This window comes from Stenella coeruleoalba (genome assembly GCF_951394435.1).
Source record: "Stenella coeruleoalba genome assembly, chromosome: 16".
Lineage (NCBI taxonomy): Eukaryota > Metazoa > Chordata > Mammalia > Artiodactyla > Delphinidae > Stenella > Stenella coeruleoalba.
In genome coordinates this window covers 81,508,701-81,622,322 of record NC_137162.1, presented here as the reverse complement: position 1 = coordinate 81,622,322, position 113,622 = coordinate 81,508,701, and the positions used below count along the sequence as shown (strand labels likewise).

Genomic DNA, 113,622 nt, shown 5'->3' with positions numbered 1-113,622 from the left:
TGGTTTCAGCGCAGTAAGTGCTCTGACGGGCTTCTGCCGGCGCTGCGGGAACTTAAAGACGATCAGCAGAACAGCCCAGGGCTTCAGGGGACGGAGGGACAAGTTCTGCATCAGGCTGAGTCTCCTAGGGCCAGTCAGGGTCGCCTGGGGTCGGGGTGGGGGATAGAAAGGGCCTTGCAGAGAAGGAACACGAAGGCTTGGAAACAGACCGGCACGTTCGACTGGGAGAACGAAGCTGTTCCAAGTGGACGGAGTGTATGTAAGATGTGAGGGGTAAGATGGCAGGAGAAGGGCTGCAGACAGGACAGGTGTACGCAGAGCCTGAGGGCAGAAAGACCCATCCGTCCGTCATGTTATGCGCTTTACATCCAGTTTGTATGGCCATCTGCTGATTCAGGTAGGGCTGGTGCAGTGAGGGTTGGGAAGGCTTGTAAGCCAGCCAAGAACATTCGAGAAGTGTTTTGACCAGTTCTCCGGGGGCAACAGAGACAGGAGGAAGAAAGGGGGGCAGTGGCAGGGAAGGAGAGAGGATGGGTTCGAGAAATACTCAGGTTGTAAAATCAAGAGCTGGTCAGTTTTAAGGGATGGGAATGTTAGTTGGCAAGAAAACAAGTTAATTTTAAATTTGGGATTAAATAAGCCTTCGCGTCAATCGCTCAGAATGCTGATACTCCCCAATCTGTCATTTATATTAGAAAAATAGTTTTCTGTTCTGTTGGTTTGTTTTTCCCTTTTAAAGCAAGTTTCCTATCCTGATAACAGTCATTTGGGGTCAGCCTTTAAATGTTGTTGCCCTTCATGTTGGAGAGATGGGGTGGGAGAAGGGGAGCAGACTTGACTTCTGTAAAAATTCGGTGTTTTTTAAAGTCAAGGTTATACAATATCTAGCAAAGCCACTTTAGACCTAGAAAGTATAGTAGACTTTCACAGTAGACTGTAAATGCGTGTCCTAACTGGAAATTCTAAGGTGGGTGGGAAATGGGACAGACATCTCGCAGAGTATCCCGTCGTCCTAAAGCGCTGAGCTTGTGGGTTTTTTTTTTTTCTCCCCCAAAGCTTAGAGGAGTTTTAAGTAAATTAGAATGTCAAAGTGAAAGAGGCGCTGCATCTCCCTGCAGATTAGTACCCAGCTGGGATCCCTTGCCTGGGGCACACGCGGTATCTCCTCTCACTGGGCTGCTTGGTGAAAAAGCGGAAGTCTTTTTGCAGTTAGTCCTTATTGAGGGGCAGTGGGTTCCTGTTGTTCTTTGTCTCAATTTTTTGTCCTTGAGGCTATTGGTGCCTTAGCAGTTTGTTGTGTGTGTTGTTGACTAAGTAGCGTATCCACCAAATGAAGTGAAACTCTATTGGACAATTATTATTACAGATTAAATTGCCTGGGGAGTTGAAATTAACAGAAGAGGGTGCAATGTGGAGATCAGCTCTGGTTTTCCTTTATTTTTCTAACATTCCACTAGAATGTTAGAAGTTATGTAATTCCATACACATCATCACACACCTTTTGATATGAAAAGTGAAAGACTTGATCTTCTTAAGTGACTCAGGAATCTCAATATTAAAATTTACACCGTTGTAGACTGTAATACAGAAACAAGCCGCTGTTTGCTTTCTTCAGTTCTGGTGCTAATAAACCTACCAAAAGATTTATACCCTCTGGCTTAACTGAACACCAGATGGCGCTCTTAGTAAATTAAATTTCTCTGAAAAACCGAAGGCAAAAGCAAAGCCAAAAGGATATAAGGGAGAAACTTCAACGGGCATAGTAATTGCTAATTTTGACCCATAAAGGGAAACGGTAGGTTAGGATCTCAAGTCCTGAGAGAGGAGGGGACACAGCATGGCCAAGAGTGTGTGCTTGTTCAGACAAACGAGGACTGATCTACAGGGCACTGTAATCTCCCCAGCCTTGTTTTCATTTCACCTTCCACTCTGAACACTTAACAAACATATGGCAAAGCATGGTACTCCCCAACAGAATGTCTTCCAGACGCGGTGGGACCTATACTTTCTACTGCTTTCAAAATCACAGCACTCTTCCTTTGAATGTCTGGTACTTCTTATTTTGTTGTGTATCATCTAGGTTAGTCTGAAAGCTTCCTAGGACATAATGTCCTTTGCCCCTGTGTCAGAGGTCTAGAAGAAAGAAGAGGGGCCTGTTAAATTCTTGGCGTTTCTCAACTTCCATTGTTACCTGCTTTTGCAAAAACATCTTAATGTAATACTGACTCGTTCCCATACTTCCCTGAAGAATCAAAGTTTGTATTTTCAAGATAGGATATTCTTAAGACCCAAATCGTTCCAGGTTATAAGCATGCTTTGCAAACTAAATACATGAAAATCTGCATCTACATGAAAGAAAACTGGATTTTTTTAACAAAAGATTCCTCACAGGGTTCCTTTATGTATTTGTATACATTTAAAATAATTCCATAGGGAAGGTAAGATGCACCCAGACACCTGTTCAGTTGCATTCTTACCATCAGATACTCAAATAGCCACCTCCATAGGATCCCCGAGGGGAGGATGGAGTCTAGCTTCTTGGCATGTCTGTGAGAGCCACCGTGGTTATTTGTAGACTGTTCATTCTCATTGGTATAGCAGGCGTGTATGTGTCCATCCGGCTTTCCAACTCTTTGTGCCTATTTTATTTTGTACTTTGGGCTGCTTTCCTACTTTTTTTTTTTTTAAATGACCATTATATATTCAGTTGAATCTATTCTTCCTGGGGTACCTCACAATTTAATCTTTTTAATTTTGTCATTTTCAATTTCTCTACTGAGTTACATCAGCTCTTGTTTCACAGCTTCCTGAGGAGTCTTTTGGACCATTTTTGTTCTGAGGTTTTGAATTTCGAATTTCAGGTGTTAGTTTTTATTTCCTGCCAAGTTCTGTTGGAGGATATTTAATGCACACCGAATATTGTTGCAGTTTTCTGCCTTATGGTTGAGGGGAGAATTTTCAGCAGCTATACTTCTCGTTTTTTTTCTTCTTATAGATAATAGTGTTTGTAGGTATTTTCTTCCCTTTTCGGCTCATTTTGAAAGGTATTCTTTTCCTGGACTTGCAGAAACAGTTGGTTCGATGTAGGCAAGGATGAGGGGTTTCTGATTCAAGAGTGTTTTCTTCTGTTGGAACAGTGAAATACGGTATTTCTCAAGAGATGACACTTTTCTTTGTGAGGTGTGTTGGGGCTTGGAGTCTCACCTGATTCTGTAATTTTACTTTTCTAAGGCCCTTACTTCCTCCTTTCATTTTATCATCAAGCCTCCAGGAGACATCTCCCCCTGTCCCAGACACGGTACATTCCTCACACAGCCCCCTTCAATCTCATTCAGACTTCCCCTTGATGATCCCGTGGGCAGCGCTGTGAGGCACTGGTGTGAGGCGTCAGCATCCCCATCACTCGTGCTGGGGGCCCTGTGTTCTTGCCCTGTGTACTGCCACAGCCTGGCCCCCTGCCCTTGTCTCTTTACCATATAGTTTCCACCTGACTCTGCCTTCATAGGAATTCTGATGCCGGCTCTAGATGAAATTTTTTCTGTGTCTCACAGTTACGCTGCAGGTATAGGTTATAGGTGACTTTGTTGGGAAGACAGTGAAAGAGATTCAGATTTAGGCAGCAACTACTATTCCTTGGAAAACCAGAAGCTCAGGTACTCCCCCCTTAAATATGAACACACAAGCAAGAACTATCAGACCTGGGAGGAAAGCTTCTAACCTGACAGACAAAAATGAAATCAAACAGAAAACAACGTTCAATACTGTGTCTATTCAACAGAATAGGTTTTTCTATATTTTAAAAATTTAGAGAACATAAAAGAGAGCTCTTGAAAATTAAAAACGTGAGAGCAGACGTGAAACCCTTCCGGGCAGAACTGAAAAAGACACGTCTCCTCGGTAAAGGACAAAGACGCAGAGGAAGCAGACGACAGCAGCTGGCTCAAACCTGAGGTGCACTGTCTGAATGACTCGGGTTCAGAAAGAGCAGAGAGGGTGGAGGGGAGAAACAATTTAAGAAAATGTCCCCGAATGTACGGCACGAATTTACAGCTTGCATACCTAGCGTACTGGCGGAGAACGGGTGACTGTAAAACGGTGGAGCCCTGGGGACAAAGAATTATTCCGTGAGCTTCCACAGAGGAAAAGCAGATGGCATGTAAAGAATTAGAAACAGGAACGGCTTCAGATTTCTCAGCATCCACACTGCGACTTAGAACCTGGACAGTGCCTTCAAAAGTCTGAAGGGTAATTATTTCCAAGCTAGATTTCTAAACTCAGGCAAGTTACCAATTAAATGTGAGGGTCAAAAAAAACCAACAGACATTGGTCTCAGGAAACTGAGCTCTCACATACTCTTTCACAGAACGCGTTGAAGGCCAGGCCCACCAGATTGAGGAACTAAACCAACATGGAGGAAGACATGGGACCCAGGAAATGGGAGACCCAACGGAGAGTGGTGATAGGATCTCCAGAACAATGTGGAAGGAGGTCTAGGGAAGGCAGCTGTGCGCCAGGCACAAAGGGCAACCACTCCAGGTTCCTGCAGGTTAGACGCCACAGGGGAAAACAAAAGATCAAGCAAGACATAAAGAAAAAAGTAAACTGGGAAAGTCATCATGGTTTATTCTGCGTCTCACCTTTGAATTAGCACAAATAGCCTTCCCCCCCTCCCCCCCCACCGGCTGCGCCGCGCGGCATGCAGGATCCTAGTTCCCCAACCAGGCATCGAACCCGTGCCCCCTGCAGTGGAAGCGCAGAGTCCTAACCACTGGATCACCAGGGAAGGACCGCCAGGGAAGTCCCAGATAGTCTAACATTAATGTGACCTAAGTTACAATGTAATTATGTAAGGAGATCGGGGAGGTGTCGCAGGGGCAGTGGAGGAGGGCTGGAGAGACACCTGTATTCTTACCTTCCATGTGGGGAAGTTAGGAGATAAATGTCGGACAATGAAGAATCAAGAATGTAGCGACGCGGGCTTCCCTGGTGGCGCAGTGGTTGAGAGTCCGCCTGCCGATGCAGGGGACACGGGTTCGTGCTACGGTCCGTGAAGATCCCACATGCCGCGGAGCGGCTGGGCCCGTGAGCCATGGCCGCTGAGCCTGCGCGTCCGGAGGCTGTTGCTCCGCAACGGGAGAGGCCACAACAGTGAGAGGCCCGCGTGACGCAACTGTATTAAGAACCGGGCACACACCCAAAGAATCACTTAGAAGAGGTGAAATCTTTTCTCAGGGGAAGGACACAAGGGGCTGTTTTCCTTAACAACCCCTACAAAACAAGCTGACTTAGCTACGTGTGCATTTATACCTTTGACTTTCTAACTGTAAAGGCATTTTATAGAAAAGCATAGAAATATAACAATTTTGGCAGAAAAAGGCCTAATCTCAATGAAAGAGAGGTCTCATCCAGTAACTCCCTATCCAGTAACCTCTACACCACCTGTTCAGAGCGCAGAAATTATCCATTCGATAAGAAGAGCTTTAGCCGCCTGCAGCTGCGTAGGCTCTCCCTGTCTTATGAACTGGTTTATATTAGTGTTTTCTACTTGTAAAGCTCTTCCCGGCTCATGAGGCCACGCCCTTTATACATATCATTGGTCCAATGGTCCGTCCTTGAGCACTGCCATGGTTCAGGTGAAATTTACTTGCTGGTCAACATCATGAGAAGACTCTGCCTTAAAATCAACGGCAGAATCTGGAGAACGCATTCCTGGCATTAAGATGTCTAAAAACCTATTCTTGAAGCAGTGGAGACTGGGTACTTCTGAAAGTCCATGTACAATTATATGATCAAATATATGGTATAAATACATATAACTGCCACCCACAGCCGAGATACACTCTCATCCTTGAACCCTGTGTGTCTTGGGAATAACGTGTTTCATTTAGGTCGCGCACGACTCTTAAGATTGGAGCTACTGTGCTTGTTTCAGATGAAAAGGGCTCCGAAGGTCACGCAACTAAGTGGCTGAGCCAGAACTAAACCGATTTGTCAATCCTGGCTGTGCTCTTTTACCACACTACCAAATTTAACTAAGTCTTCATCCCTAGCTCATCTGCCCTCTCCTTTAATCCACGCAGCTATATTTCAGCACAACTGTCCAAATGCCCCAGGAGAGGTTGGGATATAACAAAAACACCATACCGAAAAATATTTTAAATAAGAGATAAATGAACTTGTATATTGACCTCATATTGTGAGAGCTCTTCAGTTTCTTGCATACACACATGGGACACCTGTGACGGCCAGCGATAGAACCTAGTGGCCCTTCCTTTTTGCAGCGGAGAGGTGACACAGATATGCTCGACAGCATAAAAATCCTAGTAAAAGGGCAAGAATCCAAATGTTGAGAATCCAGCCAGAGGTCATGGAGCCCGTGGACCCAGTTCAGCTACTCCCAGGATGTTGCTGAAATTGTCGGACTCCCATGTTTACTGTTCTCTCTCTTCCCCGTTATCATTTATAAAAAGCAATACCAAACGCTCTGGACTGAACCAGAGATGTGTGATAGAAAAGCACATTATCTGACAGAAGGGCCCATTAAGAAAGTCAGTGTATGATAAAGGATTAAAAAAAAACAAGACAGGCGGAAAGAAGCATAATTTTTCCAAGAACATTTATACATCTTTTTAATTAGATTAGCTTTACAAGCATCTGGAGAGCTTTTTCATAATGAAACGCCGCTTCTCAAATTACATGACTTTATAGTCTATCTGTAGATGAATCCTCAAATTCTTTGCCTGCTGTGGATAAAGGTCTGTGTTTTACGGCTGGTTAATATGGTGAATGAAAACAGCATTAGAAGCTTTATCTTTAACCAGGATTAAACACATATAGGCCACAAAAAGTTTTAAATTTTGTTTTATATAGAGTCCTGCTTGGTGACAAGTTAACGGTCCCACTAACATGAAATGAACAGATTTTAAATGGATATTAAAGGAATGGCTATCCCGATTTCTCAATCCTTTCACAACAATCTCCAAGAACTTATATAAACTTTTCCAAAAACAAAAAACAAAAAAACACAAAAAACCAAAACTTAAAACCTGTCTGGTGAGCAAAACCCACAGGTAGTAGAATCTGACACTTTGCACAACTGCAGAGAAACACATCTGAATGACACAGGGGCTCCCAGATTAAAAGGCTGTTGCTGTACACCTTCACAGACAAGCCTCCCATCCGCATCATACGATTTCTACTAGACCTAAAAATAACAGCGCTTTTTGAGTTGTGGCCTCAGGCAGCGCACTGCACCGCAGGCCGGGTGGCAAAGACAACTTGCGCTCCGGGAGTGTGGAGGGCAGGGGGCAGAGGCACTTACTGTCGAGACGCTCCGCTGTATTCTATGGAACTAGGAGAGGAAGCGGAACGAAACTGCACGCGGGCGAGGAAAAACAACAGTCAACTGTAATTGTCTCCTGCAAGTTCTCCGGAAGTGAGATCACAATACTGAATATTCAATCCCACCCTAAGTCCACACTGTCAGTTCACTAAACAATTTTTTTTCATGTTTTACATGAACAATAGCAATCTTTTAATAAAAATTACTGAGCTTTCCATAGAAAAGGTCTCTAATTGAGTACAAACTATACAGATGCTAAAACTGTCATAGGTTGAAATATACAGAAATATTTCTGTACACTCACATTATTTTGGCAAAGAAGATTAAGGATAGAGATAGAAAACTGAAGTGGGCAAAGGTCTTACACCCATAATTCACGCAAAATACAGATACCACCCTTAGGGCTTTGCTGAAGAGCCTAGGAAACTGAAGTCTAAGACACCCATCCTAATTCAGGTGTTAAATGACAGAAGTCTGGGAGGCCTTGTGTGATTTTGTAGTATTCCCTCTTTTTTTCCTGAAAAGTGAAAAAGCAAACTCATGAAACATAAAAGTATCTGTTTTTCTGCTTTGTGTTTCGTGTTTGTAAGCTAAACATCCATCTTTCGGTACTGACGAAGAGCGTCATGTCTGGGGAGTGTGTCAGCAGTGGTCTGAGGCGTCACTAACGTTAAGTCTCTACCAACACCGTTCAGTCTGAATGCGCACAGCCTCCCCTTGACGCTACCCAACAGGAACGAGGTGCTGATCTGCTGACCAGATGGGCACAGGGGTAGGAAGAAAACGTTAACAGCAAAATTGAAAGTACAATCAACTTGACGGGAAGCAAAAGGAAAAGTCTTAGGAAAGGGGACAGTATCTTCTACATCTATAGGATATATATACCTGAAAGCATAAGAAAGCCCTTTATCTTGGGAACTTGATGCTGAGGATAACCTCAAGTTCATTTAGTGCCAGTCACTTTAGTTTTTTTAAATGTAACTTAAAAGATAAAACCTTTTTACTGTGTATGTTTTCTTACAAAGCATGAACTAAAAGTTATTGGTAGTAAACGGTGATGGTTTTTACTGTTATGTTTCACTACTAACAATGTCAGGAAAACAACAGCAGCAATTTCTAAGAGTCCAAATTAGTGTAAGACAGGACACAAAACAATCGGATTTTTCAGCTGGTGATTAAAGTGCTCCTTTTCTTATTTTAAGTAAAAAGAAAATTAAAGTAATCATTAGTCACTGGCAACAATCATTATAAGAGGCCTCTTAGGGCAAAATTTAATAGTACGAAGAGGTTTACAAAAATAGATTGATGCTATTTGGGGGAATAATACTGTAATTTTTTTCTCAATTCAGTTTTGATAAATTGTACCTGATCATATAAAAATTACTTCAAATTCAAACTTGACTATATAAAAAAGGGAGCGATGCAATGCAGTCAGCTAGACGACAGACCTGGCAAATATAAGAATGAAAAAGTTCCACCTAGGGCACTTATCTCATGTCCAGATGTAAATACCACTTTCAGCTGATAACTTATATTCCTCCCATCACAGGTTTGGAGTCAATCATGCAGTACAAAGCCACACAGTCAAAATCTTCGTTTTGATGCAACACAAAAAAGTTGTTGGTTTCCTTAAATTGCCAACTGGTGGTCTATTTTCTTTGTCCCATTTATTCGTATTCACAAGTTAACAAACAGCGTCAATAATTACTGTAGATGAGTGGGGTATTGCTGGATCAAAGGCTCTATAAGACGTCTTTACTGATTGAATCAGAAGGTTTATTGAGTTCAACCCTCACACCTTTTTCACCTGCAAGGTAAAAAAAAAAATTCATTCATTCAGTAAGCACCAGAGTACTGCTTCCCACTAAGTTCCTAACAGTATGCACAGCGTTTCAGCTTTGCAAACACACATCATCTGAAAATGATCATGCTTGCACTTCCAAAAGTTACCCTCAGGACTGTATTACGAGGCATGCACAGACGCTGAACTAGTAAACCCTCAAAGGGAAAAATCATTCTCTACACAGAGATAATGATTTTTGTCTCCTTTTATTTGAAAAGCAAATCAAACTGCTGTAAGAGCACAGTGTGTTCAGCATCACTGAAAGCACAGTACTAGGCTTCTGTCACAAATAAACTTTAAAAATACACAGAAAATGCGTGAACATTCAATTTTTATAGTTTTATAAAAGGCTGATGTGGGATTATCAACGGGCTCATGAATATACAGCTAGTTAAATCAGTAATATGAACGAACTTGAGCACGTTTGTGGAGATACAAGGTAGGGTTAAAGACAAGACAGGTCAGTGGTCCATCCGATGGAAACCTCAGACCCAACCGCTCCAGGAGATAACCCGTAACTGGGGGTGACCTATGGACGCCACTGGCAGACGTGGACTCCACGTGCCTGTCTGCTTTACTGGTTTCAGCATGTCAATTCATCCCCTTTGTATTAATTTTCTTCATGTCCACATTTTACATGGCAGACCTGGAGTACTCTTCAGAGCACGTACATCTAACACGGAAAGGATATTATTACCTTTCCTCTGCGGGGAGAATGAGAGGAAGCCAGCCTGTGACTGAAAAGGATTACCACAGAAAAACTCAGCTTGGACTCAAATGATTTTCCCAGACTTCTTTGTCTCAAACTTTCCTCATCTTTGGGCAATTGTGACGGTTCAAGATAACAATGAAGATGACTTAAGAGCAGCCCTCTTCAATAGGGGAATTAAGAATCAGACGGAAACAAGGAGCCAGTCTTCTGGCTCACGGAAAGCCCTGCCTGGCTGCGGGGTCTCTTCCTTCCGGTGTACCCTGGCCCCAGATGTTTACCTGTTAGATATTTTACTTTAGCTCGTGCTCTCTCATCTGCATCAAAATACCAAACAGTTATTGCGTACCTAAAAGAAAATTCAGAATAGGGTAAGAATGATCACACTGGGGAAAACAAAGGGTATTCTGTTGCAAAGGTCTACTAAAACTTGTAACGCCAAAATAATGCCTAACTTGGGGTGACATCAGATGATAAGGGAGCGGAGCAACAGCCCACTCACTTAACCAGTAGTCCCAGTGCTCAGGAGTATGGCAGAGAGCCAGGAGTAGCTAAAATTCATGTTGCAGAGTTGATGAGTTTTTATGACTTTCTTAACACCTACTTAACCTACTTGATTATCTGTTTTGCAAGCCCACAGCAGATCAGAAACAGACAGTAAGAAGGTAAGAGTGGCTGTTACAGAAAAAGCACGCTATCAATAGCACAAGTTCTAAAAGAAAAACAGAGAAAGACTCAAGGCCAGGGGCCCTGTAAAGCAAGGGAGGGCTAAGTCTCCACCACTTCTAAGGACATCACTACACACATACCGGCAAAGAATCGTGATGGGGGTTTACAATTTTACAACCTGGAGTCATCAAGAAAGTTACATTATGCTAAGAATGTTTTAGGATTTTTATCAAAGCAATTATACTTTGTTTTGTTTCATTTTTCTGAAAATTTCATCACTCACTTGGAATATCTCATTTCACAAATACTGAAGAATCTCTGGTTTATTAAATACCACTTAGTTACAGCTTTTGGTACCAATAACGTGGGAAATGTGCACACATCACAGGAAGTGGAAGCCCGCTGCACGTGACCAGCGCCTGAGTAGAACGCAGCCATCGGTCAGAGTGTCCTGCGGCTTCTGGCCAGTGTTCGCTGGGGGCAAAGCAACACTGACTGATCAAATGAAGAGCCAGCAAACGTGGCAGAACTAAATCCTGTAACAGGTCGGAAGCAACGAGTCAAAGGCAGAGTAGAGTGGAGGCTGGGAGTCTGGGCAGCGGGGAAGGCCGAAGTCCCAGGCCACTCAGCTGCAAAGGGGCAGAGCTGAGCTCGAGGTCTGGCCTCCCGGCGTCCAGAGCTCCAGCCCCTCCCCTGCCACGCAGCCTCTTCTGTCCTGTCAGGCGGCCGTGGCAATAGGGAAGTGCACGCACAAACACTTCGGTATGTCTTCCGCACCTGCCCTACACTTTCAGTTACGTAGTCATCAGAGTTCTAACACGTGCCCCAAGGCCTTCCCAGAAGACAGCTGCAGAGCAGCAGGCGTGGCTCTGCTTCCCCTGCCTCTCCCTCCAGCCATCTATTTAGAGGCCCGTCGTCCCCACGTCCCCCTCTGCTGGGACTTCCACAGCCGCCCCCGCTCCCGGCAGAGGCCGACGCTGCCCTACTCCCTGCTCCCCACACTCCAGGCCCAGTGGTGACACTGGACCCATCGATTCCAATTCAACAGGCCTGTCTCCCTCCTCCAAACCCCTGGAGCACTCCCTAATCGTCTGCCATCTATTTACCACCTAAAATGTCGGTTCTGTCTTCATCTAGAAAGGCTACAACCACACCGTATCCAAGATTCCATAAAAAGCAATGTCTGTGAAGCGGTCTCTAGGGCAGAGACGGGCACCGGGGGCACGGGAGGCGAGGCGGGGATTCAGGACGGCGCGCCGTGTGATGTGACGGGACCCCCGGCCTCCACCCAGGGATTCTTTTGGCCGCTAGCCACACCACTCAGCCGGCACTCACTACGATGAATTACGGCTGAGGCGACATGGCTCGGAGAGAAGCCAGAAGGAGGGACAGGTGACAAAGTCTTCAGAGCTTGAACCTCATCAACTGCTGGCCCGTCTCTAACATCATTATCAAGAGGCAGCTCTTCTCCCAGTGTATCTAAGGGACCTAGGCAAACGCGTGCCAGTGATTCACTACTGTAAGGTTCAAAGTCCCTTCTACAATGAAAAATAGGTATTTAAAAAGTAGCACTTTTTTTCCCAAATATTCATTTTGATAACAATGTCTGTAACATCTTCCATTTTAATAAACATTTTAATTGGGTCATGGTAAATGGTAAAAGAAATGTTTTTAAGAATACGTTAAACATAATAGGTTTAGAAAACTAAACTTTGTAGGAAGAGAGTGTAACGTAGAAAATAATGCAGAGGAGCGTGTAACAAGCCTCACAGACGCTTACTGTTGAAGCTGAGGGTGAGTTTTCTAACATTAACTCCCAAATACCTCTTCTCCACTTGCCTTTGCTCTACTCTTCTTCCTCTGTATTTCTACTCTCTGGTTATGTGTTTTTCTCTTCTGTATCATTTTTCTACGTCATCCCTCTGCCCCCCACCCCTGCCGGACCACCTTTAACAAAGTTGCCCTTTCCCTTCTCTATCTAATCTTTATTCCCCAAGTGAATACTCTCACCAGATCCGAGAATGGATCATAGTTAAGGGAAGACGGGAGCCCCGTGCTCCCCTGACTGACCCCAGACACGGAGTGGCTGTGCAAAGAGACTCACAAGCATTTGGTCCCAACTGTGAATCCATCTTACAGAATTATTCAAATTAAACAGTTACGACCGAGGCCCTCTGATAAAGGCAGGTGAAGAGCAGGAAAGTACGCATTAGAAAATGTCCATGTTCACCCAGCCACCCCCTCCTACCCTACGTGCTCTTGACCACTTCTTCCTGAAGGGGAGGAGTACTACCTTGTAGCGTATGCTGGCTGCACTTCATGAGGGTTGCGACGGTCGGACCAGAAAAACAGCAGTCTATCAAACCTGGGTTCAATGTCGGCAAACTGGGCCTTGCCTTCCGGGAAAATTCGAAGTATACCTCCACTTACCTAGGAAAAGGGCCAAATATGTACGCGTGAGTGACCAAGAATGCTACAAAATTAAATTTAGGGGGGAAAAGACCAATTCAGGATATCCGAAGTCTTAAATCAATTATTCACAAACATATCTCGGTTAACGAGGTGGGAAGGTGAGCTGAGATTTCAAGTACATGCACCAATCAATACAAGGAAACATTCGTTCCTTCTTTTAGAGAATTTTGTAAATACTTGATGAGACAGATGTATATTATCTGAACTCAAAAGTCTTAAAATGACACTTGAAAGCCTGGAAGAGTAGTAAGCATTTCTTATTTATGTATGGTGATGATCTGCTTAACCTACTCTTAAAAATGTATCCGTATCTAGTCATGTTGACTAAATTACTACAAATGGTTAAGTATGTCAAAGAACTAGTTCTTTGCCCTTGCCAAATCTAATGCCTCTTATTTAAGGAACTCACTAAATCAGTAGAAAGTGTCATTTATCATCAGCGCTGCAGTCATTATTAGAAACTGTAGCTCTCCCTCCCCAGACTGGGCCTGACACAGGGATGACTCCCTGCCTATACAACTGGACTCCCCTCACAAAGGATCATTACTATTTACCCCAGCAAATACCCTTCTCTGTTTGGACCAGATGGACTTACCTATTCATTCCAATACTGACTGGATGTCTATTGTTCTGGGCCCTGTTCTGGGCCCTGGGAGCAGAGTAGGAAATAATTCAGACAGATGTGGTCCTTGTGGTAATTATAATCTGGGTGGGGGGGCAGTAAAGCGAGGTAAACCCGACCCAAGTGAGTAGCTCTTCACCCTTGGAAAACTCAACTCCTAACAGGTAGACTCTTCAACTGAAAGGCACATTGATACTTGATCAAGACACCATGGAGGCGGAGCCTATTCCTCGGTTCCACTACAGCCAGAGAAGCTGTTTACAGGCTCACTGTCAAGTAAGGTAGATTCAGGCTACCCGGTTCCCTTGCCTTCCTTCCTCAGGTTCCAGCGTTGTTCCGAGCGACTGCCAAAGCACTCGTGCAGACATCTTTTAAAGGAGCTCTAGACTGTGACCGAGAACATGCCTCTTTTCTCTCCCCCTGCCCTCCGCCCTTTCACCGGAGTCGCCGGGAATAGCACAGGCCATCTGCTGAAAATGTTCAGAAACACGTAGTTGAAGCTACCAGTCTTCCCTGGGAAACGCTCCCTGATCCCTGAATTAGGCGGGCTCCCACGTGTTCCCACAGCAATCTGTCCTGCGCTTGGCAGCGCCAACTGTAATCGTCCGTCTACTGATCTGTACCCTCCACTCCAGCCCAAGCTCTAGGAGGGATAGTTCTATTTCTGCTGTTTCCAGCACCCAGAATAACTTCTGCCACAGTGTACATATTCAGTGCAATCTTGCAGTGAAAGTTTTCAGTTTTACATATAAAAATACTGAAGATTTTTTTCTGCTTATATGCTAATTTAAAAACAACGTATTAATGACCTTGGACAGATCATATAAAAATTAAAAGATCAGCCTAGAAAGAACCTAGATTCTAACAAAATGTAAAATTTAAGAGTTGATCAAACATATTCATAGTTTTCTAGATATTCACAAAATCGGGAAAAAAATTTTAATTCTAACCAAATTTATAGCAATTTGTTTTGTGCGTTGGGCTCAAGGTGAATTACCAATTTTATGTCTCTATTTCAAACTTTAAAAGCTATAACAAAAAACCATGTTTGTTGACATAATGCCTCAAAATATACTTAGCAGTAAAACTTACCTCTACTTTGAACTTGGAGTAGGACAGAGGAAATTCTTTTTTTTTCCCCAGAAAAGTAACATTTTTTACTTTTAACTACTTGTCACACTTCTATAATACTTTCTATTCTTGCATTTGTTTTGTTACTTGCTCTTTTTAATTCTAAACTTTATTCATTTTATTGAGGTATAGTTGATTTACAATATTGTGTTAGTTTTAGATGTACAGCAGAGTGAGTCGGTTATACACATATGTGTGCATATCTATATTATTCTTTCTTAAAAATTCTTGTCGATTATAGTTTATTACAAGATACTGGATGCGGTTCCCTGTGCTATACAGTAAATCCTTGTTTCCCGATTCTAGATATAGCGGTGTGCGTCTGTTAATCCCATACTCCCAATTTATCCCTCCCCACTTTCCCCTCTGGTAACCATAAGTTTGTTTTCTATGTCTGAGTCTGTTTCTATTTTGTAAATAAGTTCATTTGTAATATTTTTCAGATTCTACATATAAGTGATATCATATAATATTTGTCTTTCTCTGTCTGACTTACTTCACTTAGCATGATAATCTCTAAGTCCATCCATGTTGCTGCAAATGGCATTATTTTGTTCTTTTTTGTACCTGAGTAGTATTCCATTGTATATATGTACTGCATCTTCTTTATCCATTCCTCTGTTGATAGACCCTTAGGTTGCTTCCATGCCTTGGCTATTGTAAGTAGTGCCGCTATGAACACTGGGGTGCATGTATCTTTTTGAATTAGAGCTTTTGTCTTTTCCAGATACATGCCCAGGAGTGGGATTGCTGGATCATATGGTAACTCTTTTTAATTTTTTAAGGAACCTCCATACTGTTCTCCATAGTGGCTGCACCAATTTACGTTCCCACCAACGGTGCAAGAGGGTTCCCTTTTCTCCACACCCTCTCCAGCATTTATTATTTGTAGACTTTTTGATGATGGCCATTCTGACCGTTCTGTGAGGTGTTACCTCATTGTACTTTTGATTTGCATTTCTCTGATAATTAGTAATGTTGAGCATCTTTTCCTGTGTCTGTTGGCCATCTGCATGTCTTCTTTGGAGAAATGTCTACTTAGTTCTTCTGCCATTTTCTGATTGGGTTGTTTGTTTGTTTTGTTATTGAATTGTATGAGCTATTTGTATATTCTGGAAATTAAGCTTTTGTCGGTCGCACTGTTTGCAAATATTTTCTCCCAGCGCATAGGCTGTCTTTTCTTTTTGTTTATGGTTTCCCTTGCTGTGCAAAAGCTTCTAAGTTTGATTAGGTTCCTTTTGTTTATTTTTGCTTTTGTTTCTATTGCCTTGGGAGACTGACCTAAGAAAAACATTGGTACGATTTATGTCAGAGGATGTTTTGCCTGCGTTCTCTTCTTGGAGTTTTATGCTGTCATGTCTTATATTTAAGTCTTTAAGCCATTTTGAGTCTATTTTTGTGCATGTGTGAAGGTGTGTTCTAACTTCACTGATTTACATGCGGCTGTCCAACTTTCCCAGCACCACGTGCTGAAGAGACCGTCTTTTCTCCACTGTATATTCTTGCCTGCTCTGTCAAAGATTAACTGACCGTAGGTGTGTGGGTTTGTTTCTGGGCTCTCTATTCTGTCTCACCGATCCATATGTCTGTTTCTGTGCCAACACCACACTCTTTTGAGTACTGTAGCTTTGGAGTATAGTCTGAAGTCCGGGAGGGCTGTGCCTCCAGCTTTGTTCTTTTTCCTCAGGATCACTTTGGCAATTCTGTTTTTTTTGTGATTCTATATGAATTTTAGGATGATCTGTTCTAGTTATGTGAAAAATGTCATGGCTAATCTGATGGGGATTTCATTAAATCTGTAGACTGCTTTGGGTTATATGGCCATATTTTAACTATATTAATTCTTCCAATCCAAAAGCATGGAATATCTTCCCTTTTCCTTGCATCACCTTTGATTTCCTTTATCAGTGTCTTATAGTTCTCAGCATATAAGTCCTTCACCTCCTTGGTTAGATTTATTCCTAGATATATTCTTTTTATGATGTGATTTTAAACAGAATTTTTTTACTTTCTCTTTCTGGTATTTCATTGTTAGTGTAAAGAAATGCAACAGATTTCTGTATATTAATCTTGTATCCTGCTACCTTGCTGAATTCATTTATCAGTTCTAACAGTTTCTGTGTGGAATCTTTAGGGTTTTCTACATAGAGTATCAAGGACAGAGGAAATTCTTTAAATCAGTATATGATATGGAAAGATGACTGGATCACCGTGAGCATACTCTAAGTTTTAGGATTTGCTTTTAGAACAGGACTAAGTTTTTGTACATTTAAGACCTCATGATTTCCATTTATGTGCATATGCATGTGGTGGAAGAAGGTGTTTTAAAGGTTATTTGATTTTTTAAAAATTACCTTAGCTACACAAGTGTGTTCACTCTCTGAAAATCCACTGGGCTATACATTATGTTCACTTTTCTATTTAAATATTTTGCTTCATTACATGTAAGTAAAAAGAGATTTTTTACAAAAATCAACCAAAAATTAGTTTATACAACCTCCAGTGCAATAATACATGACACACTTCTAAAGTTTAAATCATTTAAACTTAAGTGAAACTCAGGCTGATGTTAAGGGAATAAATATTTGCAACACGAGAAATTGGATACGCTGCACATTCTAACTGGTTTTACAGGATTTTTCAGTACCAATAAACTAGCTTTTCATAATCCGGGGACAAAGAAATCCTGCCTCCTATATCCCATAGCCCAGTGCCAGACACCACCTCTGCAACAATGCAAAGCACGAAATGCAGGCGCTAAAGAGCAAATAACTTCATAATCATAATACATAATCTCCTGCAAAAGTCATGATAAAACAAACACTCTCAGAAGTGTTTTTATAAAAACTACTAGAAGGGATATTATTTTAATAAAAGATACTTTTGTTAAAGTTAAATTTTGGATATGAATGTTTCAACATCCGAAATAAGGGAATCTACTTTTTGAGCTCTATGAGGATCTGTTTCATGTTAACAAAGACCCACTCCTAATACCTGAGTGAAACATACCTAAGGAGGAATGTTTAACTGTGCCACGTTTTAAAGACAGTCTCACCTATGAGGAGTATGAATCTTAACACTACTTGTGAGGAAAAAATACCTGTAAGAAAAAAAAAATGCTCAATGAGGTGGCATACCTTGGCATCCCAGTCTTTATTAAGATAATATATACATGTCACACATCTTCCATCTCCATTTGGATTATCGACATGACGTACATAACCCGTTCCGTTGCCTGGATAACAAGCAACCATGGCCTGTAATAATAATAATAATAATAAATTTTAAAGTCCACATATGAATAAAAAGGGAAAACAGCTTACAGCAAAGATCTCTGATTTTTGGCTACTCTGACTTACGCTTAAATTCTTTCTCTAATAAAAATCATGTTTGTAAATAGAAGAGGTAAAAATCTTCTATGTTGACATTAAGAAAAAACACAGGGTAGGCTGGTGAACAATGCAAAGTGCGGTGAATTCTGCCTCACAGCGATGGGAAAAGCTGATGTGGAAGGATGGGAAAGCCTGCAGGACCTCTTTCGTGATCGTCACTCATGCCGATAACCAAGATCAGGTGGGCTTTGTCCTGCTCCACGGGAGATGGCCACCCTCCCCGAGCTCGCCACAGAGCACCTGCGTTACCGTCCGACACTCACACACGTCCTCTGATACCATCTCTGAGTGGTACCAATTTGGATAGACACAATTTAGAAGATCAACTCCAAACACTAACTCATTTAATGTCAGTGATTTTTTAAATTTAAGGCTAAATGACAAATTAGCATGTGACGAACCCCTCTTCAAATCAGAAAGTCATTTTTCCACTCAGATTATAACAAGATGTAGTTCAGAAGACTGTTGGGTTTAAGTATGAAGGCGTAAGAGAGGCCCAAAATAAAAAGCACCAAATAACTTGCATGTCCTAGAAATGTAGTACATTATAATGAAGTGAAATTAGTAAGGGTAATTTTTTTTAAATCTCAGGAATTACGAAGAAAGCAAAAACAAAGATGCTCAAGATTACCAGTTATTCTTGAAATTCTTTATTTCTCTAATTTCTCCACGTGTTAAAGTTAATGGATAAGTATTAATGTCAATGAATTAGTACAGTCATCAAAACAGTAATTAAATTACATCATTATTTAAGATAAATGGCAAATGCTAATTTTTAAAATTCCTAAGTGAACAAATAACTCTGTTCTATCTCTGAGGGACTAGAAAGCATTTTAAACATGAATGCTTAAAAAAAAAATCACATTTTCATAGGCACCTGGACCTACTGCTCTTTATCAGAAGAAGAATTTTTGGTGAAGATTACTTATGTCTCTATTTTTCGTAATACTAGACAGACTTTAAATCCCTCTTCTTGTGACCTGAGGTTGTAATAAGAGGGAGAATGACATGTTTCTTGCATTTAATAATGCTCAATAAAAGATAAACCCAATTTCCTTGTCATTAGCTGCAAAGGAAAGGCATACGTAGCAGACCTTGAACATTAACTATAAAAAGGTACTAATTTAATAATGCAACTAATCCATATATGATTAATTGAGACAATTATGGTAAATTACTTGATACATTCTTATCAACAAAAAAGGAAAAAGAAAAGAAAAGAAAAGAAAAATCAACCTGAACTCTTCCCTAAGGAGTTTTCATCTCGAGAAAGTTTACTCAGGCCTCCCTCCAACTATCTGGTTTGTAACCTCAGCATTTCTCGGGTAAGAACAAATGGGAAAATCTTTCTTCGATCGTCCACCCCACCCCACCCCACCCCACCCCACCCCACCCCATCCCTCCATTTACAAACACCTCTTGAGCACCTACTATGTACATGAAAGGGCCTGGGGCTAAAATGATGAACAAAGTCTCTTGCTTTCATCTGTCATGGAACTCAGCATAGTGGGGTAAATAATCAACAAACAGACATATAACGTGATGTTAGGTAGCGATGATTTTCTTCATATCTTATGAAAAGATAACACATTACTGACTGGGGGATTTTCGCAGAAACTAACGTCTGTGGCGTTAATACACTCTGGTCAATAATGTGTTAAGTTGAAGGATACAGAAAATGACAGAACGATACTCTGACCGCTCTGAGGATCTAACACTGAGCAGAGATGAAAGGAAGGGAGTGGCGAGTCGCGTGTCCGTGTGCGGGGTGAGCACGTCCGGCAGAGGGCCCACGGGCACGGAGGCAGCAGTGGCGTGGCAGGCGGAGGGCAGCAGCAGGACAGCTGCAGGAAAAGGAGCGAGGGCAGAGGATGGTCGGAGGGGGTCCTGCGGGCCATGGTGAGGACTCTGGATACTGCTCTAAAAGTGACAGGAGGCCGATGGAGGACACATCTGATTCATGTCTGAAGGCGGTCAGTTTAGACTCTGTATGAATAAAAAATAACAACTGCAATACCCTCAGTGTCACCCACTACCTAACATTCACTGGATGTTTACTATTTGCCAAGCGCTACTCTAAGTAATTTCCATACAATAACTTATCTGACACAACTGTATGAGGTAACTAGTACCGTCCTCCTCCTCGTCATTTACCTGTTAAGGAAACTGAGGCCCAGAAAGGTTAATTCACGTTCTTAATGACATAGACAGCTGACCCAGGTATGAAGGCAGGCAGTCTGGTTTAAGAACCCGTGTAACTGACCACTGTACTAGACTGTGGTGTGTGTGTTGGGGGACTGGGGGTGGAGAGTGAAAAAAGAAGACTGCTAATTGGCTACTGCAGTTTGTTTCTAGGAGAAAAACAAAAAAGAGGCTGACCAGGGTGGCAAGGTGGGATGTATTCTGAAGGCAGAAAAGCAACATGGTGTGCTCAGGGACCGGAAGCGGAGAGTAGGGAAGAGACAAGGATGACTGCAGGTTTCGTTTCAGCCTGTGTAACTGAATGAATGGAGCTAACTATTTACCAAGATGGAAACACTAGGTGAAAGAGTGGTTTTAGTAACATGCACAGGGTAGGAAAGGAGTTTCTCAGCAACAGTCACGATGAGCCAGACATCCCAGAGTAGAACAGGATTGAAGACACCAGGATTATGCCTCAAGATGGGACCTGTTTGTGTCAGTCACTTCTACTCCGCTTTCCTTAGGGTTACTGGAGGTACCTGAGGGTGGCCACCTGTGGCGGGGGGTCCAGTGAAATGAGAAGAGGCCAAACATTTGTTTGGTCTTGCCCCAGCCTTCAACTAGGGGCAGCATTTATCTGTGTCCTTTGAATTCCAAGTGAGACTTTTGGAAAAAATAAAAGATGCAATAAAAGCTTTAAACAATTGTATTAATTAAATTCTGTAATCCCTGATATAGCTCACTCACGCCCACCTAAGTGTATTATCTGAGGTGCCATTACCACTTTAGCCTGGCCTGCTGTACCCTAGATCCCTTTAGCTCTGCTCTGGTGGCAGGGACGCTACCAAATGTAGAGAAAGGAAGGAAGGAGAAGGGGATCAGTGATACACAGGGCCTGCATTTTATCTGCCAGCTTGACCTGTCAATACCAGCCGCAGGAAAGGCAGCAGTACATTAGGACAACTGTAAAAGGATAAAATGCAAAACACCAGCGTAACCCAGCGAACTAGACGGCCTATCAATAATTACAGCTAACTGCGGCTGGCTATAAAATAAGAGTGATGTGTAAAGGAGAAGGAAGCAAGGCGACCCTGACCCCAGAGCACAGACGAGCCCTTCCATGCCTATAACTAGAGACTCTAAGAGGAAAAGGGAGAGCCAAGCATACCCAGAAAGAGCAGATCGTCACGGAAAACCTGAGACCCGAAAGAGCCACACTCCTAGAGGTTCTGGGGAAAGATAAATTTTGTAGGAAACATGCAAAGATTTGGAAGGATCATAAATTCATTCAAGTATCTGTGTGGCCTAAAAATGACACAGTGAAACTGCACTTAGCAATTCATGTGTGTCCTGAAACTCCTCCCCACTTGGATTCTAGAAAACATAAAAAGATATTTCTATAACGTCTCATGAAATCTGGAAGCTGTTATATTTAAAATAAGTATTCATATTTAAATAAAGTTATCCTTAGCTATGGTTTGGATTATCAAAATTTAAAGTTCCTTAAATGTAACATAGTGCTTCCAGGTTTGAAAAAATATTTACACTTTACGTCTTAACTGGTAATTTTGTTTTCCTGGTGTATATATATATATTTTTTAATTTTTTAAAAAATTTATTTATTCATTTTTGGCTGTGTTGGGTCTTCGCTGTGATGCCTGGGCTTCTCACTGCGGTGGCTTCTCTTGTGGCGGAGCACAGGCTCTAGGCGCGTGAGCTTCAGTAGCTGTGGCTCGTGGGCTCTAGAGCGCAGGCTCAGTAGTTGTGGCACTCGGGGTTAGATGCTCCACAGCATGTGGGATCTTCCCAGACCAGGGATCGAACCTGTGTCCCCTGCACTGGCAGGCAGATGCTTAACCACTGTGCCACCAGGGAAGCCCCTTCCTGGTATATTTTACATGTATTTGCGTAAAAAAGACTCTTGATAGTGCTGTTCTTGTTTTGTTTGTTTTTAATATGCAGATTCTTATTCACAATACTTTTAATAAATTCAATTTATTTTCTCTTAATCTCTTGATAAAGCAACTAATAACAACTCATTCGACACCTGATTTCACCTGCTTGAGCATGTTATTAGTCTAGAAGTCATTAGCAGTATTAAAAAATATTTATGGAATGCCTACCATATCACACTACAAAAAGGGTCAGTGTGATATCTGTCTGAAAGGACTTAACTGGAAAGAAAGAAAACACCAGGCAACTGGAAAGAAAGAAAACACCGGGCACTTACAAATCAACTGATAAAACTGAGTAGTGCAAATAATAAACACGAAAATAATTCTGAAAAAAAGGAATTATTCATGTGGGATAAAATAAAGGGACAAGGCTCTGAGCTACACATGACCCCAGCTTATCTTTAAAGGACAGATGTGATTCGGAAAGGTGAAGGGATAAAAAGCACACAGTGTAAGCGCGACAAATACAGGAAACAGCCGAGGGGACAGTGGGGTGTTTTTATAACGGTCTGCTCTGTCACTTAATTACTTAAGTAGTAAAGTTAATTTGGTAAAAATAGGAGGAAATTTTGAAAATTCAGCAAAGGAAGAAGGACAGGAAAGGTCAGCAGCAGTGAGCCACTGTGGTCCTTGGGTGGGGATGGCCACAGCAAAAGCTTTTAAGAAGGCAGCTTCCGTATTCTGGGATTTATATGAAAGATTATTGTAAGATAATGCACACTGCTATGGTCTGAATGTTTGTGTCCCTTCCTAAATTCACATGTTGAAATTCTAACCCCCAAAGACTTAGGAGGTGGGACCTTTGGGAGGTGCTGAGGTCACAAAGGGGAAGCCCTCATGAATGCAACAGTGCTCTTACAAAGGGGCTCTGGAGGTAACCCTGCCCCTTCCACCATGTGAGGACACAACCAGAAGTCGCTGGCTACGAACCAGTAAAGGGCCCTCACCAGACAGTGACCCGCATGGTCGCCTTGATTTCGGACTTTCCAGCCCCTAGGGCTGTGAGCAATACATTTCTGTGTTAATAAGCTACCCAGTCTGTGCTATTTTGTTATAGCAGCCCACAGGGAGTAAGACACACCTATGAAGGGTAAAACTGTTCCAAGAGATTTACACCGTATGTACTGGTCCTAAGGATAAGGAAAGGCATTAAAGTCGACGAAGAAAAACTGAAGTATCTCTATCCCTAGAGAGTTGTTGGGGATTGGAGCGGTACTCCCTGGTCATCCTTCTGTCCTTTCTGAGGAGCAGCAGACACGACCTCACACTCCTATAAGGGTTGGGCTGGAAGACAGTGGAAGAGTCTAGACATTAGCCTGAAAAAGAAACAATGCGATTGCCTACTATATCATTCTGAGGTACATTCCTAATCTGACATCTCTTTGAGACACCAAGTTGAAATATTTCAGTTTCCCATTAGGAAAAGTCTATTTAAACATAAGCAAAACAATTAAATACTATTTTTTTCCTTTTTGATATGAAACTATACATGATTGAGGACGTTCTTAAGATAAGAAACACCATAAATTTGTTTTTTACTCTAAGAATAAAAGGAAGGGAGAGGTTTGCGATACCTCTTTGGAATCTGAAGACATTTATTTCTGGCACTGGAAGGCTTGTATTCAATATGAAGTTGAACCAGGAAACTTTTTTCCTTTTTCCTTTTTGAACTGAATTGTTTTAAAACATTGATTCAAAGGCAAGAAAAGTAAAATTTTACAGGCTATCAAAGTACTATATTTACCCTGAATGGGGGGAGAAGCTTTACTATCTGAAAATGTATTCTATTAAACTATATTGCCCCAGGGTCGCCAGCCCTCTGCCCTTTGTAGATGTTGACAGTTAACATTCAGTAAGCACTTACCTTGAGCCAGGCAAGGATTACCGTCTCACCGTGTCTTCACAAGTTTATGAGGTTAGGTACAATTAATGTATCCATTTTGGAGATCAGAAAACTGAACTATAACGAGAACAGAAAGCCTGCCAAAGGCCCCAGAGACCTTGAGGGGCCCAGAGGGAAAACCGGCGGCTCTGCAGCCTCCCCAGTTCCTGGCTCCAGTGGGGTCCTGTTCGGCCTGACCGCCTACCTGACACAGCGATACGCACGTGCGTAAGGCTCGGTCCTCCCACGTCCAGATGTGCTTCAGAAGGTTTCCTCCAGCCCTGCAGTTACAGCTTTTAAGTCTCTTCCTCCTTCATTCCCAAAGCACACGCACCCACCACTATTCACTACCTCTGGGGTCCACAAAATCTAGCTCAAATACGGGGAAAACAGGTCATCAAGAGAACTAGACTAACAGCAAGTTGGTATTTACTATAAGAATAATCTAGTTTTTAAAACTGCAGATTTCAATTACACCTGCTTAGTTAATCTCGTTTCCTAAAAGAGACAGTTAAAAACTTCATAAAGTTATGAATTTGGTTCACTGCATTAATTAGCATGTTAAAAATAGGGGTAATGAGGAAGGGCAATCCACAGGCATTTAAAATTTTAAGGCTCTTGACTTATTTCCTAAACTTTAATGTTATAAATAACATATCTCACCATAAATAAACAGACTTTGTGTTTGGGGAGGTGAATTTTTCAAATCTATATCATGGAAAAAATAAAACTAGCACAGAGAAAAAGGACAATAGCAATAAGAACCAGGGCAGTCTCTCTTGGCACTAGCCTCTAGTCCACACAGGGCAATAAAGACCACTCAGAAGATCAGTACTGGATAAAACTTACTCAACTAATTCCAGGTAGAAAGAGAAGATTGTAAAAGGAAGTACCAAGACAGTATTAGGACAGATCATGGCAGACTTTAGGGAAGAGGAGGGCACTTCAATTCACAGAGTGAATTAACTAAGGGAAGGTTTAAATGAGAAAATAAAGAACATTACTCAGATTTGCTGAAGTCCAGGGTTCATGAGAAGAGGGAAGAAAACGGAAAAGGTAAGATGGGCCAGACTCAGGAATAAGGGACCTTTATACTACAGGTAGAGGGAAGCCATCATTTTGGGGCAAGGGAGCAACATGATGAGAGGACTGTGCTTCAGAAACACGACAAGTAGAATACAGGGTGGATCTGGGAAAGGGGGCAGGAAGAAAAACGACACGGAGGAGACCAATCATATCACAACTGCAACAGACAAAGAAAAGCAAGGAGAGCCTGACAGAGAGGAGGGAGCTGGTGAAGGGTGGGGAAAGAGGGAGCAGGACAAAGGATCAACAGCATGGGGAGGGGTAGAGACTGAGGAAAGTGAGAGGCCTTAGTATGCGCTCTCACCGATAGAGCAAGGGACAGGCTGGAATCAAAGACGGTTTAAGAGGGTTTGTGTCTGGTTGAGATGAACAGACCACTACTGGAAGTAGGAAATATGGGTTTGGGAAAGATGAGTTCCTTTTTGTGGACATACTGAGTTTGCCATGCTGCTAGGCCATCTGGGTGCAGATGTTCAAAAGGCAGTTGGGAATGCGAGTCTGGAACGTCAAAAAGAGGTCATGGCTGGAGATGCGGGTTAGGCGCCATCTTCACAGGGGACAGGGGAAGCGACGCGGCTGCCACTGAGTGCCACGGAAGGAAGAGCATGTAGGGAGAAGAGAAGGAACAGAGGACACGTTCTTATGGAATAAACTCATTTAGAGTAAGAACTCATTAAGCTTTGTTGCTGTCCTCATCACAGGAAAATGGTTAAACAACTAGCCAAAGGTTGACCAACTGTAAATGAATTTTGACTAATTATTTCACTTATTCTTTTTTGACTAATTGTAAATGATTAAAGATATATTATAAAACAGGACATACAAGGGCATTTACGTTGTTTCCTTAAAACGTTTTTAAAAACTTTTTGTTATTATAAACAATACTGTGATTGAGAACAGTTTTGGAGCTCTAATCACTGTAAACATCCTCAATAACTCCCTAAAATCAAATTCCTGGAAGTGAAAATATAAATCTTTAAAAACTTTTATTGCCAAAATATCCTTCAGAATCCTATACTTTGTATGAGTACATATATATTCCCACCCATTTGCCAATCCCGGCTGTTAAGTTTCATTCTTTTAAAATAGGTAAAAACTTGTATTATTAATGTTTTAATCACATCTCAATTTATGAGTAAACATTTTTCACATTTTTACTTGCTATTTAATTCTTTTGTTGACTGCTTACTCACATCCTTTATTCACTTTCTTATTGGGTTATTCATCATTTCTCTACTGATTTTTGAGAGCTGTTTATTAATCTTCTATCATATAATACAAGAACAATTTCAACATTTTTACTATGCTCCTATAGAATATTTTAATACCAGCTAGTTATAATTTGTGTAGTAAGGCAGAGTATAACCATAATAATTACTAATATAAGTTAAAGTTTTAAAAAGTCCAAGAGACTCTTCTCTCCATACTCACAGGAATGAAAAATGCAGGGAAAAAAAAGGAAACGTAATAAATTGAATTGCTCCAAATTACTCCTCAAATGGCCCAACAATGATGGACTGTTTAATCCAACACCAGACACACTACTTTCCTTATTGGGCCCTAATTCTAGCCCCAAAGAAAAAAAACTTCAATATATATTTAAAAATCCACCTGCTTAAGAGCAATGTCCCAACAGGCAGTGTAATCTAGAGATACATAATGATGCCTTACTGCACTCCTTTTCCCTTGTAGCAAGGAATTGATGAAGTCCTACTGTACAAATCACGAATCGCTCTGGGGGAGCAGTTTATATTTGAGCTGCCTGGCTCTGCTGTCAGAGGAGACCTATAATTTGTTAGCCTCGGCTGCAACCTCACCAGCTCTGCACAACCCTTCCTCAGGTTCCTAAGCTGGGCTCTGTTTATGGCAGTCACCTGCAGCACCCCAAGATGAAACCTGAGGAGGACAGAGCAGCCTCTCTGCACAAGGAGGTGGGGATCCCGGGCAGGCCTCAGCTGGATCTCCAGGAGCGACACGACTGCACTGCATTCCAGCCCATGCACGGAGGTGCACAGGTAAGACACAGTGTCTGACAGCTATGGCAAACCCGTTTTATTATTGATAGAACTCTCCGGCAGAGTTTGCAATTTAGCATTCAGACAAACAAACAGACAGAACCCCCAGCCGCTTAACATGACAAACATGCACTTCGGCACCTCGCTACCTCGCTAGGCCTGGGGATACAGAGACGGAAGTTCAACACCTGCTTCCTGAAATTCCAGAGTCTGGAAGAGAGGTGTGATTTAAACTATTTAAATTATTTCAGCATAGAGAGTGCTTATTTGTTTTAACGGACTGGAGGGCTTGGATCAGAGGGTCCTGATATTCATCCTGGATTGTCAGTTAACATTTGCAAAGCCACTCCCGGATAGAGACAGTCATTGGTTAATGCTGAAAGCTTCTAATCAGAAACCTCAGGTAAGCCCAGGATCTTTCTCTCTCTTCAAATCCAGAGAGTTTGGTGATTAGCATAATAGATATTAGAAATGACTACAGTATTAGAAAAGAGTGGTGAGTAAGCTATGTGGTTTGGCTAGATGTCAAACAGGAACCACTGCTCTTACATGAGCACGTACATAGAAGTCTAGTGAACCCAGTGGTCTATACTCTTTGGGATGGTACCCTAGGCCTTAAGGTTCCCGCTGGTTCTGCGATTAGTCCCCTCTAAGGGAATTCTGTTGTCTGATCTCATGTAGGTTAAAATGAATACTAAAACCATATTAGCACTTCTGCCTGGAATAAACCTTTCATAAAAGGTGCTTGTCAGAGTTTCTAAATGAATGGAGAGTAGAGATTCCACCCAGTTTAGAAAACAGTCTCTAAGACTATTTGTGTGTGTGTGGCAGAGATCAGGCTGAGTTTTGTTTTCATAGTAACATGCCATCTGGAAGCTCAGTTTTGGGGGAGCAGATCAACCGTACTCACTTATCTGTAGCTGCAAACGTAAGCAGTGTCTCTCAGAAAGAGCCTAATACCTAAACAACTGAATTGGCTCAGGTGGGTCATAACAGGGAGACAGTCACACAAAGGCATCCGGGACGGCGTACTGAACAAAACAGAGCCTTATATGAGGCATCCAGACAGCAAAGATGATCAATGCGCTCATGGGAATGGGGCGGCAGAAAATACTGTATGGAGAAAGTGACAAATGAGCAGAATTTTGAAGGATAAAAACAGAACTTTTCCAGAGCAGGGGGAGAGTCTGAGTAGAGGAAACACAATATTTGGAAAAGGCGGCACCCTGAGAGGGCCACAAACAGGCGAGCACCGCTGGAACACGAAGGGGCGGGGCGGGGCGGGGGGAGATGAGGCAGGATAGACGGGCAGGGGCCGGCAGAAAGGCTCTCAACGACTTGCTCAGGAGTTTGTTTTACAGGCCAGTGAAGCCAAATGTGCTCAGTAAGAATCACGTGGTCTGCTTCGTAGAATATGGCTCCAAACCCCATACTTGAAATCTTGATTTCGTAAGCATGGGATGAGGCCTACGCTCAGAATTCTAAACAAGCGTTCAGCAGGATTCTGATTATCAAGGGCCGAATGTCAAAGCATAGTAGCAGAAGAATCGTATTTCAACTTTCCAAGCACCACTCAGGCTACTCATAGGGGATGGAGTGGAGGACCTGGGATTAGAGGTTACTGACATGCACGTGAGAGATGCGAGCCCGGACGAAGGGCCACAGGACTGGAGAGGACAGGAAAACTAAGGCAAAATTAAGACTGTGAAACAGACAGGATTTGGTGCAGTGACAGAGAAGGAAGAACGCGTTAAAACAACAACAACCACCTTAAAAATATCCACTGTTTGTTCATTCATTCAACAACTGTTTTCTGAGCATTTACTATATGTCAGACACTGTTCTAGATCTTGGGGGTACAATAATGGACAGACAGATTAAAAAAGTGACTGCCTTCAGGGAACATATTCTGTTAGGAGGAGAAAGGACAAACAAAATAATTAAGTCAACACAGAGCACAATAAATAGTACGTGAGAAGATAAGCACTGTGGAAAAAAAAAACAGAATGGGGAATACAACGCTGGGCTTATAATTATTAATGGGGTGGTCAGGCAGACCTCTCTGAGAAGCTGACGTCTGAGCAAATCTGAAAGAGATGAAGAACTGAATGTTCCAGGCACAGTGTGCCTGGCCTGTCGGAGGGAAAGGAGCGTCAGTGTGCCTGGAGAGGAGAGAGCAAAGCAGGCGACAGTGGGAGATGAGGTCAGAGGTGAAGAGCTGGGGGCTGTAGACATCACTGAAAGGACTAACTAAGAGAGAGGTCGCTGGAGGGCCTTGAGCAATCTGGCTGCCATGTGGAGCAATGGCTGGAAAACTGCCGCCCACTGCCCGTTTCTGTGAGTCAAGTTTTATTGGAACACTCATTTGTTTACATATTACCATCTGTGGCATGGCTGTGTTCATGCCACGACAGGACTGAGTCGCTGCGACACAGACTGTTTGGTCCACAAAGCCTAAAACGTTTACCATCTGGCCCTTTGCAGAAAGTCTGCAACCCCTGATGTGGAAAATAGACTGAAGGCTGGCAAGAGTGGAGGGCAGGAGGTGAGTTCGAAGGCTACTGCAGTAACAGGTGAAGTGCGCTGACGGCCTGGATCACGGCGCTAAGAAGTGGCTGGACTCTCCTTCTGTTTTGAAGGCAGCACAAGCAGAATCCCCAGAGGGACTGGTACGGGGTAGAATATGACTCTAAGGTTCTGGCTTGAGAAGCTGGAAAACTGTAACTATCCTAAATGAACGGAGACAACAGGTGGCACGGGCTTAGGGCAGGGGCTGCGGGAGATGAGGAGGCCAATTTTGGACACGCTGAGACTTAGGGTTCACGAGACGCTGGTAGGAAGACAGTCCCTGCTCCTGAAGAACTTGCAGTCCAGAGGAATCAAAAGGAAAACTAATCATTTCAACACAACCAACAATTAAAATGACCAGACTAGGCACTAAGCATTATCCCACGGGGGGAAGTTGGGATCGGGGAAAGCTTCTTGATAAATGTGTCTTGAAAGAAGAATACAAATTAGCTAGGCAAAGAGGAGAGGGAGAACATTCCAGGAAAAGAAAAAGTCACAAACGAAGACAAGGAACAGCACGGTGTTACGGGCTCAGGCGTGTGCTGTGTGTAAACTGCAAGTGGGGGAGCCAAAGTGTGAGCACGAGGCTGGACACGTGCAAAGCCCCTTCCTGGAAGGTGAGTGCTCCTTGATAATGAACTTGATTTTATCTGGTGGGTAATAGGGAGCCACCGAAGAGCTCTGAGCTAGGAAGTGATACAATCAGCTCTGAGTTTTCATTCACTTGAGTAGGTGATAGAGTAGCACCAAAGCATAGCTGCAAAGTAATGAGTCTGCTTTTCTTACTGGAGCTGGCAAACAGCTAGCTGTTTCCTCTTTTGGGTCACTCTATAGAGGAAAAAATGATGGGTGGTTTTTTTTTTTTTTCCTTTGGCTGCGTTGGGTCTTCGTTGCTGCGCGCGGGCTTTCTCTAGTTGCGGCGAGCAGGGGCTACTCTTCATTGTGGTGCGCGGGCTTCTCATTGCGGTGGCTTTTCTCATTGTGGAGCACGGGCTCTAGGCGCGTGGGCTTCAGTGGTTGTGGCTCGCGGGCTCAGTAGTTGTGGCTTGTGGGCTCTAGAGCGCAGGCTCAGTAGTTGTGGTGCACGGGCTTAGTTGCTCCGCGGCATGTGGGATCTTCCCGGACCAGGGCTTGAACCTGTGTCCCCTGCATTGGCAGGCGGATTCTTAACCACCGCGCCACCAGGGGAGTCCCTGGGTTGTTTTTTCTGTTTTGTTTTGTTTTGCGATTCCAAATCCTGTGTTTTTTTTGAATTGAAGTGTAGTTGATTTACAATGTTGTGCCACTCTCTGCTGTACAGCAAAGTGACTCAGTTATACACGTACAGACATTCTTTTTTTATATTCTTTTCCATAATGGTTTATCAAAATGCTTGTTTTTTATTTTTAATTTTCTTGATGTAGAATCAATGCAACAGTAACAACAAAAGTCATATTTTTAAAAATATTCCCAAAATGAATGGGTTCAAATGCATTACTTAAAAGTTTAAACTTAGCCCTAGCCTCAATGCTTGGAGAGAAATTCAGTAGTCACTAAAATGCTTTTTTCATTAAGATTTAATAGACAAAGTCAGCACTCTTTCTTAGTTCATAAGAACATATAACTCATGGTCATATAACTCAAGACTCTTAAGAAATCAATAATTCCAATAATGAGCTGATTCTTTTTTTTTTTCCAATAATAATAGCACAACTCTCTTTGTAGGCAGAGAACCAAGCACTTCTGAAAAGCTTTTGTGGCGTGACTGACAGAGATTCAAGTCGCAGCATTTGTGAGAGGACGAGTTTACTGGGAGAGAACTCCAGTTTACAGGACTTGCATACAGTGCATCTCATTTCAGTCCTGCAACGGCTCCATGAGTCATGCAGGAAAGCGACTATCTACATTTTACAAATAAACCTATCTGGGCCTTGTTTTAAGTGCTGAAGGCTTTCATATGCCTCTCCATACCACTGCATGGGAATGTAATCAATCTTATAAGAGCCAGATCTGGTCTTAGAAAATAATTACGGCCCGGTTCAAATAAAGTTAACCTCTCCTCTACTTTTATCACTTTGAGTGAGTTTAATGCGCTTTTAACGTTCTTTGCTTTTCACATCATCCTTAAGGTACTTGCTTAACTATAAATTGCCATATCTAGACACCTTTATAATACTTACTTTATGGGTTTTCCGATCAGATTTTGGACTCCTACAGGGCATGAACCAGGCTTTACTAATCTGTGCCAAACACAAGTGCTCAACTATGTGCCGAATGAATCAATTAATGACTAAGGGGGGAGGCTGGGAATAATGTAAACAACTTTAATACATTTAAAATAGAAGCTGAGTTTTACTAAAGGTTGACAGAAGTATTATTAGGTCATAAGAAATAAATTTGAAGTTCAACAGCTTTCTACTTGCAAGGGATGACAAAAATAACATACACACCACACACCACACACACACACACACACACACACACACACACACACACAGGCAGGGTTACTAAATTAAGCCTACAGACTGGTTTTCATTCAGTACCATGTGACTTTATTTTGGCCCTAGGCGTAGTTTATTTTTAAGAATGTTCAAGTGTACCTAGCGAGTGGTTTAGAAAAACGGTCTAAAAGGAGTACAAGATTTCCATAACAACTATTAAGAACTCAAGTTCTCTAAACCCTTACGCCTAGTGACTTCCAGGCATATTGCCAGTAACTAAGTACTGACATCCAGAATTTCCAACCCTTGTTCCCACTGCCCTCCAGAACAAGCATCTGTGCCACTCTGCTGCTTCTCCCCTATTCCTCAGAGCCACCTATTTCTTTGAGCTACAGCTTTCTGCTGGCCCAGGTTAATCTTTATGTCACAATGTTTACTGAATCCTGTTAATAACAGATCTATCCAGCTCATCTGATCAACATCATTATGTGTAAATCTACTGTAGGCAGAATTTTACCAACTGTTATTCAATATTATCTCTACATACGCTGCTGACGAAAGAGGAAGTTTTGTTTTGGTTCTGGAGGGTGATGGGGCCCAGTGACTCTAACCAAAGTGACTGATGGGCTATGAGGTGGGCCACTGCTATAAGGATGTGATTAATGTGCAGAGAATGTTGCAAGAAGTCTCAAGGTGAGGCTCCACTTTTGTATACAATTTGAGAGAATTTTAAGTAAATTAATTATGAAGAACCAACCAGATACACCTTGAAAACATTCTCATATATTTGATTGATAAGATGGTGAAACAGGAGCTGGACAAACTAACAGGTTGCTTCTCTATAAATCCCACATCTGGCCCCTGTCTGCCTGGAGATTCTATTGTCTTTAGCCTCTACCTAATCTACCTTTTCATCAATTTTTTTTTTTTTTTGGTGTAAACATCTCATATCTTAAAAGGCTTTGCAGAGGATAGTATTGAAACAATACAAACTTTTCTTCTCCCAAACACTTAACATGCAAACCAAACCACAATGGTTAAAATTACCTAACAGAATTTAAAACAAACAGCAGAAGCGTGAGAATAGTTTATATGATTCTCAAACGTTACTTCCCACTCTACAACCCTTCCCTAAACTTAACTTCAATTACATTTATTTCTACCCAAATGTAGCCACTCAGCATCCTGACCACAAATTTTGATCACTACCAATGATCTTGAATCACAAAAATAGAAGAATCTATCAGTGTAACTTTTCTGAAGGGGAAGAGTTTAGATAAATAAATATAACAGGAAAACAACCACCATTTATTGAGGTATTACTACGTGCCAGTCACTGTGGCAAGAACTTTATACTCATTCTTTCATTTAATTCTCACAACTCCTGGGGGGCAGAGTAAACTATAAAACGGGGATAAGACAGTTTAGAGAACAGATATCTTAAAAAACAAAAAACTCCCCAAATCTAGGAGTTTGGGTTGACCATAAACTTAAACGAGCCACTGTGTTACTAAAAAGCTACTGCGACATTAAGCAACATTAAACAGTTCCTAGATTCTGTACTACTCAGGCCATACCTGAAGCCTGTATCCATTTCTGGGGACACATTAGAGGAAGCATACTGACAAGCTGGAGAATTTATTAAGAAAAAAAAAAAATGGCCAAACAACGTCCAGTAAGTAACAGTGGTAGAAGTGAGCAGGTTTAGCATGGAGAAGACACATCCCCAGTGGACTGTCATCTCCAGAGTGCAGGGCCCAAGTCAGATAAAATAGCACCCCATCTTACGTAGTGCTTTCCAGTTTGCAACATGGCTTTTACATCCCCAAAAGGCCACATGAAATAAAGGAAGGACACAGACACTGCCTGCACTGTATGTGCTGGGTCACTGGGGAGGTTATTTAACTTTGCTGTGCCTGATTTCTCTTGTCTGTAAAGTGAAAATAACAACGGTATACCTGACCTGCATGGCAAATAAGATAGGACACAAAAAGTGCTTAAAACACAGCCTGGGAAACAGAGAGCGTTAGCCGTGTTAGCTACTACCGACAGCTACGGGGCGTGGGAGAAGTCTCAAACCTTCAGAGCTGTCTCCTCATTTGAGAAATTAGAATTAGCACTATTTCACACGAGGATGTGAGCTAAACAAGACAACAAAGGAAAGAGTTCTGTACATCTTAATTCCTTTCTTCCTTCATGAACGCCTTCATTATAATCTCTACAAGAGCCTACTATGCACCAGGCACCTTGCGAAGTACTGATATAATCTTTATTATCTCATTTAATCCTTACAACAGTTGTATAGAATGCTAATGTCCTCATTTTACAGACAAGGCCACTGAGATCTGGAATGGCTAGCTTACCTGAGGCCACAGAACTAAGCAGCCAGCTAGACTGTGAACCCAGGTTTGCTGGACTCCACAGCCCAGTTTTGAGACTCCACACTATGTGCCTTTTCATGCACATTCCCTCGTTTATGCATCTTGGCAGCTGGCAACATGCCTAATAAAATGTTTCTTTAATCAAATAAACGCATGCTAGCTGTGCTCCCCTTGGCACAACTGTTCTGAGGAAAGAGGAGTGCAGAGCAGCAGAGGCAGAAACCCCCCTTCCCTGTTGCATCTGCCGCTGAGTGGCGGAGCTCATGGACCACGTTGTCTAGCCAGCTTTCTCTGGCTCTGAAACGAGGAACCTGGACTACATAACCTTCCAATCTAGCTCGAAGACTATACGTTCCATCTGGCAGTACTTCAGATATAGCAGAAATTGAAAGTAGAAACTCTAGAATTTTAAAACTGGAAGAGACCATAAAGGTCTGGCCCAAACTCTTCAGTTAAGAGACCCCTCCAACTAGAGATCCAAAGGACAAAAATCTGGGTCTCCCAATTTCTAATCCTACACTGCTTCCTTTATAATGACACAGAGCAGACATTTCAAACCGACAGGATTAGCAGAAATATAACTGGCGTCACAACGCATGTAATAACGGACGCCAAAATTCAACAGTACTTGGTAACTTTTATTGGTCTAAAAACTCAAACTTTATTAGTCAGCCCAGAACACTCACTGCTTAAAATAAACATCTCAAATGAGGACACATTAAGATATCGGCTCAGTTTTGTGAATATCCAATTCTAATAAATAAACGGGGTGACCTCAATAAATTACTCTGATGACAAAAGCCTTGCAGAAGCACTATTAGCTTTATTTTGTTTTGTTTTCTTGAAAAAAAAATTTACAGAAATACTGGGTAAGATTCTGAAACTACTGTTATAAAGGTTCAACCAAGATTAACAAAAAAATTTTCATAATCTCTAGAGACACAGTAAAATGCAATAATTCAACTAGAATTTTACATATTCAAGGATGGTATAAAAAGTCTTAGAAAAAAAGAAAGTGTTCTGTGGCTAAATATAAAAAGCCACTTGTGAGATTAAAATATAAAGCACAGGGAATTCCCTGGCGGTCCAGTGGTTAGGACTCTGCGCTTTCACTGCCGAGAGCCTGGGTTCAATCCCTGGTTGGGGAACTAAGATTCCACAAGCTGCGCGGCATAGCCCAAATAAATAAATGGCGCAAAACATTTAAAAGGAGAAAAATGAGAATTTAATTTTTAAAATAACAAAGAATTTCCACTATAACATTTAAGGTAAATGTTATTTAAGGCACATTAACAAATGCTTATTAAATGCATATTATATAGAACAAATGGTAACCTAGGTCTGATTCACTATGCTCTAAACCGCTGTAACTCCCCAACTATAATAGACAAACTGTGAAAAATACAATGAAAAAAACACAAATAAAATGTTATGGCGGGTACTTCCCTGCTGGCGCAGTGGTTGAGAGTCTGCCTGCCGATGCAGGGGACACGGGTTCGGTCCCTGGTCTGGGAAGACCCCACATGCCGCGGAGCAGCTGGGCCCGTGAGCCATGGCCGCTGAGCCTGCGCTCTGGAACCTGCAAGCCACAACTGCTGAGCCCGCGCGCCTGGAGCCCACGCTCCGCAATGGGAGAGGCTGCCGCAATGAGAAGCCCGCGCACCGCAGCGAAGAGTAGCCCCCGCTCGCCACAACTAGAGAAAGCCTGTGCACAGCAACGAAGACCCAAAGCAGCCAAAAATAAGATAAATAAAATAAAAATAAATAAATAAAAGGCCCTTAAAAAAATGTTATGGTGGTATAGAAATGTTATGGTGGTACAGAGGAGATAAAGCAACTTATAGTACAATGGTTAAGTAAGTATATTAAGATTTGCAGCTGGCCAGCCTGGATTATAATTTCAGCTCTGCTACTTACTAGCTACGTGTGGGGATACCTACAGTACAGCTGTCCCGCAGTATCCACGGGGATTTGTTACTTGGATACCAAAATCCATGGAAGCTCAAGTTCCTTATATAAAATAGCACAGTATGTGATAATAACCTACACACATTCTCCATATATTTAAAATCATCTCTAGATTACTTATAATACCTAATACAATGTAAATGCTATGTGAATATAGCTGACCCTTGAACAGGGGTTGGGGTACTGACCTGCCACGCAGCCGAACACCTGAGTATAACTTATAGTTGGCCCTCTGTATCTGAGGTTCCTTCAGATCTGTAGTTCCGCATCCACAGATTCAACCAACTGCCGATAGTACAGTACTGCAGTATTTGCTAATGCAAAAAATGTGCATATAAGTGGACCTGTGTTGTTCAACTTGTGTTGTTTGGGGGTCAACTGTAGCTGCCAGCATTGCAGCAAATTTAAGTTTTGCTTTTTGGAACTTCCTGAATATTTTTCCAATATTTCTGATCCACAGTTGGTTGAATCCATGTATGCGGAATCCACGGATAAGGAGGGTGGACTGTATGTATCTCAAAGGGCTACTGTGAGGATTAAAAAGAGAATGCATATAAAGGGCTAGCATTGCACGTGGTACCCAGTAAGCATCCAGTTAATGTTAGCTATTACCATCATTCCTGGTACACTCCTCACACAGTCACAAGGGGACTGCATCCCTGCCCGTGTGTGGACATCTGCTTTGGTTTGCGCAGCATCCATTCCCCCTCTTCTCGTTCCAGCAGCCTCATTTCCTAGGGCAATGCTGATCTGTCATCCTCAGTGCCTATGTCTGGGTGAGGCTCACTCTTTACCCTCCAGGTTCAGCACATGGTTCAAGCCTGGCCAGAGACTGGTTCACAAATAAGCACACAGGCCAAGCCAATTTCTGTCAGAGCCCCTGGTAAACAGAAGCTCTCTTTCTATGTACAGCTGACCCTTGAACAATGCCGGGGTTAGGGACAACACCCCTCCGAGCAATCAAAACTCCAAGTATAAATTATAGTCTGTCCTTTGTATACACAGTTCCTTCATATCTGTGGTTCAGCATCTGGGGATTCAACCAAAAGCAGATCACGCTGTATTTACTTTGAAAAAAATCCTATAAGTGGACCCCCCTGCAGTTCAAACCCCTGCTGTTCAAGGGTCAACTGTGTATCTCCAGGATGTAAGGCTGAAACTACTGGCGAGAGAAGAGGATGAAGAGAGCTTACAAGAGAATAACTAATATAGAAAACAAGGGCTGAGAGATCAAGTTTTGATGATACCGCTTGCGCCCTTGGTTCCAACTGTGCGCCAGAAGGTCAATTACTAGACCTAGAGTTCTGGGAAGCAATGCATTTCTCTTTCGGCTTGCTTAAGCCCATCTGAGGAAGTTTTCATTTTCTTTTGTCATTTACACCTGGTATCAATCACCTCCCAGAATGCAGTAGAAGGGCGTGGATTTGGTTCTGCCACTTACTAGCTGTGTGACCATGGACATTTGTGTAAGCCTACTTGATGAGAGGGTGAATGTGATAACGCATATAAACTGCTCAGTCTGCTGCCTAACAGTGAGCAAACACTCAATTAGTAGAGGCTATTATTACACCACTGACTCCCAAATTGACCTTCATACTTGACCTCTCTCGAGTAGCATGTCTATATTACCAGTGGGCTAGCCATCTCCACCTAGATAGTCCCCTATCCAGCCTCAAATTTGACATTTCCAAATCAGATCTTACCCTGCCTCCACACTTCCCATCTACAACAAAACAAAACCCCCACAGGAGATCAATTCCTCACTGATTAATAATGTACTCTAAGCAGTCTCTAAAACCAGAATTCTAGGAGTCATTCTAGACTGAGCCTTCTTCCCTGTTAGCCAGTCAATCACTAAGTCCTGATAAATCTCTACAGCCTGACAAAAAAGAATTTTCCTCTTCCTGGTAGATAAGAACAAGGGCAGAACTCCTCCAAATCAAGGATGTGTGACCTCATAGGCTTTCAAGAAGACCTCCAATCCTTCTACCCCTCCTTCTCATATTCCTCCTTGTGGCTTCATTTCTTTCTTTATCCAGGATAGAGTTTTTGTTAGCCCTCTCATTTTTCCCTTAACCTCACCCTGCAAACTAACAAATTTACAGCCAAGCTACTCAGCACTGCTGGAAAAAGTTATTACCATGCAGACTAACACCTAAACAACTGAAAGTGGTCTCTGACCTCAGCCGGAACTTCAGATTTGCTTGGCAATTTCATCCTAGTCAATTTATTTGTACTCCTCAAAACGATTATTCCAAACCTCCATCACTCACCTCTTCCAGCCATTATTTCACCTCCAACTCTTTAATTCAATAGATGGAGATGTTTCCTACTTCTCTGAGGTAATTAAGGCAATCAGGTAGAAACTTCTTCAACTTCTTACTCTCAGAACTCTTAATGTATCTAAGCTATAGGCCTCATCACCTCATTTCCCTCAATCGGAACGGCTGGCGTGTACAAGATTACACAACACAGTGATGGAATAAACAAAAGGGGCATTCATTCTCCTATGGAGGGATAATCCTGCCTATACAGTGCTTCTGAAATTTTAACACACATTTATAATCACCTGGGAATCTTACTGAAAATCCACATTCTGATTCAGGAGGTCTGCAGTGGGATGTGAGATTCTGCACTTCCTTCCAGCAAACCAATGCTGCGGGTTTGCAGCAAGGTTTGGAAAAGCAGGGTCTAGATTCCATCCTGTCTCATCTCCTCAGAGACCTTTCACTCTAAGTCAACACCTTTATCTGCCATATCTTCACATCTGTTTCTCTCTCAGCTGTTCCCTCCCCCAGCATGTAACATACCTGTCTTTTCTACTTTAAAATAAGCCCTTTCTCAGTTACCATCCAATCTTCTCGGCCGCTTTGCTCCACAGGTAAGTTTCTATGAAGAACAGTTATGCCAATGGTTCCCAGACTTTCTTGGTTCACACAGTAATTAGTGTCACAGTAATTTTTTCATGGCACTCCTAGGCCAAAAGAAATACCTGATTGTTCACTTTATTAAGTCGTATGGGCCAAACCACTTGGCAAGTATTTAAATCCTAATAGTTTAGCGTCTGTTGGGCACTGCATAACTTTTCAAACCTTGGAATCGGCCTCATTTCTGTTTCACACTGATTTTTAGGAAGTACTTGGTTTTTTTTTTTTTTTTTGCGGTACGCGGGCCTCTCACTGTTGTGGCCTCTCCCGTTGCGGAGCACAGGCTCTGGACGCGCAGGCTCAGCGGCCATGGCTCACGGGCTCAGCCGCTCCGCGGCATGTGGGATCTTCCCGGACCGGGGCACGAACCCGTGTTCCCTGCATCGGCAGGCGGACTCTCAACAACTGCGCCACCAGGGAAGCCCAGTACTTGCTTTTCTAAAAAAATCAGAGTAAGCACTGAAAACCCAGCTTCACAAAGGTATGACATCACCAAAAGGAATACAGTGACCTAATGGTGTGGTGTCCAAGAGATGTTGCTGTATTTCCCTTGAAATTTTAAAAATATTCATGGCACCCCTGTGAGTTTGCTACAGTGCCCTGGGCTGCCTTAACGCACAATTTGATAACCGTGGGTGGTCTACATAGTTCTCAGAATAGCAGCGTTCGCTGCTCGGAAGGTTGTTGAAAATGCAGAATCTTGGAATTCACCCCAGGCTTACTGACTCAGAATCTCTACTTTAACAAGATCTTCAAATGACTCCTAGATACCATTAAAGTTTGGGCGAAGTCCCAAACTATGCCCGCCCCACTTTTCTTTTCTTTTTTTTTTTTTTTTTGCGGTACGCAGGCCTCTCACTGCTGTGGCCTCCCCCCACTGCGGAGCACAGGCTCCGGACGCGCAGGCTCAACGGCCATGGCTCACGGGCCCAGCTGCTCCGCGGCATGTGGGATCCTCCCGGACCGGGGCACGAACCCGCGTCCCCTGCATCGGCAGGCGGACTCTCAACCACTGCGCCACTAGGGAAGCCCCGCCCCACCTTTTTAATAAAAGCAATATATGTCTCAAGTTCTAATCCTAATTAACCCTCTCTGCTGTGGTTGATACTATTGATCTTCTTGCACCTCTATTCTCCTTGGTTAAAACACCACTGTCCTTTGGTTTCCTTCTTTTTCTTTCAATATGTTTTCCTCCCATGCCCTTTCTCCACCAATGAAGTTTTCTTTCCCACAGGGCTTCTGTAATTAGCACTACCGCTGCTATGCAAAATTCCTTCTCCAGGCGACGGCACTCAATCCTGTGGCTTCAGCTATGACCTATATGCTGACCACCATAGTCCAGATGGCTCTCTGCAGCCTTAGACCTATAAAACCAATTTCCACTTGTACATACACAGGCATATTAAACTCAACGATTCCACAACAACTTATTTGCCTGTCATCCCTGGTCTTCAAGTTGCTGTTCTTCATATATTCTTTCCTTTACCAAGTGGCAACCTTGGTCAATTTCCCTAGAGAAGCTTAGAAATCATCCTCGACTTACCCTTCTCCACTTCCCTTGCCCTATACAATCAATCAGATCAAATATCCCTTGCTATGTATGCCTGGATCTCTACAGCGCTGGTACTTCTATCTTAAAAGAGGTCCTTATCTTTTCCTTGGATTCCTAGTAACAGCCTCCTGACCCCTCTCCCCGCCTCCAGGACTGCCATGCCCTGCTCCAAACCATTCTCTGTACTCCATGCAAGTTAACTTTCTAAAATCAAAATCTGATGTCCCTGCCTTCCTCTGATCCTTCAATGGCTCCGAACGCCTAGCAGTGCTTTTCAAAGTTTTCCCGCAAACAGTAGAAGGGTCTGCAGATACACATCTAAGAAGCTCCCTATACACACGACATTTCTTGCAAGGCTCAGTTTTATCTTCAATAGTCATTTCAATTTTACATTCTATTCCATGGTTAGCCACTGATGTTATGGCAGATTCGAGTAGTTGCAACAGAGACCATGTAGCCCACAAAGCCTAAAATAACTACTACCTGGCCCTTTGGGGAAAAGTCTGCTGACCCCTGCATTACACCATGAGTACTGTGAAGGCTAGGATCGTGTTTTACTTGTCTTTACGTCCCCAGCACGTGCCTAGAGAAAGTACTAAAAAGTATTAACCTAAGGAATTAGAATGCTGCTAGGAAGAGCTCCAAGGGCTCATAAGGGAGCTCCAAGGGGCTCACGTGTCCACCAGGTTGATACAGAATGTCCCCAAGCCCTAGGGAAGATATACAGCATCCAACAGAGATTTTCTTCAGTAAAGGGACAAATCAACATCATGTGCTTCCTGGTAAGAGGCACTGAGAAGGACACAGCAACACTTGAGCGATATTCCTGACAAAGTCAAATAACCCTAATCTAATGGTTAAACAATGTCAGACAAACCCAAACTCAAGGACATTCTACAAAATAATTGGCCTGTACGCTTCAAAAATGTAGGTGTCATAAAACACAGGCGATCTGAGGAACTGGTTCAGATTAATGGAAACTTCAGAGACATGATAACTGAATGCAATGTATGATCCAAGATTTTCATTTGTTATAAAAGACATTATTGGAATAACTTGCCATATCAGGATAAGATCTGTATATTAGATAACAGAATTATCAGTGTTAATTTTCTGATTTTGATTATTGTTGTGTGATTATATAAAACAATGTACTAAGGTAGCTAGTGGTAACGGGTGTCATGCTTGTAATTTCTTTTCAAATATTTCAGAATACATATTGAGAGACAGGAAAAAAAATGAAGCAAATGCACTAAAATGTTAACATTTGGGAAATCTGGATGCAGAGCATTCAGGAATTCTTTGTAATAATATCGCAACTTCTCTGGAAGTTGTAAATTAAAAAAAAAATTTTTAAGAAAAAAATATAATAGAGATGTTCCTTCATCACTCAGTGAGATCGGAAAGGCTGAGATGAGATAGGAGAAATAGAATACTACTATACAGAGGTCAAAACAGGTTCTGAAGAAACTGCCACTAAGCCCATCAGACCTAAAGCTATTTTCCCAAAGAACTTCCATGTACCACGGCATCACTCACACATGCGTCCAGAATGGCTAAGAAAGTGTTAGGAACTACCATTCAGAGCAACTGGTATGAGAATTAATACTTCTGGAACCTTGGAATTGCATCATATTTTGCTTCTCCAAATGGTGAGAAGTAGAACACTTAAAACCAAAATACTTTAGATAAGAATAGGAAAGCGAGGTGTTAGGAAAACTGTTCCACCTGGCAGTCAGTATTTTAAAAAGGGAATTATTTCAAGAAATACTATGAGAAGCGGTAATTTAGAAGGAAGAGAGGGAGGGAGGAAAATTAAAAAGAATACACAGAGTGCTTACTCTAAAACCTTAACCAACAAAAGAACCATGAGATTGCCCTAATAAAGTATGGCGTGTCCGAAGAACAGGAGGTAGTTTCATTTGCTAGAATAAACAACGTATGACAAGGGAAATAAAGCTAACTCGAGGCAGACCTCAAATACTATGCTAAGGAATTCAGACTTATTTTTCAAGCTACAGAATGCCTGAAGTCATATAAGCAAGCATTGACAATAATCTGAGCTGCCATTTAGGACAGCAGTCAGCAAACCCTGACCTGTGGGCCAAAGCTAGCTCACCTCCTGTTTTTGTAAATAAAGTTTTATTGGAACACAGCCATGCTCATTCATTTACACATTGCTATGGCTGCTTTCCCATTACAACAGCAGAGTTCAGTAACTACAACAAAGAATGTTGGACCTCCAAAGCCTAAAACACTTAGCCCTTTGGGAAAAATCTACTAACCCCCCCGCCCCGACTTTAGGAAGATGAATGTAAAGTTGAATGTAAAGGATAGACTAGGGAGAACAAGGAATACTGGAAGCAGGGAGATGACATTCATGGCTATCAGGAGAAAGCACACAAAAAAAGATAGTGGGAACTGAAAGCCAAAGATGGGTGTTTGAGCCTCAGTGTTGGTGAGAATGGAACCCTTGCTGAGAGAGGAAGCAGAGACAGACTGAAAGACAGCATGAATCAACCCAATGCTAAGGTACCATGTCTGGGAGGATGTCAAGAGCAAGGATTAAAAAATGCAACACACAGTAAAGAGCAAGTTTCAGAGGGAAGATGATAGAGGATTAATTTGATATCAGATATGAAAACTCTAAAATACCAGTAAGAAATAGAGAAAGAGCACCTTAACAGGGAGAGAAGAAAATGCAACTTGGGAAACAGAACTAAGAATCAACAGTTCGGGACTTCCCCGGTGGCCCAGTGGATAAGAATCCACCTGCTGATGCAGGGGAAACAGGTTCAATCCCTGGTCCGGGAAGATCCCACATGCCGCGGTGCAACTAAGCCCGTGCGCCACAACTACTGAGCCTGCGCGCTAGAGCCCGCAAGCCACAACTACTGAGCTCGCGTGCCACAATTACTGAAGCCCGCGTGCCTAGAGCCCATGCTCCACAACAAGAGAAGCCACTGCAATGAGAAGCTTGTGCACCGCAACGAAGAGTAGCCCTTGCTCGCCGCAACTAAAGAAAGCGCGCGCGCAGCAACGAAGACCCAACGCAGCCTAAAATAAATACATAAATAAATAAAATACACATTAAAAAAAAAGAATCAACAGTTCAGTGATGTATCTGAAGATACAGAACTGGATGAGATCAAGTGGATGACACAAGCTAGAAATGACAGCAGGAGCAGAGGATCCCATTCACTCAGCAACTAGTGTGCCAGACCCTATACTGGGCATTCTGTTATCTCTTACCCTCCCAACAATCCGGAAGAAAGGAACTGCCTCTATTTTACAGATCAGACACCTGAGCTTGGAAAGGATTCAGGTTAAAATCTGAGGTCATTCAGCTAACATGCAGCAGGGCTAGAACTGAAACCAGGTCTGCTTGATCTCAAAGCCAGTGGCCCATCTCCATTTTACGGGTAAAGAGAAGAATGCTGATGCCAAAGGGAGGGAAATACCTACACTTAGAAGAAAGGAAGCCAACAGAGAAGGAATGGTTTGAGAGATTACAGAAAGCCAGGGCAGTGCAGTATCACGTTAGCTGAGGAAGGAGAAAGGAAAAGGGAGGGGTGAATAACAACAAGTGGGAATTCTGCTAGCTTACTACATGCCAGCTACAATGCTTGTCATACATTAGCCAATTTAGTCCTCTCCACAATCATGACATAAGTACTCTTTTTATCCCGTGAAACAAATGTGAACACAAGGCAGGTAACTTGCTAGCATCACACAACTAGCCAATGGCACAGCCAGGCTTAGGATCCAGGCATTCTGACTCTGAATCCTACACTCTTCACCAATACAACATACTACCTCCAATCAAGTGCTACAGAGTGACAGGAGAAAAAAGGCAGCAGAAAGAAAAGGACAGGTCCTCTTATAACAGGGGAATAATACCTTTCAAAAGATTAGCTTCAAAACAGCACTTGAACGCACACATCATGTTGTAAGTAGGTTAAGGAATAAATAAGTGATGACCAAGTGAAGGCAGATGGTATCGCCTACTTGTATAGAAGCCTTGGGGAAGAAAGATGAGAGAGCATTAATTTATGGGATTCATATAATCAAGAAAATGTAACCAGCTGTTTTCATTAATAAAAGATTTCTTCCTTGCCAACTTATTGGTTGTTAAGAGGTATTTAGAATAGTTAATAAATGTCCTTTGGATATCTGAGATACCAGATGTCACATTTTTTATATCCCTATCGATTAAGAATACACCTTATACCAGTTTTCTCAGACCCAAATATGAACTAGGATCTCTATTAAGTTTTAAGAAGTTGTCTGGCCTTCTCCTGGGATTCAAAATCTGATTCAGAAGATCTACAGTGGGCCCCTGACATTAACGTGATTCTAATGCAAAGCTTACACACTTAAAGGAACTACAACACGCTGTGCATATACAGCCTATTTGAAAATCGTTACAGGTTAATATGAACTTTACTACTTGACCAATACCTTTTATGATCTATGTGAAAAAACGAACCTGTTCAAAGAATTGTACACTATATTTGTATACTATCAAAAGACTGTTCCTTTAAGTGAACAGTTTGTATTTTTCGAGTATGACTTTGTCTATGTTGACATTAAACAACATTCCAATAGTGCATTTCTGAAATTATTTCAGTAAGGAAAGAGAAAGACTCTCTTGATAAATATTTGGCTTATCCCCAATGTTTTAAAATTAAGAAATTTCTAAAATGCATTGAACAAGATCAAGTAGGAAACATAAAAGTAAATAAACTCCCCTAAAACATGCATAAATAGAAACATACTTCACATGTCTTACCTAGGAGGTCAAGCTCTGGAGTCAGCCTATCCTGGTTTGTGCCCCGGCTCCGTAAGTCCCTAATTGTGTGATCTGGAACAAGTTTTTTTAAAACAAATCTGTGCCTCAGTTTCCTCAACTGTAAAATGAGGAAGATAATAGTATCTACCCCTCATATGGTTGCTGTGAGAACTAAACAAGATAATCTGGGTAGAAGGAGTACTTATAATAGTGGTTGGTACATAATAAGCATTGAGTAAATGTTAGCAATATAAGTATATAAAATTCTTCAATCCAGCAATTCTACTTCAAGAAATTTTTCTCATAAAAACCTTACTAAAGGGCTTCCCTGGTGGCGCAGTGGTTGGGAGTCCGCCTGCCAGTGCAGAGGACACGGGTTCGAGCCCTGGTCCGGGAGGATCCCACATGCCGCGGAGCGGCTAAGCCCGTGCGCCACAACTGCCGAGCCTGCGCTCTAGAGCCCATGAGTCACAGCTGCTGAAGCCCGAGTGCCTAGAGCCTGTGCTCCGCAACAAGAGAAGCCACCGCAATGAGAAGCCCGCGCACTGCAGCAAAGAGTGGTCCCCACTCGCTGCAACTAGAGAGGGCCTGCATGCAGCAGCGAAGACCCAACGCAGCCAAAAATAAATAAATAAAAATTGAAAAAAAAAAACCTTACTAAAATGCACAAGATTCACCTTCAAGAATATCCGATGCAGAATTATTTGTCAGAGCAAAAAATTAGAAATAACCCAAACTTCCAACACAAGGAGCTGAATAATTTATGGTACACTCTTTCACTGAGCACAGTGCTTCTGAGATTCATTCATATTGCTGAATAAAAGAGTAGTTCATTTTATTGCTGAAGAGTATCCCACTGTATGATGTACCATATTTTATTTATCTAGTCACCGGATGATGGACATTTGGGTTGTTTCCTATTTTTGAGGAAATGAGTAATACTCAAGTCTTTATCTGGACATGTTTTTATTTCTCTTAGTAGATACTTAGGAGTAGAATACTTAAGATACTTAGGGTCATATGATGAGTCTATATGTATTTAACTTTCTGGGCAGTGGCTGACCTGTTTCCCAAAGTAACCGTACGACTCTGCATCCCCACAAGTGATGAAGGAATGTATCAGCGTGTAAGGATTCCAGTTGTTCTACATCCTTGCCCAAAAGGTGGTATTGTCAGTATGCTAAATTTTAGCCATTTTAGCATATATACGGTGGTTTTTCATTGTGCTTTTAATTTTCATTTCCCTAATAACCAATGATGTTGAGAATCTTTTCACGTACATGGTCATTCACATATCTTCTTTTGTGAAATATCTGTTCAAATCTTTTGCCCTTTTTTCTGTTGGGTTGTTTCCCTTCTTATTATTGAGTTAGAAGAAAGCTTTCTATATTCCAGATAAAAGTCTTTTGTCAGATATGTTTTGCAAATATTTTCTCCTAAAAGGGTCTTTTTTTTTTAATGGTGTTTTTCAGTAAGCAAAATGCTTTAATGTTTAAAGTCCAATTTGTCATTTTTTTTTTCCTTCATCGTTCATCTTTTTTTTTTTTTTGGTCCTAAGAAATCTTTGCCCATCTTAAGATGATAAAAATTTTCTCTTCTTTTTTTTTTAAAAATGTTTATGGTTTTAGGTCTTATATTTAGGTCAGTGATCCACTCTGAATTAATTTCTTCTGTATGAAGTGAGGTAAGGGTCATGTTTACTTTTTCCATGTAGATATCCACCTATTCCAAAACCATTTATTTAAAAATAATATAAAAACCTATCCTGCAATGAATTAGCTTAGTCTCTGTAAACAAACAAACAAAAACTCAATTGATGTTTTGAACGTGGGTCTATTTCTGGATTCTTATTCCTGCCCATTGACCTCTACGTCTATATCTATTATTATTTTTTTTTTTTTGCAGTACACGGGCCTCTCACTGTTGCGGCCTCTCCCGTTGCGGAGCACAGGCTCCGGACGCGCAGGCTCAGCGGCCATGGCTCACGGGCCCAGCCGCTCCGCGGCATGTGGGATCCTCCTGGACCGGGGCACCTGCATCAGCAGGCGAACTCTTCAACCTCTGCGCCATCAGGGAAGCCCTCTATTACTTCCTTGACATTATTTAGGAATGTGTTTTTCAATTTCTGCATATATGGGATTTGCAAGATTTCTTCCTATTATTTACTTCTAATTTAATTCCACTGTGGTCTGAGAACGGCCTCTAAATGATTTCAGTCCTTTAAGTCCATTGAGACCTGTTTTATGGCTCAGCATAGGGTCTATTCCCCATGTGTGCTTCCAAAAAGTGTATTTTATTCTGTTATTTCGACGAGCGTTCAACAGATGTCAATTAGGTCAAGTTGGTTGACAGTGTTCAAATCTTTCATACACCCTTGTTGATTTTCTGCCTGCTTCGTTCTAACAATTACTGGAACGAAGTACTGAAATCTCTACCTGTAATTTTTAATTTGTCTATTGCCCCTTCCTATTCTGTCAGTTTTGGCTTCATGGATTTTGAAGCACTGGATTATTTTTATTATCAGAAAACATATAAAGTCACAAACAAAGGAGCAATCTCTCTTCCCATATGTAAGATCTTTACAGTTAACATATACATGCAATTCCCAAGCTGAAAAGATAGCAAGCACGAAAATTACCACGTATATAATCTATATTATTAAAAGTATTGTATAATTCAAAGAAATTACTCTTCCATATCTCGATAGCATATATTTCTGTAAGAAAAATACAGATATGGATACATGTAGTTTAACTTTGCTTTCCTCTCAATTCTTTATTTTCAAATAAGCTTTATTTTCTTTGTAAACAACTAAAATAATTTTGTCCCGTGTCAACATAAAAAAGCTACTTCCTATAATATGTAAGTAGAGTAGTTCACATCTTACTGGTTTCAATTGTTAAAAATGACCAATTTTAGGAAAAATGTGGAAGCTACAAGCAATTTCTTATATCAAGGACAACGTGAGCTTCTTAAAACGCATTTTTCACTAGAATCACAACTATTATTATTATGAACTGAATTCAACAGTGCAGACACCAAAGGAATGCTGTGAAATGGTAACAGCCACAAGACGATACCACTAAGAGTAAAAAAGACATAAAGCATGACTGAACAGCAGCTAACCCCAAACACCCCCCATTATTTTAGGGAAGGAAGAATTAACCTCTCAGATTTTGTTTTAAAAGCCTATTAACTTATAGCCTACATGGCAAATAAGGTAAATACTAATATCAACAAATCACCAAACAATCTAATCTATGTTTATATCAATAAAAACTATAAAATAAGTATAAACTCATTTGTGTGAGATTTGATCTGATCATTTTATAGGTACTAGCTCATCTGTACACACAACTAGCTCTTAAAAGTAATTAACGTCCAAAGGTTTCAATTTTTTAAATGCACCTTAAATAATTCAATTCATGATTATAAATAAAATATTTATTGCCATTTGACTTGATTCCGCTAAAGGGGAGAACATGGAGGGAGAAAGAGCCTTTGATCAGGGTGTCCCTCGGACTGAGCTATTTCACTACCCATGATGTAACACAACTTCTGAAATTCAGTTCAAGGTGCCCTTATCAACTGACCAGTTTCTTTTTTCACAGTGCCAAGGCTATGTACCAACCGCCTAAGCAACAACAGATTCCTCTTAATTAAAAATAAGGTTCTGGTATTGCGTTAAAAGCAAGTTAAGAATTCTTCATCTAAAACTGAACTTAACCAACACAACAAACGGGGGCAAAGGTGGAGAGTTAAGGACTGCCAGGGCCGAGGCCTAGTGATTTGAAAGGGCACTGATGAGAGCCAGAATCACCTTTTTGAAAAGCTTCTTATAATAATCAATTATTCAACATATCTTCTGTTAACCAGGTCAACGTCACCCCCATTTCAGAGCCGAGGAGAGTGGGAGGAGCGCTGAGCGCTGTGCTCAGAGCTCGGAGAGGCCGACCGCATGCATCCGAAGTACTGCCAGCAGGTCCTACTCCCACCCCTGGCTTCTGTCAACAACGGCCCCTGACTCCAGACACTCCTGAGATAAAGAAACACCTGCAAGAATCTTTACATCAAAGAACAACCTCACAGTTATTACGCGACACCAAAGCACAGATCCTGAGATGCGCAAGATGGACAAATTATTCTTACACGTATGAAAAATGTTTTCTACCAAAACTACCAAGAGATCCTTCATGTCTAACAGTTACAGCAACTATTTTTAATAAAAACAAAACCAACCAATATGAATTCTAGTTTCATTTTTGTTTTAAAGGCACTCCCCCCGCTCCCCCCCAGCCCTGATGCTCTCTTATTACCAAGGTTTTCATTTTTAAAAAACTTCAGATGAATCTTACTGAAATGTCAGTTACAAGTTAAAAACAAAAAAAAAGCAAAATACACACGCACGCAGGAGCGTGTACAGCGGGAGCAGGAAACAAGACGGTGCAACGGAAAAGGGGAGAAGAGAAAGAATCAGCGTCCAGCGTTATCTACTGGCGATAAAGGATCTCCGTCTTTTATGGCAACACTGCACATCCAGAATTCTAAAGCAAGGATAGCCTAGCAGGCGTACTTGCAGAGGTGTGCCCTCTGGGAAGCATTCTCCCTAAGGTCATGGTTTCCATCCTGGTACACAACAGTTAACGTTGTTTTGTTACATAGCCAGCTTGTACAAGGCAGACATCTTTCAGAAGTCTGCACACCTACACCACTAGATTTAAGTTATAATATATATCCTTTATCTGGGTCTCCATAACTTAAATTGACTACTATCATGGGGGGAAAAAATTCAAAGCAGAGTTCTGTGGACATGAGGCAAGAACAGCAACTGAATAAATGTAGAAACCTCACTCAACCATAACCAGACATGAAAAGGAAAGGGGGAGACGCGAAAAGCTTAAAATGTTTTTAGTTTTGTCCTGTCCCTAGAACTCTTCTCATAACAGGGGTTCTTACTGTACGGTCTATGGATGGGCTTTAGTATAAGCAAAACATGCATGTATGTTCATGTTTAGGGCGAGAAGGCGCATGGCTACAATTAGATTCCTAAAGGGGTCCAGATGCAAAACAAAGTTATGAACCACAAGTGTATATAATTACCTTGAAACAAAAAGTGTAAGCTATGGGAGAGGGGTGCTATTTTATTATCATATGTGATTTTTAGCCAAAATTTTCTTCATTGAAGAAATTTGATTCCAAATACTCTGGACTGTAACAACCCAAAACTGCACCCATTCTTTGCACATAAATTATCTGTGGTAAATATTAAATCTCAAGCTACTTTCCTCCAACTAAAAAACTGTTCTCAGAGAATGAAAACACATTTTAAATACCAAAATCAAGCGAAGTTGGAAAGTGAAATTCTTTTTAAACATAAAAATGTAAATACAACTCCTTCAATGTGATCTAAAATTTTGACTAGATTACCAAATACTAAAACCAAATCAAAACTATGATAATTTTGCTCTTGAAAAATTTTAACTTTGCACGTCAATCCCATGGTATAGAAAACGCTGAGCTTTGTGTCAGCTTGCTAGGCACAAGCTTCTCTCCTGGGTCACAGAGAAGAGTATGTAAGAGGTCACTTTCAACATCGTGTCTATTATGCACCTTTGTTTTGAAGTGACACATGTTCCCTGGGGATTCTCACTGGTGGGGATGAGGGAGGTAAGACATACATGCACTCTGCCCTCGACATTCATGGATGTGCAGGCTTCTACCACAATGCGTAACCTACCAACCGACTGTGGGCCAAGGCAATGGCTAAAACTTCATTTCACTTTCAGACCTTTCTCCCAGTACTTGGAGTTAAAAATAGTTTAGGCCATCTTGGCCTGGGTTATTTTTATCTGGAAAATAGGGACTGGAAATAGCATAGTAAGCATAGAAAGGAGAGTTGACCACAATAGGATGAAAATGCTCACAGACTTTCAAAAGGTCTTACTGTAGTTTTAGAAAATGGATAGAAAGAGGGGAAGCAGAGGTGAGGTACACGGCAGGTTGGTTGAGGGCAATTCACTAAGTGTTAGCATATGAATAATAAATAACCAGAACAACAAAAGGTGCTTTGTGTAAGACCAAAGAATATATAATACAGCTCCCCTGCTCTTACAACTTTCTGGAGAAGATACTTCAGGAATAAAAGATATACAAAATTTTTGAGAAAAGAGAGATCAATGGAGGTTCAGAGTTCAGGGAGATATGGGGGATGGGACTTAAAAGCTAGATGCTAAGGGACGCACAAGGGATGCATAACATCTGAATCCTGGGAGCATAAACCAGTCAAAGAACTCACAGACGTGTTGGGAGGAGTGAGATGCGAAGCAAAAAGGCAGAAAATAGTCTGGCTGAAATAGTGGCTGTATTTCAAAGAGGGGTAGCAAATAAGGGTGGATAGGTGGGGTGGGCCTAAGTAGCTGGGGAGCATTAAGTGCCTAGGAATCAAATTGTATCCTTTAAATAAACCTCAGAAGACTTTTGAGTAAGATTTTTATAAGTGTTAGTAAACTTATATTAGATAGATGTAGGTGGTACATGGAGAATGAATTAAATAATAATATTGTGTAACAGTCCAGGTATAAAGTGATTAAAAATCTCAATTAGGGGGCTTCCCTGGTGGCGCAGTGGTTGAGAGTCCGCCTGCCGATGCAGGGGACGCAGGTTCGTGCCCCGGTCCGGGAAGATCCCACATGCCGCGGAGCGGCTGGGCCCGTGAGCCATGGCCACTGAGCCTGCGCGTCCGGAGCCTGTGCTCCGCAACGGGAGAGGCCACAACAGTGACAGGCCCGTGTACCGCAAAAAAGAAAAAAAGGACACCTTTCCTGGCTTGCAGACCAACCTAGGTCTCCTCTAACATGCTCCCATGGCCTCCAGTACATCTCATGAACATCCATCACACATGGAACTGCAGGTTCAGTGTTATCTTCCCCTCAGACAATAAAACTTGGGAAGGGCAGAGGGAATTACCTTGACCTGGGCATCATGGTACTCTCAGTGCCTAGCACTGATCCGGGCATATATTAGATACCACAAATAGTTGTTGAAAAAATAAATGGGTTTTGCAAACAGGTTCAGTTTTAAACCTGTTCTCCCATCAGAGAGCCCCACCAACCCTGATCCCCTCCAAGAGGAGACTTCAGTCTTAACCACGCTGGGTTTGCAGTACTTGTAGAACATCCAAGCGGAGCCGTCCATCAGTCCTTTCCAGATGCCGGGGTCAGAGACGGTCAAGGCGTCTTGAACAAAGCCCAACAGCTGAAGCCACGGCTGCTCCCCTTCTCCTCCTCCTGCTATTACAGTTACAGCTAAAATTAAATGAACACTGATAATCTGCTGGGCATTTCTCACGTATCTCACCTATCTCTGAACAAACCTTATTGAATTAGGTGCCATTATTAACTCCTAATATACTGATGAGAAAGCGATACTTTAATTGTTAGGAAATTTGCCTAAAATCAGAGAGCAATTAAGTAGCAAAACAAGAGCTTGAACACCGGCAAACTAGCTCAAGAACTTGTGCTTCCTCCAGCACATAAGATCACCCAGGGAGAAAAAGATATAGACCAGAGCAAAAGGAGAAAACAAACCACAGATCATTAAAACTATCACTTCAGGGCTTCCCTGGTGGCGCAGTGGTTGAGAATCCGCCTGCCAATGCAGGGCACACGGGTTCGAGCCCTGGTCCAGGAAGATCCCACATGCCGCGGAGCAACTAGAGCCCGCGAGCCACAGCTACTGAGCCCGCGTGCCACAACTACTGAGCCTGCGCGCCTAGAGCCCGCGAGCCACAGCTACCGAGCCCGCGCGCCACAACTCCTGAAGCCTCCGCGCCTAGAGCCCGTGCTCCGCAACAAGAGAAGCTGCTGCAACGAGAAGCCAGCGCACCACAACGAAGAGCAGCTCCCGCTCGCCACAACTAGAGAAAGCTGGCGTGCAGCAACGAAGACACAACGCAGCCAAAAATAAATAAAACAAAAATAAATAAATTTAAAAAAAAACCAGTATCACTTCAGGGGCAAACACTATAAAGGAAGAAGCAATTTAAGAAATGGTATTCACACCCCTGTGTAATTACTTCCCCTTGAGTATGAAATGAACCTAGTGATTTTATCTAACCAAAAAAATACAGCACAGGTGATGGGATGTCACGTCTGTGGTTAAGTTACAAAAGTCTGGGACTTCAGTCTCGACAGAGGATTCTTTACTGCCTTTCTGATTCGCATACTTGGATGAAGCAAGCTGCTGTGCTGGAGAGGCCCACGTGGCAAGGAACTGAGGTCCTCAGTCCAACAGCCCACGAGAAACTGAACGCTGCTGATAGCCACTGAGTGAGCCTAGAAGCAGATCCTTCCCCATTTGAGCCTCTGGAGGAGACCACCGCCCCTGGCTGACGCCTTGACTGCAGCCTTGTGAGAGGCAGCGAAGCAGAAGATGCCGCTAGGCTGTGTCCAGGTTCCCGATCTACAGAAACTGAAATAATAAATGGGTGTTATTTTAAGTCACTACGTTTTGGTACAACTTGTTACATTGCTACATAGCAACAGATAACTAATATAAGCTGAGAAGAAAAGTCTAGAAATATAGATGCTTCAAGTTCCCCCTACATGTGTCTTCTCACAGTGCTGAGCAAAAAGCTAAGAACTGAGCTTCAAGAAAAAACCACAGTTAGAAGCTGAGAAAATAAGGACAATTCTGAAAAATATACTGAGAAAACAACACTTGAAAGGCTCAGATCCAGGCTAGTAAATGAGTGATCAAAGATTCTAGAGGTGGGGTGGTCAATAGTGCTACTGAAGCAGCACGAAGACCTGGCCTACGGGGGGAAATCACGCAATTTTCTAATTAAAAAGTAACTTTCAAGGCTGTATTTCAGAGAAGTAATGCTAACAGAAGTCAGTGGAAGACATAATAGAAGGTAAAAAATGCCTAGAGATAGAATAAAGGATAATTACTGACAAAACTATGGACTCAGAACCTCTAGTTACCATCTACAGATGAGAGTACCAATATTAATGAGAAAAAATTCAGATGCGGTCAATCTTTTCATACCCCAAACTCCTGATTAGACTCTTTCAATTAACTGGCCAGATCTGACATTTCCCATGTATACAAAAATCAGGCTGAAACTGATGTTGTTTGCATTAAGTTGAGATTATAAGGTTCCTCAATTCTATAGCTCAAGTTTGGCCTTTCAGGTTTTAATTTTTTTTAATCATTTCATATAGAGTATTTTAATGTTTACCCATACTTCTGTGACCCTCCCTTACCCTAAAGTCAAAAGCAAGGTTTCCTATGCTTAAAAGTCCTGGGCACTATATTATAATTTTAACCCTATCACTTCCCATCTGATAGGTGGTACTTTTATTTCTAATTCCAGGGTCAGGCTCCGCATCAAGTGGATGAGAGCTGTATTTCTCTGCTATCTTTTCGGATCCCTAAAGTATCATACACTTCCCCCTTCTTTTCCTCAGCTATCACAGAGCCGTTTGCATCTATATGTCAGGAATTATTTTTGATATTTTATGGTCATTCTACCTCTTCTCAATTTTCTACAATAGCTTTAACTTCCAACAGCATATTTAAACAAAGATGTTCTATTTCTAATTTTATTTTGAAATTTAATCTAAATCTATGCTTGTCTCTCAGGTTGAACCATTCAATTTTCTCCAGTGTTTCCCTAAATTTCAGAATCTGTGTAATTCTTCTTACATGGATTTGTATCTACAAGCCATCTTAAGTGAGCAGTTCATGTAAGAGAGCACAGACCTACTTGTTGACAGCACCAGAAGTTCAGCAAGACGTCCTGCAGTACTTCCCGCAGGCAGCCCCAGGGGCAGAGCTGATGAGAGCATACTGTGCAAAGAAGCCATAAAGCCTCTGGAGAAGAAAGGATGGCGCTGCGAGGTCAACAGCAGGAGCAGCAAACACGGCCAATTTGAAGGAATGTGGACAAGCAGAGCATGGAACTTTTCTCCTCTGGATTGAGCTGCGAAATAAGTGTCAACAATCTGCTCTAAATGGAAACTGAAGAGCGGGGCCAGAGGAGAAAAGCAGGAGGGTTGGAGCAAGATGAAATAAGAATTATCTCCTTCCAGTTGCTCAAGCCAAAAACCAAGAGACATTCTCAACTCCTTCCTTTCTCGCATTCCTCCGACTAATCCATCAGCAAATCTCACTGACTCTACTTTCAAAATATATCCAGAATCCAACTAGTTCTCCACAGGTCTGCAGCTACTGCTCTAATGTGAGCCACCACCTCCCAGGGCCAAGGCTGCTGGAAGAATTTCCTACCTGGTGCCCCTGCTTCCACCCTTGCCCCCGCACAGCAGCCACAGAGATCTCCTAGAACAAGCTCTCCAGGGGCCTCCTGTGTCGCCTAGGATACAACCCAGGACTCCTGCCGCGGCTCACAGGCGAAATCCTACATGAACTGACCTCACATCCCCACCCCTGCTTTACTGACCCCATCGCCTACCACTCTCGCTCGGTCCCTCCCCTCTGCTCCGCTAGAGACGCAGTGGCCTCCTCCTTGCTGTGTTCTGAACACACCAAGCACATCCCACGTCAGGGCCGCTGTGTGTGCTATTTAATACCTCTACTTGGACTGTTCTTCCCCCACGTACCTCTATAACCCAGGCCCTCACTTCATTCAAGCCTCTACATGAATATCGTAGTACTTTACCAAGCCTGTGTAAAAGAAAACCCCCTGGTCACTCTGTCCTTACCTTGTTTATTTTTTTGTCTTAATATTTACCACCTAACGTGTCATGCACTTACTCATACATCTCTTTATTAACCGTCTCTCCCCGCCCCTCACCTGCCTCAAGTGGAATTTAAGCTCCCTGAGAATGGGGGCATTTTTGTTCTCGTTGTTCAGGTATTCCTAGCTCCTAGGACAGTACCTGTGCATGCAAAGTACTCACTTCATGTCATTTGTTGAATCAACGAACGAATGAAAAGACTATCCAAACAAGACTCAGAGAACACGGTAAGGAGAAGCCAAGAGTGCATGCATTTTGCTTTGATGAAGAAACGGGGTTTGGGGCACTGAGTAAAGAAAACGAGAAATCCAAACCCAAGAACACTTTCCGGTGATTTCAGCGAGCAAACAGACAGAGGGTACAGATACTATCCCAGCTCTTCAGAAATAAAACTGTGGCTTGGTTCTGGAAAAATGTGATAATGAAGCACAAAACACTCCAGGAAAGATGGCAGAACAATCCAGAGTCTGGGCTAAGAAATACAGCTGTGAAATAAGCCACTTTAAGGGAAGACTTTGGTTAATCATCTATCAGGTTTTTTGGTTGTTTCTCTGTTTTGTTCTTTAGAATAGAAAGTTTTGAGCTGGAACAGAAACAGTCAAAGACAAGCCATGAATATGGTTCAAATAATCATCTGAATGCCATCCTGTGGTCACAAACAATGTTTCAGGTGCAGAAACAAGCGCATAGTGGAAAAGGAGGTAGAATGCAAATGCAGCACTAAAACGCATCTATGAAACACTGATCAAGAATGTGTGCAAATGAAAGGGAGACTGAAACATTTGGTGTTGCTTTAAAAGCCTAAAGAGAAAAATTAAATAAAAACAACTAAGCTGATAACATCAATCCAAAAGCATAATGGGAAGGCACAGGCTTCAGAGAACATGCTAGAAGATGAACAAAGACAGACTTCATGCCCGATGGGGGAAAGGGGGGAAAGGAAAACAGAGAATAAACATTTAAATCAGAAACACAGAGCAGAAAGACAGTTCCAACTAAGGAAATAAGAGAGAGTGGGCCTGCTTCAGGGAAAATGGCTTCAACAACAGAGGAAAAAAGGAGGTAAATAAAGAACATCTAGGGAAATTAGGGAGGAATTCTTGAAAGGAGGAAAATTTAAACTAGAATGTCAGATAAGCCAGACTGTAGAGTGACAGGAGTAAAAGGGAGAAGAAAAGGAAGTCATAAATGTTCAAGTGTAGCCTCAAAAATGGCATAAAAGACACCAAAATTAGTTAAGTGGGAACACGTGGTTTTTACACGCGCTGCAGCATTAAGGTGCAGATACAAGAATGAAGTAAATCACTAACCAGCTCTCTGACCTTGAACAAGGCACTTAACCTCTCTGGGACTTATTTCCTCTGTTTAAAAAAAAAAGTGTGTGTGTGTGTGTGTGTGTGTGTGTGTGTGTGTGTGTGTGTGTGTGTGTGTGTGTGTGTGTGTGTGTGTGTGTCTGTGTGTGTGTGTGTGTGTGTGTGTGTGTGTGTGTGTGTGTGTGTATGTGTGTGTGTAGTCAAAAATGGGTGATCATTCTAAAGTCTTTTTTCCTCTAGCTTATTAAAGAGGAGAAGCACAGGACTCCTTCAAAGAAAGAAATCAGAAAAGCAGAAAATTTTCTACATGAGAAGAGTAAGTTAAGGACACTTTTGCATAGTGCTTTACAATGTAAAAAGTGCCTTTACATGCAAGATTATATACATTCGTCACAGCAAGCCTGAGAGACAGAAAAGGCAGGCATCATTTAACACCATTTTCCAAATGGAATAACTGACGCTCAGAAAGCTTAAGCAACTGGCTCAAGGACACAGAAACAGTGGCAGATCCAGAACCCAAGCCAGGTTTCACAGCAGGACAAAGTCCACTATCCTTCTACGTTCAGATGCTCTCCTCCTGTGTGACTAAGGTTTTGCAGGAAATTTTTGTGGCTTATTAGGCGGTAGATAAGGGAAGAGCTATAAACATTTCTGAAAAACCAACAACCTGTTAATTTAAACTAAAATTCCTTTAGAATTAAAGAAGTTACCATATATGTAAACTACACGTACACTAATTCACCGTACAAAATGTTTTCCTACAAAGTTGAACTTGGTTGTCACAACCTATTAAGACTACTCTTTCAGTCCACTTGCTTCTCTTTTAAAACAGTAAAGCGCTATACAAAACTGCTACTATGGAAGTTGTAATATTTTCAACCTTTCTGAATACAGAATAATTGACTTTGATCTCGACTCTGACGTAGCTATTAAAACATTAAACAAGCTGCTTCAATTAGGACATCCTGGGAGCCAAGAGTATAGAGAAAGTGGCAGAAGTAGATTGAGAAGGCAGTTTCGTTTGGTTTTGTTTGTAACATCTAAGAGGACTGACACCACATCTCTATGGTAGTGATAATAAAGGATCAGGACTTTCCTTATCCTACCCTTCGCTCTAAAAGCCATAATCAGCTAGAGCTGCCCAATTAACTGCGGGACTGGTGAAAAATCTCAGGAATAGAATCTGCTGCTTATTGGTCTTATTTTATCGCTCCTTCTCTTTATGTACATTTTAACTGAACAGAGTAAGTTTTAGACAAAATTCCAAAAACATGTATATGATTCTACTAGTTTTATTATAACAGGCAAACGTTTTCCTTCAGAGTGGTTAAGAAACTCCATCTGAGGGCTTCCCTGGTGGCGCGGTGGTTAAGAATCTGCCTGCCAATGCAGGGGACACGCGTTTGAGCCCCGGTCCGGGAAGATCCCACATGCCAGAGCGACCGAGCCCGTGCGCCACAACTACTGAGCCTACGCTCTAGAGCCCGCGAGCCACAACTACTGAGCCCACGTGCCACAACTACTGAAGCCCGTGCGCCTAGAGCCTGTGCTCTGCAACAAGAGTAGCCCCCGCTCCCCGGCACGCAGCAACGAAGAACCAACACAGCCAAAAATAAATAAATAAAACAAATAAATTTAAAAAAAAGAAACTCCAACTGAACAGCTGCACATTTTCCCAGGATCTGCACTCCTCTGCATTCTTCTTCCTCTACCAAGTAAAGGCACCTATGATTTCTTACAGCCCACACAAAGCTACTCCTCACAAATCAGCAGGCCGTGACTCCTTCCTCTTGGACATCGCTGCAAGTCTTCTTGATGGAAGAAAGGGTGTGAGAAAGGATAAAGGATCAAAGGGCAGTTTAAGGGCAAAAAGGGGGAAAATCCCAAAAAAGGACCAGAGAAAGTGGAAACTGGAGCTCAGTGGCCACGATCATGTTCCTGTTTTTTTCCTGTATTTCTTCATCTTTCCCTTGTAGTTCCTCTTTTAAAGTAGCTGGACAAACAGTGGCCAGATAAGCGTGCTGGCAGCAGAAATTTGGGAGAAATCCAAGAATATACTGAATGAGCCACAGCCAATTATAAATTATATATCATCTGATTATCAGGCCCTGACATGCACAAAGACCAAACAGAACAGACAGTGTAAATGAAGAACATCAAATCTCGGTCTGAAAGCCTGAATTTAAGTCCTGGCACGCTGCAGGATTTCCAACAAGCGACCTTTCCTGAGGCTCACTTTCCTCATCTGTAAACAGGGATAATACACCAACAACCTAAATATTTTACAGAGTTGCTGTGAAAATCTATGTGAGAAAAATACCACACATTTGAGGCAAGTACCTTTTAAAATCACTACAATGTCGTAAAGGATAATAAAACCCTCAACTGAAGACCCTCTCTGCCATCACATATAGTACCCATATTCTGCCTCTCTTAGGAGTATAAGCATGATCCAGGCAGATAAATTTAACTGGCTTTTCAGTCACTATCAGAAACAAACATTGTAATAAAAGAAGTTTCTACAGTCCAAAGATAAACTACAATTATTCACATACAAGGCTAATGCTCTCACTGTCAACAAAGTATGTATATCAAATCTTAGTCCCAGTAGTGTGCTAAGTAATCTACATCTTCTCATTTAATATCCTACCCACATCCAGGGTAGTAGAAAAAGCACAGGGCTTGATGTCTGAATGACCCTAAGTTTGAATCCCAGCTAGGGTGTCGTAAGTGGCAGGCCTTAGCCAAGTCGGAGCTAAAATATCCTCAAATGTACAGTAAGAATAATGCTACCGATTTCATAGGATTAAAATTACTGTGACCATGTCTGTATTGAGCCTAACCTGGTGCCTAGCACACTGAGGTTGCTCAGTATATGGTGGCTGGTAATCTGACTGCCTTTCCATTCCCCCAAAGCAAGCATCTTTAGTTTCTTTTAGGAATGTTTAAACTACATAATCAAACAAGATTACCAAAACCTCTCTCAACCAAGAAGTACAATGAAAGGGATTCCCTAAAACCATTCACAGATCCTGAAATTGTGTCCCTAAAATTAACGTAAGCATAAGATCAAAATCTAAAGAGTTTAAAATCCATCCTTCCTTCACATGATCTGTGTAGTCAGGTGATCTAGGACCTCAACGGCCCTTCAACCACTGGCACTCCTGAGGAAAGAGGTGGCTATTCTCTAACAGCCTCCCCATTAGGAGGCCCTTTGGTAAGAGCTAGGCTGACTGCTGTCCCTTCCCTGAGAAGAGCAGTCAAAAACAGGAAGATAGGAGAGAAGAGGATTTAGCTTAACCTGGAAAGCTAAATTAACTAAGGGAAGCAGAGCAAGGAAGATTCAGGGCATTACCTTCTTCACCTGAAGCTTGTGCCCCAACTATACACACACTTCGGTCAGTCCTGTGCCGTTACATTAATGTGCCTTCAAGCTTTTTCAAGCTTTCCTTCCTCTACGGTTTATGGCTATATTCAGATTTGATCTATAACAAATTTTAAAAATATATATGTATATAAATGAGACTTGCATTAAAGACCGAAGCTGGCGTTTAATCAGGCTCTTTTTTCCTTCCAGCTTAGTGTTAAGCAAGTGTTCACCTTTTTTTTTTTCTTTGGCGACCATATGATATTAAGACACGCGCCTTCATCCAGCAACGAAGCAGCAATGCATAAATTAGACTTTACATTGTCTTCTCCCACCAAATTTCCCGTTTAGAACTTTCCTCATTGCGTACGCCTAGCCTTTTGGGCAGTCTGAGAGTCACACATAATGACTGTCAAAACAGATGGTCTGACACACACAAAAGAACTACTGGGAAGAATCAGTGTCTGTGTACAAACACCCACGTGTGATAATCTCCTCAACAATCTCCTCAAACTCACAAAATCAGACAGAGATTGATGATGGAGGAGGGTGGAGTAGGGTGGCCTGGAGTGGAGCTGGATACAAAGAAAAGATTAAGATCTGGGGAGTGAAATGGAAAAGAACCACAAGAGAGTACAGAGAAGGAGAGTCTATCATCTACCATACTGAGGAGGGAAGAGCGATCAGACTAGGTAGGAACGGAAGAATCTGTTGGGGAACGACTACAATAGTCAAGAGAAAACAAAGATTTCACCAAACCGAGACTTAAGAGTGAGCCAATTCCATGGGGTTTTTGTTTTCTTTCCAGGAAGCTACAAAACGGTTCTTTTTCAACAGCGGGATTATACTAACAAAAGCAAATAAAGGAAACCTATGCTAAAAATGTAACCTACCTACACTGAGCGGTCTGAAAACGGAAATACTTCTTCCCCCGTTTAGCAGTGGGTTTCAAAACAGCAGGGACAAGGGAGAGGGATGAGAGCTGTAAGAGGGGGAGGGGAACAGGCAGGCTCTTCCTGAACATAAGGAAAGGAGCCTTCGGCCTAAATGCTTATTTTACATGTACCTTTCTGTGGTCAGCTGGCAGGTTCCTCACTGAACACAACATTCGACTGTGGAAGTCGGAAGCTGATGAGAGGTTCAAAGCCCACGGGGATTTAAGAGCCGCTGCAAACACAAGGCTGATGCAGAACCAGCACTTGCTTCGGGTAGCACTCTAATAATCCCCGTCGGGCGCCTAGAGCTCCAGCGAGGTTTGACCCGACTCACTGTGCGAGGGAAAAAAGAAAACTGCAAAGTTCAAGGAAGAGCCTAAGTTTAGCCAGAAGACCTTGCAATCAGACGCAGAAGTGTGTGAGCCGGCAGGAGGTGGATGCTATCCGTTTGCTCCACCGGGTGCTGCACAAGAAGGAAATCCCTTTTACACACAGACACCGCGTTCCCTCGCCCCGCGCCCACTCCCGGCACACACTTACTTTCGTCCGGCCATTGATCTTGTAGTTGCCCAGCTTCCCGTTACAGTGGCGGATCAGGTCGTCCATGCTGCTCATGAGCAGCCCGATGGTTTCGCAGCCGGGCTCCTTGCCCTCGATCCAGGTGATCTTATCGCCTCGGATGTCCTTGGACGAGTCGCTCTTCTGGCTGACCAGCTGCCCGTCCGTGAACTTGCCGGTGTCGTGCAGGGCGCGCACCTCGTCGCCGATCTGCTGCCCGGTCTCCTTGCCCAGGAAGTCGTCCACCACGCAGATGCCGTGCTTGTTCATGCAGGGCACGATGTACTCCAGCGCCAGCTTCAGCGCCGGCAGCGGCTTCGTCTGCCCGTTGGGCCGCAGGCCCCCGCCGTGGCTCAGCGCCTCGCCCGGCGCGCTGCTCGGCGGGTACAGGTTCGCCTTCTCCTGGTACAGCGACGAGCGGGCCAGCGGCTCCTCCTTCGCGGGCTCCGCCTCGGCGGCAGCCGCCGCCGCCGCCGAGCCCTGGCCGCCGGGCGCCGCGCGAGGCGGGGACGCGGCCACCACGGGGTCGGCCGCCGGCTTGGCCTTCGCCTTCGCCATCGCCGCGTCTCCGGCGGCCCGCGGGCCCGCGGCCTCGGCGACGGCGGCGGCGGCTCTGTCCCGGCGCGGCGCCGCCTTCCTGGCCTCCCTGGCCCCGGCCCCGGCGGCCCTGGGCGGCGGCGCGGGGCCGGGATGCTGGGGCTGGCCCGCTCCGGGGGCGAAGGCGCCCTCGCCGCCCTGGCACACGAGCTTGTGCTTCTTCCAGTCCTGGCGCTGGTGCTCCTTGCTGCAGTAGAAGGAGCTGCGGCAGCGGCTGCAGCGCAGCAGGTTCTCCATCTTCCCGCACAGTTCGCAGTACTGCCGGTCTCGCTCGCTCGGGCTCGGCCCGCCGGGCCCGCCGCTGTCATTGGCCATGGCGGCGGCGGCGGCGGCGGTGGAGGCGGCGGCCGAGCAGGAGGGGTGGCGGCCGGACGGCCTCGCCTGGGGCCGGGGAGCTGGAGGAGCGGCAAGGGCCGTCACTGCGCCATGCACCCGCCGCCCCTCGCCTCGGGAGGCCAGCGCCCCGCGCCCTCGGCCGGGCCGCTTCCTCGTCCTCCGGTCCCGCCGCGCGGCGCCGGCCGCCGCCTCAACGCCTCATCGCCGCGGAGGGCTGAGGGAGCGCGGCCTGCGCGGCGGACGGCGACCTCCGCTCGGGCACACAGGCCCGGCGCGCGAGACCCGCCGCCTCGGCCGCCGCCGCCTCAGCGTCCCAGGCGGGCCGGCTCGGCCCGCGGAGCAGCGCAGGGCGTGCGGGCGCCACTCGCTCTGCGCGCTCTGCACGTACACCACGGCCCCGCGGCGACCCGGGCGGGCGGCGCGCGAGGGCGGGGGGCGGGGCAGGGCGAGGGGTGGGCCGAGGGGGGCGGTGGCCGCGCGCTCGCGCTCGGACGCGGGCGGCGCCCGGGCCGCCTCCGCTCTCCCGCACTCGGCCGGCTGGGCCTCGGAGCCCGGTCTGGCGCCCTCGGCGCCCACGCCAACTGCGTCCGGGGCGGGCCCGGGACGCTGCTGCGGCCCGCCCGGGGACGCCGAGGGGCAGGCCCGAGAGCGGCGGAAGGGAGGGGGCCGCGCCGTCGCCGCCGGGCCCGCGCCCCGGGCGGTACCGACACCTGCTGGGCAGAGCGCGGCGGCGAGGTCGCCGCGGAGCTGGGCGGCCTTAATATGGCTGCTGTTTGTGCGCAGCCGACTGGGTGTGTTCCAGGCGCGCTCCAGACTACGTTGCAAGGTGGCTGCTGCCACCGTCGTGTTGCATCGGAGGAAACGGAAATTCAGAGAAGTAAAGTAACTTGCCCAAGGTCACGCAGAACTGGGACGGAACCCAGAAACCAGACTCTAGGATTCCAAGGCTCCTTTTTCCATTACGCCAATTCAGCCTGTATTTCAGGAAGGCCCGAAATTGTTAAAAACAAAACTAAGTAATTCCTGCGGTCAGTCCAAGCCCCTGTGCCCCGTTTGAGCCAAATTTAAAGGTACTGAAATTCGATGCTTTTTTTTTTTTTTTTTTTTTTTTTTACCATTTTTAAATCCTGTGAAATCTTGCGGAGTTTAAACCCTCGTGAAAAAATGTTTGGCTACCTAGTCGACTAAGTTAATCAAGGCTCATTTCAGGGTCCACATTCAGGCACTTGAGCTCAAACTGCTGGAACTGCTCCTGAGAAGTGGATCTGGCCGGGGCGCGGGGCGGAGGGAGGGCAAATGGGCATTACTGCATTAACGACTTTTAAGTTTAAACAGAAGTATCTCTTATTATTAGAATTTGTGCTATGCTGATGAGTACAATTCTTTCTTTTATAGTACATAAAAACCTTACCAGAACTAGGCCAAGGGTGTTTCTTTCCGCCCTTTCATTTATTTTTGGAATAAAAAGGGCTGTGACTGCGATGTTCACCATCTTTATTGAGCACCTGCTAATGTGGGAAATGCTGTGCTGGGCTTGTGTACCATCTGAATAGACTGCAGGTAACTTCAGCAGTCCTTGAGATGTTAGCCTTCCAGATTAACAGCACAAGAGCTGAAATGTGTAAGGTTAAAAGCAGAATAATATAGGTACTTATAAACCACTTTGTAAAATATTTTTTAAAAAACTAGCCTGAATCCAAAAACTCATCATCAACTACACAGAACTTAAAACTGTCATTAAATTCTGCCATATAAATAAACAGTACCCTGGGGATACAATCTGGTGAAAGAGGACAGTAATTCCAATTAGCCTGGCCTTTGGAAGACAGATAAGTTCCGTGCAGGGGGCGGACGTGTAAACAAATGATGACAACCTAGAGCTCAGAGTAAATGCCCTAAGAGAGGGCGGATAGGATGGGATGGGAAAAGGGAAAAGGAATTGTTAGCCCTGCGCATTGCACTAATCAAGATTTCAAATCGATTAATTTAGAAAGTCTTAAAAATGGCTTAAAAAGTTAGCTTTTAAAACGTTTTGACATATGTAAATTATAAAAGTAAAATATAATTTCAATACAAGTGAAATCTGACTTCCTTGGCCTCCTTTTGCTGTGGTAATGATAACTGATTCTTAAGTATTCTCAAGTTTGCTAGGGAACACTCATTCTACAAACACTTGATTCTTCTAAATTTAGTTATTTGTAGATATTAAAAGTAGTCCAGCAATATCTTTAAAAATTACTATTTAGGTCTGCGGCATGCAAAGAAGTGTATTTACATCTCTCTATGCTTTTTTCATGTATTTTCATTGATATCTACCTAAAAGATTAGATGTCCGTATCAAAACCTTTATTAGCTTTCATTTTGTTCCAATTAAGTATACAAAATCACAAACTTAACATGTGTATCTTGAAAATACTTAGTCAAATGTGACACTTTCAAATTTTTCATGAATAGAACAAATATAAAATGTTGTTTCAAATACTTCCAAAGATCTATGATTTCAGAATTTTCACTTATTCAGGTTTAATAACCTGTGAACTAATTCCAAATTAGTGAGGTTTCACCAAACTATCTGCTGACCATGCAATAGCCAGTGAATGACAAGTTCACCAAGGAGATTCTAGAACTCCACCGGCATGTAACTGTTGTCATTTATTCAAATGTTATAGAGAAGATCCACACTGTCATGCAGGAATTTATCTTATAAACACTTACAGGGTACTTACTATTATGTGCCAATCTCTGTTCTAAGCATTTTACAAATATTATCTCATTTAATCTTTACAATCACCATGAGGTGGGTACCATTATTATGTCCATTTATAGAAAATGAAACAAGAGTAAGGCAATGAGATGAGTAGCAGTAGGAGTGTTACCTAATACTTTGGGGAGAACAAAGGCTTGTGTCTCCCAAAGCCAGTAATTAGTACAACTTTTTCCCTGCCCCGAACCTAATGAAGATCAACTGTTCTAAAACCTGAAGGATGAATTCAAGGAAAGGTGCTGTCATCTCCGTATCACACCAACTTGGAGGAAAGCTAATTGTCCACCTCTTTCACTTTCCTTTGTTCTTCTGGCAACGTTTACTTAAACTATAAAGCAGTAACCACTATGAACTGATGAGAGACTTACAAAAAAATGAGGCAAAATTGAGATTAAATGCAAAGGACAGAATTAAATGAGGAAATGAATTTAGAAATGAATGTGCCGAGTCTTGAGGAAAGCCCAGTGAACAGGCTTTGCCTTCAAGAGACTAGCCCTATTTCTCCTTTAAAAATGTTTAAAATGCACAAGAGAGCGTCTTTTCTGCTCAGGAAATCACACATCTGATTGTTAACTAATGACCTCTTGTTTCCCCATCTGTGGCAATCTTGTTTTAATACATTACAGAGAACAGAAAAATCACAAGTACAACATAGGCATCCCACCAAGATAAACAGGAAGACGATCTTCAAGTTCTGGGAAAAGCAACTAAAAATTTGAGCCATTTTCTAACTATAGTATCGGGACACGCACAAGTAGGTGTCTTGGAAAACAGCACCTGCTCTCTTCTGTACTGGGTGTTCTGCCAGATGCACACATGCGCTGTGCTTCCCCACATACGTCGAACCACGTTTACTGTCTACCAAGGTGGTTTCCTTATGAAAATAAAATATTTAAATAGACTTTGTATATATTCAGGAAAATTTATCTATCACCCACTTTATCAGCTTATGATTTAAAACTTACCCACTAATCCAGTTAAAAGTTGATCCTCTCAAGAAATATAACATGAAACTTTAGAATCATTCCTCATTATAATGATTATTTATTTACATAATGTATATAAATATAATGGGTTAATGTAATTACACTATGAGTTGTTTTTTGTTGTCATTGTTAACAAACATTACCTTAATGTTGAACCCACTTTTAATGTAGTCCCAATTAGTAACTTATACCAACCCAGGTTAAAGACAGCTCAATTTTTTTCTGTAACTCTTTTTTTGTGGGGAAAGGTAAACATACACAAAGATAGAGATAGTAGTATAATTAACCTCAACTCTGATTAGGTCAATAATTATCAACTTCAACAATTATCAACATTTTTATGTTCTTGTGCCCCCCCATTTTGCCTTTTCTTTTTATTTTCCTTTTTTTTTTTTTTTTTGGCTGCAGGATCTTGGTTTCCCGACCAGGGGATTGAACCCGGGCCCATGGCAGTGAAAGTGTGGAGTCCTAACCACTGGACCGCCAGGGAATTCCCTCCGTTTTGCCTTTTTTTTTTTTTGCCTTTTTTTAAATGTATTTTTTATTGAGTTATAATTGACATATAACATTTTATTCATTTTAGGTGTACAACATAATGATTTGATATATGTATATTTTATGAAACAATTACCATAGGAAGTTTAGTTAACATTCATCACCTCACACAGTCTTTTTTCCTTGTGATGAGAACTTTTAAGATCTTCTCTCTTAGCAACTTTTTTTTAAATTAATTAATTAATTTATTTATTTATTTTTGGCTCCGTTGGGTCTTCATTGCTGCGCGTGGGCTTTCTCTAGTTGTGGTGAGCGGGGTCTGTTCTTCGTTGCGGCAGGCAGGCTTTTCATTGCGGTGGCTTCTAGGCACGCAGGCTTCAGTAGTTGTGGCATGTGTGCTCAGTAGTTGTGGCTCGTGGGCTCTAGAGCGCAGGTTCAGTAGCTGTAGCGCATGGGCTTAGTTGCTCCGCGGCATGTGGGATCTTCCCGGACCAGGGATTGAACCCGCGTCCCTTGCACTGACAGGCGGATTCTTAACCACTGCTCCACCAGGGAAGCCCCCCTCTCTTAGCAACTTTTAAACCTGCAATACAGTATTGTTAACTATAGTCACTCTTCTGTACATTACGTCTCCCAGACTTACGTATAACTGAAAGTTCGCACTTTTGGACCGTTTCACCACCCCCTCTACCCACTGCCTCTGGCAACCACTAATCTATTCTTGGTATCTATGAGTCAGTTTTTTTATTTTTGTCCTTTAGAAACCACATGTAGGTGTGATCATACAGAATTTGTCTTTCTCTGTCTGACTTATTTCACTCAGCATAATGCCCTTGAGGTTCATCCATGTTGTCGCAAAAGGCAAGATGTACTTCATTTTTGTGGATGGATAATATTCACATATATATACATATATATGTATACACCACATTTTCTTTATCCATTTATCAATCAATGGTCATTTAGGCTGCTTCCATAACTTGGTAATTTTAAGTAATGTTGCAATGAACGTGGTGGTGCAGATATCTTTTCCACGTAGTGTTTTCATTTTCTTCAGGTAAATACCCAGAAGTGGAATTGCTGGATCATATGGTAGTTCTATTTTTAATTTTTTGAGGAACCTCCATACCGTTTTTCACAGTGGCGGCACCAATTTGTACTCCCATCAACATTGCACAAAGGGTTCTCTTTTGACCATATCCTCACCAACATTTATTTCTTGTCTTTTTGATAATAGCCATTCTAACAGGTGTGAGGTGATATGGTGGTTTTGATTTACATTTCCCTGATGGTTAGTGATGTTGAGCACCTATTCATGTACCTGTTGACCATCTGTATGTCTTCTTTGGGAAAATGTCTATTCAGATCCTCTGCCCACTTTTTCATTGAACTGTTTGTTCTTTTTCTGTAATACATATAGTATACCAGATATATGATTTGCAAATATTTTCTCCCTTTCTCTAGAATGCTTTTTATTTTGCTGATGGCTGCTTTTGCTGTACAGATCGTTTTAGTTTGATGTAGTCCCACGTGTTATTTTGCTTCTGTTGCCTTTGCTTTTGGTGTCAAATCCAAAAAATCACTGCCAAGACAGATGTCAAGGAGCTTCACCCCTATGTTTTCTTCCAAGAGTTTTATGGTTTCAGGTCTTACGTTCAAATTTTCAATCCATTTTGAGCTGAGTTTTGGTGTGGTGTAACATAGTGGTCCAGTTTCATTCTTTTGTATGTGACTGTCTAGTTTTCCCAACACCATGTATTGAAGAGAGTATCCTCTTCCCATTATGTTCTTGGCTCCTTTGTCATAAATTAATTGACCATATATGTGTGGATTTATTTCTAGGCTGTCTATTCTGTTCCCTTGATCTATGTGTCTTTTTTACTTTTCCCCAGTTCAATAGCATTCTCATTACTTTTGCTTTGAACTCTTTATCAGATAAATTATTTATCTCTGCTTCATTAAGGTTTTTTCAGGGGGTTTTTATTTCTTTTTCTTTTCTTTGTCTTCTCATTCTGTTTAACTTTGTCTGTATGAAATTAGGTGAAACAGTTACCTATCTGGTCTTGAAGGTGTGCCCTTGTGTGTGAGTGTCCCTGTGCGGTTTGCACGTGTCCAGTGGCTTTGGTGGAAGAGCTGGATTTGAAGTGAGCAGGGCTGCATATGTCGCGGTGGTGTGCTGGCAGTGTTTGCCACGTAGGAGGTAAGGCTGGGGTTGGAAGGACTAAAGCCAGAACTACGTGCAAGCCAGGGCTTCTGCTGTGCTCAGTGGTCATCACAGCCCTCTCAGGTGTGAGGCCAGGAGCAGGTGCCCTGAGGGAGTTAGGTTTTTCCTGGGGGTGAATGGTAGTCTCCACCTTGATTTGGGATGCGGCTGAGGCCTGAGGGCTTAGGGCTGCACTTCTGTGCTGGTTTCCCTTTTTCCCTGGTGTGCAAGCCTTGGTTGGAGGCTGGGTTGGGGCCTGAGGAGTTGCTGCCTCACCACTGGGCTGGCCCCATCCTCTCCCAAGTGTGCACAGGGAAGGGAGCTTTGGAGAACGTGGTCTCTGCCTGGGAGCTAGTTTCACTCCCAAGTGTGGGCACCAAAACGCATGCTAGCAATGGCTGCCTCAGCCCTGGCCAGAGGCATGGGCGGGGTCTGAGTTGCCTCTGCTCCCTCCAATAATACCCATTCTCATTGGAAACAGCGACCTCCGCCTTCGTGGGGAGCAATGCCTGAGCGAGAGGGGCTGGGGCAGGAGCCTGGTGTGAGCTGTGCGGGGTGCACTGGGGGGGTCCTGGCAGGCAGGCCAGAGCCCCAGGCAGTTTCCAATCTGCTGCGTCCGTGCTGTGCGTGTGTTCAGGAGGCCTGGTTTCTTACAGCACTCCGGTAAGCCCCCCTGTCTTCCGCTTAGCGGGCTTGTCTTCCTGGTGTCAGACCTCAGGGCTGGGGTGTGGCTCAAACGCCTTGCTCCCCAGGGCAGGGATCCCCGAGCCTGTGATATCCTCCTCTTCTAGGGGTGTGGGTCCCAACCATCTCCATTCCTACCACACTCCGTGTGGCTCTCTCTTTACAGCGTTGGTTGTAGAAGAGCTGTTCCGGGAGGCCCCGGGTCAATTTCTGTGAGGGTCAGTCTATGTGCAATTGTAGTTTTGATGTTTTCATGAGGGGAGGGGAGCCCAGCGTCCTTCTACTCTGCCGTCTTGATCTCTGCATCGCACTCTTTCTTTTTTTTCAACATGTTCAAACATTTTGTTTCAAGCTTACTTTTTTAAAATTAATTAATTTATTTATGGCTGCGTTGGGTCTTCGTTGCTGTGCGCGGGTTCTCATTGCGGTGGCTTCTGTTGTTGCGGAGCACGGGCTGTAGGCGCGCGGGCTTCAGTAGCTGCAGCTCGAAGGCTCTAGGGCACAGGCTCAGTAGTTGTGGCGCACGGGCTTAGTTGCTCCGCGGCATGTGGGATCTTCCCGGACCAGGGCTCGAACCCGTGTCTACTGCATTGGCAGGCGGATTCTTAACCACTGCGCCACCAGGGAAGCCCTCAAACTTCCTTTTTTTATTTCAAAAATAACATAGATGTTTAGCCTATAATTTGGTTTTTAAGAAGCCATTTTATTGACTATTATTAATTCATAAAAAGCTGTACGTGTTTAATGTTTACAAAAGATATCTTTGAATATAAGTATACGTCCATGAATACATCACCACAATCTATGCCATAAAAAATCCATCTCCAGAAGTTTCCTCCTGCCCTAATTATTTATTACTGTTATGTTTTGTGATAATAGCACTGAAGAGCTACCCTCTTAGCAAATTTTTAATTATACAATACAGCATTGTTGACTACAGTCACTATGCTATACAGTAGATCTCTAGGTCTTATTCATTTTGTATAACTGAAACTTTGTACCCTTTGACTAATACCTCCCTGTTTCCCCCTCCCCTTAACCCCTGGCAACCACCATTCTACTCTCTGCTTCTATGAGTTTAGCTATTTTAGATACTTCATATAAGGGATATCATGTAGTATTTGTCCTTCTGTGTCTGGCTTATTTCAGCTGGCATAATGTCCTCCAGGTTCATCCATGTTGTTGCAAAAGGCAGGATTTCCTGCTTTCCTTAAGGCTGACTAATACTCATCGCATGCTTAGGTCACATTTTCTTTATCCATTCATCCATCCATGCATATTTATTTTCATATCTCAGCTATCGTGACTGAAGCTGCAATGGACATGGGAGTCCCGATATCTCTTCAAGTTTCTGATTTCAGTTCTTTTGGATATATACCCAGAAGTGGGATTGCTGGATCTATTTTAATTTTTTTGGCGAACCTCCATAATGTTTTCCATAGTGGTAGCACCATTTTTGATTCCCACCAACACTGTACAAGGGTTATAATTTCTTCACATCCTTGACAGCACTTGTTATTTTTTGTTTTTGCTTTGTTTTGTTTTTTTATAATATCCATCCTAACAGGTTTGAGTTGATATCTCATTGTGGTTTTGATTTGCATATCCCTGATGATTAGTGATGTGAGCACCTTTTCATGTACCTTTTGGTCATTTGTATGTCTTCATTGGAGAAATGTCCTTTCACATCCTTTGTCCATTTTTTGGGTTATTTGTTTATTTTGCTGTTGAATTGTAGTTGCAGTAGGTCCTTTATGTAAGGATATTAGCACCTTAGATATAGAGTCTGCAAATATTTTCTTCCATTCCATAGGCTGCCTTTTCACTGTTTACGTTTCCTCTGCTGTGCAGAAGCTTTTTAGTGAGATGTAGTGCCACCTGTCTATTTTTGCCTTTGATGCTTATCCTTTATGTGTCATATCCAAGAAATCATTGCCTAAACTAATATTATGACTTTCCCACTATGTTTCCTTCTAGGAGCTTTACAGTTTCAGGTCTTACGTTTAAATTTTTAATACATTTCGAGTTGATTTTTGTGTATGTCATAGATAAGGGTCCATCCAATTTCATTCTTTTGAATGTAAATTTACAGTTTTTCTAACATCATTTGCCCCATAAAGATAGCATATTCGTGTCGCTCAGCCTAATATGTCCCACACAAAAGTATATTATTAACCATTTATGAATTGGCGTACCTTGTTCACCCTGTCTCCTTTCCTCACAGGAGTTACCTGGATGCTGTGTTTTTAGTTCCCATTCACTTTTTGAGCCCACTGTGATCTGATTTCTATCTCCATCACTACCAAATTGGCAATGATGTTCTAGTTGTTAAATTTAAAAGCCATTTTTATTCCATTCTCAACGTTTTTTTTTTCTTTTATGACATTGACATTTTTGAAGAATATATGTCAGTTGTTTTACAGAATGTTCTTCAGTTTGGATTTGTCGTCCTCGTGATTAGAGCTAGATTCAGATTATACACTCTCTGGCTGAAATACTAAGGAAGTAATGTCGTGTCCTTTTCTGGGTATCACATTTGGAGGTACATGGTGTCCATCTGTCCTTAACTGGTTATATTAATTTTGATCATCTGGTCAAGGTATTGTTTTGTGTCTCCGCTATATAGTTACTGTTCTTCTCTGTGGAATTAATAAGTAATCTGTGGGGAGACACTTTTTAAGACCTCATCAAACTAGATATAACATTCCTTAGCAATTCTTGCCTGAACCAACATAGTGTTTATCCAACTCCACTACTCCCTTCACACTAGTGAGCATTTTACTGAAAGGAAGAGCCTTCCTTTCTTTATTTAATCATCAATATAGACTCACGGATCCTGTTTAATTCAGTGGATTATAATCCGTTGCATCCTTATTTATTTTTGTGCTCGAAGTGTCCCAGACATGGATAGTAGGAGTTCCTTCAAGACTTCTGTGTCTTTTTTCCATGCTACATATATCTTGTTTGTTTGTTTGAGCACTTCTGGTTCAACAAGATGTTCCAGGCTCAAATTATACCTTCCCTGCCTCAACCCTGGGATCAGTCATTTATTCAGTGACCCCTGCATCCTTTTAGTGAGTAATGGTATCTGGAAACCAAGATCTAGATTATAAGTGTGCTTATTGCAACTAGGATATCATTGCTTCTAGACCCTTTCAGCCTACAGAGCTAAGTAATCTTGAGTTCATACTGATACCTCCAATTCCAATCCAATACCACAAGGTTCTTCATTGCCTTCCCCTGTTCTTTATTTGTATCTCCCTTCGTCTGTAGTGTGAACTATGGCTACAGACGTTAACACAATTTGCTACAAGTAAAGTAGTTTCATAATTACCACACACATACTGCTACCACTGCTACAAAACAAAAACAAATATTGAGTTCAAGATTGGTCTGAAGTTCTTTTTTTCTCCTAGATTGAGAATATGTAGTCAAAGTACTCTGTTCAAAAGTAATTGATTTAGTTTTCATTTTTATTCCCTTCAGTGCTGTAGTGTTATGAATTTGCAGTCCAGCTAGTGTTGTTTAGTTGTGTTTGCATTCAGTGTTAGGGCATTCACCCTTCCTCATTGATTTAATTTTTTACATATGTAAAACATTAACATGATTTCAAAGGGAAACTATTAAAAAAGTTACATTCAGAGAAGTATCTATCCCTATTCCTTCCATCCATCCACTTCACCTCCTTGCCTCTGTGAGTAACCAGTCTTCTTATTTTCTGGTTTATCCATCCTGTATTTTTCTTTATTGAAATATAATTGACATATAACATCATGTAAGTTTGAGGCATGCAGCTTGTTAATTTGATACATTTATATATTACAACATGATTAGTGTTCCTGGTACCTTTATCATGTCACAGAACTTTCTTGTTTATGTTGAGGACAACTAAGATGCAGTCTTAACTTTGAAGTTTATAATACAGTATTGTTGGCTATAATCAATCTGTTGTGCATTAGAGCTACAGAACTTATTTATTTGCTAGTTGAAAGTTTGTACCCATAAACATTTCTCCAATTTCCCCAGCCCCAGCCCCTGGAAACCACCATTCTACTCACTGTTTTTACGAGTTCAACTTTTTTAGATTCCACATATAAGTGAGATCATACAGTATTTGTCTTTCTCTGTCTGACTTATCTCACTTAGCATAATGCCCTTAAGGTCCATCCATGCTGTTGCAAATGAAAGGATTTTTTCCTTTCTCATGTCTGAATTTTCTATATATATATATAACCCACAACTTCTTTATCTATTCATCGGTTGACAAACAGGTTGTTCTCATATCTTGGCTGCTGGGAAAAATGCTGCAATGAACATGGGTATGCAGATATCTTTGAGATACTGATTTCAATTCCTTCAAATATATACTCAGAAGTGGGATTGTTGGATCCTATGGTAGTTCAATTTAAATTTTTTGAGGAACTGCCATACTGTTTTCCATAATGGCTGTACCAATTTACATTTCCACCAATAGTGTATAAGCGTTCCCTTTTCTGCACATCCTCGCCAACATTTGTTATCTCATGTCTTTTTGATAAAAGCCATCCTAACAGGTGTGAGGTAATATCTCACTGTGGTTTTGATTTTCATTTCCCTGATGATTAATGATATTGAGCAACTTTTCATATACCTATTGGCCATTTGTATGTCTGCTTTGAAAAACCTATTCAGGTCCTTTGCTCAATATATAATTGGATTGTTCACTTTTTTTGCTATTGAGTTATGTGAATTCTTTTTTTTTTTTTTTTTTTTGCCGTACGCGGGCCTCTCACTGTTGTGGCCTCTCCCGTTGCGGAGCACAGGCTCGGGACGCGCAGGCTCAGCGGCCATGGCTCACGGACCCAGCCGCTCCACGGCATGTGGGATCTTCCCGGACCGGGGCACGAACCCCTGTCCCCTGCATTGGCAGGCGGACTCTCAACCACTGCGCCACCAGGGAAGCCCCTATGTGAATTCTTTACATATTTTGGCTATTAGTTTTGTATCATGTATGTGGTTTTTGAATATTTTCTCCCATTCTGTAGATTGCCTTTTCAATTTACTGTTTGCCGTGCAGAAGCTCTTTAGTTTAGTGTAGTCCCACTTGTTTATTTCAGTTTGTGTTGCTTGTGCTTTTGGTGACTTATCCAAGAAATCATTGCCTAGACCCATGTCAAGGATCTTTTCCCCTATGTTTTCTTCTAAAAGTTTTACGGTTTCAGGTCTTACATTTGATTTCAGGTTAATTTTTGTTAGTGGTGAAATATAGGTGTCCAGTTTCATTCTTCTGCATGACAATATCCAGTGTTCCCACCATCATTTATTAAAGAGACTGCCCTTGTCCCATCGTGTGTTCTTGACACCCTTCTCAAAAATTAGTTGACCATATATTTACAGGTTTATTTCTAAACTATATACTGTTCTGTGTGTCTGTTTTTATGCCAGGACCATATGATTTTGATTACTTTAGCTTTGTAATATAGCTTGAAATCAGGTATTGTGATGGCTCCAGTGTTGTTTGTCTTTCTCTAGGTTGCTTCAGCTATTCGGAGTCTTTTGTGGTTCCATGCAAATATTAGAATTGTTTTTTCTATTTTTGTGAAAATATGCCATTGCAGTTTTGATTGGGATTACACTGAATCTGTGGGTCATTTTTGGTAATATGGACATTACCACATTAATTCTTCCAGGAACATGGAATATCTTTCTATTTGTTTGTATCTCCTTCAACCTCTTTCTTCAATGTCTCATAGTTTTCAGTGTAAAGGTCTTACACCTCCTTGGTTAAATTTATTCCTAAGTATTTTATTGTTTTCAATGCTATTGTAAATGGGATTGCTTTCTTAACTTCTCTTTCAGATAGTCTGTTGTTAGTGTATAGAAATGCAACTGATTTATGTGTGTTGATTTTGCATCCTCCAACTTTACTGAATTAATTTATTAGTTCCAACTATTTTTTGTTGGATCTTTAGGATTGTCTATGTATTAGATCATGTCGTCTGTGAACACAGATAATTTAATTTTTCCTTTCTGCTATGGATGCCCTTTATTGTTTTTTTTCCTTGCCTAATTGCTCTGGCTAGGACTTCCAGTACTATGTCAAACAGAAAAGGTGAGAGTGGGCATTCCTGTCTTGTTCCTGACCTTGAAAGAAAGGATTTAAAATTCTCACCATTGCGTATGATGTTAGCTGTGGTCTTGCCATATTGGCCTTTATTATGCTGAGTGTTTTTATTATGAAAGGATGTTGTATTTTGTCAAATGCTTTCTCATCTATTGGGATGATTATATGATTTTAATATTTCATTTCATTCATACTATTAATGTGGTGTATCACATTTATTGATTTTCATATGTTGAACCATCCTTGCATCTCAGGGATAAATCCCACTTGCTCATGGTGAGTGATCCTTTTAATGTGCTATTAAGTTTGATTTGCTAGTATTTTGTTGGGCATTTTTACATCTATCTTCATCAGGAATACAGGTTTGTAATTTTCTTTTCTTGTAGTGTTTTTGTCTGGCTTTGGTGTCAGGGTATTGCTGGCCACATAAGATAAATTTGGAAGTGTTCCCTCCTCTTCAATTTTTGGGAAAAGTTTGAGAAAGACTGGTGTTAATTCTTCTTTAAATGTTTGGTGGAATTCACCTGTGAAACCATCTGGTCCTGAGCTTTTCTTTCTTGGGAGGTTTTTGATTATTGATTCAATCTCCATGCCCCTTAGTTGTCTGTTCAGGTTTTCTATTTCTTTAGATTTGGTCTTGGTAGGTTTTCTGGTTCTAGAAATTCATCCATTTCTTCTAAGTTATCGAGATTGTTGGCATATGTTTATTCATAGTAGTCTTTCATAATTATTTGTATTTCTGTAGTATCAGCTGTAATGTCTCCTGTATTTCTTTTTATAAGCAGATTTGTGTATGTTTTCTTATTTCCTCTTCTCTTATACACAAAATAGCATATTGCATGTACTGTTCTGCATTTTACTTATTTTACTTAATATATCCTGGAAACCACCACATATCTTGTCCTAGAGTTCTTCCTCATTTTTATTACAACTTCATGGGTCTCCATCATGTGAATATATCATAGTTTATTTAACCAGACTCCTATGTTTGAACATTTAGCTAATTTCCTAATATTGATCATTTGTATTTTCTCTCTTTTTCCCCTCTACTCCATCTAGCTAAAAATTTGTCAGTTTTGTGGTTGGTTTTTTTTGAGGTATAATTGATATACAATAGTATATAAGTTTCAGGACTTGTCAGTTTTGTTTCTCTTAGGAAAGCAATTTTGTTTTCATTGATTTTCTTTATTGTTGTCTGTTCTATTGATTTTGGCTATTGTGTGAATAATTTCCTTTTTCAATTCACTCTGGATTTAATTTGCTGTCTTTTTCTGTTTGTTAAGGTAGAAACTTGAGTCAATGATTGTAGACCTTTCTTCTTTTCTAAGCACTTTGGACATCTGACTTTTAAAAACCAGGAACAGGATTTACAAATTATTCAAAATGAGCTGCATATGTAATACTGACATGGAGTTATTGAGAAAATACTGGTTTTAGTTGTTTCCAGGTAAAGCAGTCTCTAGTAACATGTCAACCAAGAAAATATATGCAATTGCTAGATAGCCTTAGATATACTACACTTTATACACTTAAAGGTATAAATTCCTCTCTAAACATTACATTAGCTGCAATCCATATGTGTTAATATGTTGTGTTTTTATCTTCATTCAGTAAAATATGTTTTTCAGTAATATCTCTTGTTATTTCTTCTTTGACCTATGGCTTATTTAGAAATGTGTTATTTAATTTTCAGATATACGGGATTTCCAGATGTCTTTCTTCCGTTGAATTCTAATTTAGTCCATTTTGATCAGAGAACATATTCTCTATGATTTCAATCCTCTGTCAATTTTGGAGGCTTATTTTATGACCCAGTCTATGGCTTATTCTGGTGAATGGTCTTTGTATGCTTAAAAAGAATATTTTCTGCTGTTGCTGAGTCAAGTGTTCTACAGACGTCAGTTAGGTCAAGTTGGTTGATAATGTTCAAATCTTCTGTATTCTTACTTATTTTCTGTGTACTATCAGTTGTTGAGAAAGGATGTTGAAATCTACTGTAGTTATGGGTTGTTCTTATTCTCTCTGTTCTGTGAGGTTTTGCTTTTTTATATTTTAATGCTCTGTTAAATACTCCATTGAAATTGTATGCCTTCTTACTGAACTGATCTTTTTATCATTAGGAAATGTCCCCCTTTATTCCTGCTACTTATACCTTTCCCAAAGCTTACTTTGATATTAATAAGCACTTTATCTTACAATTAGTGTTTGTATGGTATATTATTTTCATTCTTTTGCTCATGTCTCTATGTTTTAAGCACATTTCTTGGAGATAGTATATAATTGGCTCTTGCTTTTATATTCAATCTGATAGTCTCTACCATTTAACTGAAATACATAGACTACGGGTCAGCAAACATTTTCCATAAACAACCAGATAGTAAACTGGTCTCTTAGGCTTGTAGGAGCAGGAATTCTACTGGAGTTTGGTGTTTATTTCTCTTCTTACAGGTAATTTGATGTTTGAGTTGTTCCCTGTCTCCTACTAATGCTGCAGGCTGGGTAATGTTTGGTTTTATTTGCATTTTGTTGATTTCATGAATTTGGGGGAAGCTGTGTGGACAGGTTCTGATCTGGGCATCTGACATTATGTTCTAGACCTGGATGCTCTATTTGGAATCGCGTCTCTGGTACCAGAATATGGTGATTTGTGAGCATATGGGCCAGAGAAGCTTTGAGCGGGAATCAACATTGTAGTATGTATCAGGGGTCAGCAAACCTTTTCTGTAAAGGCCCACATATTAAATATTTTAGGCTTTGGGGGGCCACACTCTTTCTGTGGGCCACCAACTCTGCTGTTGTAGCACAAAACAGCAAAAGACAAGTAACTAAATGAATGTGGTTGTGTTCCTATAAACTGTATCACAAAAACCGACAGTGGGTCAGGTTTGACCCTCAGGTCATAATTTGCCAACCTCCAGCATATAGCAACCCAAACGAAATGGCTTCAAAGCAGGTAAAACAAGTTACAAATGTTATGACACTTGGTTCTGTAGAGAACTTAGAGCCTCTATTACTAAAATAATAATTTAATTTCTCTGGAGTTTCTCATTAAATACAAAAATATTAGCTTGTATCCTCCATTAAATAAGCAAAAGGGTAGAGATTGATCTTAAAAATTTTACAGTGCAACAAGTGTGACCGTGGAAGATATTTAATGATGGGAAAATGTTTACAACACATTGTTATATAATGACATATTTCAACATTCAATTAATACTTGTTGAATGAGTAATTCTTTTTTTTGTTAAATAAATTTATTTATTTATTTCTGGCTTCATTGGGTTTGGTTGCTGCGTGCGGGCTTTCTCTAGTTGTGGCAAGCAGGGACTACTCTTCGTTGCGGTGCGTGGGCTTCTCATTGTGGTGGCTTCTCTCGTTGCAGAGCACGAGCTCTAGGCGCACGGGCTTCAGTAGTTGTGGCTCGCAGGCTCAGTAGTTGTGGCTCGCAGGCTCTAGAGTGCAGGCTCAGTAGTTGTGGTGCACAGGCGTAGTTGCTCCAAGCATGTGAGATCTTCCCAGACCAGGGCTCAAACCCATGTCCCCTGCGTTGGCAGCCAACTCTTAACCACTGTGCCACCAGGGAAGTCCTGAATGAGTAATTTTTTTTTTTTTTAATTATTTATTTATTTTTGCCTGCGTTGGGTCTTCGTTACTGCACTCAGGCTTTCTCTAGTTGCAGCAAGCAGGGCTTACTCTTCCTTGCAGTGCACGGGCTTCTCATTGTGGTGGCTTCTCTTGCTGCAGAGCATGGGCTCTAGGTGCGTGGGCTTCAGTAGTTGTAGCACGTGGGCTCAGTAGTTGTGGCTTGCGGGCTCTAGAGCACAGACTGAGTAATTGTGGCACACGGGCTTAGTTGCTCCGTGGCATGTGGGATCTTCCCGGACCAAGGCTTGAACCCATGTCCCCTGCATTGGCAAGCGGATGCTTAACCACTGTACCACCAGGGAAGTCCCCCGAATGAGTAATTCGTAAAAGCTGACTATAAAACAGTACTGCAATGGGATGTTTACCAAAATGTTAACAGTGACTACCTTTAAATGGTAGGACATGTAGAGTTTTTTTCCTTCTTTAATCTTTTCTTATTCTGCAGTGATTCTACAATAACTGTGTAAAACATTTGTTAAATACATTTGTTTTGATCTAAAAGAACCAATCAATAATATACTCATTTGTTTGTAATAGAATAACAGTGTTCAAATAATAAAAGGATGAAAGGACTTAAAAACAAGAGATGTTAGTAGGTGGTCACAGAATGAAATTGACAAAGTTACTGGAAGCAATCTGGTGCACTGGCAGAAGGATGGATTTTGGAGAAAGAACCTAATTCGAATTCAAACTCCCTTAATATGTATGTGAGATTTGAAAGTGGGACACCTTCCTGAGTCTCAGTTTGCCCATCTGTAAAGAGCAAATAATACTACCTGCCCCAATCTTGTTGTAAAAGTTAAAAGACACAATTTACGCAGCTAATTCAAAGAGCTCTGTAGAGCACGTTTACACTCCACTACCCTTCCAAACTAATTCCTTAGAGCCACCTTCAAAAATTTGTTTTGAGTTGAGTTTTTGACCCATTTTGTCTTTTCTTCTATAATCGTGTGAAGTCTTTCTCCACATCGTTTTATTCCATGAGTAATTATATATAATCTCAGGGCCATACATTTAAAGAATACCAAGTTAAATCCAGCACCCTTCTGGAAACTGCTACCCACATACTTTCTACAGTCACCATTCTGTGTACGTAATAGAAGGGTATAGTTTTGTGTATTGGAATTTTTTTCACAGAAATGACATTATACTCTTATGTATCCATCTGCAAATTGCTTTTTCACTAGACCCTTTCTTTTCTTTTGCTGTCAGAACCATTGGGACCTTGCAGAACGTCCATCACAGTTTCTTTTCTGTTGATCAAATTTTGCTTATGCATGGCAATTCCAAAAAAAATGTAAGAAGGCATCTTTTGCAAACAATGGCCTCTAAAAATATTTCTCAGCATTTGACTCCCGATTGAGTCACTGTTACTATGTAAAGGGAGCTTTCGTTATAGTAATGCCTATGTCAGAGGAAATATTATTAGTATTGTATCCTAGGAATCACTGGCAGGGATGTGGAAAGGATTGAGAAAATGATTAATAACTTTGGTTACTTTCTTACTCACGTTTCCAACGAAGATCCTTCCCTTGTAGTAGCTGCTGCTCTGGATCATTCCTTTGATATTTTTTGCAGATGTACATAGTCTGAAAAGGCCTCAATGAAAATTAAATTGTTTTCTGTACGGAACGAATGCCAATCGGACTTCAAAATGAAGATGCAAACAGAAACAAGAGACAAATTAATACCAATCACCTGAATATAATAAACAAGTGAAGATGGTGAGAAATTCATTGCTGCAGAGAAGACTTACTTCTTGAACAAAGTGTTTAAAATGAAATTTCTAAAGAATTTCCTGTGCTACTTACGTTGCATACATTTTAGAAAATCACTTCTTTATTAATTGGATTTTAAATTTATTTTCAAAATGATCAAAATACTTCAGAACTCTTCAGGAATGTTTATGCCATCAAGATCTGTATGACATCTCCCATGCTCTCTGATGAGTTAAGTTTTATGAACACTTTAACTATTTCAGAGGGAAGTAGAAATAATAGACTTCCTCAAGGGGATCTTACCTAATCCATGAGTAACACTGTAACAATGAAATGACTGTATTTTAGAAATATTTTGTAAAGGTAATCCATATAAAATTTAAATGATCTATAAAGATAATGTCATCTTACATTAAGTGAACCTAATACTAAAAGAGGAAGACCAGCTTCATCAAACAAAATTGCCTTCTGGTCCACTAAGCATTCTAATTATGTTTAACTTACATGAAGAAGCAAATTAAACATCATTTTATAGTTTAGGAGATAATATTAACATCCTAATGCTATAATTTTGAGAAATCTCTAAGTAGGACATAAAGCAATTAATTATTCCAGTGTAATTAGATCTGGAATTAGTAGAGTGGATAGTCATTTTGAGAAACATATTTACAAATATAATACTTTTTTATAATTCCCCTCATGTAGGCCTACTGCTAATGGATATAAGGTTTGAATATACGTGAAATGTTTTTTAAAAAGTTACTTACTTTTTCTTTCATTTATTCAACAGGTATTTGCTGTGTGCCTAGCATATGTGAGATGCTGTTCTAGTCACTAGGGGTACAACAGTGAATAAAACAGAAAAATAATCCTCACTTGTATGTAGCACACAGTGACAAAGAATGAAAAAGGTAAATATAATTATGGCACGTTAGAATCTGATAATGCCAAGCAAGAAAACCAAGGAGATACCAGGAAAAGTTGGAGTATAAATTAAGGGTTGAAGTGCTGGAAAGACCATAACAGAAAAACAGGGTGCAACACACTCTTTTTAAGTATTTTAGACAGGAAGCTTCTGGCTAGGCTTTTACATAGTGTCTGACATGACCTGTGGGCATTTGGCTGAAGGTGCAGAATTCCAAATGGAGAAGACACTATCAGTGCTTCCAGCTGTCTGCCGGAGAGCTACCTTCATGTCCTGCCGGCACTTTGAACTCCAGAAGTTTAAATCAGCTTTCACCCCAGCCTACTCTTGCATTTCAAGGCTCTGCTAATCATGCAGTTGTCTGAGATGGACACATCAGAGTCTCCCCGGCTTCTTCTTCTTATTTCTTATTTCTCTCCACATCTGTTTAGTTGTCAAGTGGGCCCTCCCAGTCATGAATAGTCATGAAAGGTCCTCAGGGCAGCTTCCTGAGTGTCCCCATCACCACTTGTACTGGGTGCAGTGTCGGGACTGCACAGGCAGAAACTGGGAAGGCATTCATAGTCAGCCCCACTTAATCCACAAGGGGAACATGAATGTAATACTGATTTAAGAAACAGTGCAGGGTAGTCACGAAATCAAAATGCACTCTGGCTCAGGCAGGAAGGCCAGAAAGATCGAATCCAGTCAGGATCGTGTCTTGAAGAACTAGTCGTCAGGCTACCAAGAGTTCCATCCGTATCCAGTTCTTTCCCGTGCCAGCCGTCCTCACTGGCATGCCAGGTTGGGTCACTCCTGCGGATCACTGGAGCTTTCCCTTCAGTGTTTCAAGGATGCCGTGAGCTGAGACACAACTCACCTTCCCCAGCTCTCCCTAGATTATTGTAGCCATCTCCTGACTGGTCTCCCTGCTGCCAGTACCTATCCCAGCTATCAATCCACCTTCCAAAACCACTAGTTCAGAATTATCTTTCTCAACATGGAAACCGCGTGCTGCTCCTGTGGGGGGTTTCGTTTATTTGTTTGTTTGTTTTAAGATGGATTGATTGATTTTATTTATTTTTGGCTGCATCGGGTCTCAGTTGCAGCACGCAGGATCTTCGTTGAGGCATGCAGGATCTTTCGATGCGGTACGTGGGATCTTCGTTGTGGTGCACAGGCTTCTCTCTAGTTGTGGCGTGCGGGTTTTCTCTTCTCTAGGTGTGGCGCGTGGGCTCCAGGGCACGTGGGCTCTGTAGTTTGCGACACGCAGGCTCACTAGTTGTGGCGCGTGGGCTTAGTTGCCAATGGCATGTGGGATCTTAGTTCCCTGACAAGGGATAAAACCCACGTCCCCTGCATCAGAAGGCGGATTCTTTACCACTGGACCACCAGGGAAGCCCCTGCTCCTGTGTTGAAACAAACAAACTTAGATGCTTCCCCATTCAGCATGATAAGTCAGACTCCTGGGGGACCATATTGGACCCTCCATACACTGGCTCCGCCCCGCTTTTCCAGCCCCAGCTCCTGCCACCTCTCCCATTTTACCCATATGAGTTCTTCCACAGATAAGTGCAGTTCCCTCATGCCTGTGTCTTTGGTTACATTCTTTCTTCTGCCTGGGATTCCCTTCACTTTTTCTTCTGTCTGGAAGAGAAAGACAGAGACAGAGAGATATTCATTACTTAAATAAGAGTTTCTATGCAGTAAAAAATGAGGACTCCATGGAAAACAAAAAATATTCAGCCTTACTGATGAGCCTAACATAGAATTCTACTATGCATGTCATGAGGACGTGAAGAAATTCATAGATAGAGAAAATCAGTCAACTCAGAATAATCAGTAACCTGATTGTTCTGCCTCTACAGGGGTAAAGAAAAAGTTGTCCCATGAAACCATTGCTTATAATAAAGACATCTCATGTTGACAAATTGACTGTAAGTCAGGTCAAGAAATATACTGGTTCTCAACATTCCTTCTGATCAAGTCATGCTACACACCATAGGACCAAGGTTACATTTTGTCCAGGGAGAAATTCTAGCCAACAATGTGGGAAATAACCTGGACAAGAACTTCAGTTCTTTAAAGACAAACGTACCAGATGTAGTGAAAAAAATTTGAAACTCCAGAATATTTGAAAGGCAAGTTCTGGGGGTTTGATTAAAATTCTGGAGACAAATTTTAAAAAGATGAACGGTTAAGAGTAAACAAATATTTGGAGAAACCAATAGACAAAAATACAAATATCTCTAATGGAGGGATTGGCATTAAAGGTATAATCCTTGGGCTTGAAGAGGACAGAGAAAACAAAAGAATATTATGTAAGGAAGTGGGATAAAATATTGAAAAGATAGAAATCTATACAGATGTTATAAGTATTTATAAAATTTATTTGTCAAGAGAAACTATTCCTTAGCCCAGATATTACTAGTTCATAGTTTCATAGTTCAGGAACACAGGTAAGTGACAAACTTCCATGGAACTCAACCCAAACTCTAAAAGGAACTCTAAAATTTTTTTCAAAAATATAAAAAATAGGGCTTCCCTGGTGGGACAGTGGTTAAGAATCTGCCTGCCAATGCAAGGGAAACAGGTTCGAGCCCTGACCCGGGAAGATCCCACATGCTGTGGAGCAACTAAGCCCGTGCGCCACAACTACTGAGCCTGAGCTCTAGAGCCCGTGAGCCACAACTACTGAGCCCACGTGCCACAACTACCGAAGCCTGCACACCTAGAGCCCATGCTCCCCAACAAGAGAAGCCACGACAATGAGAAGCCCGCGCACCGAAAGGAAGAGTAGCCCCTGCTCACTGCAGCTAGAGAAAGCCCGCATGCAGCAACAAAGACCCAACACAGCCAAAAATAAAATAATTAAAAAAAATATATATATGTATATATAAATATCCCCAATGAAGTAGAGGCAATGAAGAGAAGGTAAAGTTTAAAGTCCTGCTTTCTACTGAAGAAGAAATACAAGCCTGGAGAGGAGCATGGAGGAGGAAGCAGCAGCCTGGAGTTCAGAACTTACCAGAAGGACAAACCTAAGTAATTCAGAAGTCTCCGAAAGACACAGAAGGACTCTTGTGTACAAGGAAAATGAAACTAAACATTTTAATCATTGCATCATGCAACTGAAATAGCCAGATCTTCATTCTGAATCAGGTGGCAAATACAATATAACAAAAGAGAAAATGAAAGGTGTAAATCAGTGAATGGACAACAGGTAGATCTTTGGAATGAGGTGCTAAGAGATCAGAAAAGAGATGATTTATGTCCTGTGTGCAAAAACAGTTACTGAACGCGAGTTCATGTACCCAACGCACAGTGAGGCCAAATAATACCAAGACATCGGAGTTTGGAGCAGGGAAAGGTTTATTGCAGGACCATGCAAGGCAATGTGGGCTCGTGCCTCCTCGAAGGGTTTCAGCAAAGCACTTTTATAGGCAAGGTGAGGGAGGGGCATGGTTAGTTGTTGCAAACTTCTTGGTGTCTGCGCACTGAGGATTTACTACATGGGGTCTGAAACGGTGGTCTCCGTAGTGCATGCATCCCTTCCACGTTTATCTGCTGGCGCTCTTCTTGGGAAGAGCCCTCTTTTCTCCCCTCTTCCCTCTCCTTATTTACATTTGGAAGACTTAATTTTAGAGTCAGTGGTTTCATGGATTCTTTTTTTGTTTTTTGCGGTATGCGGTCTCTCACTGCTGTGGCCTCTCCCGTTGCGGAGCACAGGCTCCCGACGCGCAGGCTCAGCGGTCATGGCTCACGGGCCCAGCCGCTCCGCGGCATGTGGGATCCTCCCGGACCGGGGCACGAACCCGTGTCCCCTGCATCGGCAGGCGGACTCTCAACCACTGCGCCACCAGGGAAGCCTCCTTTTTTTTTTTTTTTGTTAATTCAAGGTGTTATCCCTTATGGTCATTACTTACTCCTTGTCCCAAATCTGGCTGGCTCTTTGACAGAGTCCCGTCATTTTTGTTGTTTTAGCATTCTCTATCTGCCATTAACTAGACTCAGGCTCACCTTGTACTTTCCCTGCCCCAGCCCTGGAATCGGCCACTTCCCCCCGGTTCCTTTTAGTGGGGAAGGGTGTTTAGGAACCACGGACTGAGTGCTTGGTGTGCTTGGAGCTACTGGAGTGTCTCTCTCCTACCACTAAACCCTGTAGTTTATCTGTTTATTGAAAGATTACCCAGTGTGTTTAGATAGAAGAAAAAAGAAGGAGAAAAGTTATGACGTGATACTCTCCTTGCTAAGGGGGGACCACAGGGGCCCTGGGTCAGTGCTGCGTCCACCAGGCTGGTGGCTCCAAGTGCTTGTTTTATTATTGCTTCTAAGGTGCATGTAAATGTTTTCTTGCATTATTTTGTGAGTATGCTTTATTTCACAGTAAAAAATTTAAGTTGAACACGCATTAAGAAAAAAAAAAAAGAAAACTTCTTGGTGTCTGAATCCTTTGTGCTTACAGCTGTCCACGTAGGTCAGGTCACAATGTTCCTGTAAACCTCCAATAAGACAAATGTTACTCTCTGTTCTGCACCTTTTTATCTCTATATGAATGGACCCTTAAAGGTTGGAGCCCTGAGATGAGGCTCTCCTGTATATTTCAGGCTAGAGGCAACATTCTTTTACAAAAGGTGCAGAGCCAGCAACAGAGCACCAAAGGTTAAAGTATAAAGGAACAAATCTAATATGGAGTCAGATTTGTTCTTGCCTAATACATTTCCCCCCCTTTTCTTTGATACTACTCAATCTTCTCGAGGAGAACAGGTGTTGGACAAGAAGGGGAATAATGTTTGGTATATATATATATAATCATAAACTTGACAGAGGAATTCAGTTTTGGGGGAACTCAATTTCAATCTCCAGTCCCGTCTCATCCTTCCCCAGATCTTTCAGGGAATTGGGCAACAACTGCTCTGGCTACTTCTTGCTGAAATGGGGCATAGCCCTACCTTGATTTGCAGAATGGACACTGAGTTGGAAGTATTCCCAAGTTCCAAGTCCTGGATTCAAGTCTTGTAAGATTAAGACCTCATTCCCTGAGGTATTCAGGAGAATAAACCTGAAAAACAGTCTGGACCTGGCATTTTGGGGAGACTTGTAGCCAGTTGTCTACAAAAGTAGGTTTTAACTTCTGATGTGGTATTAACATATACGTAACAGGTGCTGTCGGCCACTACATGTCTCCTTTTTTTTTTTCTGCTAACATCTGATCTAAAGCAATTTTATTGTCTAAAAATTTAATACTTACAAGAGGAGACTGTGAAGTCATAACGTTATAGCTACCAGCTGCCAGCAGACACTGCTTTGAGAGTGGCTGGTGGCATCCTGAGTATGACGCAGCTCAGAAAACTAAAGTTCTCAGCAATACAGAAACTTGTCTGAAATCAGGTCCACAATGGCCACCTAGTTTTACCTTGGATGTCTGAACCACAGCTACTCCATTCTGATTTTCAAATGTATTCCCCTCCTCAATGGCCAAAGCAGATGTACATGTGCTTTTAGCAACAGACTTAAAGCAAGTGGTGTTATACATCATGAGTAGTTATGCTCTGTGGCAACCGCATTAGAGAATTTTCTCCCTATCCTAAACATTAAGGGCAACAGTGTGGTTAGAAGTAAAACAATAACTTTCAATACTGATAGACAAACATTTGGTAAACAGTTAAATCAGAATACATAGATGAAAAGCCAACAATATTTCAGATGAAACCAAAAAGTTATAACCATACTCATCAGTTTAGTGAATCCTATGTAATTAATCCTTTTTATCAACAATTTCTTGAAATCAGAGTTTCCATTAGACTTTTTAAACATCTTACCCAGTTCAGCATTACGATTTAAATGAAAATTGTACTTATGAAACAAAAAGTCCTTTTTATGAGTCTTCTTGAAGATGCAGCAATTTTGCAAAGCATCAGTTTCGCTGTCTATACAAGACTTAAAAAGGCAAGGTGAAGGATCCGATTACAGTGTTTTGACAAAGAAGCTCAATCGAGTTGCTGTGACATACAGTATTTTAAGGTAACAGCTGGAATTATGACATGACACTGAGACATATGCAAATTTTGGAAACTTTCTAGACTGTCTATAATAATAACATTTATCCATGTAGTATATTCTGAGGAGGCTTATCACTCAGTTGACAATGCTTCCCATGTCATTCAACACACCAAAAAATTCTAGTTAGTTTAATATTTCTCTGAGATGCCTCGGGGACCCTCTGAAGCAACCCAAATTGAGCTGAAGTCAAAAGAACTTTAATTAGAATTTGATAGAAAGTTTGTCAAAAATATCAAAAAGCTTTAAAGACATCTGGTCAGATAGAATCATAGGTCACTGTGAATATTTAAAAACAAATACAGATCACTTAAAGGCAAGGAAGTTCACACAATCTGTTATCAAAAGCAGCATTTTAAGTAAACTTGTCCTCTTAGCAGAGAAGAACCAAATCTAGTCCTGCAGCAGCCTACTTTTAATAACAAAATCCATTTACCTAATTAAGTTTAATCTAATCTCAGACTGGCCATACACAAAACTTCTTTTTTTACTCAAAACATATATCCTACTCTCCTACTGTATCCTGAAATGTTTCCTTTATTATTTTAGTAGCTTCAATTACATATTTAAATTAGAATCCTCACCTCTCAAAGACCTTAATTTCTAGTGAAAACCAAGAGGCAAGTAATTGTGAACTGTTTGTCATACCAGCATTTCCTGATTGTAAACTTATGCTTTAGTTCCAAGTTCCAACATTATGCTAATGTTCCAATATTTTATCCTATTTGAAATGACCCAGATGGTCAATGAATTCTCACCATTCAACCTAGTTCGGTTTCAAGTTACCAAAATCTGGAGAGACTATTTTAGATCGACATTTTCAAAACATAATTATTCCTATAGAATTTACCTAAAAGCTCTTATCTCATTTGCATTTACTTAAAGTTTCATCATATTAAGTTATTTTCTTTGCTGACAAATGTCTATATTAATCAAACCAACAAGCTTAAGCTAGCTTCAGCAGCAGATGATTCAGTATTGAATATTTCCCACGTCATGTGAACCTAAAATCTGCTCTGTCCAACTTCCCCTATACCTAGGAGTACAAGTCAATTCCCACGTAAAGACAGACAGAACCAGAGTTCCCACAGTTTCTCCACCTGAGTTTTTTTTAAAGAAACTTCCTTATTTTTTTCAGTTCCCAAATATCCACTTCAGTCTAAAGAAATAACAGCAATAGACAATTACATATATGTGTGTGTGTGTGTGTGTGTGTGTGTGTATACACACACACACACACACACACACATATATGTATAATTCGTTCACATTCACATGCCTCACTTTCAGCAGAACCAGGAAGAGAGAATAGGATTTGGACTCAGGTACTGAGACACGCGCACAGCCCTCCAAGATAAAATCGAAAGCAAATGCAAAAGGCCCACTTTGATATAATAACAGAGCATTGGGGGCTATTGTTTTCCAGATCTCAGGGAGTACTGAGGTCACACAGTGTTACAGTAAAAATAACATTTTCTTTCATTTATGGAAGCAGAGATGAAGATCTCCCAGTTTTGCAAAATACACCCTAGGGGGACTATAGGATGGAATAGAACTCCGATTATCCACACTTAATTATTCGTGACCAGTGTTATCAAATATCAAGCAAACAACAACTTACATCAGTCTCTCAGAGTCACAGTTCCCTGGCTCCAGAAGGGAGATTCCAAACCAATGTCCTGTCAGTCCAAAAGGGGAGAACCCCAACCAATGCCCCATCAGAGATGAAGCTGAATAAATGACCAAGGCTAGTCCAAAAGGGAAAATCCCAACCAATGCTCCTTCACAGGCAAAGCCCAATGCAACAGGGAAGGATACCCTGGTGTGGTCACACGCGAGCCCCATTATTTGCCAAAGACATCTCAACTGGCCGATGCAAGTACTGATACAAACACACATACAAACAACAAATAAGCTATGATTGCACAGACAGAAAATCCGAGGAGGTGTAGTCTAAAAACTCCACTTCCACTCCCAGATGGAGAACTCCAAATAGAGTGGCCCAGCTCTCGAAGGAGAACAGACCCAGAGTGGCTCACTTCCCACAAGGGGATGAGCCCAAATGGAGTGGAGAGAATTCTCCATCTGCTGAAGCTAGAGCTCCTTACCCCTAAGCGACTCTGAATGTAGACCGAATGTAGACCGCAGCTCCACGAAGCCTCATGCTGTGGGGCTGCCGGTGCCTCTGGGGCCAGCGCCTCCGAGATCCCCAGAGCAAAATGAGCTCTGGCAGCTGCTGGGGGACTCAGCAAAGGGGTTGACCTGTTGACCTGCCATGGGCACAGATTCCTAGACTGGCTTTGCCAAAATTGTTACCGAATGCAAGGTTGCGTGCCTGACACACAGTGAGGCCAAACAATACTGAAATGTCGGAGTCTGGAGCAGACAAAGGTTTATTGCAGGGTCAAGCAAGGAGATGGGTGGTTCATGCCCCCCAAACCCCAAACTCCTTGAAGGGTTTCAGCAAAGCACTTTTAAAGGCAAGGTGAGGGCGGAGCGTGGTTAGTTGTTGTAAACTTCTTGGTGTCCGAATCCTTTGTTCTTGCAGCTGTCCATGTAGGTCAGGTCATGATGTTCCTGTAAACCTCCAACGAATGTTATTCTCTGTTCTGCAACTTTTTTTCTCTATATGAAGAGACTCTTAAAGGTCAGAGCCCTGAGAAACGCTATCCTGTATATTTCAGGCTACAGGCAACATTCTTTTACAGAAGGTGCAGAGCCAGCATGACTAAGTGCAGGCAACAGAGCACCAAAGGTTAAAGTAAAAAGGAACAGATCTAATATGGAGTCAGGTTTGTTCTTCCCTATTACAAAACTACATCAATATTAGTTGAAAATGGTAGAGACCATCTACAATCAAAAATGAGTGATGGGGCTTCCCTGGTGGCACAGTGGTTAAGAATCCGCCTGCCAATGCAGCGGACAGGGGTTCGGGCCCTGGTCCGGGAGGATCCCACGTGCCGCGGAGCAGCTGAGCCCGTGCGCCACAATTGCTGAGCCCGCCCGCCCTAGAGCCCGTGCTCCACGGTGAGAGAGGCCACCGCAGTGAGACGCTTACACGCCGCAGCCAAGAGTGGTCCCCGCTCGCCGCAACTGGAGAAAGCCCTTGCACAGCAACGAAGACCCGATGCAGCCAAAAATAAAAAAAAAAAAAAAAAAAAAGAGTGATGCATATATACAATGTAATATTACTCAGCCATAAAAAGAAACGAAATTGAGTTATTTGTAGTGAGGTGGATGGACCTAGAGTCTGTCATACAGAGTGAAGTAAGTCAGAAAGAGAAAAACAAATACCGTATGCTAACATATATATATGGAATCTAAGAAGAAAAAAAAAAGGTCATGAAGAACCTAGGGGCAAGACGGGAATAAAGACACAGACCTACTAGAGCATGGACTTGAGGATATGGGGAGGGGGAAGGGTAAGCTGTGAAAAAGTGAGAGAGTGGCATGGACTTATATACACCACCAAATGTAAAATAGCTAGCTAGTGGGAAGCAGCCGCATAGCACAGGGAGATCAGATCAGCTCGGTGGTTTGTGGCCACCTAGAGGGGTGGGATAGGGAGGGTGGGAGGGAGAGAGACGCAAGAGGGAAGAGATATGGGAACATATGTATATGTATAACGGATTCACTTTGTTATAAAGCAGAAACTAACACGTCATTGTAAAGCAATTATACCCCAATAAAGATGTTAAAAAATATATATATATGTGTGTGTGTGTATATATATATATATATATATATATATGTACCTTAATCTTATAACAAATATATTCTGGGTTGCTGAGAATTTTTCTTTCTAAATAATGTTTTATGTCTTTTGTATTATAATTGGGTGTCTTGATGTTTAGGTTATATCATTATAACTGGGTTAATAAATTCCACCCTAATAAATGCAGTGAAGAATATCAAGTGTGAAGATTTAACTGAGATAAGTTATACAGAATATCTAGTTCAGTATCTCAATAATGGTAAACATGAAATAAATGGCAGCTATGATTATTACTGTTAAAAAATAAAATGAGTGATGGGGTGTGAGCTGGGCATGAAGAGGGAGAAAAACAACAAAAAGTTATAACAACTTTTGATCACTGCACTTAACAAAAGCACAACTGGAAAATAAATACAAAGCCCTAAAAATAGAGGCTTTTAGAGAACTCCCTGAGGAGATGGACATTCTTTAAAACAAATTGATTTAAGAAGAATGTAAGGACTGGACAGAAATTGTCAATGTAGAGGAAACAAATATTTACAGGCAGAGAATTCAAGACATGGAGGACGCTTTCATAAAAGAGTTTCCATGAATCCCTATTTCCATGAACTTGCTATTATTGAGGGAGAGCCCATGACAGCTGACTCCCTGTTTATGCTACGGAAAGAGCCTTTACTGGAGACAAAAAAAGTAATGAGCATAAGATAGAAGGAAAACCCCAGAAATATGTATACTTGAAAAGCAGTGATCCGGAAGACCTGATCATCCAATCCCCCCACCACAGAGAAGTCTTCTGAGGTGATTCTTTGATTCCTTCCTGTGTCAGACTACCCCAACCCCAATAAAGGCTGTTCCATTGACTGTGCCATCTACTCTTAGTAAATAGATGGGACAAGAAGTGATCTGGAGTCTGTGGATAAGATTCCACCTAGTCTGAGATCTTCTTAAGAAATATCTGTATAGACATCTACCTCTGATCTGTGGTGCGCTTAGCTTCATCAATACACTTGGTGGCCAAGATATCCACCATCCTCCCACCTCTTAAAAGTAGAGCATCCTACCAGCCCCTCCCCCAGTGCATCTTAATCAAACAGATGAGACTGAAGGAGACTGGGAAAATCTCCTTTCAGATCCTGAGATCCTGAGACAGGAAAGTACATCCACCTGTTCCTATGATGAGGTATGAGTCAGAAATCTTTTGCTGTAAAGACCATATAGAAAATATTGTAGGTCTCTGTTGCAACAACTCAAGTCTGCCATTGTAATGTGAAAACAGCCAGGGATATTATATAAACAAATAGGGGTGGCTGTGTTCCAATAGAATTTTATTTACAAAAACATGTTGCAGGCTGCATTTGGCCCTCAAGTAATAATTTGCCAAGCCCTAATCTCTCTGACAAAACTGCTTCATATCTAGGCCTTGGTGCTACTTCATTTAGGAAGAGTGATCAAAATATCCCCTTTAGCCCACTCCCTACGAATGTTAGAGGATCCTGTCCACCACTGATCATGGAGATAACTGACCATCTGGCCTACCTGTAATTGAAGAGAGATGCCTAGTAATGGCTTGGAACCTAAAAAATAACCAAGTCACTACCTCATCAAATGGAGCCTGTGACAGATTTTTGTCTTTCCAAAAATGACTGCAACAGTATTTCCAGTCTTACAAGCTCTTCCAGAAACTTGCCTCTCCCCCAATTAAGAAGTGGAAGGCCTTTTACCCTTGAATGTGGTGATTCTTTGTAATGACCTCAGAAATAAGACCTCCAGAGTTAAGTCATAAAAGGATATGCAGTTCCCCTCTGGCTCTCTCTTTCTGTTTGGGATGTGCACCCTTGAATTTCAGTGCCATGAGTGAGGAACCCCAAGCCACACAGGGAGGCCACGCGTAAGTGTTCCAGCTACTGGTCCGAGAGAGGTTGCTGATGGCAGCCAACATCAACCACTGGGGATGTGCATGATCTCTGCCTGTGAATGAAGTGTATATTCATTGAATGTAATTATTGATATGGTTGGCTTTAAGTATCCTGTCTTGTTAGTTGGCTTTTATTTTCCCATTCGTTCTTTGGTTCTCCATTCCTCCTGTCCTTCCTTTGTGTCTGTGTGATCATGTGTTATTTTTAGTATTTTCTTTTGCCTCATCTATTCACTTTTTAGTGTTATATCCAACTTTGTGTTATTTTTAGAAGGTGCTCTAGAGATTTTAATAAGTATTTTTCAGTTACCCTAATCTATCTTCAAATAATATTCAACTGTATAGATAGTATAAGAACCTTATAACTGTACATTTTAATTTACCTACATCCACTCTTTGTTCTCTTATTATCTTATATTTTCCTTCTACATATACCATAAACCCTACAATGCATTATTACTTTACATTTTGTTTTAAAACATCAATAATTTTTCAAAGAAACATTTACATAAATATATTTAAAAGGTGAAGATTTTTTAAAGTTTTTTTTTAAATGCATATTTACCCACCATCCCTTCCTGCATATATTGCATCATTTTCCTTCAGCCTGAAAAACTTATAGTGCAGGTCTCTGAGGATAAGTTCTCTCTGCTGTTGTCAGTCTGAAAATGTCTTTATTTTGCCTTGGTTTTGTAGGATGTTTTCACTGGTTCATTTCTTTAGCATTTTCACTTTTATTTTCATCTATTTGCTATTGTTTCCTGTATTTAATGTGCCTTTTTTTCTCTAACTGATTTTATATTTGCTATTTATCTTTGCTTTAAACTTGTGATTATGATATGCATAGATTTTTTTTTCCTTTGAGGTTTCTTTAACTTCTTGGATTTATGAATTGATGTCTTTCATCAAATTGCAGGACATTCTTAGTCATTATCTCTTCATATATTTCTTCTCCATTCTGTCTCTCCTTTCTTTCTGAGACTTCAATTACCTATATATTAAACCATTGGGTATTGTTCCACAGATATTGGACACTCAGGTCTTTTTTTTTTTTTTCCCTCTTACTATCTTTTCTCAACTTGGATGCTTTCTGTTGTCTCATATCCAAGTTCATTGATTCTCCTTTTCCTGCTATATCTGGTTTGCTGTTAATAATCTAGTGAATTATTCTTTTCTGATACTGAACTTTTTATTTCTAACTTTTCCATGAGGTTCTTTTTTGTAATAGATTTTATGTCTCTGCTAAATTTCTCTATCTTTGCATGCATATTGTTCACCTTTTCTACTAGACCCTATAGCATTTTAACACAGCTAATTTAAAGTTCTTATCTGATCATTCCAACTTCAGGCCATCTCTGGGTCTGTTTCTATTGACTGTTTCTTTTCTTTCCTTTCCATGGATCTCATTTTATTGCCTCTTCATGTGTTTTGTAATTTTTGATTGCACACTGAATGATATGTACTGATACAAAAATAGTAAAGGATAAAGTAAATATTTTCCTCTAGAAAAGTGCAAACCCTTTTTGTGTCAGGCCACTAGAGTTGGGGGCTGAGTCAATTTGTTCAATAGTTGACCTTGGTTTGGACTTTGTTGTATTTTTAGCTGGATTTAGTTCAACATCGTTTCTAAATGTTTTGATGGTGGAATTAGGACTTTCTGCTCTGCAGGGAGAAAGATCTGAGCAATGGCAAGTTTTCAGAGATCTCTCTGTACTTTACAGCTGAGCTATCAGTTCTTTAAACTATTGGTGATGCCTTTCTGCTTTATAGCGTGGTTGACAACTTTTGGGGTTATTGAGGAGTTCTCTTTGTTCTCCAGTACTGGCTCCAGATTTCTGTAACTCAGGAGATCTCTGTCTATCCTGCTGTACTTTTACCAGTCTGTGGGGGACAGTTGCCTTCTATTCTGTGGAAACTCAGATTGTTCGAGCAGAGTTTCTCTCAGTTCTTTTTCTCCTTCCCCAGCATTTGGAACTGAAAGCCATAGGCATTTAGGTTAGGCTTCTGTCAGCTCTCCTGCTCTGCCTTCTTATTCTAAGGGCATCTGTCTTGCACTTAGGAGAGGCCCTGCACACCTGAAAATGGTTGTGTCTCAAGCCTCTTATTCTGCCCCAGCCATTGGCATATTGCTCTCCAGTATTCTGTGAAGACTTATTGGAAGAGTTGGTGAGTGGGTACAAACTTGCTGTGTGACTGGAGTTCTTCTGAATTCTGATCTGTCACGCCCAACCACCTATGCTGTTAAACTTGTTAAAGATTTGGTTGGCTTTTCCTTGCCCACCAGATAGGGCAGAGCCCTCTTCTCAGCATTTCACAGGGAGAAGAGCAGCCAGGAACATTTTCTCTTCCGTGAAGGACTCCTTGCTTTCTGAATTTTAGCTTATTTAGGTTTCTTCAGTTCACTGAAAATCCTCAGTTTTCTGATGAGTTTTTTTTTTTTTTTTTTGTCTGCGTTGGGTCTTTGTTGCTGCTCACAGGCTTTCTCTAGTTGCAGTGAGCGGGGGGTGGGGGTTACTCTTCATTGTGGCGGGCAGGCTTCTCATTGCGGTGGCTTCTCTTGTTGCGGAACACGGGCTCTAGGCGTGTGGGCTTCAATAGCTGTGGCACTCGGACTCAGTAGTTGTGGTTCGTGGGCTCCAGTGCACAGGCTCAGTAGTTGTGATGCATGGGCCCAGTTGCTCCACGGCACGTGGGATTTTCCCAGACCAGGGATGGAACCCATGTCCCCTGCATTGACAGGTGGATTAACCACTGCGCCACCAGGGAAGTCCCCTGATGAGTTTTATTTATTTATTTATGTTGTTGTTGTTGTGTTGGGTCTTCGTTGCTGCACGTGGGCTTATAGTATACAGGACTCACAAGACACAAGGCAATATTTAATAGTGGGACAAGTTACAGTAAGTGCGAAAATCTCAAGCTCGAAAGACTTCACACTGGCCACTGTGAGGACAAGGACAGACGTTTCTTACCTGGAAGAATGCATTGTTCACTTTGACGAAAGAACAGATATCACTTATTTCCGTAGAGATTACAAATAACCTTCCTTTAACTATCAAAACAAGACAGATATATATTATAATATTCTTTAATTTGGGAAGTTTCAATCACTCCATCAAGTTCTTTTTTTTTTTTTTTTTTTTGCGGTACGTGGGCCTCTCACTGTTGGGACCTCTCCCGTTGCGGAGCACAGGCTCTGGACGCGCAGGCTCAGCGGCCATGGCTCACGGGCCCAGCCGCTCCGCGGCATGTGGGATCTCCCCGGACCGCGGCACGAACACGTGTCCCCTGCATCGGCAGGAGGACTCTCAACCACTGCGCCACCAGGGAAGCCCACTCCATCAAGTTCTTAATAGGCTTACAGATATTCACTGGGTAAGGACAAGATTAAATAGGACCGGAATTTCTATTTCACAGCAAGTCAATAATTATTTAAGAATTTATTACACGTAAGGCATTTTTTCCAGGTGCTGTACATCCCTAGCACTGAGTATAGTTCTTCACACCCAGTAAAGACGCAGCTAATTTGTCTTGTTGAATGAATGAATAAGCCTCACCTCTAAGGTGGAGAAAAGACTCTGGGTAAAGTTTAACTTGAACAGGATTTTGGAAGGCAGAAGGGATGCGGATATGAAAAATGAACAGGGAGGGCATTTGTAGGGAAAGAGGTATGTTTTAAAGGGCGAGAAGAAACACAGGGCACGTTCAATGAACGATGATAAAATTGGTTTGTCTGGATCAGGGATGTTGTGTAGCAGAGTCGTGGGGAACATTGGAGAGCTTCAGAGAGGAGTTGGCCTGGGGTAGCCCAGCTTCTGAGGAGGTTGGACTGGACGTTACCGGCATGGGAGTGTCCTAGAGATGACTGGGTGGGTGACATGATCGAAGTGGTCTTTCAGGACAGTGAAACTACAGGCACATCCACTATGGGTTGGAGTAGGAAGGAGACCAAGGAAGTGGAGAGCAATCACAGGGCTACTGCTGTAGCGTGTTCATTTCCTTCTACTGACCTTAAGTCTTTGAGGAGAAGAATTCTACCTTTGTCTCTTCATCTCTAGCACAGTGCCTGGACATCATAGGTACTAAGTATTTATGCCTGATCTTTGTTAGCGGTGCTGGGAATGGAAAGAAAGGGATCCATGAATTTGTTTATTAAACACGCAATAAAGTAGGGACCAACTACATGATCAACATCACTTAAGAATACTGAGGGTGAAGAGGACACTTCTGTTCTTGCACATGTGGACATCAAATGTGGTATACATGGTGGAAAGATTGTCATTTATCCTCTCTTTGAACTGTTATAACCCTTAGTTTCCTAAACCACCCACCCTGGGTAACAAATAAGGGAGTAGGTTACAACTTCATTGGTAACAAAAACAACACTTGGTTCAGACTCCATATCTGTCAGGGTCCCTGGGACCTACAACCAGTCTAGACACTGTGTTCTGACCCAACTAACCTGCAAGTTCTGGTTGTCTCCATTTGAGTTTTCTTGGTGTTTTACCCGCAGAAGGGCTGAGTTTGTTGCTGTGTCTTCCATCTAAGAGAGCGGTCCCTGGCCTTTTCGGCACCAGGGATTGGTTTCGTGGAAGACAATTTTTCCACGGATTGCGGGGGGAGGCGGTGGGGGGATGGTTCAGGTGGTAACACCAGCGATGGGGAGTGATGGAGAGCGTCAGATGCTTGCCCACCACTCACCTCCAGCTGTGCAGCCCAGGTCCTGACAGGCCAAGGACCAGTAGCAGTCCACAGCCCAGGGGTTGGGGAACCCTGCTCTAAGAAACTTACTTTGGTCTGCTCACTGATGACCTGCCACTCCTCTCCATCAGGTCCTCTCTGCGCCTGAATTGTAATGAAGCTATCAGACTCTGAGGAACCAAGGCCACATTCTTCAGTTCCCTTGTCATGTCTCTGGGGCTTGGTGGGAAGGTGGGTGGCTGGCATGACAAAACCACACCCCCAAATATCCCTTGCCTCAGGAATCAACCTGTGCCCTGGGTATGTGAATTCTGTTCTCCTCAGAGTAAGGTTTCTCTTCTCCATACACTACGCTTGTTGGCTTCTTGTTCTTTGAGGATGCTTGCACTTCCCGCAAATTGGATCTGAGGTGCCAGGTAAGTACCCGCATTAGTTCTCCCTTGACACCCTTGCTTACCGAGTTATCGTAATACAATTTTCCTGGAGATAGATGACATTTTTGTTGCTTTTATTTTTTACACCTGAGGAAACAAATATAACTAGTAGAGTAAGAATAAATGATTGGGGGCTTCCCTGGGGGTCCAGTGGTAAAGAGTCTGCCTTCCGGTACAGGGGACATGGGCTCGACCCCTGGTTGGGGAGCTAGGATCCCACATGCCGCGGGGCAAAGAAGCCCACGTGCCACAACTACTGAGCCCACGCGCCCTGGAGCCCACGTGCCACTACTAGAGAGAGAAAACCCACACGCCACAACTAGAGACAAGCCCGCGTGCCACAATGCAGCCAAAAACAAATAAATAAATATTTTAAAGAAGAATAAATGGTTGGCTTAATATGACTAAATGACTAAGGTTTATCGATTACAAGCTGGACTAAATAACATTGCCACCACCACCCATAACTCTGAGCCCAGTCCCTGGCCACAGTAGGTGCTGATAAATGCTTAACCGCCGGCTTTCAGTGGGAACATGGGGCACAGTTCGTAGCATCTGCTGGTTTCTGAGGTGTACGCTCTTCCACTATGGCTGATTTCAAGCTGCCAATGTTACGTCACCAAACGTGGAATTGGGAAGAGAGGTGCATAATTGGCTCTTACAAGCTTGTAGAAGCCAGAGAGTTTAGGATTTCGTTTTTCTTCCTCGAGCCGTTGCCATGACAAGTAACCAGTCGCAAAGCTGTTTGTCGTAGTATATCTGCCTCTGGGGAGTCTTGCTTTTGGTGCCAGTCTTGAGGAGGCGTGTACACATTGCTAGTTGCTAGTTAATTCTCTTCCAGAGATAAAAGTTATTAATTTAGGTACAGGCTGTACGACTTTGCCCAGTTTTTCAAAATATCAAGTATGTGAGTGCATATAAGATTGTCTTCAACAAGTTTTAGATTCAAGCAGGAGAGGGGGTGGACATCACTAGCAGGGTCACAGGGAGGGCCCGTATGATAGCAGACTCTCTGGATTAGGAGTCCAGAGGCTTGGGTTCTAGTCTCAATTCTGCCACGAATTAATTGTGAGACTTCATCTACTGAAGCCTACTGGGTATTAGCTTCTTCATCTGAAAAATGAGAGAGTTGGGCCAGGTCATCTGTAAAAGTCCCTTACAACTTTGTCATGCAAATTCTACAAAATAATATGGAAAATAATAATGGGATGAAAAAATTATAAACTTCAAAATTATATCAAAATTATAATGACAGTATATACGCAAAATAATTGACAACAGGGACACGAAGAGATATTTATATATCCGTGTTCACAGCAGCATTGTTCACCATAGCCAAAAGGTGGAAGCAACCAAGCGTCCATTGAAAAATAAAAGGATAAACAAAAGGTAGTCTATCCATCCCATGGAAGGAAATTCTAACCCATGCTACTACATGGATGAAACTTGAGGACATCACGCTGAGTGAAGTGAGCCAGTCACAAGAGGACAAATACTGTATGATTCCACTTATATGGGGTCTCTACTGTTGTCAGCTTCATAGAGACAGAAAGTAGAATGGTGCTTGTCAAGGGCTGGGGGGAGAGGAGAGCAGGGAGTGGTTTTTTTAAAAAATTAATTAATTATTTTGCCTGTGTTGGGTCTTCGTTGCTGCGCGCGTGCTTTCTCTAGTTGCGGCGAGCAGGGGCTACTCTTTGTTGCGGTGTGCGGGCTTCTCACTACGGTGGCTTCTCTTGCTGCAGAGCACAGGCTCTAGGTGTGCATGCTTCAGCGGTTGTGGCATGCAGGCTCAGTAGTTGTGGCACATGGGCTTAGTTGCTCCGCGGCATGTGGAATCTTCCAGGACCAGGGCTCAAACCCGTGTCCCCTGCATCGGCAGGTGGGTTCTTAACCACTGCGCCACCAAGGAAACCCTGTTGTCTTTTTCTGAATTGTGTGAGTTGTACACTTGATACTCCTGTAATCCCTAAATCCCAATTGTGTATTTCCTAAAAACAAGGACATTCCTTTACACAACTAACAGTACAGTGATAAAATCAGGAAATAGATATTGACACAATGTTATGTAAGCTAAAGCCCTTATTCAAATTTAACTAATTGTCCCAGTAACGTCCTTTATAGCAAAGGGGAAAAAATGGTCTTCCTGGTTCAGGATCATGTGTAGCATTTGGCTGCCTTTCTTTTTTTTTTAATTAATAGACTTCTATTTTTTTTAGAGCAGCTTTATTTATTTATTTAGGCCATGCCATGCACTTGCGGGATCTTAGTTCCCTGACCAGGGATTGAACCTGGGCCAGGGCAGTGAAAGCACGGAGTCCTAAGCACTGGACCGCCAGGGAATTCTCAGAGCAGTTTTAGATTTACATAAAAAGGAGTGGAAGGTGTAGACAGTTCCCACATGCCCTCTCCTCCCTCCTCCCCTCCCCAGTTTCCCCTGTTATTAACATCTTGCACTGGTGTGGTACCTTTGCAACAACTGATGAACCATAATGTTGACATGTTATTATTCATTAGAATCCATAGTTTATATTAGGGTTCACTTTTTGTGTTGTACAGTCTATGGGTTTTGACAAGTATCTACCACTATAGTACTATATAGAACAGTTTCAGGCCCTAAAAATCCTCTGTGCTCTATCTCTTCATCCCTCTCTCCCCTCCAGTATGTAGCCTTTTCAATCTGGCTTATACTTAAGTCATATGCATCAAAGGTTCATCCACATCTTTTTAGGATTTCTGTTGTCATGTCACCTTTTTCTCCTTTAATCTGGATCAGCTCTTCAGCCTTCCTTGGAGGTTCATGACCTGGACATTTCTGAAGACTACAAGCCAGCGACTTCATAAAATGTCTCTATCTTCACTTCTGTGTGTTTGCTTGTTTAAGGTAATGCCCTATGAAGTTTATCATAGTTTTTATTTTTAGGAATTTTAAATTGTGCTGATATTTTTATTATAATTAATATATTACAATTGCTAGTGCTCTAGTTTATCAAGTTGCATTGGTTTTAAGTGATTTGTCTTATCCTGTTTTCTTCTGTAAGTCTATTATTTTTAATATGCAATTTTGCAGAAGTCAAATTCTTCTGTAAAAAGGATCAAAGAGAAAGTAAAGAACTGGAACTAGAAGACAGGCAGCAGAGTTGTAGTATTGGTACTATTGGAGTCCCTGAAGAAGAAAAAAAATTTCCAGAAGTACAAAAAGATGTTTCCAGGTAAAACTACCAAATATGAAAAGGCAAAAGAATTAGAGTAGCATCAGACTTTTCAGAACAAATATGCAAAGCAAGACAGCAATTGAGGAGCATTTTTAACGGACTCAAGCAAAGAAAGTGTGAATCAAAGATTTTATATTCGGTTAAGCTGTCCATATATCAAGGCCATAGAAAAACACAGATGTAGGGAATTCTGCATCCATAAGCCTTTCCCGAGAAATTTACTAGAGAATGAACTTCATCCAACCAAGTGATGACTGGACGAACTTGAATAAAAGAACTGAAGGTAAGCATTAAACAAAGGTGGGTGTGAGGGTGGGTCACTATCATAAATATTACATATTATAACAAAGTAGAAATAATGCCTTTTTTAAATGGGAGGATAAGGAAGGTAGAAAAAGCTAATTGTTAGATATGTATTAGCTGGATATTAAAGATACCTGAAAAAATGAAAATTCTTGATAAGCCAGATAATAAAATGTTGATTAACAGAACAAGAGACCAAGAACATTTAAAAAGGTGTAAGTACAAAAGTACTCACTAAAACAAAAATAGAAACCTTCCTAAAAGAGTTATAAATAAAATAGCAAAGAAAATGTCTCATAGAGGAACATAAGGAATATAACAAAATATAATAAAATGTTATGATAGAATTAATGTCAAATTTGTCAGTTATAACAATATAGCTGAATGCGCTTAATTTACTTTTTAAAAACTAAATTTATTTATTTTTGGCTGCATTGGGTTTTCGTTGCCGCGCACAAGGGCGGCTCTTTGTTGCGGTGCACGGACTTCTCATTGCGGTGGCTTCTCTTGTTGCAGAGCACGGGCTCTAGGTGTGCGGGCTTCCATAGTTGTGGCACACGGGCTCAGTAGTTGTGGCTCGCGGGCTCTAGAGCGCAGTCTCAGTAGTTGTGGCGCACGGGCTTAGTTGCTCCACGGCATGTGGGATCTTCTGGACCAGGGCTCGAACCTGTGTCCCCTGCATTGGCAGGTAGATTCTTAACCATTGTGCCACCAGGGAAGTCCTGATTTATTATTAAAACAAAAAGATTTTCAATTTGGCTCACAAAACTAAACTCAACTGCATGCTATGTACAAGAGACACACCTAAAACAAAATGCTTCAGAAAGGCTAAACATGAAGGGATGAATGAAAGTATACCAGGCAAATGGAAACAAAAAGAAAGCAGAGGAGCAGTCTTCACATCAGAGTAGTCACAGAAATATAAAAACAAAATCTTTTATTAAACAACCCTTGGCTAAAAGGAGAAATACAAGCTGAAAGTATATGATTTTAAACAAGTAATAGACAGTGAAAACACTATATATCGGAATCTACAGCATGTATTTAAAGCAGTGATTAGAGAAAAATTAATAGCACTAAATACTTTCTCAATAAAAATGAAAGAACAGGGCTTCCCTGGTGGTGCAGTGGTTGGGAGTCCGCCTGCCGACGCAGGGGACATGGGTTCGTGCCCCGGTCCGGGAGGATCCCACATGCCGTGGAGCGGCTGGGCCCGTGAGCCATGGCCGCTGGGCCTGCACGTCCGGAGCCTGTGCTCCGCAGCAGGAGAGGCCGCAGCAGTGAGAGGCCCGCGTACCGCAAAAAAAAAAAAAAAAGAAAGAACAAAAAGTAATGAGCGAAATTTGTAGTTCATTATTTATAAAACAGAAATAGAGTCACAGATGTAAAAAATAAACTTATGGTTACCGGGGGGAAAGGCAGGAGAGGGATAAACTGGGAGATTGGGATTGACATACACACACTACTATATATAAAATAGATAATTAATAAGGACCTACTGTATAGCACAGGGAACTCTACTCAGTACTCTGTAATGACCTATATGGGGAAAGAACCTAAAAGACAGTGGACATATGTATAACTGATTCACTTTGCTGTACAGCAGAAACTAACACAGCATTGTAAGTCAACTATACTCCAATAAATTTTTGTTTTTAAAAATTGCAGCTCAAAAAGCTAGGAAGAAAGGAACTGTATAAAACAAAAGAAAGCACAAGGGTGAATATATTGAATGTAAAACCAGGAATTAGTGAAGTAGAGAATAGACATACAGAAGCAAAGCACTCAATAAATTTTTTGCAAAAATATATAAAACACTTTATTTTTTCCTATGTTTCTAATTTTTAAACTACAGTATACTAAGTGAATATGAGTTTCACTCTTTTCTCATTTTGCTATGCATTTGTAACTGACATTAGAGTTTTTGTTTCGACAAACATTTTTAACGATCATGGAACAATTCTAACTTTTTCCGTAGTTTATTAAGAATGCTTTACACAGTCATTTTATGGTCTCACACTAACTGTGCAAAGCAAGGACTGCCTGGAATTTATTGAAGACCAACTACATGCCTGGCACAGAATAGTGCCCAGGCTCAGACTGAGGTCCTGGGCTACAGTGGTAAATAAAACAGACAAAGCCTCTGTCCTCGTTACCCTTAGTCCAGTGGATGTGACGGATAATAAACAAAAAAATGTTGCACGTTTAAATAAATTTATATAGTTATATAAATATGTAAGAATTAAAAGAACATAATAAATGGGGAGGAAAGGAGATCATTTGGATTTGGATTTGCACTGGATTGAGACTTTAAACCAGAGTACAGACTTAGGGTGCTCCCACTGATGCACTCAGAGCAATTATGTGCTCAAACCTGATGAAATATAAAATAGGAATGATGGGGGTCAGTAGTCTCAGTAGTTGTGGCGCACGGGCGCCATGATGGGACAAGAAGGGGGTCATCAATGAACGCCAACTAAAGCCCCCTTGGTGAAATCACTATATTCTGTGGTGTGTGGCTGGTCCTCAGAAATGCAGGCACAGACACCTGTTTTGTCAACACATCAAGAATGGTTTAGTTCTCTGAAGACCTGGAGAGATAACTGTATAAACTCAGATGCTAATATATTAACTTGTGAGAGGTATAACTTGCAGAGTGATCAGTCTGTTATGCCCTATGGACAGTGAATTTTAAAATTTTGATTCCTGGTCAGAGGTTGCTTGATTAGTATAGGTAGTGTAATCTGCTAGCTGTCTATCAGGCATGCATTCCCCATCTGGCCCCCATCATATTTTATCTAACAGAGCTCCAGTTTTGTTCCTATGCAGCTTGTGTGATAAAGGGGAATCTGAGTCCATCCTCTAAGTGGGAGAGTTGAGGTCTCTATCTGGTCTAGGCCAATAACATCAATTCCATCCTCTTGTCAAGTAGTTGACTCAGGGATGACATTTAAGCCAATCAGCACATGACATGTCTATGGCAATAATGTGAGATGCAATAGTGGCCACTGACAGCTGCTAGCTTAATGAGGCTGATGGGAAAGCCCTCTCTCCCCTCCTCTCCTCCCTCTCCTCCCCTCCCTTTCCCTCCTCTTGTAATAATAGTGGAAACAGGCTAAGGACAAAGCTACACACACAGGGCAGAGCAATAACAATTAAACAGAGCCAGAGCCTTCATTGTGCTGCATCTGGAGCCTGTCCTACATTTAGACTTCCTGCTCTGTGAAATAATACCTTTCCTTCACATTTAGGACAGGTTGAGATTTCTGTGACTTGCAGCCCAGAGCATCTTCCAGATACAGTGAACAATCAGTACAAAAGATGTGAGATGTGTGGCTCATCAATTTAGACACAGCTGGATGTGCCCTCCTGACCTCTCAGTTTCTGGTTCCGTTCCCTTCTGATTCCTACCTTCTCCATTTAGATACACTAATACCAATGATTCCAGAGCAGTTTGGAGCTTATTAATTCAGCAATAATTAACTTTCTCTTTCCGCTTGAAAGCTAGAAGTTATTCCACGGTTAAGATGACTTCATATAATTAGCCCAATGCATGTGTTTATAGTTTAGCTCTCATTCTTCCATATAACAGGACAGGTGCACGTATCCACTGACATGATCACATTCCAGGGGTAAACATCACTTCCTGTTCGACTACTTGGTTCCAACTAAGGTCTTCATCGAATCCACTCAAATCTCCACTCTTCATACCTGGCTCAAGTGTGTCAGATTCTCTGATTTCAAAGCAAGATACAACTATATTTTGATTAAAAAATATATAATGTATATATTATAAATATGAAATATATATTTTTCAATATTCTATATATGTATTCAATATTCGGTTTCACATATACATATATTTCATTGTAGCTGATTTTCACGTGGAGTTTTTTCAATTCTGAAAGGGCAGTAAGTAGCTTTTCCTCAGAGGCTCCCTCCCAAACACAAATGCAATGTCACCATGGGACTGCTAGGAATAGATGCCACCAGAGCTCCAACTACAGATTCCAACCAGCGAATTGTGACATTCTTTGAGTTAGCCGTCCCTTCCGCCAACTTGGCTTCCACAGAGAAGTTGAACCATCGTGAAATGCGGGATATTTTTGCACATGGCTGTCCTGACCGGAAGTCATCTTAAGACAAGAGAAGGGCCTAGAACACTACGCGAGTGTTGACCAAAGATGTGAGGTGAGAACTTTATGGCAAGAATTAAAACAAAAACAATTGGCACGTGAAGAAAGGCAATTACAGATGAACTGCTGAATCCAAAAAGCTTCCTTTTCTCCAGAACCCTATTAAATTAAGCACAAGACAGCATTTTAAAATGGGCCAATAGCCAAGATTGTGAGCTGATTATAAAATAATAATAACAGTATTTATTAAGTATACTATGTGTCAGGTAACATGATAAAAGCTTTATATAAGTTATCTCATTCCGTTCACATCACAGTTCTGGGAAGCAGCTATTGTTCTACCTATCTTCCAGGTCTTAATGAAAGTGTCTTACCCAAGTCCCACGGCAAGTAAAAACTGGAAATGAGAGACACCCACAGGGCCGCCCGGCTCCAAGCTCCAAGCGGCGTTTACGGGCAGAACCATGTATACAAGCACTTATATGGAGTTGTGAACAGACCTTAAAGGAAACCCCGACGTATACAAATATAGGGTTACCAGGAGCCTAGCTTCTTTCCTTCTCGACATCAAATCCTAAGGCCCAGCCTTCATCTAGATTGGTTTGATTACAAAAGCACATGGTTGATAAATTGGTGTTCAAATACTCCATTTTAGAAGACTTTACAAATCACTGACATAATTTCTATAAAGCCAAGAACAAAATTTTAAATCTGACGTGCCATTTATGCTTCCACCAATAATAGTGTATAAATGTGTTTATTTTCCCTTACTCTTAGCAATACTGGGTGTTATCAAACTTTAAAATTTTTGCCCATCTGATAAGTGTAAATAGTATTTTGTTTTAATTTGCATTTTAACTCAAGAGTGAAGTTGAGTACTCTGTCACTGACTTATCGTCCATATGTCTCTTTGCAGAGCTCTGTCTGCTCATGTCTTTGGCCCATTTTTCTTAACTAGTGATCATTTCCTTATTAATTTATAAGAATTCTTTTTATAGTAAGGTAATTAACCCTTTGTCATGCTTTTCCCCCACTCATGTTTTTAAAATAACTCTTATAATTTGTCATTTGTTTTGTGTACATTTTTATTTTGTCAAAGAGAATTTTTCGTATTGTCAAATGTGTTAATTGCCATGAATATCCCATCTTTTCCTCAACAATTTGAAATGCCATATTTCACTGATTATTAGAGGCACATCTTTTTGACATTTTAAACCTCTGAAATCAGAATATGTCTTAAAATTGATAACATTTTATGACCGCTTTTGGTCAGCTTAAGGACTTGTCATTGCTTATCTACACACAAATTGTTCATAGTTGTTAATATTTTCATTACTTCAACTGATTTATTCTATAATTAAGGGAAGGAATTTGATTCAGCCTGGACAAATTGACACGTTACAAAGCCACCACAGATCATATGCTTTTTATATATTAATACAGGGAACTGCATTTATGGAATTCCCAATTTTACACCGTTCTTATGTTCCTATAATGAACTCTACCTGATATTTATGAATTATTTTATGAATGTATTACTGTGCTCCATTGAAAATAACTTTATTTACTATTTTTGCAGTCACTGCAAAAATTGATGGGCTATAAGGGTTTCATCATTATTTTTTGGTGCTATCTTTATCAAGTTTTGATATAACACCATTAATTTTATTAAAATATTGAAAGTATTCTTATGCAAAATTTTTAAAAACAGGTCTAAAATTTATATAATTTATATCATATAAAGTTTATATAATTTATATCATATATCTCTAAAATTTGTAATTAAAAAGTGCTGAAGCTGAGGGCATGAAGAAAAGTGATGAAGTACGATGTCACAACAACAACATTTTATTGCATTCCTGAAAAAGTGAATGTGATAAATCAGAAATATGTAGCTATATAATACTTCAGTTTATATACAATTGATATTATGGTCATTCCAAGGATCTGGAGCAATTCAAACTCTAAAAAAAGAAGTGGAATTTCCCATTGACTCTTCAATTTCTAATTTTGAGAGTTCTATGGGAGGTATGTGACATATTTATTCATCTGCATGAATCCAGTAGGCATATATGTAACAGAAAGTTTCTATGTATTGAGATATACGTGATGGAAAGACAGAAAACATTTGTGTGTTATCCCTTCCTGGAAATCAGCACACAATATGAATAAATAAATGCTTATTAAGTAAATGTTACAACTTTAATGGGTCATTGAAACTATCATTTAAACATCACTTATGTATCAGACACTTTTCCTACATCATCTCACTTACATCTCACATACATCATAGGCAGATGAGGAAACTTAGGCCCAGAAAGATGACGTTGCATGCCTGGAGCTTTAACTTGGTGGCAGAGCCAGGGCTCAATCTGACGTCTATTTAATTCCCAAGACTATGTTATTTTGCTCCCCAGTGCGGCCTCTAAAATAAGCCTCACTGCAGTCCAAGAATATACTTTAGCTGCCAGTGGTCATTTCAAATATGCATAACAGTATAGAATATCTGAGGCTGTGTGTGAACCACCAAGAGCCACAAATCTGGGACTTCCCTGGTGGCGCAGTGGATAAGACTCCACGCTCCCAGTGCAGGGGGTGAGGGTTTGACCCCTGGCCAGGGAACTAGATCTCACATGCATGCCGCAACTAAGAGTTCACATGCCACAACTAAGGAGCCCTCCTGCCACAACTAAGACCCGGTGCAACCAAATTCATTAATTAATTAATTTAAAAAAAGAGACACAAATTTTCTTGTCATACAGGTACCCACTCATCACTGAGAACCAAGATAATTCACTATGAAATACTAAGTGTGAGAAACTATACTTTCAGCGGACTTTAAAGCAACACGCATATGACAGAAACTTCTATTTCCATGGGCCTATGTAGGCACTTTCAAAAGAATGCTGTTAAAAACTGAAGCACAATTAATCATTTGTCTTTCATATGCCAGATATGAGAGCATTTCTGTTTTCTTTCTTAGAATTCTCAACATTCGCACCAAAAGCAGAGGCAGATTTGAGATTAAGATCGGACGCTCTCCAGGTAAATTAATCTGTCCATCACCGAGTTCTGAGTCAAAGCAACAGTGTGACACAGGCTGTGTAAACTGCAACGTGCAGCAAGGCAGGTGCAGCTCTGCTCCCTGCGGTGGTGGGGAAAGCTTTAGACACTGATCGTGTGTCATATTCACTGGAAAGTTTCAGGGGAAGTTTCTGCTTGGCTCCTGTCATACTAGATTCATTTGTTTTGCCCGAACAGGTTGATTTATTTAGGGATGTATTCATTTATGTGCCAAACACGTTGATCAAACTAGATCTGAGCCAAGTAAAAGTAGTCCATGCAGTTTACCAGTAACAGAGACAAAAATAAAACTTGTTTCAAGTGGGGTAGCTTGACTAATCACGTAAGGAATTTGTTATACACTTGCACACACCCTTCATCAGAATTTTCAGTTACTCAGACTTAAAATTAAGAAAAGAAAGGCAGACTCTTTCTTATTTATTTATGGCTGCATTGGGTCTTCATTGCTGCGTGCAGGCTTTCTCTAGTTGCGGTGAGTGGGGTCTGCTTTTCCTTGTGGTGCATGGGCTTCTCATGGTGGTGGCTTCTCTTTTTGTGGAGCATGGGTGCCAGACACTTGGACTTCAGTAGTTTTGGCACGTGGGCTCAGTAGTTGTGGTGCATGGGCTTCAGTAGTTGTGGCACTCAGGCTCAGTAGTTGTGGCACGTGAGCTCAGTAGTTGTGGCTCACAGGCTCTAGAGCACAGGCTCAGTAGTTGTGGCGCACGGGCTTAGTTGCTCTGCGGCATGTGAGATCTCCCCGAACCAGGGCTCGAACCTATGTCCCCTGCATTGGCAGGCGGATTCTTAACTGCTAAGCCACCAGGGAAGCCCCAGTCTCTTTCTATTACAGGTGGTCTCATCAGTTCCTTTGAAAAGATCACCCGACAAGAGTTAGATATAGATCCAAGTCACGTCATTATGTATTTACCAAGAGGCCATTACGTGCAAGGTTCTGTGAAGAAAAGAAGAAACAGGAGGGGAGGAGGAGGAGGAGGAGAAGGAGAAGGAGAAGGAGAAGGAGAAGGAGAAGAAGGAGAAGGAGAAGAAGAAGGAGGAAGAGGAAGAGAAGAAGAAGGAGGAGGAGGAGGAGGAGGAAGAGAAGAAGAAGAAGGAGAAGAAGAAGAAGAAGAAGAAGAGGAGGAGGAGGAGGAGGAGGAGGAGGAGGAGGAGGAGGAGGGGGAGGGGGAGGGGGAGGGGGAGGGGGAGGGGGAGGGGAGGGGAGGGGGAGGGGGAGGAGGAGGAGGAGGAGGAGGAGGAGGAGAAGGAGAAGGAGAAGGAGAAGGAGAAGGAGAAGGAGAAGGAGAAGGGGAAGAAGAAGAAGAAGAAGAAGGAGAAGAAGGAGAAGAAGGAGAAGAAGGAGGAGGGGTAAGAGAAGAAAGAGGAGGAGGAGGAGGAGGAAGAGGAGGAGGAGGAAGAGAAGAAGAATGGGAAGGGGAAGGAGAAGGAAAAGAAAAGAAAAGCAACAACAAAAAAAAGAGAGAGAGAGAGAGAAAGAAAAAATAGTCCCTCCTCTGGGGTGGGAGGTAGGGAGTGTGTGGTCTTCTTTCCATGAATCCTTATCTCAAAGAGCCCAGGTCAGTGGTGACCTTAAGAGTGAGTAGTGTCATCCAAGAAACTCATAGTGTTTGACCATCAAGTTTATCTTTGAAACCAAAGAGAAAAAGGTCTAGAAGTTTTCTGTGAAGAGGAGACTCCTGGCTCCTGATAAGAAGGCAGCCATCTTAGGCTGCTGGTTCTATCTCCCCAAATCAGAAGTGAGAGCAAGTGAGGATCTGAAGGGCCAACGGAAAAACTGTGGGAAGCCCAGTATAGACAGGAGGACTCACAAACTGGTGTGAGTGAGGGGATAGCCAGAGGGGGCCTCAGCCTAGGGAGGAGAACACCCAGGGACCAAGAAAGCCAGACCAGAGCTTTAAATTCTAACCTGGCTTCTCCCACACATGGCCTTCAGAGTATCACCACAGAAGCAGTAGCCAGGCCAGCTGGTGTCTCAGGATAATTTCAGGGTGACCTAGAAGCCCTGCTGGGGCGGAGTGAGGTGAGACACCGATGGAAACAGGTGCTAAGCTCTCACACCTGCACACACTCCCACTCCGAACTGCAGGACCCGTGCATCACACGCTCAGATTCTTTCTTTCCAGTGCAGCAGCATCTCGCTGAGACTTTTAAGAGCAAATCCCTGACCAGGAGTTTGCCAGTGTGGTGGCAGGAAACAGGGCTACGGATCGCTGCTGTGTGGTACCCGGGGCTCTCTGCACAGAGGCACATCTTCTCTATTACCTTAAAGTCACCAAGAAGAGAAACCAGACCTGGGCATGGCTCTTCCCCAAAACATACAGCTAACTAGAAAAGCAACAAAACCGAATAGTGTACACCACATGAATTCTGAAAGCAGAATTATTGGTACAGATGAACCATGAATTTAAAATAAGCAACATATATCCTCACAGAAGACATAAATAATAGGAAGCTGATACAAGAGGTCAAAAAGGGGTAAGGAGAAATGACAGGTATGAAAATATAAGAACAGTTAATAATAATAGTAACAGTTTGAATGTATGTATTATTTACTTTGTACCCGGCAATGCTCTACGTGTGTTTCATATAGTAACTCATTTAGTTCCCACAATTACTCTGTGAGACAGGAGCTAGCATTATTCCTACGTTACAGATGAAGATATTGAGGCACAAAGAGGTTAAGTAAATTGCTGAGGCGGAGCCAGGATTTAAACACAGATATTCTGGCTCCATGAAAATAATAGTGATGGATACACCCAAAGCAGGAATTTGTGAATGAGATCAAATAGA

The 113,622-nt window shown here is 41.8% G+C and overlaps 1 protein-coding gene and 1 long non-coding RNA gene across 2 annotated transcripts; one reads left to right on the top strand and one right to left on the bottom strand.

Moving 5' to 3' along the window:
- Positions 1-6,538: 6,538 nt before the first annotated feature.
- EGLN1 (egl-9 family hypoxia inducible factor 1) lies at positions 6,539-63,954 on the bottom strand. The gene is made up of 5 exons (XM_079901084.1): positions 62,823-63,954; positions 17,926-18,045; positions 12,857-12,993; positions 10,176-10,243; positions 6,539-9,149 (listed from the first exon to the last, which is right to left on the bottom strand). Exons 1-5 carry the CDS (start codon positions 63,750-63,752, stop codon positions 9,085-9,087), a joined length of 1,320 nt encoding a protein of 439 aa, XP_079757210.1. The 5' UTR covers positions 63,753-63,954; the 3' UTR covers positions 6,539-9,084.
- A 6,469-nt stretch (positions 63,955-70,423) lies between these two features.
- LOC307175004 lies at positions 70,424-86,382 on the top strand. The gene is made up of 3 exons (XR_013824229.1): positions 70,424-70,884; positions 82,232-82,377; positions 83,162-86,382. It is a non-coding gene; the product is annotated as an uncharacterized lncRNA (long non-coding RNA).
- Positions 86,383-113,622: the final 27,240 nt, after the last annotated feature.

Excerpts from the sequence above, each read along its gene's own strand:
- EGLN1 (XM_079901084.1), bottom strand. The coding sequence starts at position 63,752 with ATGGCCAATGACAGCGGCGGGCCCGGCGGGCCGAGCCCGAGCGAGCGA. Across the intron at positions 18,046-62,822 it reads AGATCAATGGCCGGACGAAA|GCCATGGTTGCTTGTTATCC; the intron begins GTAAGTGTGTGC and ends TTATTATTACAG. Across the intron at positions 9,150-10,175 it reads TAAAGTAAAATATCTAACAG|GTGAAAAAGGTGTGAGGGTT; the intron begins GTAAACATCTGG and ends TTTACCTTGCAG.